At 52.0% G+C, this 114,260-nt stretch overlaps 5 protein-coding genes and 2 long non-coding RNA genes across 11 annotated transcripts; 5 read left to right on the top strand and 2 right to left on the bottom strand.

The window, feature by feature from the left end:
- Positions 1-3,630: 3,630 nt before the first annotated feature.
- Positions 3,631-26,369, top strand: CHRDL2 (chordin like 2; the record flags this gene model as incomplete). Its single annotated transcript, XM_048294389.1, has 11 exons — positions 3,631-3,925; positions 9,022-9,134; positions 9,931-10,024; positions 10,931-11,073; positions 13,182-13,275; positions 13,591-13,646; positions 15,457-15,625; positions 16,539-16,733; positions 19,896-20,078; positions 23,490-23,582; positions 25,387-26,369. Coding segments are annotated over 11 exons (1,515 nt in total), but the record flags the coding sequence as incomplete, so codon positions are not given.
- A 9,031-nt stretch (positions 26,370-35,400) lies between these two features.
- On the bottom strand, positions 35,401-38,070 carry LOC125321477. Its single transcript, XR_007201552.1, has 2 exons — positions 37,698-38,070; positions 35,401-36,701 (listed from the first exon to the last, which is right to left on the bottom strand). It is a non-coding gene; the product is annotated as an uncharacterized LOC125321477 (long non-coding RNA).
- A 1,031-nt stretch (positions 38,071-39,101) lies between these two features.
- On the bottom strand, positions 39,102-63,780 carry POLD3 (DNA polymerase delta 3, accessory subunit). 4 transcript variants are annotated; one of them, XM_048294388.1, is made up of 12 exons: positions 63,487-63,780; positions 61,806-61,861; positions 60,965-61,067; positions 58,052-58,091; positions 56,451-56,583; positions 53,470-53,725; positions 52,142-52,214; positions 50,201-50,363; positions 48,822-48,934; positions 44,488-44,585; positions 44,334-44,415; positions 39,102-40,730 (listed from the first exon to the last, which is right to left on the bottom strand). In XM_048294388.1, the coding sequence occupies exons 3-12, from the start codon at positions 61,064-61,066 to the stop codon at positions 40,525-40,527; spliced, it is 1,266 nt and encodes a 421-aa protein (XP_048150345.1). In that variant the 5' UTR covers position 61,067; positions 61,806-61,861; positions 63,487-63,780; the 3' UTR covers positions 39,102-40,524. The 4 variants fall into 4 exon arrangements, with proteins under 4 accessions (XP_048150345.1, XP_048150342.1, XP_048150343.1 ...); XM_048294385.1 differs by lacking the exon at positions 63,487-63,780 and adding an exon at positions 62,823-62,928; XM_048294386.1 differs by lacking the exon at positions 63,487-63,780 and adding an exon at positions 62,823-62,928 and having other exon boundaries at positions 44,488-44,582.
- Positions 62,784-64,800, top strand: LOC125321478. Its single transcript, XR_007201553.1, has 2 exons — positions 62,784-62,864; positions 63,170-64,800. It is a non-coding gene; the product is annotated as an uncharacterized LOC125321478 (long non-coding RNA).
- Positions 64,801-69,413: 4,613 nt separating this feature from the next.
- On the top strand, positions 69,414-71,681 carry LIPT2 (lipoyl(octanoyl) transferase 2). The gene is made up of 2 exons (XM_048295532.1): positions 69,414-69,918; positions 70,876-71,681. Exons 1-2 carry the CDS (start codon positions 69,414-69,416, stop codon positions 71,106-71,108), a joined length of 738 nt encoding a protein of 245 aa, XP_048151489.1. The 3' UTR covers positions 71,109-71,681.
- Positions 71,682-72,304: 623 nt separating this feature from the next.
- Positions 72,305-74,516, top strand: KCNE3 (potassium voltage-gated channel subfamily E regulatory subunit 3). The gene is made up of 2 exons (XM_048295533.1): positions 72,305-72,646; positions 73,687-74,516. The coding sequence occupies exon 2, from the start codon at positions 73,699-73,701 to the stop codon at positions 74,008-74,010; it is 312 nt and encodes a 103-aa protein (XP_048151490.1). The 5' UTR covers positions 72,305-72,646; positions 73,687-73,698; the 3' UTR covers positions 74,011-74,516.
- Positions 74,517-83,331: 8,815 nt separating this feature from the next.
- PGM2L1 (phosphoglucomutase 2 like 1) lies at positions 83,332-110,277 on the top strand. 2 transcript variants are annotated; one of them, XM_048295345.1, is made up of 14 exons: positions 83,332-83,660; positions 90,635-90,802; positions 95,099-95,205; positions 97,282-97,366; positions 98,032-98,115; positions 99,924-100,117; positions 100,772-100,961; positions 101,175-101,272; positions 102,090-102,267; positions 103,788-103,881; positions 104,264-104,393; positions 104,805-104,994; positions 105,279-105,412; positions 106,288-110,277. In XM_048295345.1, the coding sequence occupies exons 1-14, from the start codon at positions 83,550-83,552 to the stop codon at positions 106,388-106,390; spliced, it is 1,866 nt and encodes a 621-aa protein (XP_048151302.1). In that variant the 5' UTR covers positions 83,332-83,549; the 3' UTR covers positions 106,391-110,277. The 2 variants fall into 2 exon arrangements, with proteins under 2 accessions (XP_048151302.1, XP_048151303.1); XM_048295346.1 differs by lacking the exons at positions 83,332-83,660; positions 90,635-90,802; positions 95,099-95,205 and adding an exon at positions 95,219-96,594.
- The last annotated feature ends 3,983 nt before the right edge of the window (positions 110,278-114,260 follow it).

The following is a 114,260-nucleotide window of genomic DNA, read 5'->3' as shown; positions in this document are numbered from 1 at the left end:
TGATTAGTAGCTTCCTGATCAACGTCCTGGCCTGTCCCAGCACTGGGGTGGCAGCAGCACCAGGGCAGTGCCTGTCCCCTGTGCTGGCACTGCTGGGGCACCTCGAATCCTGGGGGCAGTTCTGGGCCCCTCACTCCAAGTAGGACAGCAGCTCCTCCATTCCCACGACAGGGCTTACTCGGGCAGCTGGAATTCTTTAGACCAGCTTCCAACAATTCAGAGTCCTGCAGGTTTCCAGCTCCATTGCCTAAAGCTGACAGCCCTCTGCTGTGCATTTCTCCTCGCCCACACTGGATCAAATGTCAGGAACGCAGGGCTACAAACTTCCAAGGAAAGGTGCAGTGTGCAGCCAGCTCCTCCAGCCTGCAGCCTGGCCAGCTTACGCTCCTGCTACAAGGCTTGCAAGGTGGGGGGCGTTATTGGAGCCCACACTGTTTACTCAGTAGTTTGTAGGAGATTCTGTTTGCATTCTCATTAAAAAAACAAAAAAAGGAAATTGTCTTGTCTTCTCGACTGCCCAGAAAACATAAAGTGAGTTTGACCTAAAGACTCAGGAACCAGAAGGCAAACAGAACAGACCCATGTTTTATTATTTGCAGGCCAATGCCATGGTTTTTGGAGCCTGATTCATGATCACAGATGGATTGGTGTTGGCAGTATTGAACTGTCAGACGGATTCCTTCACAGATGAAGATAAAGAGCCTCGGTTTTGCCAAAGGGTGAATGTATTCTTTATGAGACCCAACAGAGATGTAACACAGCACCTTGCTCCTGACAAGGCTGGCCTTTATTTCCTGGGTCTGCACTTAGGACATGCCTGAACTTTCCCATAAGTTTTTGCCCTGATGTGGGGCCAGGATCCACAGTCCTGAATTCAGCTGCTGCTGTTGCAGCAGAGGCACAAAATAACTTCATTGACTTGGACTTTGTGTCCCCATTTATCTAAGCACTTTCATAACTTGCCCACAGACTTTTGCTACAAATGGGCTTTTCAAGTCTGCCCTTTGCAAGAGAAGAGCTCCTAGAGGAGGTACCAGCTTTTCCTGGTGGGAGCTGGAAGGAGCCTGCTGTTTACCCAAACCGCTTTAAACATCTTTATCGAGGCATGAGGGGAAAATAGAGGGGCATTTCTAGAAAAGCTTGCAGGAGCTGGAAATGAGTGGAGCAGTGAAAAAAGGGAAGTGGCATTAGGTGAGAACTTTCAGCTCTGAGTCCAACAGCAGAAGGACATGGAGCTGCTGGAGTGATTCCAGAGGAGGCCACAGAGCTGCTCCCAGGGCTGGAGCCCCTCTGCTCTGGAGCCAGGCTGGGAGAGCTGGGGGTGCTCACCTGGAGAGGAGAAGGCTCCAGGGAGAGCTCAGAGCCCCTTGCAGGGCCTAAAGGGGCTCCAGGAGAGCTGCAGAGGGACTGGGGACAAGGGCTGGAGGGACAGGACACAGGGAATGGCTTCCGCTGCCACAGAGCAGGGTTAGGTTGGACATAGGGAAGAAATTCTCCCCTGTGAGAAGAATTCCCATTTGTGGTTGGCCCTGGAATGGGACAGCACTGCTCGTGCTTTCTGTAGAGGGTCAGTGCCAGATATGTGCAGAGCATCCCTGGATTCTGGGCTCCTATATCCCCTGGAGTTCCTGGGTCTTCCAGCAGAATCGTACTCACAATTTCCAGGGGAGGGCACAGAGCAGTAAAATTGTTGTTAGAGCTGGTAAACAACAGATTGTGACCATCCCTGCAGATGTCTCAGCTCTGTCTTCTGCTCTGCACACCAGGCTATGCTCTTGGAGGATCACAGGTATTCCTGTGGGGAAGAGTCAAGGTGGGGTGAAGATTTACCTGCCTTTCATCACTGGGATTCAGTGTTTCCCACTTTCTTCCCAGCCCATGTGGGCACAGAAATGCGTCTTGATTTCTTTTGCTCACAGCTTAAAGAGAAAATAACAAAGATGGTGATTTAAATTCTTATTACAAAGATTTCCCTCATATCCGGCTCCATGAATAGGCACCTGCAAACATGGTATGGTACAGGGGGATGTGTTGGCACCTGGGGTAGAGTTAGAGACAGACAAAATTAAGAGATGGATGGAAATAAGAGGTTTTTTCTGCAGCAATTGCCCTTGATTGCTTTCACCTCTGCAAGAAATGGGGCTTGTGGTTGGAGCAACCAGAACAAGGGGTTTGGGGACATCGTGGCAGACCGGTGGCTCGGTGCCACTCTCCGTGTGGGATGGCATCAGGCGCAAAGATCTCACCCTGGAAAGCCCAATCCTGAGCTTGAATTAAAAGAAAAAAGTGAATAACTTGGCTGATGGAGGAGATCTCCGGTCACCAAAGGGATCACAGGTTATGACAGTTTCTCACTGGCCAGTGGTGTGAGAAAGCTGAAGGAGACGGGGAGAAGAGAGAGACCTTGCATTGTAGACATGAAGGCATTTGCAAAGAAGAAGCCCAGGACTCCTGCAAGGTCCAGGACATCCATCCGAGCCTTCCCAATGGTGGAGCATGAAGGTGTTCTTTGCTGCATTAAAGCCTGTGTTTCATGTGCTAATGAAATGTCTTGCTCCGAGCACCCCTGTGAGCTGTGAAGGTGAACAGGAGGAATGGGTAAAAGAGCACACAAAATCTGGTCTAAGGGAGCTGCAGAAATTCACCTCCATAATGAACTGGTGGCCCTGGCTTTGTCTGGCCTTGGGAACTGGCCCTCCTGAGGGGACACAGCTGCTCAGGGAGGATCCAGTGCTGCCAAAATTCTCCATGAGGATCTTGGAGAGTAGAAAGCTGAGCCCCACAGACAGGCAGAGAAGGGTTGGCAGCCAGAGCCGGACCACTTTGTGCAGGATCTGGGGAGCAGCAGGAACAGGAGCAACGTTGTGTGGAGGCCAGGTGGCTTCTCCAGGGATGACTGCATGACCAGTGGTTTTCCAAGCAATGGCGTTTCATGCCCATCATGCGGAGACGGATGGCAGCTGGGTGGGAGCGCTGCTCTCCTCGCTGCTGGGGTGGTGGGAGGAGGGTTTGGGACTGTGGACTGGGGCCGGGGGGTTCCTGAAGGCAGAGGCTACATTTAAATGGCTTTATGAAGCTGAGGGAATGTCAAGCATCTGGTGGGCAGAGCCGGGCGTCCAGGTGGCGTTTGACAGGGAGAAGGGGTGCAGCCGGGCCTTGTTTGTGGCGGTGATGTACCCCGTCAGTGTCACCTCTTGGCTCGTAGCCCCCAGGGCGAGGTCCAGCCCGGCAGAGCCCCGGCCGGGCTGCAGGGCTGCAGGGGTTAACCCTGCGGCTCCCGCACCACCTCCCCGCCCGCCCTCCCTCCTCCCTCCCGCCGCCGAGGAATTTCCTAAAACACCCCCCCAAAAAAGTGGGACTATAACAATAATATATTAAAAAAAAAAAAAAAAATACCCACCCTGCGGATCCCCCCTCCCGCTTCCATCTCCGCCTTTAATACCAACAAACAACTCCTCGGCTCTCCCTAAAGGAGGCGCCTTTGATCGGAGCGAGACGAGCCCCGCCGGGCACCGGCACCGGCACCCCCGGGCACCGGCACCACCGGCATCGGCACCGCGACACCTCCGGGCACCCGCAGCCTCGGCCACAGGCGCTGCCGGGCACCGACGCCGCTGACACCGGCACCGACATCCCCGGGCACCGGCAGCCTCGGCACCGGCACCTCCGGGCATCGCGCCGTCCTCCGAGGCGCCCGACGCCGCAATCGACACCGCGGCACCGCCGGGCACCAGCAGCGGGAGCGAAGCCCCCAGCGCAGACTCCGAGACATCACCGGCACATCGGGCAGCGCACCCCCGGGCACCGGGACCGAAGCCCCAGGGCACCGAGCACCGGGCTGCGATGCTTCCCGGGGCGGGTCCCCTCGCCTTCCTCCTCCGGTGCCTCCTGCTCCTCTTCGCCTCCGAGAGCCGAGCCCGGGCTCGTAAGTCTTCCCCGCTCCTGTCCCGGCTGCGCTGCTTCCCTCCGTGCCTCAGTTTCCCCGTCACCGGGGTCCCCAGGAATTTGCGGGGGTGCTTTGCGGTCATGGCTGGGGGCACGGGGAGGCTTTTGACCACGGCAGGTGTTGGACCTCCGTGGCTGGGATGTCCCAGGCCGTGCAGCCAGCCAGGTTTCCTGTCCCGCACCACATGGCTGTGTCCCCCTCTGCCTGCTGCTGTCCCTACCTGCTTTGTGGGGTTGTACAGCACCGAGCACAGCACTGCCAGCTGGTGAGGGGGCTGGGAGGCTCCGCGGGCCGCCAGGGGTGTGAGGAAGGTCTGGGACCCCCTTCCATGGGCTAGAAATGCCACAGAGAAGGAGGCTGTCTTACAGACCTTCCTCTGCACAGATCCCACCCTGCACGAGTGCATCTCCCCTCCGAGGGTGGATGGGGATGGGGCAATGCCTCCCCCACTCCAAACAAAGCTGGGGGCTTTCCTCCATATCATCCCTTGTCCATCTCCATGTTCATCCTTCAGTCTCTTCCACTTTGCTCCCAGCGGGCTGACTGAGGCAGAGAAGGTTTGGGATAGGGAAGGGAGGTTTGGCACTTCCCACAAAAAGGCTTGAAGGACTTGGCCAGGGCTGTTCAGGAGCTTGGAGGGTGTTGGATGTGTTAACTGCAGCCAGGAGGTGGGCTTGGCTTGGGCAAGGCACCAGTGGGTGCTGAGCACCCCTGCAACATCGCAGAGCCACTGGAGCTCTAAGCAATTTGGAGCAGGACCTGTTGTGTCCCTACATTTATTCTTCCCTTTAATCTCCCGGATCCCAGCGGAGTCTGCCGGTGGCTGCGTCAGGGTGATTTACAACTTGCCTGCTGCCAGCAGTGCATTAGGCACTCAAATAATCATCCTCCTGGAGCGTGGACCCAAAATACGAGCACTGGATTGCTCATCCTGTCTGTGGGGTGTGCTGGGGGGAGAAGGCAGGTGGATGGATAGGGCTGTGCAAAGCCCCGGGGAGCAAAATCCAGGTGAATTCAGCTGCTTTCCCTTCCCTGGGCTCATCCAAAGCCGCCAAACCCAGCCCGCAGCATCTGTTTCTTGAACAAGGGATGTGGGTCTGACTCCCTGCTTCTACCCGGGCTGCTGTGGTAGAGTTAGGAAGAGGATGGAGACATCTCCAGAAGGTGAAAGAGGTTTTAGGGGAGGTGTTTGCTCTTTGGAGGTGGTAACAGAGCCCGTAAGTTGGGCATAAACTATGACGGATGGGGGCAGTAAGGGTTTGTATCATTTGGGATGATGTGCTGGGGCCTGTTTGCAGGACTTAGAACGCTGAATATGGGATTGAAGCAGGATTGGAGCAGTGAGGTCCAGAGTCACCCCCCAACTCTGAAACACTTCAGCTTTGCTACAGGGCATATCCCACAATGTGGAGGGCTTGGCCAGAACTTGCCCCGTGGTCGAGGGCAAGGTGGTTTGGGTGACAGAGTCATCATCAAATTGTAGACTTCTCTCCACCATCCACCTCTGCAGCCTCACACTTTTCTCAGGGCTGAGTGTTCAGGGAGAGTGAAGACAGGAATAAATTAGTTATGAGCAGGCTCATCAGCCAAGGGACCTACAGTGTCGTGGCTAAAAATAGGTGAGAAGCAGAAATGCTCAGGCTTGAAGGCAAGTCAGAAAAGAAGAATTTGCCCACAGAAACAGTCTATTTTAGGGGATTTGCACTCCCAGCTGAAAAAAAGTATCAGAGGCACAGGTTACTGGGACGAATGTGCTGCATCTGAGTAATTCAGGGACAATGGTTGAACACAATGATGTTTTGGCTGGAGGCATTTAAACACCAGCATCTCTGCAGAGCATGGGGCAGTGGTTTTCCCCAGGAGCTTGGAAGTTGCTGTTTCATTTCTTTTTAACATGGTTGCTGGAGAAAAGGGGGTTCCTGGGATCCCTCTGTCCTACAAGTTTGGATCCAGCAGGGATGAAGGGACTGGGTGCTCCAAGATGGGAAGGACCATGATGGAAATCAAGTGCTACCATGTCCATGGTAAGGGAGAGGTGAGGGCTGCACACCCTGCTATAAGTAATGAAGCATTCCCTTGGGAAGGAGTGGGGGGAAGCAGGACCCTATCTGCCTGGCTTCTCCACCCTGGGGAACTCAGAGATGCTTCATGAGACTGCATTTTCAGAGCTACAGAGTTTTCCAGGCTCCCAAAGTCCCAAGCAGATATTCCCAGCCAGGAACTGAGCGAGGTGAGCGTGTAGGAATTGATCTGAATGTGAGCAGAGTCTTCAGGATGCCACATGTCAAGGGTCCAGTGTGTTTTAACCAGTCCCTTGTCAGCTAAGTTGCATTTTAAGCCCTTCATAAATACAGGGCTGTCACAGGAGTGCCTGGACTCTGTGTACCAGACAGTGCTCCTTACACTTTATTTATGGCTGCTCTTAAAACTTACAAACTGGTTTGCATGAACTCCCTCCCGCATGCCCGGCACGGCGCTGGCTGGCAGGTGTGTGACCTCCAGAAAAACTGCTGGGGCTGGGAGCCCAGCTCAGACATGCCCTGCTCCAGAGACAACTCCAGGGGTGCCATCTGGGAATGCAGGACCACCCTTCCCCCTCAGCCTCGGGATGCAACAGGAGAAGAGGAGTGAGGGGAGATGAGCAAGACCCCACAACCTCTTGCTGAGCCATCGAATTGCTCAGAACACTCCCAGAGACAGAATCACAGAATCACTCATGGCTTGGGTTGGAAAGGACATTACAGATTTAGGATAGGTATTGTGGGAAGAAGCTTTCCAGCTACCAGGAAATTGAAATCTCACAAGGGGCTGTTGCAGAAGCTCTGAGCAGCATCTTCCCTCAGTGGTTTAGAGACACCAGTCCTCAGTGACAAATTGAATGGTGTGGAGAAACCCATCCTGGGCTGCATCTCCCACACCATGAGAAGGGAATGTCTCCTTAGGATGTATCTCAACAACTTCAGACACCAGCCACCAACGAGATGCCACCCCACAACTTTCTGACCTGCTTTAGCTCCAGTGACAAGTAAACCCATGTGACTTTTCTGAGTGTGCTGCTGCTGAAGGTGCAATAAATAAGGTGACTGATCAGCATGGGAGCAATTCACTGCTACAAATGGCTTTTCACTTCAAATGAATTAGGAAGATATCCAAAGTTTGACCTCTGAAAATAAAATTATTGGCCTGGCATGGGAAAAAATGGTCCAGAGCCTCCAGCTTTTAAGCCTCCTCTTCCTTCCTTCCTTCCTTCCTTCCTTCCTTCCTTCCTTCCTTCCTTCCTTCCTTCCTTCCTTCCTTCCTTCCTTCCTTCCTTCCTTCCTTCCATCCATCCATCCATCCATCCATCCCCATCTTGCTTTTGCCCAAACATGCTGGCACCTCTTGCCAAAAACACGGCGTAGCACTACTGAGATGCCAACAAGTGTCTCCTGCTGCCCAGCCCTGCCAGTCAGCTTTAATTTTACCAGCAGGCCCTTTGCAGACATGAATCAGGCTGCTTTCGAGGGCTGGACCCAAACCAGGGCTCCACTTGTGATTAAATGTTTGAAGGAAGCAGCCAACTGGCATGGGAGCCTGCGAGCTGAGCGGGGCCGCGTCACACCAAGGCAACTTGATTTCTTCACCCTCAGCATAATTCATGAGGATGCTGCAAGCAGGGAAAGATGAAGTCATTTTCTCACCCTTTTGCAAAACTATGTTGGTTTTTTTTTTTTCTGTTTTTTAGTTTTGTGGAGTTTTTTCCTCTCTTTTCTGGGTTTCTGCATTTCCAAGCCACATGCTCACCAGTTTTGTGTGGTTTGCTGTAAGCTCATGACCTGCCTGGCCAGGAATAGGGAGTTGCTGACTTGTCAAGAGCTATGGGGACAATGTAGAGTCCTGATCTGGGAAAGGGAAGGAAAATACCTCTGCCTGTTCCTCTGGTAGCATCCACTCCAAAGCTATTGCAAACCTCCACCTCTGCAGATGCAGTGGTGGCCTGGACCGGGCAGTCTGGAGAGCTGGTGGTCACCACTTGTGAAGGTATGTCTTAGAGAATCAAGTGCTTAAAGCCATCAAAGAGGCTCAAGTCTGCTGGCAGGGCTTGAGTTGGAAGAGACCCATAAAGATCTTCGTAAACCCATAGGGCTGCCTTTCCTGCTGGCCAGAGGGTCTGGCCATGGTAGAGCATCACCTGGGTTCTTCCTGAGGATGGTCATGAACTAGAGGAGGGACTGCAGCCCATCCCAGCATATCTGGGCGAATTTCGTCTGGTTGATTGGAGAAATCCACCAAGCAGGTGGCATCTCTGGCTTTGGTGAGGTGGGACAACACCAGCTGGGCCCTCCCAGCCACTGCTGCGTCCCAGGTGACAGAGCGAAGCACTGGCTCTTAGCACCTTTGGGGTGGTGAACACCACTGAGATCATTTTGGGGACCCTCTGCTATTCTTTAAGGAGCCCTCCCAGCAGCCTGGCAGGGTCAGCACCTGCTGGCTCACCCAAGTTCATGTAGCAGGAGGTGGGCATCATGCCTTGGAAAACAGCCCTCCCCCTCTCCTGCATCCCCAGGGTGCCGCAAGTTTTTAAAGACCCATAAATGCTTCAGGAGCCGTAAATGTCTCCACTGCCTTCGAGCAACGCAATCACCCAAACTACCTCAAATTCCCTCGATGACATAACCTTTTAAATCACCTTCGGTTTTCAGCTGGGCTGTGAGCACGTAAACCACGAAAATCACACGCAGACAGGTGTGTGCTTAGAAAGAACTTGGCTCCTGGGGTGACCCTCTGCCTGGTCAGAGCTTTGGCACATGTCACGGGAGAGTGGGAGCAGCCCCACGGCTGTTAGAGGGTCCAGGTTCCTGCAGGTCCAACCGGGTTTGGAGCTCAGTCCTGCGGGACCAGGTGATGCCTGTGGATGTGAACATTAAGGGTGACTAAATTGGGGTTTTTGGCCCAAGTCCTGAGGGGTTTGGTGGTGATCCTGGCCACCAGCTACTTGTGGGGAATAACGTGAAGGCTGCCCTTGCTCTCATCACAGAGAGTTGTCCCAAGAACCAACCCCTTTTCTCACGTAGCTTCTCCTGGTTGACTTTCAGGGCCGGACATGTTCTGCGACTTCAATGGCAAGAAGTACAGCCCGGGGGAGAGCTGGCACCCGTACCTGGAGCCCCAGGGGCTGATGTACTGCATCCGCTGCAGCTGCTCCGAGGCACGTCCCCACGGCGCTGCGGGCAGGCGTCGACACTGCTGCTGCTGCTGCTGCTGCTGCTGCCCTGGGGCTTCGCTCAGCAGCTTTGAAGCAAATCGGTCCCGGTGTCGCATTTGACCAGAGAAGCCCTTTCCAGTCCCATAGTGGCATTGGATTCATCTCTTGCCTTTGGCAAAGGCTGTCCCCCTGGGGGGTGTTGGGTTGACCTTGTGAGGGTGCTGCCGTTTACCTTGAGGAGACCTTTTGGTACTGAAAGGGAGCTGGTGAAAAAGATGGAAGTTATTTTTTACACAGATGGATAATGATGGGACAAGGGAATGGTTTTGAGCAAAAGAAGAGGGGAGATTTAGATTAAATGTTCACAAGAATTTGTTACCTGTGAAGGTGGCGAGGCCCTGGCACAGGGCGCCCAGAGAAGCTGTGGCTGCCCCACCCCTGGGTGTGTTCGAGGCCAGGTTGGAGCAACCTGGGATAGTGGAAGGTGCCCCTGCCTAAGACAGGAACAAGATCTTTAAGGTTCCTTCATACCTAGATCACCCAGTGATTCCATGATTCTGCCTCTGTAGCGCCGGTGGGTTGTGGGTGGAGGCGGCTCAGGGCTGCTGTCAGATGACGGGTGGCCTGTGCTGGTGAGAGACCATGAGCTGGCTGGGTTTGAACCAGGGCTGGAGACATCCCTGCCGAGTTACAACCAGCACAATTTGTTGCAATAATGTTGTGTTCCTCCCCTCGCAGGGGTGGACCATGAAATGAATGTTCCCTGTGGACTAAACAAACCGCCTCTGTCTCTCCCCAGAACACCAACATCAGGTGCTACCGGATCCAGTGCCCAGCTCTGCCGTGTGCCAGCCCTGTCACAGACCCCCAGCAGTGCTGCCCGCGGTGTCCTGGTGGGTGGACATTCCTCAGGGATGGGGTGACAAGGTGGCTGTGGTCCTACAGGGTGGTACCTCCACTGCTGCCACTTGTGGCAACGCAGCGATGCTGGGTCTGGCCCTGGTCACGGAGCTCCGGCTGCTTTTCTCCTCCAAAAATGTCATTTTGATGGAAAAGGGCTCTCTGCCAGACACCTTTCTCCCCCCCATCCCAAGAGCTTTGTAGGGACAAAATGTCAGTTCACACGTCAGGGGCAAAACAGAAGCTGGCACTTTATTCTGATCATTTGCCAGCAAAGTGTCTTGGACAAAAAAAAAAATTACGTTTTTTTAACAACTTCCTTCTCTGAACTGGAGACTCTCTCAAGTTTTATCCCCAAAAGTTTTCCTACCTTACCACTACTGATTGCCTCATTTTACCTCAATATGTCCATTCTCACCCCCACAGATTATCTCAAGATTTAGTCCCAAAACTTTCCCTACCTGAGTGCTGGCAAAGCTAGTCAGAAACCATCAGTGATTTGAGAAATCAGGAAGAAAAAATAGAAAAAACCTCATTAATTTTGATTTTACTTTAATTACCCATGAGAGAAGCCCTTTTTACCTGACTCCATCTGAATCTGACGATTATTACAACCAGGGGAGGGAAAAACCCAAGAATTTTCTTAAAAATCTCGTGAGGTCCGACTTTCAGGATTTCCCTCTGTGCTGAGCTCAGCGCAGCCAGGGCAGCCCCATTCTCCAGGAGCTTTTGGACACTTAATTGCTGACCAACCATGCAGTGCCCTGGCCACTTCACAGTGACCACAGTGTGTAAAGGGCTGCTGGGCCTTTAGGGATGGGCTGGTGGGGCATCAGTGCTGCATCGGGGCCAGGCAAGGGCTGGCTCTCATCCCGCTCCTTTCTCATCCTCTTTTCCAGAGCCACACTCTCCGTCTGGCCTCCGTGCGCCCGTCAGGTCCTGCCAGTACAACGGGACGACGTACCAGCAGGGCGAGATGTTCAGCACCAGCGAGCTCTTCCCCAGCCGCCAGCCCAACCAGTGTGTGCAGTGCAGCTGCTCCGTAAGCTACCACGGGAGCTGGGGGCTGGGGCTCTCTCCTGCACCCAGCACTGCCCCACCAGCTCAAAAACCCCAGCAAGACCTGGTGGTACCAGCCTGTGTGCGGCTGGTTTATCACTGGGATTGGTTTATCGGTGCAGAAGATTTACTGGAGGTCACATGGGCCAGGTCTGGGCGGGGGCAACTTGGGGTAGGCAGTGGGACAGCCCTGTCCTCATGGAGTACCCCAGTGCTCCGGGGCTGTGGCAGCAAAGGGTGGGACCAAGCTTGGCCAGGAAATAAAAGAGGGGCAGAAGAGCCCAAAGCACCTCCCTCTGTCATGCCAAGAGCACACACACAGGGCTTGCATCAGTTGATGCTGGACAGGGAAGTATCTGTGGCACTGGAATAGCTGGTCTGAGCCTCTGGGGCGTGCGCACACCTCAGAGCTGTGTAGCAAGAGGAAAAACTGACGTGTAGAAATTACTCGGCTTTTGAGGCTGGTTCCTCTCTTAGGGACCCCAGCTGGATGGTGGGAAACACTGGGAAGGAGCCCTTGAATCTGACTGCGTGTGCTCCTCTGCCGCTGTCCCCAGGAGCCCGTGGAGCTCCCATGTCTCTCTCGGCTGTCCCTCAGGCTCTGTTTATTTCTCAGTTAATGCCTTGGATACAAAGGGGGAAATAAAGGGATGGCTGAGGAGCCTTCAATGGGGGGATCTCCCCAGGCTGTGTCTGATGTGGTCAGCTGCTAGAACAGCTGCGTGAACAGCTGGTCTAACCCTCTCTGAAAACTGCCCCAAGACCGGAGCCTCTGGGATGAATCCTGCCTTTTATGGCACTGGCTCTTTCCTGCCTGGGGCAGGTCATTGCTGCGAGCTGCTGGTCAGGAGAAGGAAGGAAGGAAGAGGCAGGTCTGGACTCTCTGAGGTGGAGAGCAGGATTTGGTATGCAGTGACCTCCGCCACATCCTGTCACCCACCAAATTTCCCTCACCCTCTTCATGTTCCTTACACAGTGGTTTGGCTTCCTGATGGCAGAAGAAGCAGCAGTGGTTTGGTTTTCTAAGGATATCCTTGGCTGACCTCTTGGTTTTGGTTGATTGGGAGCTTGTGGATACCCCAGAGAAAATTGCTGCATGGAGAAGACGACCTTGCTGTCGAGGTCTGGCTGCTGAACATCCTTTTTTACCCTTTGGCAAAGTAGCAAAATCTGATTCCTGCAACAAACTGGTGCAAATCCACTGACTGAGGTGGGGCTGGGATGCACTAAGGTCAAGGCTGGCCTTGACCTGTGGTTTTCAGCTTGAATCACTACATCACTACAGCAATGATATTTTCCAAACTACCCACTCAGGTCTGTCCCTGCGTGCCTGTGTGCTTGGCTCTGGCGTTATTGAATAAACCAGGAGAGAGGGAGGGCAGAGCTCCGGTGTGGACCTGAGTCTGGGTTCAGAATCCTGCTTCCCATTTCCACCTGTCTCCTCCGGGTCCTTTTCCTGGCAGATGTCAGAGAAAATTGTCTTCTGCCCCTTTGAACCGGGGGTTGTTCTGCAGAATTTGAAGGTGTGTGGGGGCTGTTTCAGGTCTGGCAGCACTCATGATGCCGGAGAGGAAAGCACTGCCTGCCCCTTTTTGAGGAAGACCATTCCACTCAGGAGCTTGTGTACTGTTCATGGAACAGCCATGCCAGGAGAGGACATGACCCTGCTGTGCCCTGCAGGATGGACAGTGCAGCAGGGGCAGACCTTCAGCTTTCATTAGTTGCTGGATGATTGGTGGTATTTGAAGATGGACCATCAGAGGGCTTTTGATCGTGGAATCATAAAATCCTGGAATGGTTTGTGTTGGAAAGGACCTTCAAGCTCATCCAGTCCCACCTGGGCAGGGACACCTTCCACTATCCCAGGTTGCTCCACACCCTGTCCAGCCTGGCCTTGGACACTTCCAGGGATCCAGGGGCAGCCACAGCTGCTCTGGGCACCCTGTGTCAGGGCCTGCCCACCCTCCCAGGGAACAATTCCTTCCCAATGATTTATGGTAAATCTGCAGTTTGAAGCACTGGCAGCCCATCATGGGGGACATTCAGCTCTTTATAACGCTGACAATGTTTTTTTCCCTCCTGCCCTCCTAGGAAGGCCAGATTTACTGCGGCTTGGTGACCTGCCCCGAGCTGCTGTGTTCCTCTCCCTTAACCGTGCCGGATTCCTGCTGCCAGGTCTGCAAAGGTAACGAGGCTGGGACTGAGGGCTGGGAGACTCCAGCTGGTTGCCACCTGACAGCAGGAGCCATTTCAAGCCATTTTAGCAGGATTTTGGAAGCCTGAGCTGTAAATCAGGCCACTTGTTATCTCTTGGTTGCACTGGGAAACAAAAGCTGGGGGCTTGGGTTTTCCTTGGGTAATAGGAATTGCATGTGCAAAGCTCCTGTCTCTCCAGACTCCCAGGTAGGCCAGCACCTGAAGGAGAGCTGCTTTCAGCAACAGAGAGCAAACCTCCATTTAGCCCCACAGCATCTCCCAGGACAATGTTTTTCCCTTGCAGATGGCTCCTTTGAGAAGTCCACGGAAGAGGAATCCCTGCAGTTAAACAGAGGTGTTGTACGTGACATTTGTGTTTTAAAGCTCCGCTTCTTGCTTCTAGCACAGCTCCCTGAACAGCTCACAGGATGCCCTAGCACATTGTCCTCTACCCCAGCAGCTCTAGGAGGACACTCAGATCCTTGCACAGCAGGACCATGGACACCTGATTTGCAGGTGAATCGTGCCATGGAATTTAATCTAGCTGAGGGATATCAGCCTAGGTGACACCTCAGGCCACCAGGGAAAGACTCTTCTACTCTCCCTCTGCAGCATCTTAGGGACATGGTTTGGTGAGGGACCTGGCAGTGGCAGGGAAAGGGTTGGACTTGATGACCTTAGAGAACTTTTCCAACCTAAATGATTCCGATTCTATGGTTCTATAACATCTTTGGAAGTGCAAAAGACCAGCAGGAACTGGAAATCTGGGACACTTCTCCTCCTTGTTGGCCAATGTCTGCCAGCTCAAACAGCTGAAGGACGTTGTCAGAGCAGACCCAGAGGTGACCAACAGCCAGGCCTGACCTGTGTCCATAGAGTCAGATGCCCAAATCTCTCTTGGGAGGGTTTCTCCTCCAGGAGAAGGTGTCTCCGCTCCCTTTGGGCTTGAAGGTGTCCTGCCCCCCACGCAAGAGGGCAGTGCTGGAGCTGGCCACCACTGCCTTCCCCAGGCTGTTTGTATCAGCAGCCCCAGCAAGGAAAGAGTGCTTCCTTGGCTGCCAAGGGTTCCTTCACGGCGACATTTCAGAGCTGGGCAGCCCATGCCAGGTCTGTGGGATTAGGTCACTTAGCTCCTGGCTCAGCCCTTTTCCATACTGCTCCACCACCTATAAAATCTCCAAAATAGACACAAGGGGACCCTTTGTGCTGCGTGCCTTGTCCCAACACTCTGCTCTTGGAAGCCTGGGATGTTCCTGGGATGTTCCTGGGATTCCAGTCCTGCTGGCTGGCGGCGCCATTCCAACTCTCCTGGTCCCTGCCAGGTGAGAGAGCAGGATATGGCCCATCCTCACCTTTCTGATCCTGTTTGAGCCACACAGATGCCAGTCCTCGTCTTCCCGTCTAGGAAAGACCAGCCCATTTCCCTGTGTGCGTTAGGGACGTAGGACCTCACATGCGTCTCTGAGGGCATTGGGCTGAGCTTAGGGAGGGAAAGGTGCTGCCCCAGTGAGGGTGCCCCACGTGAGGAGGACACCAGTGTGGGACACTGACACCAGTTGCTCAGCACCCCTTGGGTGGTGGCAGCAGCAAGATGGGGAAGGGGCTGGAGCCCCAGGAGCGGCTGAGGGAGCTGGGAAAGGGGCTCAGCCTGGAGCAAAGGAGGCTCAGGGGGGACTTTGTGGCTCTGCACAAATCCCTGACAGGAGGGGGCAGCCGGGGGGGGGGATCAGGCTCTGCTCCCAGGGAACAGGAACAGGAGGAGAGGGAACGGCCTCAGGCTGGGCCAGGGGAGGCTCAGGTTGGATATTAGGGAAACTTCTTCCCCCAAAGGGCTGTCCAGCCCTGGCACAGCTGCCCAGGGCAGTGGCGAGTCCCCATCCCCAAAGGGACTTAAAGTTGTGTGGATGTGGCACTTGGGGACACAGGTTAGTGGCGGCCTTGGCAGTGCTGAGGGAATGGTTGGGCTCCATGATCTCAGAGGAATTCTCCAACCTAAGCATTTCTGTGATTTATATGGCTTGTGGGTCATTGCTTATCCCTGTGGTCTCTGCCCCTTCCACTCCTGATGGAAGGTGTGCAGGACACAGCATGGCTTTTTCCAGCATGCTTTGGAGTGAGAACAACTCAACTGCCTGAATCTGAACCCCCTCTTCTCTCTGGCTGCTCACAGAGACACTCACAAGACCAGTGCTTGGGAGAGGTGATGGGGAGGAAGCCACCTGGAGCCACCGTGTCCACTGTTCTCAGTTCTTCCCTGGAGTTAATTCCCAGGAGCTTCAAACCCAAGGGAACAGGTGGCACCACCGTGAAGATCGTCTTGAAAGAGAAGCACAAGAAAGGTAAGGGACAGAGAGGCCAGGCAGTCTGTATGTGGCTTAAAGTGGCTTCTCCAGGACTTGGAATTCTTCAGGGAATCTCATTCAGCAGCAGGTTTCCACCAGCAAGTCCTGCTCCCCACTCTTCCACAGCCAGCCTCACTCAGGTATCTCAGTCCTCGCGCCCACAGCCTCCTGACTGCATGCACTTTCCAAAATGGGTTGGAAGAAGAGTGGTCCTTGGAATGTTCTGGAGATCTGGGACTTGGGAAGGAAGGAGCTCAGCTGGAAGACTCCACATGGACCTTCCAGGACAGTGCCACAGAAAGGCAGGATATTCCTCCTTGTAACTGTGTGCAAGTGCTGGGTCTGACACAGCGCTGTCCCAGGTGTTGCTCCTGGAGGAGAGAGTAAGACAGTGAGATGAGGAGGCAAGCCCCTTGATCCAAAGGGGGGGAATAGCAGGTCCTTTCTCCTCTTGGTGGCTCTCCCATCACTGTGCCTCCAGAAGGGCTCTTTCTAGTCCTTGGAGATGAAGCCCTGGAGGAAATTTTGGGACCTCCAAAAATTTCCATGGAGGAGTCAGCAGGTGGCACTCTTCACTGTGCTTCATTCCTGTGACAGCCTCGGAGGGACCCTGGGCTTCCAGAGGTTGGGAGGCAGGTGAGGTCCTGCCCACACTTGCCCTTGTCCCCACCAGGGTGGTCAAACCCAGCAGACCCATCTCCTGGCGCCTGCTCCCTCTGTCCCATGGCACCTCCTGGGTGTGGTGGCTGTGATATCCCAGTGACCACTGCCAGGGGACCTCCTCGTTCCTCGACACAGCAGGACCACCCATGTCTGAGGTGCTGAAATGCAGTGACTCCACCGAGCCTTGGGTTTACAAAGAGAAGAAGGATTTATTTCCGCAAGCAGCTCTTTTCTCTCTCTCCTCCAGCTTGTGTTTACAATGGGAAGACCTACTCCCATGGGGAAGTGTGGCACCCCGTCTTCCGGCTCTACGGCCTCCTGCCCTGCATCCTCTGCACGTGCAGGGATGGCGTCCAGGACTGCCAGAAGATCACATGCCCCAAGGAGTATCCGTGTGAATACCCAGAGAAAGTAGACGGGAAATGCTGTAAAATATGTCCAGGTAGGTGGGATCCTGCCTGCTCTTGCTGCTGCCTTCCAGTTCCTTCCTTAACCTTGGTTTAAAGCCTCAGGCTGACAGATGTGTAGGGATTCACATCACTGGTGGCCAGAATTCACACCAGACAAGTTCAGCAGGGCAAGCACTGGTGGAAGGGTTGGCTTTTCTGGGAGGGCAGTAGGACTCCTCCAAGGTAAGGAAGCTGCACTGACCCCCAAAAGTTTCCATCTGTTGGGAGGATGAAGTCTGGAGAAAGACGCTCCAGGCGGGACACACTGAGAGTGCTCAGACAGATGGGAGGTGCTTTCAGGGGAGAGGACACAGTCTGTTCTCCAAACCTCTAGGTGGGACAAAAATCAGAGGTTTACATTGTGGCAGCTGAGCTGTAGGTGTGAAGGGAGAAGGGAGGACACTTCCCAGGAGAGGGGTTGCCTGTGGTACTCATGGTTTGTTGGAGCTGGAACTCCTCATCTCTGGAAGTGGAGGTTGAACACACAGATTTTGGGGTGTCCAGGTAGAACTGGGCTGGGACATGGAAAGGGGCTGGAGCCCCAGGAGCTGCTGAGGGAGCTGGGAAAGGGGCTCAGCCTGGAGCAAAGGAGGCTCAGAGGGGACCTTGTGGCTCTGCACAAGTCCCTGACAGGAGGGGGCAGCTGGGGGGTTTCGAGCTCTGCTCCCAGGGGACAGGGACAGGAGGAGAGGGAATGGCCTCAGGCTGGGCCAGGGGAGGCTTGGATTGGATGTTACAGAAAATTTCTTCCCCCAAAGGGAAATTTTCTCCCCCCAAAGACCCAGAAAGGGTCTGTCCAGCCCTGGCACAGCTGCCCAGGGCAGTGGTGAGTCCCCATCCCCAAAGGGATTTAAAAGCTGTGTCGATGTGGCACTTGGGGACATGGATCAGTGGTGCCTTGGCAGTGCTGGGGGTACAGTTGGGCTTGATGATGTCAAAGGTCTTTTCCAAACTGAATGGTTCTGTGATTCCATGGTGGAGAAGACCACTTTTCCTTTCCTGTTCAGTGTGTTTTGGGTCTCAGCTCCTTGGTCTTTGGAAAGCTGTTTGCCTTAAACCACAGACCTGGCAAAGATGTGGCAGGGATGACATCTCCTCCTGGTCCCACTGGAGAATGTTTTGTGGATTATACCTCTCTGAACTGACATTTATCAGGAGATGTTCAGCTGATGGACCGCCCACAGCTTCCCTGGGGAGTGTAAAGGTACCTGAGTGTCTTTGAGCCTGGCTGCAGGTGCAGCGGATTGTGCGTGATCCCCTCTGATCAGCATCTTCAAGGGGTTTCTGTGGAGGGGTCTCACCCAGGAGAGCAAGCAAAGGGCACTGCCGTGTTTTGGAATGGCTGCAAAGTCATTTGAGCTGAGATTTTCAAGGTTTTCCAGCCCCTGAGCAGAGAGGTTCTGGGATGGCCTCCCTGGGGGAGTGAAGGGCAGAAGCTCAGCTTGTTTTAATAAGGTTTTTGATGTGTTTATGAGCAGGATTTATGATGTGGTGCCTGGTGGGAATGGGATGTGATGACTGAGCAGAGCCCTTCCAGTCTTGCATTCCCACTCCAGTGGGTCTCTCTGGTTTAAAGCCGACAACTTTCCCTGCTTGGATCTCTTGTCTGTTGTTCAGACTTCATTTTATTTCCAATTAAACACCCTGATGCAGCCAAAATGATTTTGTTCTTGCTTTCCAGTTCTCACAGATAGCGATCACACACACACACATTGCTCAGCCAAGTTACATCCCTGCCCTTTCCTTCCCTGCATGGAGGCTTTGCCCAGCTTCTTTTTCCAGGTGCTTTCTGTGACTGTGCTTATCTTCCTCCTTTGTACCCCGTAACTTAGAAAGGAACACTAAGGGATTTTGCTGAAGGGACCCTGATCCCGGGAATGGCTGCGATGTGTTGTTTGGATGTGGGGAACACGGCTGTGGGCAGAGCAGGTGACCATGACCTCTGTGTCCCTGCTCCTCCTCCCTGATGCTGTGGGCAGTCGAGCGGCTCCAGCGGGGAGCTTCTGAGTTGTTAAATTCCTGTTGAATTCAGGGGGTTCCTTTCCTGCTGTGAAGGTGGGGCTTTAATCATGGGCTCCGTGATCTTAAAGGGCTTTTCCGGCTTTAACAACTCCACGCTTCTGTGAATGCCCTGGAGCAGGTGAAGTTTAAGGCTCTGGGACAGAGGTTTCCCTGCTCCCTGACCCCACAGTGGGAGGAATGAGGGTGCTGGGCTGTGCTCATCCCCCTCTGCCTCACGCTGAACTGCAGAACTGAGAGCCTGTCCTCTGGTTGCTGACAAGCTTTGCTTCCCTTTAAATTGGGACTTCTATCCCCTCTCAGAGAAGAAGAGCTCAGGACCACCCCAGAAAGCCTGGGGGAGAGCAGAATCAGGCCTAAAATAACTGTCTTACTAAAATAAACCCCAGGCATCTATTTATAGCCAAACTTTCTTTCGAGTAGTGTAAAAAGTTTCAGCATCCAAACTGACTGGGAGAACAAGGCTAAATTCAGCAGAGCTGGGCTCCTCTGCATTCCAAGGACCACAACCAAAGGCAATAAATCTCCTTCCAAAACCATGGGGGATTCTTAATTACTCCAGATACATTAAAAAAAAGAGGGAAAAATTAGCAGCTCTTCTTTACCAAGAATGCTGAAAAAGTCACATAGGACCCAGTGTGGATGTCCTTGTGGTGACACCCCGTGTGGCGAGGGTGCTGGCGCTGGTGCTGAGCCCACCTGTGGGGCTGAGCCGGGTGTGCTGCCCAGGCAGCCCAGGCTCCTTTGCTGTGGACTCATCCCTTGGCTCCCCTGATGTTCCTCCTCCAGTGGGAGCGAGGTGGGAAGTGGGGAATCCAGCCTGTGCTTTGTGGCGATGGTGGCATCAAGGTCGCTGCAGAGAGTATGAGGGATCCAGATGGACAAAATCCCCTTCCCCATTCCACTGGCACAGAGGCTGCCAGAGTCAGGGGGAATGAGAAACGTGAGAATGAGGAGGTCCACAGGTCCCTTATTAACCTCTCCTTTGCTGCTGGTTCTGATGCTGGGGACTGGATCATGGGACAGACACGACTGTGCCACGTGGCACCAAAGCCAAGATGCCTTTTTCATGACCTGGGTGCTGAGATGGTCCTTCCTGCCCCTTTTTAATGAGCTCTGTCCTTGTGTTTGCTCAGAAACCAGAGTCAAACCCACGGATGAAATCACCATCCCCCGGTGTAGCAGGAGCCCCAGCCGTGTCCTGGTGTACACATTTGTGCCGCCACACTCCGAGCCCTCCAAGGAGATCCTCAGGACCATGGCGATCGAGAAGGAGCTGGCAGAAGAGGTGGAAATCTACAACTGGAAGTTGATTAAAGGTGAGCACCATTATGAAAGCAGCCAGCAGAGCAGGAGGTGTGTGTGGAAACCTGATGCTTTCCAAGCTTTGTTCGATTTTTCTGGCTTTTCTAGAGGTGCTCCACCCCTCGCGTGATGAATCAAAACCTGCTGACAGCAGGCTGTCTCTTCTGCCTCCCCCATTTCATACTCTTTTCCTGCATTCCATGCAGACTGGGGGCTGGAAACCACTTTTGGCCCCACTATACCTCACCATGAGCTGCAACACCATCTGGAGGCACAGCACACGGGCAAGCAAGACAAGGGCCTTGGGGCTGCTCCTCCAAACCTCCCTGCTCTCATGCCAAATGCACATGGAAAACAAACAAAAAAAATTCTTCTGGTCACTCCATGGTTTTGCTTTTGCTCTTTTTTTATACCCCAGTCCACCTACAGCTTGAAAGCTGCTGCAAAGGTGCACACAAGGGGGATGAATTGTCCCCAGCGCACTTTTTGGATGGGTGGATTTGGATGCTCCTGTTGTTGTGTCCTCTGGACGTCGAAGCACAGCAAATACGCTGTCAAACGGCACCAATCTCTTGCTCTCTCCCCACGCCTTCAGCTTTGCTCTTATAGACCAGAGGAGTCCAGGGACACCTGGTCCTGTAGATATTTGTGCTGTTTCTCTGCAGCCCATGGAAGCATCCCAGTGCCCCAGTCCTGAGTTTCCATCTGACATACTCTACCCCAAAAAACTTGAGCACTTAAGGTTGGTTGTATGTTTGCTACGGATCCAATGACCCTCGGCCTGCATCTGCTGGGCATGTGTAGCCAGGTGTTCTGGTCTCCTGGTATGTCTGTGTTCCACATCACTCCCTAGGGAGACCTCAGCCAGCTGCTGAGACTGGGCACACATGGACAGCAGCCCGAGAAATTAACTCCGGAGACAGAGCCCTGGCTGCCACCATGTTTCCATCCTGCCCCTGCCATTCTCCATGCTCCCCGGTGCCCTCCTGCCCGTGCTCCCGCGCCTCAGCGGGGCCTCCCTCACAATGGCACCTTGTAGCTGAGGACAGCTCTGAGCCCACGCTGTCTGGGCCCCGCCGCTTCCTCCCCTTGCTCCTTGGCACGGGGCAGCACCCAAACCTTCTCGGCACCTTCCGAGGCCAAAAGCTTCACGTCTGCATGGAGCTCCCAAGCCCTGCCAGCCAGGGACAGGGGAGGCCCTTGTCCCTGAGGCCAACACAGCTCTTTTGCTTGGCAGACTGAAGTGTTATTATTGGGAGAGAGCATGAGCTCACTCACATATGGATTCCACCTCTCCATGGTCCATCACTCTACCAACAGAGCAGAGTGTGTGGAGTAGAGAGGCTGCAAGTCACGCCTGGACCTCGTCCATCTGCCTTTGTATGGGCTCATGATACCTACGTGGCCTCATCTATTTCTGGGCCAGGATGGTTTCCTCCATGAAGCAGGAGTTGGGAGGAGAAACCAGCACCAATTCCCAGACAAAAGTTTTACCCAGCTGGCTGGTGGCACACGACTGGCCTCCAGAAGAGTTGCAGAGCAGGCTTCCCCATCTTTTTAGGGGTCTGAACATCACCAGGAGTTTTGAAAAGTGGCTTTCTGATGTTTTTGACCTGTTGTCCTCTCGCTATAGGCCCTGTTAAGAAGTCCATCCCCATCTTTCTTACAAACCCCCTTCGAAGCACCAAGAACGGTGGTGCGTGCCCAACAGCCCCAGCAGCTCGCTCCATCTCCCCCCAAATGCTGCCAGGAACGCTGCTGCCTGTTGGATGGGATGTGCTTGCCAGGAATGGCACTGCCCTATGCCAGCTCCATCCATCCTGCCTCTCCGCTGCTGGACTGTTCTTATCTTGTGCTCTCCTGATTCCTGCTGGAGCATGGCCTGCGTTCCTGCTCTGCTCCCCAGCTCCTGGCATGCATCAGGAATGACCATCCCGGGGGGCAAAGGTCTCAGCCAGCTCTCTGAGAGCTCTTGGGGGAGCATTATCTAGGTCGGTTGATTAAAAGATGTTTATCTCTTGTAGCTCTTGTTTAAAATATCCTCTTGGTTACTAATGTGCTGGAAAGTGCTTCATCAGCCCCGGGGACTGTAAGCACACCCTCCTGCTCCTTTCTAAGTATAGACCAGAAGGATTTATTGAACACTTGTGCCTTTCTTGCGTCAATAACAGTTTTATTATCTCCATCCAGTATCTTCTTTTGTTACTGGTAGGACTTCTTTACCCAACCCACTGAAAGGACTAATTAATAGTCCAAATATCCATCCATTTCTCTCTATGTCTTTGACTTCCTGTACTAACTTTCCGCAGTGGATAATGTCTCATTTATATGGATTGTGAGGCGCTTCCCCTTCATTACATACTCTTTTTGTGTGTAATTGCTGCTGGGAATCAGGGAAAGTCTCTTAACCAAATAAGGGGGACCATGTTTCCTCTCACATTTGCTGGCAGCAAGAGGCTGAGTACTCCGGGAGCCTGAGGGAGAGGTGGGGAAGGATATTCCAGGCATCCCTGCCTGGTTTGTCATGCCTTGCAGGAGAAAAAGAATATCATAACCCCTAATCCCACAAGAAGGTCACTTTCATTGCTAAATGCAGATTCTGGTTTGCCTGGGTCAAACATCTGAGTCAGGCACCTCCACTAAGAGGACAATGCTGGCAGGGGCAGAAATACCAATCTCTGCTGAGGTCACTTGTGTTTTTTCCTGTCTGGAGGAATTTCAGCACTGGTGACAAAGAGATAGAAAACTTTGGTCCCTGGCTGCTTCCAGGACAGGAAATCATCTGAGCATGGAGGGGTCTCTGCAGTGGGGGAACATGGGTGGTTGAGAGTGAGCAGAGGGGACAAGGATCCCAGCATCCCCTTGCTCTCACCTTTATTTCTTTGATGGTTTTAGGGGAGACTTGAACTCCTCCAGGGCAAGATGCTTTCTGGAGCAACACAATCCTATTGCTTTCACTGCTGCATGGTGAAACATCCTGATTTAACAAGCAGTGACTCTTTTCATAGAACCATAGAATCTTAGAAAGGTTTGGGTTGGAAGGGAGCTTTGAGCCCATCCCATTCCACATCCCTGCTGTGAGATGGGACACCTCCCACTAGACCAGGTTGCTTCAACCTGGCCTTGGACACTTCCAGGGGTGGAGCAGCCACAGCTTCTCTGGGCAATCTGTGCCAGGGCCTCCCCACCCTCACAGGGAAGAATTTCCTCCTAATATCTAATCTGATACTTAAATGAGATGTTTCCTGGCCTTGGCCCACCCTGGATTCATTCCCAGTTCCCACCAGGCTTTGGCAGCAGGTCCTGCACCAAACCAGGACCCTGGGGCATCCAGGGCAGGCAGTGTCAGGAGGGAACAGAGAATCCAAACCTGTGTGAGCCTTGAATCGGACGCTGCAGAATCTGATGCCGTGTCCCTTCTGCAGGAATATTCCATCTGATCCAGACCAAGAAGATCAGCAAACAAGAATTCAAGCAAGAAGCACAAAACTTCAGGCTGATCACTAGGACGAATGAAGGTAGGGAGAGAAAAATCCCATTTCCTGACTCCTCCAGCACTCCCTGCCCCAACCAACCTCCTGATTTCCTGCTCTGCTCTGGCCATTCCAAACAGGCTGCAAAATCCCAGCATGGCATGGGGAGCTGAACCATGGGGAAAATGCTTGTGCAAGTGTAGCTGGGCTGGGGCTGACCTGTCTTCACATCCATACGCAACACTCCTGGTTAACAGCCACATTTTCACTTTATGGTATTGGAAAGGGCAGCCAGCTTTCTAAAAGTGGATGCACTCTTGTGAAATCCAGAGGTTTTGTCTCTCCAGAGCCCATAAAACTGTTTGATTTTTATATCTAATCCATCTGGTGGTACTGGGAGCATGGGGGGAGGAAAAAAAAAATGATGCGAGGGATTAGCAAAAAAATAAACTGTTGAAATATTTAAAAAAATCATTCTGGACGTTCCGGGATGTGCGTAAACATGACAAAGAGCAGGAATGCTGGTGCACATGCTGGGAGTGCCTGCATGGAGCGAAGCTGCCACGCTGTTTCCTGCTGGCTGCCTCCTCGCCTGGCTGCGTTGGGGTTTAATGGGATGGGTTCGGATCAGAGCCGTGCCCGCAGTGCCCAGCACCCATGGGTTATGGGGTCAGTCGGAACAGCGCTGCTGCCCAGCGCGCACAGCGCTCCCGGTGCCCCAGGGACGCTGGGGGTTGGTTTTCACCCCTAGCCCCTTTGAGACAGCAGCTTTTGACCAAACCCCGGGGGATTTTCCAGTCCCTGCTCCCAGGCTGGGCTTCACACCCTGGTGGAGTCTCTGGAATGTGCCTCCTTCTTCTTGCCTCAGTTTCCCCTGACAAATAACCCTGTTGTGAAGTAACCACTGCCGTGGCTGCAAGTTCTAGGAAAGCTCTGACCAGTGATTTCTTCACAGCAGGAGATTAATTCAGCTAGAAAATATTCCCTCCACCCCCGGAGTGGTGACATTGGGGCTGCATAATCCTTGCTGGGACTGCACTGGGGGAAGAGAACACCTGGAGGGAAAACACCTCCAGCCACCTCCTGCACATTGGGGGATTCTTTGTGGGAGCATGGAGAGGGATTGGGACACTTTGTCCTGATTTTGGGGAGGGTTTGCAGTTCCACATTTGATTTGCTGGGACTCTGCAGCTCCTTGAGGGATTCAGAGGGATTCCTTCTTTTTCTGCAGCAGGATTTTCCCCTACCATGGGTGCTGAATGCAGACCCAAGGCTGAGGCAGCAGCAGAAAGATGAATATAAATGGGGGGGTTTTGAGCAACCCAACCCAAACAAGTGGGGCTGACAGAAGAGAGGAGAGAGCCATACCTGTCCACTGCCCATGAAACTGAAATTGTGGCTTTGTGAGGTTGAGACAAAAGACAAGCAAAATGCTTCTTCCCCCGAGAGGCAGAAAGTCAGCCCAAAGCTGAGACATGCCAGGGAGGACATGGACCTAACACCATGTCAAAGCACCCCTTGGGGAGGTGGAGAGGGGGAGTCTGAGCCCCTTTTCTTTTCACACTGCGCAAGTGTTTTCCAGAAAAGTATTGTAAGGGCCGTTGATTGTCCCATTAATTGCAGTGCAAGGGCAAGAGGGCCCCTCCAAGCACCATTTTAACTGCAAGATGACGAGGTCTGGGGCTTGGATCACTTACAGGCTGCTCTGACCACGGCCGCTGTAGTGTGCAGAGCTCTCCCACAGCGAGCTCCTTGCGGATCCTGCAGTGCCGAGGGTGCTACACATGGGGCAATTGTGCTTTCCTGCTCCAAGGCTGCTCCTAATGTGAGTCTGTCGTTGCTCATTCAGGTCACTGGAACATCTTCCGAGCCCAGACGTCGGAGCTGAGGATGACAGAAAGCCCAGAGAAGGAAACAAAGAACTTGTAAAGCAAAGAACCTTTCTGTAGCTAATGATTTATCTACACACAGACACACATACACATATATATGAACTCCAGAGCTGCATTATTAAATAGACTGGCACTGCAATACAGGTTACACTAGTGGAAACTCCAGGAACTCCAGAGAACGATCCCAATCCATTGGTGTCGAAGCCGCAGCCGTGTAGGTGCCTCTCTCCAGCGGGAGAGTGCAGGAGGTTGGCTGTCACCTCCCGCTATCCCAAAGATGTCGGCTGAGCAGAGGGAGGAGGGAGAGATGGAGGAGGGGCGAGACCTGGTGCGGCACGAGGAGGTGGGATCCAGCCCGGACACCCCGGCGTTCCTGAGGAGCACCAGGAGCACGCAGCAAAGCAGAACACGACCGTGCTCCTTACCAGCTGCTGGTGGAAAGGTGACCTGCAAAGAAAGAAAAACCATCCCTCTTTCTTTCCTTGGAGCCCCTGGGAGCTGCAAAGGGGTTTTTTTGGCTGAATGCCCTCCAAAGAGTGTTTTTTGAAAAATCTCCTCTCTTCCAGCTGGGACGATACTTTTCCCTTCTTTGCAGGTCACTTGGAAATGTAGGTTCTGGGAGGACCCACCTGCTGGCAGGGTCTGAGACCCTGAACACTGCACTAAGGTCACTACTAAGCATTTATTGTGCTATATATTTATATCTATCCTATATAATATCTATGGGGCTGTATTCACAGGAGAGGCATCTCCCAAAGGGCAAACAGGATCATTTCTGCAGCATGGGGAGGAGGGCATGCAGCAGCATCACCTTCCCCCTGTCTGGAAATAACTTTGGGGGATTTTCAGGTTGTTTTGGTACATGTATTTATCCTAGGATTCTTGTTATTTTCTGTTTTGATAAATCTATTTATTTGGAGATCCAACTCTGTCTGACAAATCTGATTAAAACATCTTCTTGATTCAGCTTCCTGTGCTGGTTCTCTTTTCCCTGTACGGTCTGTGTTAAGGCTCGGGGGCCCTGGTGGGGTCTGGTTCCCTTGCACTCACTCAGGCAGCATCCTCAGGGTTGGGATGCAGGATGGAGGCACACAGAGAGATCCCACGGATGCTTTGCTCATCCATAGGGGATCACCCCTTCCCATTTGCTTGTGGTCTGCTCACAGCTCTGGGCTGAAAACAGAGCTTGGGGCTGGGGCCCTGAGCTGGCACTGCTCACCAGGGCCACATAACAGGGCTAAGGTTATCCAGGAAAAAATCCCAGTGAGGCCTTGAGCGTCAGGGTGCTCCCCATGGCGTGAGGTGAAGGGAGAGGGTGAAGCCACCTCCTTGCCCCACGCCCGCCTGCATGGCGGTAGCTGCGCACAGGCAGGGAGGATGCTGCCAGGCCTTGGGCAGAGCCTGACCCCTCTCTTGTCAGCCTAATTAGCTGGCCCTTGTGTGATCTAATTGGAGCTGAGCCGAGGGCCAATTTGTGCTCATTTACCAGAAGTGGCAGGTTTGGAATGAAGCTGCTCTGGTGGATTCATAGGGAAGGCTGGGAGAAAAGCAGCACGGATTCTGCACTGCCTGGTCCAGGTGAGGTTTCCTGCAGGTATCTACAGGGTGCTGGGCCCACACAGGCTGTCCTGGGACCATAGACACTAAGCCCAGACACAGACAGACCTCTCGAGTGCAACTCAGCTGCGTGCCTTACGCACAGAACTCCTCGGCCATGTCCAGGAGGGTGGTGGATGCTGCTGGATGCTCCGTGGCCAGGAGAAACCCTTTGGTGAGCAGCAATAGAGGAACCTGCATGGGGGCAGTCTCTTCTCCCAGGGAACAAGTGACAGGACAAGAGGAAATGCCCTCAAGTTGCGCCAGAGGAGCTTCAGGTTGTATGTTAGGGGAAATTCCTTCCCCAAAAGGGCTGTCCAGCCCTGGTACAGCTGCCCAGGGCAGTGGTGGAGTCCCCATCCCGGGAGGGATTTAAAGCTGTGTGGATGTGGCACTTGGGGACGTGGGTTAGTGGCGGCCTTGGCAGGGCTGGGGAAACAGTAGAACTGGATGGTATCAGAGGGTTTTCCCAACCAGAACAATTCAGTGACTCTGTGATTCTATGGACGTGGTCCCTGACATCCCTCCCTGAGCAATCCCTGCCCAGAGTGAGGTACATTGTACTTACAGAGAACACCACACGTCTGAAGTGACCACAGAGCTTCCTCGCCCCGGTGCTGCATTGCCCTGGACTCCTGGCTGAGCCCTCGACATTAACAGTGATGTGCAGGATGGAGTTTCTTTGGAGAGAGGTTCATGGAAGCACAAGGTGGAGATGGAAAAATCTCATCCTAAGGAGTTTCCCCCCAGGAGATGCTGGTGCTGCCTGGTCCCTTCCTGGGAAACACGGATGGCATTGTCCTGGTGCAGCTGCTCTGGGGGGGACAGGGTTTGCTCTGCCCCTGCTGCTGTTGTCCTTGCACTGAAGGTGGTCCCAGCAAACAGGGTTTGGTGCTGACTGCACCCACCAAGAAGGGAGATGGGGAAGTCTCCAAAAATGCCGTTTGTGTGATGTGGCTCTTCCATTCTCCCCTGACACCCCGAGCTCTGCTGGCCTGTCTCCAGAGCAGAGGGATGGGAGGGAGAAGACACCAGCCTCCCCTTGGCTTACCGGTGTCGGAGATTTCCATTTCCCCCAGGACTGTAAAGGCCCATCCTGTCGGAGTGCTGGGAACACGCACAAGGGCCACGCGGGCTGGTGGCCGAGCTCTGTCGCAGCACTGCTGGGGACACGTGGCTGTGACGGGGCCGAGGGACAGGCTGTGGGCTGGCCGGGGCTGTGGGCAGCGAGCAATCCCTGCAGCGGTGTCAGTGACTCCCAGTGATGCCCAGCCTTCCCAGGAGCCTGCCCTCGTGCACCTCCGAGAGGCCCCTCTCTCCACGGGGCACCTGTGGGATTAACCCTTTTAATTGGATCAGCAGCCCCGCGGCACAAGCCAACACTTCGCGGTCGGTGGCATGGCCCTGCTCGCCCTGCTCCTCCTCCCTGCGTCCGTCCCCTCCGCAGGCATCGCCCCGCGCAGACCCCGAGCTGTGAACACGGGGTTGATTCGGGGGCAAAGCTGACACGGTGCCGGGGGACCTTCCATCTCCTGCAGCACTGGCCGTGTTTGCACATCCATGAGCAAGGAGCAGCCTCAGCTTGGGGCTGCAGAGATGGTCACGGAAGCGTGGAATTGTTTGGGTTGGAAAAGACCTTTTCGCTCTCTTCCAACTCCCTGACAGGACGGGGCAGCCAGGTGGGAGTCGGGCTCTGCTCCCAGGGAACAAGGGACAGGACAAAGGAAATGGCCTCAAGCTGCGCCAGGGGAGGTTCAGGTTGGATATTAGGGAAAATGTCTTCTCCTAAAAGGGTGGCACAGCTGCCCAGGGCAGTGGTGGAGTCCCCATTCCTGGAGGGATTTAAAAGCCATGTGGATGTGGCACTTGGGGACATGAGTCAGTGGTGGCCTTGGCAGTGCTGGGTGCACATTTGGTCTCATGGATCTTAAAGGTCCTTTCCAGCCTCAGTGGTTCTGTGATTCTGTGGTAAGCTCAATGATGGATGGTTTGAGGAAAAGGTGGAGCTCTCCAAGACCTCTCTGCACAACCTGGCTGATGCCCCCTGCTCTGGACAGGCTCCTCCTGAACAGCCACAGGGCATCAGGAGGCGTTTCCACCAGCCTGGACCTTTCCTGACGTGGACAAGACCCATGAGCAGAAAGTCAGCATCTGCTGGTGGCCCCACCAAGCTGGAGGAGCGTGAAGGGCCTTGAAGCTGTCCCCTGAGAGGAAAATAACTCACAGCAAACACCCAAATCCAGCTTGTGTGACACCGAGGGCTTTGGGACATCAAATGTCCTGTCTGAGACAGCCTGGCACGGGCTCAGACAGCAGCCCAGCCAGGAAGACAGAGAGACACCAGCCCTGCACGGAGAAGGGCTCGCACCGAGGGCTGAGGTGGCACTGAGGGGATATGGCACCATGCCTTCCTCTGCACGAGGATTAAACACGGCTGATCCTGGGCCCTGCGGGGCAACTGCTCCTCCACTGCGCTCGCTGTGGGCTCCTTGGGGTGCTGGCAGGGGCATCCATGCTCTTGGACCACAGCAACACCTCACCCACAAGGAAGGACTTGGCTCCAAGCGGGACAGGACACACAGCAGTGTGCAAGGCAGCATCCCTGCCGGGGGCGCTTGCTGCCTCACCACAGTCCCTTCTCAATCCTGGGGAGAGGTCGTGATCTGATTGCTGCTGCTTCTGCAGGTCCTGCCACTTCTGCAGGACCCAGACCTCCTGCTGCTTCTTCTCTGGGACCTGCATCTCCTGCCAGCCCTCTGCAGCCCTCTGTCCTCCTGCTGTGGTCTGTTTGGAGTGCAGTAGGTGCACCACATCTCCCATGGCTGGTCCAGCCTGTGCTGAGACACCCTTGGTCTCTGCAGAGAGCATTTGGGCACAGGGTCCAGTTTGGGTCCCTAGTGCCAGGCAGGCAGGGACCGGATGGACCTGGTCCAGCTGGAAGATACACAAAAAACGTTTTCCCCTTCAGAAATGCTGGAACTGGGACCAAGAGAGGGAGGGACATCCCATCCTTGGAGAAACCCAGCCTTCTCCTGGACACAGCCCTGAACAACCTGATGTAACTTCGAAGTTATCCCTGCTTGGAGACAGAGGTTGGACCAGGGACCTCCTGGGGTCCCATCCAACCAGAATTACCCTGTGGCTATGTGCTCTTGGATGGATGGCAAGTCACCATCAAAAATCTTGGCTCTACCTCCGGGGTCTTAGGGCTTTTTTACGTCAGAGCCATGCTATTTCATGCTCTATCATCAGGTTAGTCAAAACACTTCTCCAAACTATATGTCTATATAATTGCCAGCTACACTCACTTCCTTGGCCCCTGCTGTTTTCCATTGCATCGCGTTTTCAGTCATGCAAAATATCCACTTCCACCCTAATCTGTACGAAGCCCCCTTCCCTGGGGGGAGCCAACACCTCTTGGTTGTGTTTCCTGGAGTCTTGCTCCCCACAGGAACAGCTGGGAGAGCTGGTGACGAGCACTGCTCAGCCTGGGGTGTCATGGCATCACCAGGGCTCTGCCACAGGGACATGCAGTCACACAAAAGAAGGTTTGGTTGGGTTTGGTGCTGCTCCAGATGTCCTGTGTGAAGCACACAGCTCTAGAGATGGTTTGAATTTTTAGGCATCTCCTGATGAATTGGGATGTATGTTCTCCTATCACCTTCCCCCAGTCAAAGGGAGGGATTTCTCCCCTAATGGATAGGATTTCCCTTAAAATCTCTCCATAGAGACCCACATACTGCGCTGGGCGAACGTCTCTCCCGCATCCACTCTCCTCTGCACATCCTTTTCTTTTTTTGGGATGAGAAATGGAGAAACCAGAGGATTGTCGGTGCTGCAGGGCTCACAGGCTGTTCTCGTGCCACCACAGACCTGTCTCCTCTCCAGACTAAACAGTCCTAATATTTCCTGTCTCTTCTCACACAGAAATGTGTCTGTAATCACTCTTTTCTCCTGTTCCTTCACCTTTTTGGATGCAGGAGCAGCTCAGGATGTACCTAATCTGGTGGGTTGTCCAAGCTCTGCTGGGGAAATAGGATCGCATTTCCCTGTCTCCAGCTTTGTCAAAGACTGACACCCCCAGAATCAGGAAACGAAGAAATCCCTGCAGAGAACAGCTTTGCCAGCAAGTCACGACTATCCGGACACTGGAAAAAGCCCCTGGCTTCCTGGAAGACGGGTGCTGAGAAAGGGGTGATGAGAAAAGCAGGGAAATCCTTGGAGATCGCGGCTGGAGCCAAAGGAGGGATGGAGGAAATGTGACTGGCGTGGCACAAGTGCAGCTCCAGAGGCCCTTTTTGTCCAGCAGGATGCCTGGCCTTTGCCCATCCCCAAAAGTGGGGGCTCCAGGGAGGAGGTAGGATAGACCCATGGCACAGAGGAGCTGGTGGATTGTCCCGTGGCTGCCCTGCCCTGTGGGATGAGGGAGAGTTGCTTTTGCTGCCACTGACTGCCCCTCTGGCTGGCTTTTCTTGCTCCCCTGTTTTTTGGCCACGGAAGTGTGCAGTTCCAGCAGAGATCCCTGTTTGCACAGGCTGGATAAATCCCAAGGAAACTGCTTACAAGTCCTTCTCACCAGTGTTGCCAAAAGACCATGATTCAGTGCTACTTTTTTGGGTAGAAATTAATTAGTTCAGGCCCATCACAATTATCTAACTCAACGAGCACGACAATAACCCACTGTCTGATGGTTCTTCATGGCCATTTAGCACCATCTGGGTCGTCTGATCAGGGGCTTTGCAAACAGTTGAAAATGAAGTAAGAGGGATTGCTTGGCCCAGACATCTCTTTTTGCCTCCCAGCTGCACAGACAATGCAAATAATCCTGGTGGACCCATTAGACACAGGGAGAGGGACTGCAGAGCAAACATCTCTCACCCAGCTCCTCTGAGGCTCATGTGCCCAAGTGGAAGGGGGTGGCCTTGGCAAGGAGCAGGGAAAAAGAGCTTGGCCACTTGTGTTGCACCCTGGACCCACTCCTCTTCCAGCTTTAGGGGCTGAGTTGGAGTGGGGGAGGACCGACAGCTTCTCCAGCCCCTGGCTGTGCCCTGCGGCACCAGACCCCGAACACACACCCACACCCGTGGGACAGAGCCCCACTCAGGGCTAAACCCAAGGATAACCTCAGCAATCCGTCCTCCAGCCTCCAGACAAGGGAAGCTGTGAGGTATTAAACCCACAGGTCCAAAGAGGGATGGACAGGCCAGTCTCCAAGAAAACTTTCTAGCTGGGAAATGTGGGCAAGTGTCCCCCCAGCAATGGCAGTGTCCATTCAGACAGGCCAAATTTAGGGGTTTAAAATTTGGTTTTTTACCCTGCCTGTCTCTACATCTGTTTTTAGCTTGGTGCCGAGTGCTGCAGGCTGCAGTTTTCACAGGAAAACCTGGGAAAGAGGAGTTTTGCTCACAGGGGGCTGCCCCAGGCAGAAGTTTGCAGGATTTGGCAGGGGGCTGCAGAGGGACCCACAGAGGCTCCTCCAAACCCCGTTAGGCTTCCGGCTCCTGTTCTGTGGCAGGAAGATCGGCACTGAAAAATGAATGGAAATTTTGATCCCCTTCCAAGCTGCTTTTAGCGCGTCCCGAGAAGCTGCGCAGACACCGGTGTGGGCTCCTGCTCCTCCCAAGTGCAGTGAGGGAATCTGGAATGGCCTGGACATGACACGGAGGAGAGCTGCACACTGTCCTTCCCTCCACGACCTTCCCTGAAAGTCAGGAAGACCCAGTTCCACGAGGGTGGAGGCTTTCCATACATGCCCACGGCCGCATCGGTCCATGCTGCGGCTGTCAGCCGTCACCACCTGGGCCAAGAGGCTTCCAGGGAAAACTGCAAATTACTTTGCTGCCTTCCCAGGATGGATTATTGGCCTTTGGAGATGAATGTGAATCACCAAAAGGAACAAAAAGGTGGATTAGAGATGATTATAACTTGGCCCTTCATCTAAGCCACCCCCAGCCTGTGATAGAAATTCCCAGGACAAACTCTCTAGACAGTGTGGACCTGCTAAGCAAGAGCTCACAGGACTGCTGTTGGATTTCTGGATCAGCCTCACCAAATGCTGGCCCAAGCTGACCATGATCCCCAAAAAGGCATTTGGTGCCTTTGGAAACCTCTTGCCCTGCAGGTCTGAGCAGCTCCGGTGCAGACTGGGACACATTGGTGTCTGAAGAGTTTTGTCCTTCAGGTTGGCAAGGCCATGGTTAGCCCTAATTCACCCAAAAGGATCCTGAGGAAGGTTTTGCCTTTGAACTGGCAATTTAACCCATTCTAGCTGGTCATTACCTCTGTGAGATCATTTTCCCATGACCCAAAAGTTGAGTTTTCCCTCTCTTCCTTGGCCAGGCAGCACATGTGCAGGTCGGGATGGGGATGTCTGGGTTGGCTTGGCTGCTGGCTGGCCCCAGGGGACTTGGTGTCTCCTAGGACAAAGAGATGATGGGCTGGGTGTGGAGAATGGTGAGAGCTGGGACTGGCAGCCATAGCTCAGCTCTGGCTCCCTGCTCTTTCCTTTGGACATTCCAGCAGCGGAGCAGCCTGATCCCTGCATGGGGCTCTGAGACAAACTTTGGGTGGTGCTCTCCCCAAGCCTGGGGGTCCCTGCTCATGGTGGGGATGGTCCCTCGTTCTGCTGGAGTTCTGCACCCCCAGGGAGCAGCCGTGCTCCCCACACCTGGTCTGGGGAGGAGGGATAACGTCATCCGCAGCTCCTTGGCACAGAAGAGGCTGTGAATTCCCACCCAGCGGGCCAGAGGAGAGGCCAGCTGGGGGAAGAGTCCTGGGGGAGCCCACAGCCAAATCTCCCAGCTGGGAATTGGTGGGGAGGGCTCAGGCTCCGCTCCTCGCAGGGCCTGCAGTTTTATTCCCTTTCCCCAAGGTATGGGGAGGGAGGAGGAATCTCTTGCAAGCAAAAATCCCTGGGATTTTCTTCTTCAAACATCGTGGTTAGGGATGAGCAGTGGGGGATGTCCGTGGAGGACTTGTGGGAAATGACATCCCGGTGACCCTATGGGATGGATTTTGTGCACGCTCCTCTCCCATGTCCTCCTCTTTTTCCCCCTCTCCTGTCTGTTTCAGTTTTTAGACATCCTGGAGCTTTTTGAGAGGCTCAGCTGAGCATTGTGATGGGTCACAAAGCTCTCCAGGGCTTTGACCTAGGCTCCAGTCCTCGCTTTGATGCCAGCAGGGCAGAGTCTGCTCCCCTTTCCAGCCTGTGGTCCCTGCTGGGAGAGATGGGATCTTGGGAAGCAGATGCTGCTCCCTGGGTGGTTTTTTTTCCCTGTAGTGAGTTTTGAAGTTGCCAACCACTGGCCATGGCATTGCTCAGACTTATGGAGGGGAGTGTGGGTGAGGAGATGCCCCTTCCGTGGGGTGCCCCCCCTTCATCCAGTTCCTGGCAAGAGATGGGGTGGGGCCTGGAGGAGGATGTCACATCCCCTGGCTCTACAGCCAGAGACTAACCTGGTCCCTGGAGCAGCCGCAGGGGAGGAGGAGAAGGGGGAGGAGAGGCAGGCGGAATATCTTGAACAAACAGGTCAAAAGCCTTCAAGACCCCAAATTTAGCACGACAGGAGCGTGTGGTGCCGTGGTCGTGATGTACATCCACACCCTGGGTGCAACCCCCACAGCCACGGAAACAACTCCCCAAAGGCTGCAAACAGCGCCTGGGCACCCACAGCACGGCGGGGAGGGGGAGGAGATGCAATTCCCTGGGGAAGGGGGTGCAGTGCCCCAGCTCCAGCGTCCCCGGTGGCTGGGAGCCCCCGTTTAGCCCCGTTCCCAGCGAGGGCGGGGCCGCTGTGTCGCCGCTGGAACTACGGTGACAGTCCAGCGGGACAATCCCTGTCACCTCGGGCCGTGGCACTGAGCCAGACCCTCTGCGGATCCCCGGGGACATCCCGTGCGCCTCAAGGGACCCGCGACGGGCAGGGATGGCCCTGAGGTGACTGGGCCCTCACAGCCGGTCCCTGTACTCCCCCAGGAGCCACGGGGCTCCCAGCTGCGGGGAGCAGTCCCCAGGCACTCCCTGTCCCTGGGGAACGACGCGATGCTCCCTCGTGGTCTCTGAGCTGAGCTCTGCCGCGCCCCCGGGCTCGAGCACCCCCTTCTGTTGCAGGCAGGGTGACACCCCAGTGGCCACCCCCAAAACACCCCGGCCATGGGGCTGACCAGTCCCTTGCACCCCCTCGCAGAGGGGCCGGTAGCCGGGAACCTGCGCCAGGACCAGAAGCCGGTTCCATACAGCCAGGGAATATAATAAAATTAAAGCTCATTAAGCACTTAGAAAAGGGTTTGCATTGAGGGGGAGTGGGCGGGGGGCCGGGGGGGCCGTGCATCTCAATACTGGGCTATTTAGAAGGGAGAATTTAATAACAGGGGGGTTGGTTTTTATGGCAATAGATTTATTCCACCTGGGCTAAGAAATACATTCCACATCTGCCGAGCCGTGTAACCAGACTCTAATTAAAATCGTGTGCCAAGCGAGGGCCTGGCTGTAAAACACAAAGCTGGCTTTTAGAGCGGCTGGGAAGCGCGGCCAGGCGGCCCTGGGGCGGTGGTGGCCGGCAGGACGGGCACGGGCGGGCGGCAGGGCTGTGCCATCGCTCACCGTCCCCACGCCGGGGCACGAGGGGTGGTGAAGGGGGGATTCCGTGTGTCTGCAGGGACCTTGGGACACGGTGACACCCACGGGCATGTTGTGACTGTGGGGACAGGGTGATGTCCCTGGGTGTGCTGTGACCCCGAGGAAGGATGAGGTGGTGGCTCTGCATAGTGATGGTGACACTCACTCGTGGCATGGACCACAGGATGGCTGAGGTCCACGCAGACGCAGTGCCACGGGGATTGGTGATATCCACGTGTATAGGGACAGAGTGACATCCCCGTGTGTCTGCAGTGACAACAGCGAGAGGGTGACATCCACCTTTCCAGAGTGGTCATGAAGAAAGGGTGACATTGATACACTTCATGGGGATGGGGTGATATCCACGCACCTGTAACAACCAGGGGATGGGGTGGCACCCCTGCTCTGTGACACGGGACAGGGAGATGTCCACAGTGACGCCCACACACCACGGAGTGACCGTGGGACAAGCGGTGCCCACGCACAGGCAGTGCCAGGGCCAGGGTGACACCGGTGACAGCCGTGTCCCCGCGGCAGCCGCAGCGGCGGGCAGGAACGGGGCTGAAAGGGCCCCTGTGGGCCCCGCCGCAGGACACCCGCGCTGGGGTTTTACAGCCCCGCGGGTCGGGCCGAAAACGTCCCGAACAAACAGCGGCTGTGTCTCGGTTTAACAGCCCGGCCCTCAGACAGCGGCAGCAGCGCCAGCTCTGATGGAGAAACTAATGAAACCTTCGAAATAGTTTGTACGGGAGTAGTGAAGTGAGAAAAAAACCCCAGAGCACTTGTTGCCAAGCAAAATACACTTACCTAGTAAAGCATGAGTAATAAGTGGCATTTTTTACAGCGTGAAGATATAACTTTTCATGAAAATACCAAATAAGGCTCCGTGCGAAAAGTGGCAGGCCTTTCTAGTTGCTTTTTTTCTTTCCTTGTCTTTCTTCCCTTTCTTTTCGCTCTCAAGGCACACGTGTGCTCTCCCCAGTGCCCCTTTTGCAGGAGCCTGTTTACGGGGCCGCCTTCCCGCCAGCCCCGGCGCGGCCCGGCTCGGGTTCCGTCTCCCTGAAATGAAATGAGCAGGGAATGGAAAAACAGGAGCTGCTGTTCTGTGAGACTTTCTATTTTTAAAAGGTTAAAAATATCTATTTTCAGACACCAGCCCAGGAAGCGCTGGGGTGAAGCGACGCGGCGGGACGGGAGGAGTAAACAACGCTGGGACGTGCCGGGTGGCTCGGGAGCTGTGGCTCTGGGGATGCTCCTGGGGGCAGGGACAGCAAGGGACACCACGAGCCGGGGATGTGGCCACAAGGAGATGAGGGATTGCAGGGCTCCGTGCCAGGGGATGCTCAGTCCCAAGAGAGGATGCTCAGATCAAGGCGGGATGATTAGCCCAAGGCAAGGAGGTCCACACCCAGGGGGATGCCTGGCCCCAAGGTCAGATGCTCAGCTCCTGAGGGAGATGCTCAGCACTCAGGCAGGATGGCTTATCATCCCCAGCATCACGGCCCTGGTGCCCTCATGAGTGTTTGGGATGGGATGCTTGGCTACTGCACATGGATCCCACCGCAGGAGTGGGATGGAGTACCCACTGTGAGGGGAAGGATGTGGAAAAGCCATCTCCAAAATCTCACGGATGCTTTTCCACCCTCAGTTTTGCAGCTTCGCTCCCTTCTCCTCCCTGCCCAGGCTGAGGTCCCGGTGATGCTCCCTGGGCTGGCAGCGGCTGTGCCTTCATGTTCATCCCTTGGCTCCACCTGGGAGCTGGGAAGGCGCTGGAGCCCCAGGAGCAGCTGAGGGAGCTGGGAAAGGGGCTCAGCCTGGAGCAAAGGAGGCTCAGGGGGGACCTTGTGGCTCTGCTCAACTCCCTGACAGGAGGGGGCAGCCGGGGGTGGGTCGGGCTCTGCTCCCAGCGAACAGGGACAGGACAAGGCCTCAGGCTGGGCCAGGGGAGGCTCAGGTTGGGCAGCAGCAGGAATTTCCCCATGGAAAGGGTGACTGGATATTGTCAGGGGCTGCCCAGCGTGGACTCGATGGCCTTGGAGGCCTTTCCCCCCGTACCGGACTCCGTGGCTCCGCGGTGCCCGGCGCTGAGGCAGGGCCCCGGCGGGCCCCGCTGTCCCTCTGAATGGCCGAGCCGCGTTCCGCTTCCTTATAAGGCCCTGCTGTTCTCCGCTCCGGTGTCTGCGGCAGAGCTGGCACCGCCTGTTGGGAGAGCAAAACAATTCCCAGCAGGCTGCCGGGACACCCTCCTGCCCAGCCCAGCTCTCCTCCGTCAGCACCGGCAGCGCTTGCCCGGGTCCCTCGGTTGCTGTCTCCCAACTGCCCGATGCCCGAGCGGGAAGAGCGGGAGGGCTTTTTCCGAGCAGGCCCTGCCCCGTGGGAAGGAGGGTCATAAATCAGCTCCGCTGTCTCCCGAACAAGGGATGGGGCTTTTGCATACCTCGGAGCAGCACTTCCAGCCCCTCCCCAGGGCCTGGTGGTTCAGAAGCACCTTGTCCAACCAGAGCCCCGTGCAGCAACAGTTTTAGCCCGGAGCGTCTGACAGTGCAACTCCTCAGTGCACCTGGAAAACAAGGATGAAGACTCCTCTGCCTGAAATGAGGCTGTCAGGGAGGAGAGAAACACCATAAACCGCACTTCATTAAATAACCAATATCTTCTCCCACTGCCTCTTCTGAGGCTCTTGCAAGGGTGTAAATGTGGTGGGAAGGGAGATACAGGGGGAGGAGGAAAGGAGATCCCCCCGGGATTTGGATCTCCAGCTAAAAATGACACATGAACAGGTACAAAGACTTCTGCATCTCCAGGAGCAGGCTTTGGACCCTGAGCCCCACCAGTGTGTCCCAAGGTGGGAGATGTGCTCCGCATTCCAAGAGCTACAGCCTGGCTCCCAGACATTTTGCCACCCTCCAGCCTCTGGGTGCCAAACAAGCGACCCCCACCCACAAGGGAGCCTTCTCCCTCTATCCAGCCCCAATTCCTTGCTCCCAGGCAGCGCCTAGGGACACTCCAGCCTCGGCCAAGGGGCATCCAGGGATCTGAAGCCCCCCTGGGGCTGGCAGCCCATGGAGTGCAGGAGTGGGGAGTATGAGATCATGATTTTTGGAAGTCTGAAGTTCTCCCGGGTCCTGCTCCTGCAGACATTAAGTCATTTTCCTGAGGAAGTGCCGTATGACGTCGATCTGGTTACAGGAGTCGGGGTGGAGCCGGGAGCTCCAGCGAGACCACGGCAGAGGTGAGGAGCACGAGTACCAGGACACCCTGTCCTGTCCCTCTGCCACAGGAATGACACTCCAGGGGTCCAAATTCAATACAAATCCTGGTATTTTGAGGTTTCAGATGCCCTAAAACACTCAGTTGAAAGCTTCCAGCACTGGTTTTGATGGAAGAAATCTTTACCCACTTCACCAGGGAAATGTCTTTGACTTCATGCAGTCAAATATCACAACAACCCTTGGAAACTGGGATTTCACACATTATTTAATGAATAAGGGCAAACGAAAAAAAAAATCTGTTTAATGGGATTTGTTACTTATCGTTACCTTTAAAAATACCCCCTCAACTCTACCAAGACCAACAGAACCACTACAGCAGGGTGGGTTTTTCTCTCAACAGTTAGATTTTCTTCATTTAACCAGAACAAGGTTGTTCATTCTCTTCCCAGGCCACAGCACAGGCACACACCCAGTGATGCTGCTGGTGTGCAGCAGCTCCTCTCAGTCATCCACTGGTGACACCAGCCCCTGTGTGGGAGCACTCCCCAGCCCAAGCCGCAGAAGCGCTTGGCATCAGCCCCTCTGGAAAATCTTTTACATCTCTCTATCAGCCTCAGCACCAGCCGAGCAGGAGGCCCAGACCAAGAGCTCCTTTCTGGTTAACAGGACTGCTGTGCTTTATTCCTCTCCCCTAACAGGTTCCCCAGGACCTTGTACTGTGACACACTTCCTTCAGCAGGCACATGACGATATGTCCAAGGAGAACCTCCTCTCTTGTCTGGTTTACACCTGTAAAAAAACCCTTCAGGCAACCCAAACCTACCAACCCCGCAATGCAGCACACGACTGTTCCCCTGGTACCTGCCTGGTGCTATCAGCAGTGCCCTCTCATCACCCTTCCCTCTGACTCATTGGCCTCCAAGGTCAAAGATCCAGTGCTTTCCCAAGAACAGCAAAGCCTTCCCCCAATTCCTCTGGAGCCAATTGGGTGGGAAGCCTCAAGGATGTTTTTGTGAAGACAGAACACCAACAGTGTCCCAGACTGTAATTAGGCATCTGAGCAAGTTACAGAGGATACGTTCAAGGAAGAAAAGAGTAAGAGAATTTTATATGCACTGCTTTGTCCAAAAAAAGATTATGAAAGGCAGAGCAAAAACTATTTACCGGTCTTAGGGGGAAAATGAAGTACATTTCATTCAGTTAAAGCTGCAGCAGATGTTCAGTATTTGTGTCTGTGCCTGAAGACCTGCTACGTTACGGCTTCTACCCAACGTGAACGTTTGGATCAACCTGGAGAGCTGAGGGTGTACAAAGAGCAGAAGGAAACGCCACAGCTCCTCTCCTAACTTAGCACCAAAGAGGTGATTAAAAAACTACAATTTCATGTGAACAGATTTAACAGCCTTTCAGGAGCTCCTCTAGGTGTTGCTTCTAGCTGGCAGTTCCCACACTGCTTAGTGAAGATGACTGAAATTATGGCAGTAACAAATAAGAACTTCTCTCTGATACAAAATCTAGTCCAGAGGGCTTCCTTACACAGTAAGCAGGACACCTTGTGTAACCAGGGGTGGCATGGTGGCCTCCACAAGCAGCAGCAGCTTGCAGAGAGCAACACAAAAAAAGGGAGCAACACTCCCAAGCTGCCAAGAGGACCAGGAGAAAGACCCAGTTCATTTCTTCTGGAAAAAGCCCATGATGGAGACCTGTTTGCTGGCTCTGTTGGCAGGAGCTGCCCCTTTCTTCAGGCTCTTCCTTTCTTCCTTTGGTTCTCTCTTTGTGGGCAGTGCAGGCTGTTTGTGTGGAGCTGGTGCCTTGGGCTTGGGGAATTCATCCTCGCTGTCCGTGCAGGATTCGCTCTCGTAAACCTTCTCAGTCACTGGTGGAAAGGAGAGGGAAGGGAACAGAGGATGATGATGGTTAAGCCATCTTTATACCAAAGATCTCCCCACCGCAGCCTTCCCAGTGCACTCCTGGAAAGGAACATTTTAGGTTCAAGGAGCATATGTCAGACACAGGAATTAAGTCCATTGCTCAAGGTTAAGCAGTAGGAAATGGCCTCAAGTTGTGCTGGGGGAGGTTCAGGTTGGCTATCACGGAGAATTCCTTCCCCAGAAGGGCTGTCCAGCCCTGGCACAGCTGCCCGCAGCAATGGTGGAGTCCCCATCCCTGGAGGGATTTAAAGCTGTGTGGATGTGGCACTTGGGGACAGGGGTCAGTGGTGGCCTTGGCAGTGCTGGGGGAACAGCTAGAGCCAATGACCTTAGAGAGCTGTTCCAACCTCAGTGATCCTGAGATTCTAATTCATATGGCAGAGGCTGACAAGCAGCCATCAGCAAGTGATGAATCTGAAGATCAGAATTGGTAGTTTAGCATTAGACAATGGAACATCTACTTTATGGCTACACCCCATCATTCTGACTTGGTCCGATTCCTACAGGGGCCAAAGCAATCAGACTGTCCAGAAATCCAGGCAAGACAACCTAGAGACAGCCCCGTGCTGCTCTCACCAGCACACTGGACAGCCAGGGAAGAGCCAAGCCGACGTCGCCCATCTCAAGGAGCACAAAACCTTTGGGGCAGCTTCTTTCCACAGAGGTGGCCAAAAAGGGCAAATATAAAGAAATCCTTTATAAAGAACCAACCCAAAGCTGTGTCTGCAATCAGGGACTGTGCCTGAAGGGGATTGCCAGCTCACTGCTGTCAGCGTCCGGCGATGGAAAGCCCAGGGATATAAAACAACGCTCACGGAAATTAAACTGGAGTCAGCTCTGCTGATGAAAGCCACCGTCAGATCCCAGTAAATGTTGTTATATCAGCTTTCCCAGCAGTGCTCTGGGATTCTTCTAGTAAGCCATTTTTCTTTAGCAACTGTATTCTTTTAAACAGATGTCTTAACTTCCCTTCTTCTGGGAAACTGGCTTTCACTTGTATTAATGCATCAAATTAAATAAGGTTTCCTACGTAACCAGAGACCGGGAAGAGGAATGCTATGAAATCCTCCTGGGCAGCACTAGCAGAACCTCAAACAGGGACTGCAAACCCAGCAATCTCCCTTCAGAGGCAACAGGCTTTTCAGGGAGCAGCTTCCACAGACCACTGGGTGAGCTTAAAAACCTTACCCTGTTGTCAGCCCTGTCAGGAATCGCTGGGAACTCCTGAAGCGTGCAGTTAACCCCCTCCAATTGCAGTAACACAGCTTAGATCAACTGCCTTTGGCTGCAATCTCAGCTGAACTTTACAATTCTGTATTTGCACCAGCTCTGGGTACACAGACACAGTTACTGATGCCCTGCTCACAGCCAGACTCCCTAAATCCCAGTGGCTCAAACGATGGGAGCTCTGAAATGCTGTAACACAGATTTTCCTCCAATGCACGTCGATATTCCCACCTCCAAGCCCATGCATGTCCTTTCAAGCTTTAGGAAGTGCAAGGTAGAATCACACAAGCTTAAACCTCAGTAATTCCCCCTTACTAGAGACTAAGAGCAGGCACTCAATCCATGGACGCCTGTTGATGCCTAGGAATGTGTCTTGTGCTTCACTCCACAAACACTTTAATTGCTCAATTTCCCCCAGGGCTAATCCCTAAATTACTTCCGCTTTTTGACACCAATTCCTTGCTATTGCAGCTATTGTGAAAACCATCACTTAAAATTGTGGAGAAAGATAAAGTACAGCCTCATTCTAATGTTAGGATTTAACATCTCTTAAAACCTAGCCTTGGTTTGAAACAAAAAAAAGACAGCACAGAGAGGGGAAAAAACCCCTATATTTCAAAGAATAACTAAAATTTACATTAGCCTGGGAGATTTGTAAATTATTTAGCCTTTGAATTATTAGGCCTGTGCATGGAAAAGGTGGGGAATGGAAGGGAGGAGAGGAACTGGACAATAACCAGACAGCAAGTTCTGCACAACAGGCTGGAGGGTTTTTAGCAGAGAAAGCAGCATCTCCTCCCTACCCAGCTCCTCAGTATCCCAGCTCCATCCCTCTCTCCATCCCACAGGATGTGTCTCCCAAAGGGACAGCAGGGGCTTGCAATCCCTTTTCATAAAACGGATATGAACTGTAAAACCACGAGTCTGGATTTTCCAAGGGACTATGAAACCCTGTGGGGGTGAAAAGCAGAGAAAGCAAGGCAATATTCCCAGCCCTGGTCTCGCTAGAGAGGCTGAACAGAGGGAGAAGAGCACTATTTGCTGGACGCTGAACCCGCAAGAGTCATTCCTGTGCTCTGGACGCAGAGTTTGTGCAACTCAACTCCCCATCTAATGCTACTTTGTTCCCTTTTCCTTCCAAGTGTTTTAATGGTTCTATCTGGGATGGGAGAGCACAACACCCCGTAACGGAATGGGCCAAAGGTGTCGATAACTTTGTGCAAGTCCAATTCTCGGACACGAATCCAGTACTCGGGATCTCAGTCCCCAGTGCAGCCAGCTGCTGAGTGCTACAGCTTTGTGTTTCTTTAAAGGAGACACACCAAGTTAATGGGAAGCAGAAGATGCAGCTCTGCAGACAGGTGCCAACAGACACAGGCTGAGTCCAGGCCAGGCAGCTCCGCAGCTGGGCCAGGAGTGCCCGAGTCTCTCCATGCTCAGCACCACAACAGACCTGCAGAACAGCACCACACCCTCCCCAGCACTGGCTGGGCTCCACTGACATCCCCTCAGCCCCTCCAGCTAGGGAATGAAAGCATCCCATACAATCGAGCTGACAACAGCTTTACAAAGAACACATTCCACGCTCTTCACTATTTAAAGGCTCTAAAAATACCCCCAAAATCCAACAAAACCCAAATGAACATACTCTGAACGTTTGCAGCTCAACTTCAATGTCAGGACATGGAGGAAACAAATACAGTGGTGTTACACAGCTTTCTCCAGGTCACAGGAGGAAGCAGAGTCCAGTCAGGCTGGAATTCAAAGCCTCTGGCTCTCAGGGCTTCCATAGGGACTCTCTTCCCTTCAGAAAGCAAAGTCACCCTTATCAGAAACAGAAACCCTATGAAGTATTTAAGCCCCAACTTATTCCCTGTTTATCTGGGATACCGAAAGTTTCTTTAACATATAATCAAGTTCTTCTGCACAGCTCAGGATTTATCCTCAAAGGAAAAAAAAACCAACGAAGTTATCTCAGCCAGAATTTATCCCAAACCCTAAACCTCCTTCTGTACCATCATTAAAAGCTTGCAGCTTTGCAGAGGCAAGTAAATGAAGGTGGTACTCATGCTGGCAGGAGGAAAGGGAAAAGAACTGAAGGAAAAGATGTGAATAATCAAAAAAGGGGAAGGCTTCAGGTACAGCTCTGACTCCCTACCCAGGCCTTCACCAGAGGGGCAGTTACCTCAATCTGGGAGCAGGAGTTCCAAGTGGGATGACAAAGTGATTTTTTGAACCTCTTTCTAAGCCTGGGAGAGGCTGGCCTGTTAAAATGGTCCATAAAGTGAGCTCCAGTGAGTGTAGGGCACAGCCAGTCTTACCCATGCAGCCTTCCTCTTCATCAATAAACATCTTGGATTTCAGCACACGCTTCCGCTTCCTCTTCCTCCCTCCAGCTGAGCCCTGGAGGACATTGCAGCATTGTGAGAAACCAGGAGTTAATTTCTGGCAGTTATCACTCTAATCTGCCCTCACCTCCGTGGATGCAGGCTCCAGTTCAGTTTTCAGAGCAGGTGCAGGTGGTGGAGATGGAGCTCTCTCTTCCTCGGGTGCGGGAGATGGCGGGACATCTGCTAAGAAGAGGAACACCTTGATAGCACGTGGGTCTAATGCTACACGCTGCAGTTCCCAAAGGAAGGAGAGTGGGATAGGATGGGAGAAGTGCGCTGGGGATTTTTGGTAAGCCAAAAAAATCAGTTCCACCAAGGGAAACTTTAAAAACAGGCACAGGAACTGGCATGTTTCAGCTATACATTTCACTTACTTGTTAAAAAGAACAACTGTCATTTGTTTAGAAATTAAAAGAGGCGGGGTGTGGTGAAACAGTTGCTGCCTCACTGGTGGTGCTACACATCCCAAACAATCCATGCTATTAGCTTAACCCAAGAATCAAGTGCAGTATACTGCCACACATCCTAAAAGATTGTTAAGGGACATATCAAGCTTTTATTTGAAAACAAACAAACAAACAAACAAACAAAAACCCCCAACAAACCAAACCACTGTGAAAAATGAAGCTGATTCTCTCATTGTTTCATCTCCTTGCTCTCCTCTGGGTTCAAGGACAGGGATACCGGGCTCCATTCAATGCCAAGACTGATCGAACCAGTCCAGGACACCTTCACACATTTTTATGGAGCAAAGCAAGCTCTGGAGCCTCCACCAGCAACGTCAAAGTGAGACAAGCAGGGCTTCAGACCAACAAGCAAGGCAGGGTCACCCTCTCGTGGGGCTGGCAGGGCGACAGAGCTCCATGAGATCCAAGGGAGAAACGCTGCCACGCAAGCCCTCAGATGCGGGGGAGAGCTGGCAAGTGGGGGAACAAACTCCTCCTGTGACCTATTGCTTCATCCCAACCAGGATGTGGCTGGAGCGGACGGTGAGTGCCTGCCTGGCTCCTGCTCGCAGCCCTGCTGGCTGCAGCACCGCCCTCGCTCATCCCGCCCGAGCACCGAGTCGGGATCTGGAGCTGTCCCGAGGGATTAGGTCAGTGTGAGCAGCTACGGCTCTGCCAGGCACGCGGCCAGCTGACCTTCGGAGGTTACGAAGGGCTCGAGTTGAAACGGTGCTCGGCTGCCAAGGCCCAATAATAAATTACATTCCTCAGCAAGGACTCGGCCTCCCAACTACTGCAGTAAGCGAGGCACGGGAATGCAAACAGAGCGGGGTAACGTGACTCGGGTTTCACCCTGCTCCAGAGGGCTGGGCTGGCAGCGCTGCGAGGACAGGGCCGAACGAAGGCTCTGCTCCGAGGTGGAAGCGCTGGGTGGCGAGGGGCTGAGGGGGGGCAGAACTCCCCGTATTTATCCCAGCCTCGCAGCAGTGGAGGCCTCCACACACTGGCCTGCCCGGCACCAAATCTGCATCATCACTGCCCAGCCTGGCCTCAGACTTCTGAAATATCTTTAGGAGAGGACAGGCTAGGAGGGTTGAAAACCAGCCTGGTGAAAAGCCTCTGCCATGCTCAAGCAGAGGCTGCTGAAGGCATTGTCAGCGTGCCAGCTCCACTAGATTCCTTGGGGGAAATTTGGGCATTTTTAACGTCCTTCAAACAATTTCCCCCGCTCTTGGCAGGCAGAAGGCACCTTCTCCCCACATCAGAGTGTTTAGGACTACTATCAAGCTCTTTATTACTTTATTGTCCTCTTCTAGCCAACACAGCCCTCTGACATGTGATAACTCTTGAGTCAACCACTAGCTGCTGCCCACAGTTTGCTCAACAGCAACAGCTGCATGAAATGGATACAAGCTGGGCAACTGGATGGACCAAAGATGTAAATCCTGGCTTTGTTTGGTTTGCTCTGACCCTGCCTGGAAAAACTGTGAGAAGCTTTAGTGCTTCTGCTGTGGCTCTCCAAAACCCACGGAGTTTGTAGGTCACAGTGCCACTGAAATCACCCTCCAAAGTGGCTGTAAAACACTTGTCAACACTGCAAAACGCTGCCTGTGTTGGTACAGCTGAAGCTGCCAAACCTCCTGTCCTCTGTGGGCGCATTTGTGGAGTTTATTCTGGCACTGGAAGCAAAACAACCCGCGGTGACTAAGGAACCCTCATACCAATATCACTTCTTAATGAAAAATCATTTAAATGGAGAGGATTGTGCCTTATGCCCTCTCTGTATTTTCAGCGTGGTACAATGTGCTGATGCTGGTGTAAGGAGAGCTTATTTGGGCTACTTTTAGTACATCAAGAGCAGACTAATATAGAACTAGGCAGAAGACCTGCCTGACACAGAAGTGTCCATACAGCGCTTCACATCAGCCATGCATGAGTTTTGCACCCACAAAACCTTGCTAAGTGTGCCTGTCACTCCAGGCCCCATTTTGCTCACTGATGCTGTTGATTCAAGTTGCCCCTGCTCTCTGGAGAAACCTGTTTGCACCTTTCCAAGGATAAATGCTCTTGAAGTCCAGCTGCTGTATATATTATTATTTTTTTTAATTATTTGTTTCATCCAACTCACAGTCTTCTACTTGAATACGGAATATAATATTACCAGTTTGGACTCATTAGAAATATTCCAAACAATTCAAATCTATTTTCTTTCATCTGGTTGGATTTAGGAGGGCAAGTAGCAGGACCAAAGGGATGAGTTCTCTGAATTCTCATTTTCCCTTTTGAAAGGGCAAACTGAGTGATTTCCAAATTTCATACGCTGTAATTAGCATAAATTTAAAATTCTAATGCACAACACAAAGAAATAAAGAACAAAGAGGGTTCTGATGACAGAGCAGCAATGGCAGTGACAAAAATCCTCTGCAGTCCCTGACCATCCTCTGGGGGAAGAACTTTTCCCTAATATCCAACCTAAACCTGTCCTGACACAGGTCCAGCTGTTCCCTCAGGTTCTATCCCTGGTCACTAGAGAAAATACAATGGAATAAATGAAACCAGAAGGCATCCCATTCAAAAGCACTAACTGGTCAACACATGCTAAGGTCACGCAGGTATCCCATAGGAGACCAGAGAGTTCTAATATTCCAAACTCCTGCCAGACCTCACTCACAGGATGTGGATAAGCTGAGAGATTCCAGCCCAGCAAGGATGGGCTGATTTCAAAATTCCCTCCTCAGAGCTAAACAACTCGGCTTGTCAGTAGGGGAGTGATGAGGAAATGGAAAGACAAACATTTGAAGAAATAAATACCAAAGAATGTGAGCATCTGTATATAGATATATATTATAGCCAAAGAAGGAGCTTCACACAGGAATGTGATGGAATTAAGGCTGATCACGAAGAACAGCTTCCTAAGAGATTTATCATCCTGAGGAAGTCTAAGAAGTGATACATACTTGATGACAAAGATCACTTGAAATTATGTGGGCAGAAGGGAAACTATGAAAACAGGCCTAATACTGCAAAGATACCAACAGCGGCCACCTCTCCCCCAGCACTGCAGATTTTCCTGATGTCTTGGTTGTTGCCCACGTGCCAGCCACACTAAATGAGAAATCAGCTCTCCTGAGGGACTCCACCTCCTCACCAGTACACCCCATTTGCTGTTTCACCTTCTTTTACTGGAGCTCTACACCAAACTGGTGGTTTCAATTACTTGTCCGTAATGATCCCCACGTTCTTTTCCTGAGCAGCGTGTTGGATGACTGTTCCATTTAGAAAATACTCCCAAGCTCAATTCCAACTTATTTTCCAGTTATCTATATTGAACGGCATTTGTCACCTCAATTATCCAAATTCTTTGGAATCCAGCCCTGCTGTTCCTCATTATAAGCCCAAATCTTGCAGTGTTCTGCGCACCCCACTCCTGTCACAGCCACCGAGGAGACGCAGAGTCGCAGCGGATATGGCTCAACCGCTTCGCCTCCAGCTTCCCTATTCTCTCTCTTCTTTTTGGAAGTCTCGCTTCCAACACTGTCTTCCAAACCCTTTCTATAAACAGACAGAATAAAGATACTAAAAATGACCCCGTGAGGAGAGGGAGGTCACTGGTGAGTGTTTCCTCCCCACACAAACTGGTTCTGACCAGCCCTACGGTTCTGGAAGGCGCGCTATCTTTCACAAGAGATTTGGGAACATCCTTCCCACACGTCAGTGGCACTGGCAGCACACTTGGTGAGGAGACAGCCAGGTCTGAGCTAAGCTAAAACAAAGACTGAATCGCTGAGACATCTCAACTCTATGCCCAAGTGCTTGCAGCACAAACATAAACAGAGAGCTCAAGCTACAGCCATTTCCACGGTCTTTAGTCCTTTAAACTATTCCCTCAATCATTGACCAACAGATTTGGAGAGTAATGTTTTGGAAATCAGACCCCTGACCAAAATGCCTGATTGTTTACAGATCTTTTTACCTTCTTCATCACTGCTGTCAGACTGAAGTTGTTTGATTCGCTTCCTCTTTTTCTTCACATTTTCGGGATCTCCTTCTTCCTCGTCATCCGACCTATCTGTTCTCTTCGTTTTACTGCCACAAAAAGTAAAAGGGAAAAAAAGGAATGAACACCCATTATCTCTCATGTGTGCATGAAAGCATCATGTGTGTTTGGATGAGCACATTCCTGATGCAAGGAAATCAAATGCCTCTTGAAAACATGAGCATCTCGTGCTCCGAACTGTACACTCACTGCACAACCAGGCACAGGCACACGAGCATTTCCAGGCCTCTCATCCTTACCCACATCCAGCTCTCCAAAACAAGGAGGATTTCTTTAGCCCCTCTGCAGTTCAGCCCAGTACCTCACCTCGCCTGGCCACAGCAGCCTGGCAAGAGTGTATTTCTGATCTTGTCTCTTTAGCTCAGGCTCCCAGTGTCCCCAAAAGCATCACTCAGAAGCTCTTTTGACAGACTGCTTGCCACTGACTGACTATGAGGTAGTGTCTCAGAATCCTGGAGCCATTTTTAAAGACTACTGGAAAAATAAAATAGCTTCTTTCTTTTTAATGTTGGCGAGACGTGTCAGACGAACAAGCCTGGAGGCTAAAGGCCCACGTATCCTCAAAGAGCTGGGACAGCCCAAGTGGCCTTCCCAACTCCATGCTGCCAACACCTCCAGGCCCTTGGCTTCTTGGACAAGACTATCAATAAGACGAGCAGTTAGTCTAACTGTGATGGTGGGCTGGGTGGTGTGCTTACCTATTCAGTTAGAAATGGATTGAGACCACCAATTAATTACTCATAGGCCACCAGAGAGCCATCAGACTGTAGTGATTCTTTGTCTCTGTCAGTTTGGGTTGGATTAAACACAAAGGGCTGAATTTAAAATTAACTTGCAGCCTCAGCCCAAAGTAAACCAGTGGCATTGAAAGCAGCTGTACATGAGCTACGGAGATCAACAAGCACAACTTTGTGCTGCAAGCTGTGTACATACAGGCCTGGGAATATCCCACCTTCCCTGCAGGACAGGTGCTCCTGCCAGCCCCCCCCACGCTGCCTGCAGGGTCTCTCCTACGGCTGCTCACAGTGGGAGGTTGTCTCATGGAAAGCCATCCCTTCCCACTGAAGACAACCTGGGCCGTGTCCCTTCCCATATGCAATGGCACCAATGGCCCTGAGGCACCTACAGCAGTAAATGGAAAAGAAACACCAGGAAAAACTCCTGAGATAATTTTAGTCAGGTTTAACACAATTGAGTAGATGGAAACAGGAGGTGAGCCAGCATTGAATGACCAGCCAGCTCCATGCAGGCCGTCCACAAGCAGGTTCACAGGGACCCTGAAAGGCACGACCCACCTCTTCTTGTCCTTTTGTTGAATTCTAGCAGACTCTGTTTTCTTCCCAGGTTTCTCTGCTACAGTATTAGGAGATGACTCTGGTTCTGCTACAGCAACTGAAGGCTTCACCACTTCCTTCTCCTCCTTTGGCTGCTCAGGCACCGAGCTGACTTTGAGTTTATCTGCAAATACACCATTCAAAAAGAACAAACACCAGGCATTCGGTTTGAATGACAACTTACAAAGCAGCTGGCCAGCTCTGTGCACCAAGAATACAGACAACACTACCCATCGTGGATTTAGGGATCTGGACTGCATTAGGGATCTAGATTGGCCAAGCTGTATCAGACATGGGAAAAAGAAGGGTATGCTTAAATTTCTAGGTGATTTTCCATGGTTCTGCTGTTCCTGATGTCAAGCCACGTGTACTGCAGCAGTTAAACTTTGTGGAAGAGGACTGGGAGGGCCACGACGTTGTGCCAATGCCTTTCTGGGAGTGCTGGAAAACCAGGCTGGCTGCTTCCTTGGGAAAGCGCAAACACCACTGGAATGACAGCTCTCCTATTTATAATCAACAGCAGAAAGCCCAAGGACCCCACTGCTGTTAACTCAGGACTTTCTGGCAATGGTGGAACCTTTGAAGCCAGGAGAGACGTGCATGTAGGGAATAAATCTTACTCCTGGAATCCCACCCTCTCTTCCATACACATAATCATTTCCAGTTCTGCTCAGTTTGCTCCTTCTCCGCAGCCACCTCACAAGTTTCCTTGATGTGCTCCCTGACAGGACTCGGCAGAGAAGAGAACCCCTTTGGGAATGATGGAAATGCATCCACAAAGCCTTCCCCATCACCACTGGGTCACCTTTACCATGCCAGTTTGGGTTTTCAGCACATGAACTTTGGTCTAGGGCTCTTCTCAGACCTTCAGAATTTACTGCAGTTAATTGTAGTGACTGTCCTTAGGCTGAGAGTGTCCTCAGCTCCCTCAGTCTCACCAAAACAGGGACGCAAAGAGTCCCAGCAGGGCTGTGCCTTGTGTGTTCTGTGCTGGAACTGTCCCCTGCAAACTCTGAGAGATGTCTGTTAGAAAGTGAACTTTGCTGTTTACTCTCTCCCAAAATTCCTCTTTGAAGCCTCTTGTACTCACTGTTATGAGGAAATCTTTGAAGAAGGTCCCACAGTCCTTTTCCAATATCTACTTAAAAGCTTCAGCATATTTTCTTTAGACTTGGATAATTCAGAAGGGACTTGAAGAGGCCACCTAGTCCAAACCTCTGCTCAAACAGAAAGGCCACCCCTCACTTTTATTCTCCATTTATTAGTCCTTCAGTTTTCAGGAAAGAAATTAACCCTAAAGGTAATGATGGGCTCCCCAGTGCTGTGTGATGAAAAGCAAGCACCATTAACTCGCCCTGCAAAACAGGTTTTGGCAAACATCACCAATAGCTGATCTTCCAGCCAGGAGAACTCACTTTAAATCAGATTTCTTCTGCACTAAAAATCCTTCCTGAGTTAGTCTGTTCAAATATGTCATTTTAATTGATCTCCCTCCAGCAAGCTTTTTGTCTGAAAAATTCCACTGAAAACTCTTAATTTTTGCCTTAAGAGCTGTGTGCAAAAACATTAACCCCTTCGAGTGCAAAAGAGCAGAAAAACAGTATGGAAAACTATTAGGAAAGAAGGGATATAAAACAAATCCAGTGAGTTTGGTAGTGTGGGGACGGGGAGGAAGAGTTCTGCTCCTTTCTGTATGCCTCCCATCATGGCTCCACTACGAAACACTTGATTCCACTGAATATTTTTTAATTCCTACCCAGCTTAAATAAAATATAATTAAAAAAAAAAAAAAGAGACTTCAAATAACCCTCAGGTTTGAGGGCTTTCTGGTTTGGTTTTTTTTTCAACTACAACAGGCTGTTTCCTGACCATGATGGCCTCTGAAAACAGAAAAGCACTTACTCATAGCAGCTTTTCCAAAGAAGTTGTTCATGATGTTGTTCTTTGTTGGTGGTTTGCTGCTTGCTGCAGACACCTGGAAGCAAAGAGAGGAATAACCTCAGGAATTGTTCCCAGTCCCCAAGATGCACAGCACTGCTTCTGGACAAGCAAAATAATAGATATCATTTGTTCCCACTGCCTTAGATTTTAGCAGCTGTTTTCGGAGAATCTGAAGATACTCACTAGACACTACGTGCATCAAAGGGGCCAGAGTAAGTTACTAAGGACTCTTTGGCCAGGCCTTCAGATCTGGCTTGGGGCACACTCCCATCTGATGCCTGACTGTTACTGAAATAAGTGCTTGGGACTTGGGTCAGCTCCCAGGAGAGAACTGTTCCTTTTGCAAACCATCAGTGCCTCAATTCACAGCGGCTGACAGAGGAAAGAACAGGGATTGGCCAAACCAGGAAGGCTTTATCCAGCTCCTCTGGCACGTAGGCTGTTAGCAGAGAAATATCACTGCTCTATTGCACCAATGCAGCCACCAAAGTGAGAAATCACACACCCCCCCACACACCCACGCCCACACCACCTAAGGAAGTGCAGCCTCCTAATCCAACTTATTTTCATGCAAATAAAAGGCAAACAGACACTAAAGTTCCCAAAACGTGCACACTTCACCAGTTCTAAACTCCCTATAAGAATCAGAAAAAGGAACTGAAATGTACTCAGCTGTTATAAAAAGGCCAAACCATCCACAGGGACTGTTACCATTTTAACACCCGTTTTTCTGGGCACATTGCTTTAAAAACAATTATACTAATTAAAATGAAAACATAATCCTATCCTGGAAAAACAGCAGTCCAGAAGATAAACAATTTAGTCTTGCACAGGTCAAGCTCTGAAACTTCCCTAACAAACCGAGTTTAAACACCTTGATACTTTTAAGACCTGGGCTTCTCAAGTTTCACTTATTGCTCAAAACAAATCCTTTTAAGCACAATGGAGAGAGCAAGATCCTCAGCTGGTGTGTATACTGGCATAGCTGGGGACAACACAACAATTGTCTCCATGAGGCAGCTATGCTGGCTTACGCTCGCCGGAGATCCGGCTCACTGGGGAATGTCAAAGTTATGGCAAATACACGTTTGTGGAGAGATCAGGAGCGTGGCATGAGGCGTTTCTGCCCCAGTGACTGCACACAGTCGAACACTTTCAAGGCATCACTGAGCATTCCCAGCGGGACGCGGGTTTAGCACGAGGAGCAGCGCAGGGCTGGCTGAGGTCACTGAGGTGCTGTGAGAGCGGATCACTAACGCCATGAACCATGGGGCTCTGAGGTAACTTACACCTGGGGCCTCCTTGGCCTCTGTTTTGGCCTCCTTATGTGCGTCCTGGGGTCTGGCCGCTGCTTTAGCCACAAACATCCCCATGATCCCTTTGTGCTGCTGCGGGGGCGGCTTGGCAGCCGGGGGCCCGTGGCCGTTGACCGCGCTGGCAGCATCGGGGTCCCTTTGCCTCTGGGGACTCTGTGCGGACGCCGGTGCTCGGGGAGCGTCAGGCGGCGTCCTGGGCACGGCGGCAGCACAGCGGATGGCACTGAACCTGCGTGACGGAGTGAAAAATCCCATTAGCCTTTCAACTCGGCCGTGTTCACCTCGCCTTCCCCCCTCCTGCAGCGCCGCTGCTGCTCCGGGCCTGCGTTCTCCTGTTATGGAAAAAGGAGCAATTTAATCTGTGCATGGGACAAGAAAGAAAGGCTGGCACAGAGCAAGAGACCTCTGATGAAAAGATCAGCTGAACCTGTCAGCAAGAGCCACGGCATTTGCATGTTAAACGAGCCGTGCAGCTTTCCTGGGGGGAAAAGGGCCTTCTCCACACCCAGGCTGGACAGGGAGCAGGCTGCATTTTAGTCCTAATGGGTTATGCTCTCCAAAGCCTGTGGCAGAAGTTGTATGGATGTGTGAGGGTCTAAAACATTTACAACTTTCCGATGCTGACAAAGCCCACAGCTGCTGCAACAAGTAGACACACTTGGCCAGGTAAAGAAATCCCAGCTGAAACTGAACAACTGAAATGGCTCAGAAGATATCCGTAACACTCTGATTTAACTATACAAAGTCACTTCCATGTAATCGCTGAGACTGAAGGAAGCTCAGCTTATAATGGTCTGAAACGTGATTGTTTGGGGATATGGAGATATAAGAACTAAATGACGTGCTTGCAGTTACAGCACAATTCACTGACAGTCAGGAATAGCAGTTCCCAAAAATAGCTGAACTCTGCTCCCCACTGTGCAAATCACAGGCGACGCTTTCCAGATTTCCCACAGAAATGCCACAAAAGAGCCCAGACTCACGCCTCCCAGCCCACTGAATTACACAGCATATTTTTATTTGCCTAAGAAATAAAGCAGCCTCCTTCTGCCAGTTCATTTCTGTGCCTCAGCATTAGCTGCTCACGTGCACAGTCCACTTCTACTCCCATCAGGATCTGTATTAGCAAAACAACACCATCTCCACAGCATTCCCAGGCTGCAGCAGCAACCTCTTGACATTCAAACCTTTAAAGGAAGGAAAACAGACATTGAAGAAAAATAATCCCACTCTCCTTTATATTTTCAATCTGGTTTTAACATGGTTAGTGCAGCTCTCAGGGCAGCTTGTGCTCCTACTCCAAACACCACCAACCCTCCAAGTCACAAATAATATTGTCAATAGTTACACTGACCATGCAGCAGAGCTCAGCTAAACTTCCCACATTCCAAGTCAGCTTGCCTTGATGCTGCTGTGTGACTATAGCTTTATGGGCTTGACCCAAAATTCACTAAATAATCACTGAAAAAACAGGCAATACTTGGCCTATGCTCTGCAAACAAGGAGCTGCTTCTGTTTGGAAAGCTGGCAATGGCAACAGGCATTACACCCTGATAACTGCTATTAATTAGTACATCCTACCATCCCCCCTGTCCTCACAGCAAAGCAGGTCCCATAGAAACACCCAAGAGAACAAAGATCCTTGTCCCAGAGCTGTGAAATATCTGGACTGACAGGGAGGTTCTGTTTGCTACAAGCATCACATAATTAAACTTCTGGCTTTTGCAGGTCCTACAGGAATCTTTTCCCAAGTGTCAAAGGCAAATCCATGCAGCTGACAAGAGAGAGGGAATGTGATCAATTTGTATTTACTTCAGCCAGGTCACAAACGAAGAAGCTGCCATTTTTCTTAGTTTGCTTGGGAAATCCTGCTTCAAAGCTGAATTTACACAAAGGCTTCAGAGAGCTGTTTCAGAACCAGGATTATCTAGATGACCTTCTGGATGTTTAAATCCCAAAGGATACAAGTATCCCTAAGGCACAAGTACCACCCTGCTGGGGTGCCTAAGAGCAGACAGAGAGGAAGAAGGCAACTGCAGCCACATGCAGGGCACGTGGCTCCACTGAGGCAGGGTTTTCCAGCACCTTCCAGGCCAGTGACACTCGTGCCCCAAACACACAGCTTCTATTTTCTCTGCCACTCTCTTGTCAACACTTTGGATATAACTACGTTTTTCCTTTCAAATTCTACACTCCTCCTATGACACAAGCTTCAGGCATCCCCCTTTAAACCAGATTGGTCATGGCACTGTGCATCCCCATGACTTCAAGCCGAAGCTGTCACAGTGGGAACAGCACACAAATGAAAAGCTCCAGCTGCCAGGCGCTGCTCAGGAGGGAGGCAGTGACTCCTGAAGACTGCAGCCCCTCCCAGTTCTGCTCCAGTTCCACCACAAAGGACACTTGTGCTGCCTGGGCTGTTTTGTGTGCTTCTCCTAAGTCTCAGAGATCACAGAGTATTCTGAGCAGGAATGAACCCACAAGGATCAAAGCCCAGCTCCTGGAGAAGGAGCTCCTGCGAGACATCTTCAGAGAGGTGGATGAGCCCAGAAGATGAAAACACAGTTTCACAAAACAGAAAGCAAACTCCTGTTAATGCTTTGCTGAACACATCACTCATGGTTTTATCAGCCTGTTTCGATTTTCTCTTCCTGTGTGGCTGCGAACTGGATTAAAATGGTCATGATTAAGTGTGGCCTGCAAAAGAGAGAAATGTTTCCAGCCACCAGACAAGCAAGGTACTGGAACAGTCTCCCTGCTGGAGTAAGGACGAAGGGAACCAACTGTGAGCTCAGTTTACGAAACCATCACACAACTTGCTCTTTGGGCACTGCTCTGGCAGCACTTTGAGGATATCTTTTCCTAGCTTTCTAAAAATCCAGGCCTGTCCAGTAAGCACTGAAGTGCAACACCAGTCTGGAAGTGCTTCAGAGGAAAAGGGAGACAGGACTCACTTGCTGCAGTGCTGCAGGTTTGTTTTGACGATGTCGTAGTCAGTGTTGTAGAGGGGGGAGCTGTCCTTGAGCAGGGCCTTCTGAATGCTGTACACGTGCACACTGGCAATTGTGGACAGCTTAGACTTCATTGCTGGGAAAAAAGAAGGAAAAACAGCCCTCTGTTAGCACACCCTTCAGGATGCAGAGACTGACAGACTACTCGACAGCAAAACTTGAATGTGAGAAGGTCCAATCGCACCTTCCCCCAACGCTCACTAATGAAGAATTCAAGGTAGCAGACTCCACAAGCCTGTCACGTTTTCCACTACACACTCCTGGTTCTTGCACAACTGAATTACGAGTGATCTCTCTGTGTTTACCTTCAAAACATCCAGTGTTTGGGATCCAGAATATCTGTGTGAGTACCTAGAGCTAAGGCAGAAAGCAGCTGGTCACTGCTCTGCCCCACTGGAACTGCTCTCTGTCACTGGCGCCGTATCCAGCACCACAGTGTCACCCCCACCAGTCTGCTGGAATCAAAACTGTATCTATTTTATGCTACTTAGACTGCAACCCCCTTGAGACAAGGGCTGGTTTTCAGGAATTCTTTGTTCATTGCTTATATTGTTCTTTCCACAGAGTCCTGGTCTAAGGCTGAGCTTCTAGGCACCGTAAAAATACACACAGCAATCATTTCTTGGGGCCAGTCCTAGACTATGCAGCCCTACTCCCATCACAAATCTCAGCCTCTTCCAAATATAAGTCATACCTTTGGCCTGCCTTCCAATACAAAAACCATAAGCAAGCCTTTCCTCCACAGCAAAACAGAGTGTTACGCAGCACACATAACTCAACAAACACGACACAGAGTAGTTGCACTGCCTGACAATCTCCTGCCCCGAGGAAAACAGCCTGAGCTAGAAATCCACTTCAGATTTCCAAGAGGAAAACAACGCAAGTCTTTCAAACAAAGTGAGGTCATTAGCACAGATCCTTAAGGTCACAAATGCCACAGTGTGTTCTTAAATGCCAAAGATGTTATTTGAAAGTGATGAAGAGCCTGAACTTGTGTTTCAATTGCTGTGGGTAAGATTTCATCAGCAGGACTAGAGCTGGAAAGATGGTGAGACAATGGACAGTGCAGGAGCAATGTTACAATGGGGGTTTTTTTCACCTTTTACTCACAAAAGTGACGTAAATGTCCCATGAGAATGTTTTAGCACCCCCAGGACTCAGGGCAAAGGCCGCAATTGCATTGAACCAATAAGCAGAATTACCAGTTTCAGCATTCCTGGGGGCCTGAAGGCTCACAATTGTTCTGAGACATTACCGGGGTATTGTTGTCTCCCTGCTGTCAGTGGCAGGGAGGTGGAAAGGAATCACTGACAAAACGTTCAGAATTAAAAAAAAAAAACCAGACTCAAATCACAAGCCTGAAGGTTGAAGCTGTTGGCTCAGATACTCCCAATTCTGAGAAACAGCTGGTACAAAAAGTACACACCTGACCCCAAGAGCCTGGCTGGGCATTTACGTGCAGATGGCAAGTTCTGAGCGTTGCTCATTTTGCAGTTCTTTCAAAGAAAAAGGTTAAAGCCATACGATTTTCCTGGTCTGCTTACCTTCGAGTTTGTCCTCCCTCACTACTGCAACCTTGTGGCACTGGAAAAAATAAACACACGGCAATCTTAGAATCCGAGGTTGTATGCAAGACTGCTATTTTCAGTTATTGAGTAAGAAAGTCTACTGATTATTATAGCACAGAACACTGCCAATGCCTTTAAACACTCATCAGCCACTAGCTTTTAAAGCTCTGCCATCCCGCTTTCCAGTTGCACAGATACCCCTAAAGAAAGCCCCTGTCCTCCACTCCTGACTGTGGGAGGCGAGATGCAGATGAAACAAAGCCTTAACAACTGTGCAGCAGAAGCAAAGGGGACGGGCAGCTGCTGGAGACCTGCCCCAGGAGCCCACAGCACCCCTGCACACTTGGAATGCCAGGGCACTTGAGCACAGCAATCTGTAGCCCAGACATGGCACCAGGGAAGCAAAACACCGTGAAAATTAAGCATTAATTTAAAAGCCAGGAATGGGTGTTTCTGGAAAAGCGCTCTCTGGCCAGTCTTCTCTACCTGCTCCAGGACATTTAACAGGCTGTGGTTAATACTGGGAGGATCCAAACACAGACTAAAAACCCCACCACTAATTCTGTGTTCAACAGATACCACAGGCCTGTCTGAAATCAGAGAAAATCCCGTTAAATTTGGGCTATAAACATGACACTGCCTGTGCAGCTTTAATTAAATACATCCCATTATACAGAACTAATGCAGTAAATAATTACCTTCCATTTCAGACAGATCTGGAGACTGAAAGACAGTATTTCATGTACATGAACCAGGTTATTACTCAGGAGAACAAAAAAAAGGTTTGTTGGGTTCTTTTCCAATCTACAACTAAAAGCCAGGACACTCTGAGATTTACTATTCCTACAAGAAGACTGGATCATATTGTAAGAGATATTTGTGTATTTGAAAACACTTAGTGGGATGTCAAAGGCATTTAGTGTTTGGCTCTTAAATTTGACTGGGGGCAAAGGGGAACAGACACTGAATTCATTTTCTCATCTTCTTTTAAAAACCTCTGGGGTATCTGCCTGAAGTTTTAGCTGACATCCCTGAAAATCTGACAAGCAAAATGCATTAAGCAGCAATTCCTCTGCTTAATAATCAGAAGCACTTTAAATATAAAGTACTGTTCATAAATTCATATTTCTTTTGTTTACCAGGATTAGAAAGTTGCTTTGATTAGGCAACAAAAGAGTTAAGTGGCAAGAAAACATAGGCAAGTGAGAGGGTAAATAAAGACTGGCAGTCTCGGCCCCTCACTGTAGAAAGCAGCAAGGAAAGCGGAGCAGTGCTTAAGGAGGAGTACCGCAGAGGGATTTCCATCCCCTCTCCCTTCAGGAGTGTGCAGCTGGATCCACAGCATTCCGGCTACACCTACTGCCAGCAGGCAGCAGTGCAGGGCTCCCAGCAAGCCAGGGCTGACCTGCAGCTCTCCCAGCCCTTCCCACCCAAACCTCCCGGGCCACCCAGCCCAGGGACCTGAAGCCTCCCGTGGGTCACCCCTAGCCCTGGCGTGGCTCCACACCCCTGCACCCGCAGCGATCCCTTCTGAGCAGGCACTCACGCTCCAGCATCCAACTCAAAATAACAGGGCACAAAAGTCACCTTCCTAGAGTTTCCCTTGGTAGATCTAGTGGAAGGTTCCCTGCCCGTGCCAGGGGATTGGAAGGAGATGAGCTTTGAAGTCCTTCCCAACCCAAGCCAAGCAGTGATACTGTAATCTTATTTTAGAAATACACAAGCTGCTAAGACAAGAGTTAAAAAATAATTATGGGTTCCTACGTCAGAAGTCACCTGGTTGTTTCAAATACATCAAATATAATAGTACAGGTTGACAATCCCCTGGCCAGTCCTAATGAGCCAAGAGACTCGTTATTTCCAAAGAAATCAGGGAAAAACCTGTTAAACTTGGGCTGTAAATGTGACACTACTTGTGCCACTTTAAATACATATATTCCATCATACAGAACTAATGCAATAAATAATTACCTTCCATTTCAGACAGATCTGGAGACTGAAAGACAGTATTCCATGCATGTGAACCCATTTATTATTCAGGAGGACAAAAAAAAAAGGTTTGTTGGGTTCTTTTCCAATCTACAACTAAAAGCCAGGACACCCTGAGATTTACTATTCCTACAAGAAGACTGGATCATATTGTAAGAGATATTTGTGTATTTGAAAACACTTAGTGGGATGTCAAAGGCATTTAGTGTTTGGCTCTTAAATTTGACTGGGGGCAAAGGGGAACAGACACTGAATTTTCTCATCTTCTTTTAAAAACTTCTGGGGTATCTGCCTGAAGTTTTAGCTGACACTCCTGAAAATCTGACAAGCAAAATGCATTAAGCAGCAATTCCTCTGCTTAATAATCAGAAGCACTTTAAATATAAAGTACTGTTCATAAATTCATATTTCTTTTGTTTACCAGGATTAGAAAGCCTGTTTAATTAACAAGACCACTTCAACTCTACATTTGCTGTTCTATTTGTTATTACTCCATGCTACAGGAGTTCCAGGCTCCCTCCAAACACCTGTCAGACACTTCCACGCCACAGCAGATCCTGGGACGTGGATAGGTTGATCTCAGAAGGGCCCCTCCATGAGGTTTTGTAATCTTTGCTGCCCAACAGCAGTGAGAGGATTGAGATGAGGGGTAACAGGGTCTAAGTTAATTAGTTAAGAAACTGGGTGCGTTATTCAGTCCTGTGTTCCCAAACTGATCTTTCCTGCCCATTGTGTGCACGCTGGGACAGGCACTGAACCTTATCTTGTACCTGTCCAGAAGCCCTGGCACACTGTTGCTCCTGCTGGAAAAAGCCAGGCCAGCTTTTGACCCCAAGATCACAACGCAAGGCGGAAGAGGCGCCACAACAAAGGGTTCACTCTGAGAAGTGAAACACTCACAACATGTCCATTCTGGAGGAGGTTTCCTGCTACTAAGTAGGTGACGTGAAGCTGAGCTCCTGAGTTCTCCTTCCGTTTCCTCTCCACATAATCATAGAGCATTCTGCACAAAAGGAACCAGCGTTAACCACCGAAGGAAAGAGCTGCGGCCACCCTCCCATGGAGCCCACGTCAAACAAAGAGCAAAGCCAGCCTGACATGGAAACTTGCCACACAAGCACAGTTATTTTCCCCAGGATTCATTTAATCTCCCTGAGAGCCTTCCTCCCCTGCCACTGTGGAGAACCCAGTCCAACCATTACAGAAACCAAAGGGCAAATACATTTGATAGTGGGTCCCACAGCCTCTGGGCAGCTTGTTCCAAGGTCTCCCCTCCAGAAAGGCATTTCTGAAACCCCTGAGAGGAACTGGAGGCTTTTTGGTACATCATCAGGTGTATATGTACCATCCCAGCCACATCCACACATGGGGCCATCAGGAACAGGAGGGAAGAGCGTGACTAGGACTGGGCTGAGCCTCAGGCTTCCAGCTCCCACTCACACCACTGATCTATGACGAGGTTACAGTCATTTTTATTCTTCAAAATATAAGACTAGGCTACAGATTAGTGCCAAATTTGGGGAATTGCAGCTGACTTCTCATCCTTCACACATTGCCCAGCAAGCCTGGCAGACAGTCAGGCACACGAAGTAACACAACTGACTGTGCCTGAGAAGACAGGCAGGGTTTTTAAGTACTTCCTGAGGAATCATTTCAATATGCTCACCACGATGACGGAAACAGGAATTAACAAGGAATTAACAGGAATTGACTGCGCTCTGGGGGATGCAGTGACACCTACTGTTTGGCCTGGTTGACGTGGACTCCCAGCGTGTAGCTCAGCCATTTGTACGTCACCTGGAACAAGGGAAAACCCAACAAACCACTTCAATAACAAAACCTTGGCCTCTCAATTCGATCAATCTCCCATCTCTGCCTCATTGGTCAATTGAATTCTTTAGATAGCCTCCTCCCTTCCAAGAATCCCGTGGCAAAAGTGAGAGCACACGGACACCTGTGAGTCAGTGAGTACACTGAATTCCTGAGACCTGTCCCAAAAGGTGTGCTGGGCAACTTCTGCCCCCCGCTCCTGTCCCGGGGACACGGGGATCTCCAGCTGCACCAGTGTGCCAAACATTAGGATCTTAGGGCTGGAATCACAGCCCTGCCCTGCCTTGCTGTATCATCTTGACCAGGTACATCTCTGACACCTGTTTCTCCTCCTGCTCTGCCCTTTTAAACCAAGCCCCAGGTTGTGTAAAACACAACAATTAAATTGTTGTTTTTCTAGATTTTTCTTGGAACAAGCTACAAAGCCACAGGCAGCTCATGTTCACACAACCACTTTGTCAGACAAGATGCACCACCTTTGCTGCACCATTTGCTAGGCAAAACCTATTTTATTTTATTTTAATTTAATTTAATTTTCTTTCCAAATAATTTTTTTTAAAATAAAATTTGAAAGGAACAGACCCACGCAGAAAACACCATCAGCTTTCTGAACTGCCTTCAAAACAGTTAAGGAAGGGGGGAAGAGAGGAGGAGGAACAGGGGGAGAGGAGGAAGAGAGGGGAGAAGAAAGAGGAAATGGGAGATGAAGGAGGAAGGAGGGGAGAAGGAAAGGGAAGGAGAGAGAAAGAAAGGAGAAGAATAGAGAAGAGAAGGAAAGAGGAGGAAAGGAAAGGGGGCAGCGGAAGGAAGAGGGTGGGAAAGGAGGAAGGGGTGGAAGGAGGAGGAAGAGGGGGCAGAGAAGGAAGGGGGGAAGGAGGAGGGAGGAGAAGGAAGGGGCAGAGAAGGGAACGGGCGCCGCGGGACTCACGACGCGGTTCTGGTCGGTGACGAACTCGTCGATGTTCTCCAGGTACAGCTCGTCCGCCATGGCCGGGCCGGGCCCGAGCTTCCCGCGCGCCCCAGCGCCGCGCGCGCGCCGCCGCCATGGCAACGGCCCCGCCGCCGACGGCGGCCGCGCGGGGACACGGGGCGGCGGGAACGCGCGCGGACGGGGAACGGGCGCGGGCAGCGGGAGCGGCCGGCATGGCACCCGGTGCCCCGGGCGGGGGGACAGCGTGGGCATCGGCCACAGCTTGGACTCGATGGCCTCAGAGCTCTTCTCCAACCTAATTAATTCTGTGCTTTTGTCAAACACGTCTCTTCCGCACGCTCCAGGGACCTCCCGGAGCCGCTCCTCCCCGCTGGATTGTATTCCCAGCAGAAATCTGGTGTGTTGAAGCCCCCACGGGAACAGGGACTGGCCATGGTGGGGCTTCTCATCTGCCTCTTCGTCCTGGTTGGGTGTGTACCTGGGTCCCACCTGGACACCTGTCCTGTCGGCCTTCCCCTGATCCTTACCCATCACCTCTCCACCCTTCCTTCCATCACCGGTTGGACTCGATAAAAATAGAATAGAATAGAATAGAATAGAATAGAATAGAATAGAATAGAATAGAATAGAATGCTGCTTCTTAGATTTGGGGAAAACCAACCTGTAACAGCTGATAACTGGCAGCAAGAAGCAGCAATTCCGAAACAGACCTGCTCCAGTCATGAGAGGGTCAGCGGCTCCGCAGAGCTTGGGAGCGGCCCAACAGCAGCGGCAGCTCGAGTGTCTGCAAACGCACCGGCCCCGTGTCCGGCACGGGCAGCACGTTTCCGAAGGAAGGGTCCCTCCTCATGCAGTTCCCTGTCCGAGGCGGCAGGTGACAGCGGGACACCGCGCTCGCCCGGCAGCCGCGGCGCGGCCCGCTGGAAGGGCCAGGGAGCTGCGTCGCTGCTCGGCCTGCGCGGGCAGAGCGCCCGGGCGGACCCTGCGCGCCTCCAGCGGCGGCGGGACAGCGGCGGGACACGGACACGGCTGTGCCTGACAGCGCCGCGGAAAGCATCCATGGAGCGGGCGAGGAATGCCGCCACCGCAGCGGGGGGAGAGCCCTCCAAGAGCGTCCAGTCCAATCTGCCTCCAGCGCTGCCAAGGCCACCGCTAACCCATGTCCCCAAGTACCACATCCACACGGCTTTAAATCCCTCCAGGGAGGGGGCCTCACCCGGAGAGCTCTTTCCATGAAGGAACTTTCCCTAATATCCTACCTAAACCTCCCCTGGCACAACTTGAGGCCGTTTCCTCTTGTCCTCTCACTTGTTCCTTAGGAGGAGAGATGGTGCCACTCCCCTTCATCCCCCTGCTCAGTCAGCATCAGCATCTCTGAAAACAGGCGCCAGAAGGAGCTGAGCAAGCTGAAAAAGATCCAATTATCAGCAAATATCTGGGGTTTGGTTGAGCAGGGTTGCATGACCCCAGGAGCAACTGTGCTCTTGCTCCAGCAGGCACAGAGCCCCAAGGAAGAACCTCTGGCTGGGGAGTGCAGCAATGATGCCACCCCAGGGTGGCCACGTCCGTCAGGAGTGTCCCTTGCCCTGGGCGAAGTCACTCACTCCGTGAGAACTCCAAGCGGATGCAGATCCTCACTTGAACACAACACTTTTTTACCTGGCAAAGGTCAGGGAAGGAAATTGAACACGTGTGATAAGTGTTAAAATAAACTCACGGTGGCCCCGTGCAGGAGTGTTTCTCTAGGGCTCACAATGGCATTACTCAGCTGGCACTGGCTTTGTTTTGCTGGTAACAAAATGATCCACATCCTCTTCCTCCTGTGTCCCAGGCACCTTCTCTCACACTCCTGTTGTCTCTCTTTCTTCATTTCACTGTAGTTATTCTTGTGCTGTGACATTCCTGGCTTGACATTTTGGTCTGGTTTATGGAAGGAGTGTGCAAGTCTTAAATGCATTACTCATCTTTTTGTTGTTTTAGGTCTCTTTTCATCTTTTGTTTTTTCTTCCTTAAGTTTTCTGCTTTGAGATTTCTGGATGATTTCCTGGCCTGGGCTAATGTGCCTGATAACTGTAAAATTACACTTTTCACCCTCAGGGCACAGTGTGTGTTGGTACTGCAGGTTGGCTTAAGGGTACAAATGGGTGTGAGAGGTAAGAATTCTCTAGCTGAGGATTTCTTTCCTCTGTATTAAGATGCTTTGGGATCTGGATCTGGTCTCACTCACACGTACTTTATACTCTGAGGGAGCTATGTGGGCTGAAGTTGAAACAAGAGAGGTTCAGACTGGACATAAGGAGAAGCTATTAGAATCACAGATGGGTTTGGGTTGGAAGGGGCCTAAAGACCATCTTGTTCCACTCCCCTGCCATGGGCAGGAACACCTTCCACTAGACCAGGTTGCTCCTGATCTCCTTGGTAAAATATTTTAAGGTCCTTTAAAGTGGACTTGCTTTGTTCTCTTTCTTCCTCTGTTGTGCCAGCTCTGAAGTTTCAGCGCCAGCTCCTCTGAGGTGTGAAAAGCAGAGTCAACAAAGCACAGTTACTTCAAAAGAGCCAGGTTTCTGAAGGACACACCGACAAGCAGGGCTGGCTCCTCGCTGTCGGAGCTGCGGAACCACCCTCTGAGCAACCTCTGCCCTCGCCTCATCAGAGGCTGTGTGCAAGTGCTCTGCAGATTTGTAATCCCGGCACAGGTTGAAGCTGGGCTCTACATGTCATTTGTACCAAGGCATTTGGGTCACTTGGAGCCCCTTTAGGCCCTGCAAGGGGCTCTGAGCTCTCCCTGGAGCCTTCTCCTCTCCAGGTGAGCACCCCCAGCTCTCCCAGCCTGGCTCCAGAGCAGAGGGGCTCCAGCCCTGGAGCAGCTCCGGGGCCTCCTCTGGACTCTCCAGCAGCTCCAGGTTCTTCTGCTGCTGGCCCCAGGGCTGGGGCAGCTCACTTGGACATTTCTCTGGTGCTCCTGAAGAACTGCCATCCCTCCCCTAACTGAGCTCTCCCAGGGGATCTTTCTTAAAAGCAGTGCTGTGACGAGTGTTTAACTCAGCAGGGGTGATTTTGGCTGGTCTGTGAAGTCGTGCTGGCTGTCCAGAGGGCAGGGTGACCCCTGGCAGGGGGTCTGGCCAGCAGCTGGGGACAAACTGGAGATGAAGGCATCTTCAGCAGTGTTGCTGAGGGACAAACAACCCATCTGAGCTTGCGAGTGGAAGCGTCAGCTCCTGGTGGCACGGGAAGCTCGGAGGAGCATGGAGCCTGCCACGCTGGCTCCAAGATGGGCCAAAAAATGATTGCCCAGAGAAGTGCAATCAGCACAGAATCACTTGCTCTGACCCATCTGCCTGGGCCAGCAAGGAGCTTCCTTAAGTACTTCCTTAATGCACCCGTGGGGCACAGCCCGTGGCACGGCCTGACACGTGCGTTTCCTTGTTTTTCTTCCCCTTTGGCACAGCCTTGGGAACGTGCTTCTTGGAGTCAATGGACAGACTGGGGTGGGGGCAGAGCAGTTCTGCCTATGGGACACATCCACCGAGATCCTGCCCAAATGAGCTGGGCATCTCAGCCCCAGCCATTCCCTCCCCACGCTCCTGGGGAAAGGTGCACTCTGGAATAAAATGTTTGTCCTTCCTGGTAACTGCAGGGCTGGTGGCTGATGCTTGCAGGCCTTGAGTGATGCTGGTGTTCTCTGCAGGGAGGCTGTTGATGCTTCCAAGCTATCACGTGGGAACCTGGTGTCATCAGATCGAGTTAAAATAAAACCAGAGCTTAAGGCTTCCCAGCACCACCTCCTTTTGCACCGAGCCAGGAGGCCTCTCCATCACTCGAGGCCTTGAAGACCCAGCTGGATATCAGCAGGGATGACCAGCCAGGATCATACTCTGCAAGGGGCACAGAGGAGATGATCTCTGCACTCCTCCCAGGCCTGTGGGAGAAGAGAGGCAGGCAGCCATGATTCCAGTGGTGCTCCTTCGGGACAGGCTGCTTCTCCTGAGCCTGTGTGGCTCCTGGCCACACCCTGAGCTCCCGCTTGTTCCAAATAATTCATGCCATCAGTACATGCAAATGGCCCTCGGGTACAATTCCCTTCGAAAGAAAAGGGATTTTGCTGAAAGGCTTGTGGCAGTGTGGGGAGGGGGGTGCTGTACTTGGGGGTGCCAGAGGCAGCCCGAGCTGGGCACTCCACTCTCAGCTCTGCCCCTGACGCCAGCACAGCTCTGTCACCTCTCTGTGACATCCCAGCCTTGCCAAACTCAACAGGAATTTTGTCCCAGCCTTCACTGGAGCCAAGATGTTGTCCTTCGCCTCTGCCTGTAGCTCTCTGTGAGCTGTGACAGTCCGTCTTGCCAGGCACCTGTTTCACAGCCACCACCTCTGTCCTCCCCTCCTATTCCTGCTATTAAGCCCTGACTTGCATTAGCCCTAAAGTCCCCTGAGGGAGGCTCTCCTGCCAGAAAAAATCGGGCCCTGCAATCCAACGAACCGGTGAGGACTGCAGAGGCTCTGCTAATGTTTAAGGCACCCAGAGGAGAAGGTACAACAGGACAGCAAACGACTGTATCACAGAGACAAAAAAACCCCACTCCACTTTAGAAACTCCCCAGCCCTGACAGAAGGATAACATGTGAGCCATCCGTGGCCCCCTTCCATACAAATTTCCGCCCTGGTTCAAAAGCAGGATGTGGACAGTAAATAGGGCAGTGACGCCACCACGCTGCTCTGCCGTGCTGTTTACGAGGGTCCCAGCCCGGTGACACACAGCTCGCCTCGTCCTACGCAGGCGGCGCCGCTGCCTGCCAGAGAGGAAGAGCCCTTGGCTTTGATCTCCGGGCAAGAAGTGGGGGCCTAATCATAAAAAAGAGGAAATAACTCGCTGCACACACGCTGTTTGTGCAAAATATGAGTCTGTCCTGCCAAGGCAGAGACCTGGAGCAGCTCTCCTGGAGCTGGTCGAGGCAATGATCCCACCCCAGGTGGGATCCTCAGGCTGGGTGCTGCTTGATTCCTGGTGAGCTTTATGGTGCTTTTTCCCCTCCCTTTTTTCCTCCTTTTCATTGAGAAAATGGCGTAACAAAGGGAAGCACCTTCCCTTCCTTGCCAGTAACGCAGAAGTTGACCTTGTCAGCTGACAGCCGAATTACCTGCGGCAGCAAAGGGCAAATTACCAGCGAGGTGTGTTTCTGATAGAAGTGGGAGTTCAGGCACACAGTGATTGCTCTATAAAACCAGGACATACTTTCACACGCTTAACCCGGTCGATACGCTGGAAGGGCTGCAGGCTGGGAACAGTTTGCTCAGCTTTTAATGGTTGACTCATTAGCAGTTCGGCCAGATTTGTCTATTTTCTACATTTGGAATAAAAAGCTGAGGCGGGAACATTTTCTCTTTCCCAGTGCCAGGGTGATGAACTGCAGCTCTCACCAGTGCCTCAGCAATACAAGAACTTTATTTACAGTCCACGACCTTGAGGTGCCAGCCCAGAATTACAAAGTTAAGAGGCTGGAAGGGAACTTAAAGCTCATCCAGTTCCATCCCCTGCCATGGGCAGGGACACCTTCCAGTAGACCAGGTTGCTCAAGGCCTTATCCAACCTGGCCTGGAACTCATTTCCAGGGTTGGAGCATCCAGAACTGTCCTAATTTTACCCCAGAATCCTAATTTTAGCCTGCTTTGAGCACGCCTGTGATTGCCCAGCTGCACTGGGATGTCATGTGCCCGTTCCCTGCCCTCACCCCCTGCCTGTCCCCCCCTCACCCTGTCCCCAAACCCTAGTGCGCCACATCCCACACCCTATGGGGACAGGTGCCCTGTCTCTCCTCCCTGTGCCCCTCCTGCAGCCCTGGCCCTATCAGCTCCCCGCAGGCCCTCGACCTCCTCCCTGTGCCTTATCCCCTGTCCCCTATCTCTAACCCCTGTCCCCGGGCACAAGCTCCCTGTCCCCAATCTCCTATCCCGTCTCCAAGCCCCCACCACAGGCCCCATCCCTGGTACCCTCCCTTGGGCCATGTCCCGTGTCCCCAGGTCCTGCTCCCCACTCTCCAACCCCTAATCAGCATCCTCTCTCCTGCTGTTCCCGCTCCCCTGTCCTCCATGTCCCCCATGTCCGCCCCCTGTCGCCCATCCTCTGCCCCTGCACCCCCGTCCTCCATCCTGTCCCCGTGCCCTACCCACGTCCCCCATCCATTTCTGTCCCCTCTGCCCTGTTCTGCCATCCCATCCCTGCCCGTCTCCATCCCCACTCCTTCTCCCTGCCGCCACGCTTCCGTCCCCCTCCCCGCGCCGCTGTTCTCGTCCCTGCGGCCTGTCCCATCCCTCTGCCAGTCCCTATCCCCGCCTTCTGTTTCCATCCCCGCCTCTCGTTTCTATCCCCGCCTCCTCTCCCCATCCCCGCCCCCTGTCCCCGTCCCCACTGCTTTTCCGTGTCCCCATCCCCGCTGCCTGTCCCCGTCTCCCAGCCTGTGCCCCGTCCCCCATCCCCTCCCCCATCCCCATCCCCGTCCCGTCCCCGCCGCGCCGGTGGTGCCCGGGGCGCTGCGGTGTGCTCCCCCCGCCCGGCGGCTCCCGGCGGCCCCGGCGGCCCCGGCGGCGGTGGCCATGTCGCGGGGGGCGGTGCGGGTGCTGCGGCTGGGCGCGGTGCCGTACGCGGAGGCGCTGCGGGTGCAGGAGCGCTGCGTGGCGGCGGCGCGGGCGGCGCGGGGCCCGGCGGCGCTGGCGGGGCCGGGCGCGGCGCGGGGCGGCCCCGGGGGGCTGCCGGGGCTCCCCGCGGAGAGCGTGGTGCTGAGCGAGCCGGCGCAGCCCGTGTACACCTGGGGGCTGCGGGGCGCGCCGGGCGCGGCGGCGGCCGCGGCGCTGCGGGCGCGGGGCGCGGCGCTGGTGGCGGCGCGGCGCGGCGGCCACATCACGTTCCACGGCCCCGGGCAGCTCCTCGCCTTCCCCGTGCTCGACCTGCGCCGGCGCCGCCTCCCGCTCCGCGCCTACGTGGCCGGGCTGGAGGCGCTGGTGCTGCGGCTCTGCCGCCGCCTCGGGCTGGGCGCGGCTCGCGCCCTCCCGCCGCCCTTCACCGGGGTGTGGATGGGCGACAGCAAACTCTGTGCCATCGGTGAGCGGGGACGGCTCCGGGAGCGGGTGTGTGTCTGCAGCCGGGCTGGGAGAGCTGGGGGTGTTCGCCCGGAGAAAAGAAGGCTCCAGGGAGACCTGAGAGCCCCTTCCGGGACCTAAAGGGGCTCGAGGAGGGCTGGAGAGGGACCGGGGACAAGGGGGAATGGCTTCCCACTGCCGGAGAGCAGGGGTAGATGAGATACTGAGAAGAAATTGTTCCCTGTGAGGGTGCTGAGGCCCTGGCACAGGGTGCCCAGAGCAGCTGTGGGTGCCCCATCCCTGGAAGTGCTCGAGGCCAGGTTGGACGGCGCTTGGAGCAACCTGGGACAGTGGGAGGTGTCTCTGCCCGTGGAACACCTCCCAGTCCCATCCTGTGATTCCATGTGCACCATGGCAGGGCACGCTGGCAGGGAACTGTGGGGACGTGCCGTGGAGCTGTGGGTACCGGGGAGGGTGGGTGTGCACAGGGGAGCATGCAGGGGTGGCGTTTGTATCCAGGAGGAGGGGGCAGCATAATTTTGCAGCCCACCCAGGGCCCAGCACTGTGCACCACTGCACCTGTTAGTCTCTTGCACCCAGGGCTGGGTGCCTGCTTGCAGCCCCGTCCCCAGCCTTGCCCCCTTCCCTTGTTCCCCCTCCACATCCTGTACCTCTTCCTGGGACCCTGCAGCCTGGACTTGGGGTCCTGCAGCTATCCTCATGTCCAAGCCCATTGGACACTGCAGCAGCGGGAGGTGCTGGGGGATGCAGGGCTGGGGAGGAGGGATCTGGACATGTTGTGCCCCATCTGCCCCAGATTGGGGGAGCCTGTCTGTGGGTTTTCCCTGGCAGAATTGAGGAGCACAAGATGGTGCGGGGAGGATGTTTATAGTGATCTGGGCAGTGTGGTCACTAAGTCTCTCCCACCAGGGCACCCCTGGTGATGGTGCTGACGGGTGGGTGCTCTTGGCCCCTGCAGGTGTGCACTGTGGGAACTACATCACCTCGCATGGGCTGGCACTGAACTGCTGCACCGACCTCACCTGGTTCGACCACATCGTCCCCTGCGGCCTGGAGGGGAAGGGGGTCACCTCGCTGAGCCACGAGCTGGGGCAGCATGTCGCCGTCAGCCATGTCCTCGAGCCGTTCCTCGACTCCTTCCAGGAGGTGTTTGACTGCACTTTGGTCTCTTCAGAAAGCCCCGGGGATTAGGATTGTTGCAGTGCCTTGGCCGGGTGTTCTGGCAAAGCCGCGGCGCAGCCAATGGAGTCGGGGAGCCCAGGGGGGCTCTGCTGAGACAAGAGCTCTTGTGCCTTTGCCTGTAGACTGTGAGTGGACAGTGGCACAGAGGTTCAGACTGCTGCTTGAACATCCAAAGCTCCACTGGGGCTGTTCTCTCCAGCCCCGTGAGTCTCCATCCCTCGGCTGAGACCTGCACGGATAGAAGCGGGAGTTCAGGCACACAGTGATTGCTCTATAAAACCAGGACATACTTTCACACGCTTAACCCGGTCGATACGCTGGAAGGGCTGCAGGCTGGGAACAGTTTGCTCAGCTTTTAATGGTTGGCACGGGTACCACATCCCCACGTCACTTGCTGGGGAAGTACCCAAACAGGTGCTTTTTTGGGGTTTTTTCTGCTTTTTGCCCCACAAAAATTAAAGATTTGTGTGAATGCTCATGAACACTTTGGACAAGAGGAAGAGGGACTGGTGGGTTGAGCCCTCTTCCCTTGCTGACTGGTAAAAAGAGGCAGATTTTATATATAAAGATAGTTGCTGGGAACTTTGGCTGCTGATCCTTTTCTCATTTATTTACCCCAGACTTTATCAATGACAACCTTTTTCTCACCCTGAGCCCAGGGAAATCCTCACATGGCAAAGATCCTCTCCCTGGTGTCAGGGAGGGTGGAAGATGGCTGTAAACGTTGGTTAAAACACTGGAGTGCTGTGGATGCAGTGGAAAAGTGGGAGGATGAGGGAAGGGGGTCAGGGTTCACAAGGAGAGAAGCCACGGCTGTCACGGATCCTCTGGGACCACGCAGCATCCTGGCTGGGTGATGCAGACCTGCTCTCACTGGGTCTGTGGTGCTGGAGGAGGTGTTGCTGTCAGAACTTCAGAGGTCGCTGTCCCAGCTGCAGCATCATAAGCTGATTTAATGGACAGGTTTATTGGGGGTAAAAAGTCCCCACGTCCTGCTCAGAGCAAGAGCTGACCCCCACCCACAGCCTTTCACTGCTGTTCTGGGCCTTCTCCCTGCCCCACAAGCTTTGGGTTTCTCTGCTACTGCGCAGCACTGAGCCACCCATGGGTGCCCAATGGGGCTGGAAGCGGGGGGAAATCCCATTTCATGGAGCAGGCTGAGCTCCAGGAGGGAATGGTGAGCAGGGAGGAACATGCCCAGGCAGGCTCAGTGCCAGCGTGAGGGCTCGGGGACAGCGGGGACGGACGAGGAGGGACAGGAAAGCGTGACCGGCAGCGTGTGCCGGGGGAAGCGCAGAGCCCCGCTCTCCCGGCCCCATAAAGCCCCCGGAATCCGGCTGGGGCGAGGGGCCGTGGCAGGGCCCGTGGGGCTGGGGACAGGCTGGTGGTGGCCCGCGGCGGGGCTGGGTGGCTGCGGCAGGTGGCTCTGCCCCGGGAAGGGGAGGAGGCTGGCGGCACTCCCAGCCCGGCCGGCATCCCTCCCCGCCGGCAGCGATGCTCAGTCCCGGCTCAGCCTGGCAGCAGCGCAGGCAGGAAGGGCACACGAGGTGAGTGCGAGCCCCCTTCCGACGCCCTGAGCCCCACTCCTCTCCCCGTCCCTAAACCCCTCCTAAGGTGGGCCCCCGCCAAGTCGTACCCCATCTGTGGGTTCCCTGCTGGGATAAGCGCAGGTCTTGCCCCAAACCTCCCAAATTCAGCCTACTTCTCCTAAGTCAGGAAGGCAGCCAGATCCGACCTCATTGCCGTGGGCTCGTGGCTGCTCAGCCCCTTCCTCCTCGTCCTCCTCGTCCTCCTCCTCCTCCTCGCAGCTGGGGTCACATCCTGGGAGGTGCACCCCGAGTTTAGGGTGACCCATTTGGGAGGGGGATGAGCTGCCTCTGCGCAGGTACAGCTGCTGTGGCAGCAGGCAAGGGGTGCTCGGGAGCCGGTGGGGGACAGGGTGGACACCTGGGGGGACTACGGCGGTTTGTGGGGTTGGCGTGCCCCAAAGGATGGCACACGTGGGGGACTGTGTCCCCGTGTCCCTTCCTGGCCGTGCCTGCTCCGGGGCCCCAGCAAGGTGCGAAGGGGCACAGGGGAGCCCGGCGGGGCTGGCAGAAGGGCACCATGTCCAGTGGGGGATGGCAGGTCAGAGGGGCTCTGGCACCCAGTGGGAAGGGAAATGCCCAGGGGTTTTAGGGCAGCAACCTCTCAAGATGGGTTGGTTCACAGTGATTTGTGGGGGGCTGTGCCAGCTCTGCACCTTGCAGGGGTGCAGGATATGTGCCCACCATCCCCACACAACCCTGGCAAAAGCAAACTTTGAACCCAGCCATCCTGGTCCCTCGGGACAGCTGTGTCCCTGCATTGTCCCCAGCCCTGGGGAGGAGAGAGGGGCAGGCAGCTGCCCTGGAGCCCTGGGAGCTTTATCCCCTCAGTGGAAGGACCGAAATTTAGGGAGAGGGCTGTTGGGAATGCAAAGGGCTTGGCCACCCTGCTTTGTGGCAGAGGAGGTGCATCGAGGACCATTTTGGGGTAATTGTTGGGTCCCGGGAACACCTCCACTGTGAGGGCAGCCTCTTGTGAGTCTCCCTGTCCTTCCCTGCAGCCTGAGGAGGACATGGATGAGAACAACCGGACGGAGACTTGGCACCAAAGCCTGCAGGCAGTGCTGAATGCCTTAAACCAGACGCTGCACGGGGCCATCCCCTGTGCTGGCGAGCCCCCGGCCAGCACGGCAGGGGCCGCACGCGGCGGCCACGCCGGCCACGCCGGCCGCAACGACAACGCCTACATGTACATCCTGTTCGTCATGACGCTCTTCGCCGCCACCGTGGGCAGCCTCATCCTGGGGTACACCCGCTCCCGCAAGGTGGACAAGCGCAGCGACCCCTACCACGTCTACATCAAGAACAGGGTCTCCATGATCTGAGCCTGGCCCACGCCTTGTCCCCGGGGAGCCACTTGGGGTCACCTTGCAGTGCACACCCCGCTCACCTGTGGGATGTGACTGTGCTGCTGGCCCCAAAGCTGCTGGGAACTCCCTAAAGCTGCTGAGAACCCCCCAAAGCTGCTGGGAACCCTCACCATGGAGGAGCTCAGCCCTGGTGTGAGCAACGCCGGGATGTCCTGGCTGGCAGGAGCTGGCAGAATGTGACCTGCAAGCAGGTCCTGGTCCTGCAGACCCACCTCGGCTCCACCGTGGACATGGGGATGGCAGGGGCAGCTCCTTTCCCACTGTGGCCTGCATGGGCTGGCAGGAGTCTTCAAGGAGAATATTTCCCCATTTCCCTACTCAGATCAGCCAGCGTTGACCTCCCTGGGCTCCCAGCAGGTGTGACAGGGGTTAGCGGGTTTTTCTGGTGCTGAAACCCTGTAATGTTTGAGCTGGGCTGGGCCCTGCTTTTCTGGCAGGGAATTAAAGGAAGTGGCGGGTTCCAGGGGACTTGTGTTTGCTTCTTCTACGAGCACAGTTGGCGTTTGGGGCAATCCATGGGGCACCGCTCTGTGCCAGAGCCCAGGGCATGCTGAAAGGGCTGAACCTGCTCCCTGTGCGCTGCCCAGGTGGATTCAAGGGCAGCCCCTCAGTGGCATCACGGCCCCTACGACAGGACAAATCCCCCAGGCTGGAGCGAGCCCCGCACTCCCGGTTGGATGCTTTGTCCCTGCTGCTGTCCAGGCAGTGCTGCGCGAGCCGTGGGCATGCTGTGAGTGTGGCCGGAGCCCGGCCGGAGGTGTGTGGCTCCAAGCATCTCCCAAAGTCTCTCCAGGCTCCGGATGGTGATGCCGGAGTCTTTCCTGCTTCCTTCCTGCTGTCAGCTGTAGCTTTGGCCTTTTGTACTGCAGGTCCCAAATGTGTTTTCCATGGGGTGAGGGCGCAGCGATGGACGGGAAGGGGATGTTCTTGGGTCCTGCTGGGCTCCTTGGCTTTGTCTCTGCTATTAAGCTGGCCGGGTTTGGACCTGGCCTGTGGAGTGGCCGGTGTCCAGGACAGTAAACGTCCCTGTCCTTCAAAACGGGCTGAGGGGCAGCGCCAGTGACCCAGTGTCTCGGACGTCTCAGCCTGTTCATAATGGCATAATGAATGTCTTTAATTGCAGCTAGATTAGGTGGCCCATAGGGGCCTTTCCGCCTGCATTCCAAGGTTAAACACAGTTGCAATCCTGAGCCCAAGCAGTGACGCCAAACCCTAATCCAAAATATAATAGTGGATGTGAGCGTGTTTGGGGTAGGGCTGGAAACCTTGGCACCGGTGGCACCGGGATGGCACCAGCTCAGCGACCAGTTCCTGATTTGCCATGCCCTTGGCTTGGGCACAAAACTTGGAGCAGGGAGCCTGTTTTGGGGCTGATCCCACTGGGATTCCTGAGCCAGGCAGGGCTTTCTGGGGTGCAGGTGTCCTCCGGCACCTGGCCCGAGCGGGAAGTAGCTCGAGAGGCTTCGCTCTGTTTATCTTGCAGCTGCAGTGCTGGGAAAGGAAAATAAACCCTTTATCTGCAAATAAATCAGGGGAATCGGGCCAGGTGGGGGCAGAGACACACACCGGGCTGATCCTTTTTCCTCCACCTCCCCGGGGCTTGTCCTCCTCTAACAGCAGCCCCTCCAGTGGGATGGGCCATGGAGCAGCCAGGGCTGGGATGTGGGACCCTGCGATAGGATGGGGGCTGGATGGTGAGTGTGGTACCCCAAATCCCCCCCAGTGATGTGGAATTCTTGCTTTTCCCACTTTTGGGAGAGAGGGATGAATCTGGTGACCCCAGAATCTCTTCTGATGCTGTGACCCAAGGGGGGAAAACCCCGTTAAAGGATAACATGTCATAAAAACTTGGGGAAAAAAATGCTGCTCTTCCCTAATGTGTAAGAATCTGGGGGGGAAAATCCCTCCTGCAAGGCACAGCTCCTGCAGCAATGGTTGCCCACCCGATCTGCGATCCATTGGCAGCTCCACTGTCCGTCCCTGCCGGTCAATTCGGACCAGAGCCTGTGGCAGGGCAGGGCAGGGCTGGGGGGACGCCCCGGGTGCCCTCACCCTGGAGTCGCCGGCCGGATGCCACCAGGCTGGGTGACAAGATGCCAGTGCCACCTTGTGGCAGCTGCCTCAGGGTCCCGGTGTCACATGCCCGGGACACCCCGGCGGCAACCCTGGGGCAAGAGCAGGGACTTGTATCCGCGGCACCTCTGGTTCCTGTCTGGCTGTCCTTGTCCCCAAGGCTCCCACGGCTCCAGCCTGGCTGGTGTCCTCATGGGATCCATGGTCTGGGGCAGCTTGACGAACGTCCTCAGCAGTGGATTGAGCTGGGCTGCTCCGAGGGTACGGAAACAGGGATATGTGAGGGAAGGACGGATTTGGGACCCTCCTGAAATGGGTTTGCTTAAGGAGGCAGGGGAAGGATTTTGCAACTATTTAGGTGCTCTTCCCAGAGCCGATGGGGCTCTGGCCTCACTCCCTGGACTGCAGCCCCAGGAGCAGACGATTCCTGGGTCACACTCACAAAGCTTTTGTTAACAGCAAGGAGATGCTCTCAGCAGACAGAGAGAAGAGTTTGGAGTGTGCCGGTCTTGGCTGAATCCCTAAATCCAACTGAACCAATTGTAGCTGACTATATTTGGGTTTTAAGCAATGCAACTAGGAAAAAAAACCAAGGCTCCTGGGAGGCCAATTTATTTAAGATTTTTTCCCTGGCACACAGCAATGGATCACGGGTGAGACGGTGTCTGGTACTTGGAAAAGGATGTTGGAATGTGTGGGAAGTTTGGGCTGACCTTGGCTTAGCGGATCAATGGTCAGATTGTTGGAGCAGCAGGAATTACAGGAGCCTGTTCCTGGGACTGCTTTGATGCCAGGCATTTCGATAAGGAATGTGTAAGGTGAAATGATAGCGGCTCAGGGTGAGAGAGCAACAGTATCAGTGAGTGCTGAGCTGCCAGCACGGGCTGCCTCGGGTCATCCTGGTTTGGAATGGGCGGCGCAGCCTGGCTGAGCCATGGGAAGCTGTGTTCGAGGGGAGCTGCTTCTCCAGGAGAGCTGTCAGTGCTCCACGGGAAGGCTGGGTTCTGGGGGGAGCGGGTGTTGGCCAGGGAAGAGCTGCTCTCCCCTCAGGAGTGCTGAGCCAGGCTCACATCACCAATGCTCCTTTGCAGCCTGAGGGACAGAGGGGTCACCATGGGGAAAGTTAATGTTGGGAATCCTGGGGCCAGTTCCGGGCCCCGCACGACAAAAAGGACACTGAGGGGCTGGAGCATGTCCAGGGAAGGGAAAGGACCTGGGGAAGGGTCTGGAGCCCCAGGAGCGGCTGAGGGAGCTGGGAAAGGGGCTCAGCCTGGAGAAAAGGAGGCTCAGGGCAGACCTTCTCACCCTCCAGAAAACATTAAGGAAAAAAATGGGGGCCAAGGGAAAGGACTTGCAGTCCACGTCAGGCCAGAGAAGTGCTGCACCAGCATCCCTGCACTGCAGCAGGTGGATGCCAGACAAACACCTTCCACATTGCAGCGGGGACAAGAGAGACAAAAGTGCCTCCAGCCAAAGAACCTGACCCGTTTGGAAGCTCTGCAGGAATTCCCGCTTAGGGTCAGTTGCTTGAAGTCCTCTGTGGCCCTTTTCCTCTGTTTTCTATCATCCAAGTCCCCTCTCTCACCCCAGGCTTCTACCAACTGCTTTAGATAAAGATGTGGGAAACCAAATTAATTATGTTCAGGTATGAAAAATATTTATTCTGCCCCTCTCGATTTCCTGTCTGTCAGCCCTCCAGCCCTTGTGGGAAGATGGATGCATCCCTGCAGTGGCAGAGGAAGCATCAGGTCCTGGCAGCTCTGCTCCAGAGGATACTCAGCACAAACCCCATCTCTGACACATCCCTCTTCCCTGAGGCAGGAATATTTGCTGCTGCAGCTTTCCCCACTTTGCTGAGCAGTGCTGGACACAGCCCCTGCTATTGCCTTACCCACAGAAGTCATTTTTCAAGGGTTTTGTTGGGTTTTTTTAATGGAAGAAATGCAGCATTCAGAAGACCTTTCCAGTACAATTTTTTTCCCATTTTCCATACAACTCGCCCCATACTTTGGGATTAATTGGGGTGAAAAGCCTGATCTGCACTCATTCCTTGTCCTCTCCCCAGAGGACATGGGCCCATCCTATCCCATCCCATCCCATCCCATCCCATCCCATCCCATCCCATCCCATCCCATCCCATCCCATCCCCTTTCTGCCGATGGATGTGTCTGCAGGGCACATGCAGGGGCTGCTTATGCTGAGAGGGGAGGATTAAAAATAACCAGGTCTGAGTCTGGGTTCTCCTTGGTAAAGGGCAGACACTGAGGGGGGAAAATGAGGGAGCTGGTGACCAAAGGCAGCTTCCCTGGTGTCCCGAGGGCAAGCAGGAGAAATGGAATTCCCGCCAGCAGCCCTGGAAGAAGCTCATGCCCCAGAGGAAGGGAGGATGTGGGAAGCTGCATCAACGCCTACTCCAGAGGGGTTAGGGTGGGAAGGGTGATAAACCCAACTCCCCTGTGCTGGCTGGCTTGGGGCAGTTGCCTCAAGTGTGTGCTCATGGGCAGAATTGGACTTCTGGTGCATTTTTGTCTCCAAGCTGCCCCTTAGGACAACTCCCGCCACCTGCATTTCTCAGCTACAGTGGGGCCAGTGACCCAGAGAGCTGAGACTGGGAATGGTGAGGGGAGCTGCTCCTGCCCTCCCTTTGGGACCAGCGCAGAGATTTTTCCAGTGGCTCTGAGCTGCTCATTACAAACTGCTTTAAAAGCATGTTTGGAGAGTTATGCTCCTGAGGAAGCTCAGGAGTGTGTTGCTAGTGCCAGAGGGTGTGGGATCAGGCCTTCCCAAAGCTGACATCATGAAGCATCAAGCCAAGGACAGTTGCAGAACTTCAAAAGCCACTTCCTAATGCCAGTGGTCCCTGTTGCATCCTTACCACCTGCCAGCCTGTGCTCTGTGTCTGTGCTCTGCCTGCAGAGTGCCTGAGCTCCTTCAGGACAAAGCCCTTCTCCTGCAGTGACCCCAGATCTGCTTAAACCCTGGCATTCCAGCCCAAAAAGGCACTCACCCCTGCCCTGCGGTGACAGCTCGCAGGGATGTCCTCGCTGCCTGCCTGGAGCTCTCCACTGCCTTCCCGTCGATCCCCGGCTCTGGGAGAGAAGGGACAGCTGGGAGTTGCCGTGTCATTATCAGGTAACCCAAGAGAGCCGGGAGAACGAACAGGGTGTTCAGGAAACATAAATAATAAACCAAAAGCTGTGCCCCAGAGCCAGGGCGTGCACAGCACTGAGAGGCTCAGCCACCAGCGGCAGGGGCACACTGGGTTCACCCCACACAGCCCCAGCTCTCTGCAGGAACAGGGAGCAGAAAAGCAGCCTGGAATATCATGGGAGCTGCGGGCTGTTTGTACACGACGTGGAATAAACTGTGCAAAATGCCATGGAAACGCTGCTCCCAGTGGGTTCCACCCCAGGCTCCCGGCAGCTGTGAGAGCACGGGACTGATCCCGTTTGTTGTGCGTGAGGATTTGGGCTGTGGAACCAGATCCCTGAGGATGCTAAGGGGATGGAACAGATATTTCTAATTCTGATGTGTGCCTTAGCCCTTCTTGTGGGCTGATCCCACAGCGTGGGCAGCAGGGAAGGGCGGATTCTGCCCCGCTCAGGTGAGACCCCACCTGCAGAGCTGCCCCAGCCCTGGGGCCAGCAGCACAAGCACGTGGAGCTGCTGGAGAGAGTCCAGAGGAGGCACTGGGATGATCAGAAGGATGGAGCCCCTCTGCTGTGAGGAAAGGCTGAGGGAATTGGGATTGTTCAGCCAGGAGGAGAAGCTCTGGGGTGACCTCATTGTGGCCTTCCAGTACCTGAAGGGAAAGACAGAGAGACTTTTTACAGGGGCCTGGAGTGCCAGGACAAATCTGTCCCAAACTGACAGAGAATTGGTTTAGATTAGAGGTTAGGAGGAAGTTCTTTGCCCAGAGAAGCTGTTGGAGCCCCTTTCCCCCGCCATGCCGCAGCCCCGGGCGAGGGGCGCTGAGGGCGGCACGGGGTTTCCCAGCCCCTGCTCAGCCCCGCTCCCATTGGCTGCTCTGTGCTCCCTGCGCGGGAAGGGCCCTCGGGCCCGGGGCGGCCTCAGCTCCTCGGCACAGCCCGGCCGGGCGGCTGCAGGGAGAGACAGCTCTCACACAGCTCTCACACAGCTCTCACACAGCTCAAACACAGCTCAAACACAGCTCAAACACAGCTCTCACACAGCTCTCACACAGCTCTCACACAGCTCAAACAGCTCTCACACAGCTCTCAAACACCTAGCAAGAATCGGTCCCTATCTATTTCTTTTCCACAGCCTCCTTGTTTGATATGCGTGTTGAAGCTGCCCGTGGATCCCGGGCAGTGCCCAAGGCCAGGCTGCATGGGGCCCTGAGCATCCTGGGCTAGTGAGAGGTGTGCCGGGCTAGTGGGAGGTGTGCCTGCCCGTGGCAGGGGTGGCACTGGAGTTGGTGATCCAGCCAACGTGCCCTCTGCGTTTCCTCCTGGCAGGCAGAGCAGGGCCCGTCCCTGGCCTGTGAGGAGCGATGCCTGCACAGCGCCACAGTCCCGCGCGGGTGCTCACGCTCCCTTTGGCTCGGGGGAAGCCATTCCTCCGGCTGAGCCCTGCCACGGCCCCGCTGGCCCTGGCGGCTCCCAGCACACGAGCTGGCGGCTGCCAGCAGCCTGGCAGCCCTTCTCCTCGCAGCCTGGCTGGTATCCATCGCTGGCAGCGTGGCCTGTCCCTGGCTTTTGCTCCCTGGGCTGTTTGCTGTCGCTCACTTCGCTCTGCGCGTGCCGTGCCTCAATCAGGCGAAACGATGCGTGAGGATGACAACATAGAAACCTTGGCTTTCCTTCACTCATGGATTAATTGCCTGTGTTCTGGCCTTTTTTTCCACGACCATGAGGACTGGAAATTTTGTTGCTAGCAGCGGGTGAAAAGAGATGTTTGTGCTGGGAGGCAGAGAGCGTGGGGAGGCCCTACAATCCCCCCGAGTGCCTGGGAGAGCCATGCTGTGCTGGGCCTCCACACACTCCGATCATGCCAGCAGATGGGACTCGGTTTAGCTTTCCTGGAGCAAGATAATCAGCTTTAAACATTCGTCTGGAGGCTGATTAACCCTCAAATACACTGGACTTAGTTGTCATCTCCCACGAGGTCAGTGTTTTCTCCAGGCCGACGCAGCGAATCTTCATCAGTGCATTTTAAGCTGTATCGCCATAATCTTTTTCCGTGATTGCCCTGCTCTGGAGCTGCTCAGGCTGCCTGGCATCTGCCACGGGGTGCCTCGAAGCTAGAGATCCAAACCCTTTTCACAGGGAAACATTTGGGAACTAATCATCACCTCCCAGTGTGGGGTTCACTGCTGACATCGTGGGAAGTATCAAACCCCTCTGTGCTGCAGTTATTCCTGGTAAGGAAATAACTTTTATCCTCTATGAGACTATTTTGTTCTCCAGGGGAATAATCGTGGAGGAGCGCTGACATTGGAGAGAGGGATAGTTCTCCCATCTTTCACCTGGGTTTGGGGGAAACACAAAGTTTTTGGGCTGGACCTCCCGTTATCCTGGGCTCTGGCCTTCTCTCCTTGAAGACAAAACACAAAGGAGGAGATAAGAGCAGCAAAAGCATGCAAAGCACTGAGCTCTGGAGAAATGTGCCAGGGGCGGGGTTCTCATCAGACTTCTGGGCTCAGGATGGCATCAGCGCTGCTGCAGATGCTGCCAGATGTACAACAAGGAAGGATTACATCCCATTTCCTCACTTTATCAGTGTCCAGGCTCATCTCCTTCTCTGTACCAGGAATGGGGACAGAAGAGGACTTAGGAGCATCCTTGCTTCTGGTGACCTGCTTTCTCCTTATCTTCATCTTCTGTTGACTTCAGTCACTAATTTACTGTAACAGACCAGTCAAAAGGTTTATCTCCCCACATCCAGCCCCACATCTGGACCAGAGAGTTTTTTTGTGTGTGAGCCAAACTTTCTTAGGATGGATCACTCCCTTCTCTACGTAATTTCCAACACTTTGCTGTCCTGTTGGGTGCCCCTGAACTCCTCCTGGGTAGCCTCTGCCCATCCTCCCAAAGCCTCCTATCCCCTCCTGCAGAGCTGCCCCAGCCCTGGGGTGCCAGGAAGGGACACGGAGCTGCTGGAGCCACAGAGCTGCTCCAGGGCTGGAGCCCCTCTGCTCTGGAGCCAGGCTGGGAGAGCTGGGGGTGCTCACCTGGAGAGGAGAAGGCTCCAGGGAGAGCTCAGAGCCCCTTGCAGGGCCTAAAGGGGCTCCAGGAGAGCTGGAGAGGGACTGGGGACAAGGCATGGAGGGACAGGACACAGGGAATGGCTTCCCACTGCCAGAGGGAATAAATGGGATATTGGGGAGGAATTGTTCCCTGTGAGGAACAGGGAACAAGTTGCCCAGAGGAGCTGTGGCTGCCCCTGGATCCCTGGAAGTGTCCCAGGCCAGGTTGGATGGGGCTTGGAGCCACCTGGGATAGTGGAAGGTGTCCCTGCCCATGGCAGAGGATGGGACTGGATGAGTTTTAAGGTCATTTTCAACCAAAACCATCTGTGATTCTATTATTCTATCCCTCTGCAGTGCCTGCCGTCACTATGGCAACCTCTGCGAGGATGTGCTGTGGGATTGGGATGCTGTATGGGATTGGGATGCTCTGTGGGGTGAGGCTGCTCTGTGGGGTGAGGCTGTTCTGTTGGATGAGGATGCTCAGCAGGACGTGGTCACTCCGAGCCTGCTCCTCAGGGCCGGGCAATCCAATTAGAGCTGATGCAGTCAGGGGAGGGTTATGATTCTCCTCCTAATGGCCATGGAATTGCCATCTGGAAGTGCTTCTAAGCAAGGAGCTCATCCCCCAGAGCAGCACCTAACCCCTTACTCTCTCGGAGGGAACAGATGCTGCTGTGAGCAGCCCGAGGGGCACAGCCGGGGAGGGTTTTAGCGTTCCCTCGGCTCCGTCACGCCGTGCCCGCTGGTGGGGCAGTAGGGGACACAGGGGACATTGTTTTTCCCCTCGGGGACGGGGCGGGACGCGAACCCGCGGGCCCTGAGCCCTGTCCCGCTCCCTAAGGCTACAGCGCGCCGCGACGGCTGCTGGGAGTTGTAGTTTCTCCCCACCTGCCACCCCCTACCTTCTGCGCCTCGGGGACTACATTTCCCGTCATGCCTCCGGGAGGGGCGCGGGCGGGGCGGTGGCTCGGGGCGGGCTCGAGGAGGAGGAGGAGGCGGCGGGGGCGGCCGCTCCCCGTTAATCGCTGTTGGGCGCGCCGGGCGGGGATAAAAGCCGGCCCTGGGGGGGTTCTCGGGCACCCTTCGCCCTCTTCCGCCTCCTCTCTCCCCCACCATCCTCCCCCGAGCGATGCGCGGTGCTGCGGCGGGCGTGGCGAAGTGAAGAAGCGGCACCTTCTCCGTCTTCATCCCCTTCCTCCTCCCCGCGACCATGGGCGACTGCGGAGCCCCCGGGGACGTGAACTCCAACGTGCTGGTGGCCCGCAGCACCGGCGACGCGCAGCTGGACAAGGCGGTGTGGCAGTGGCTGAGCTGGGACAAGGTGGGCGAGCGTCGGCAGTTCCCCCGGCACAGCCCCTGCCCTCCCGGCGCGGTGCGACAGCGCCTGCGACACCTCGGGGCCATCGCCCCATCGCCCTCGCCGCCGCTCGGAACGCAGCCCCTGGGCCGGCAGGTGTTCCCGAGGGTGCTCCCGAGGGTGCTCCCGAGGAGCCGCCAGCTGTGCGGGCAAGGTGCGGCCGCCCGGCGCTCACCTGCGCGGGGCTGGGCATGGATGATGCCATCCCGGCGCATGGAGCACCGCGCCTGCCCCGCCGGCTCCCTCCTCGGCTGGGGCAGGCAGGTGGCGGGAGGGATGGAGCAGTGGCTCATTAAAATGCAGCATGAGTCTGTTTTCCTGAGATGCCTGAATTTAACCCCTCCCCAGAAAAGAAAAGCCGGGTTCCAGCATTCCCCTTTTCTTTTCGGCTCCAACATGGTGTCAGGAGCACTGCGGGCTTGATTAATTCGGGTTAAGCCACCCAAAGCTGTGGTAACAGTGTGGTACTGGAGAGTGTTTTGCTTATCCTGTCGCTGAAAGGGTTACTTTGGGGTTTTTTTTGGCAGCTGGTTTGTCCAGCCATCATGGCCTGTGCTTTAAAAAAATATCTTGATGCTGGGGGAGGGTAAACTACCAGTACACCGGTGGTTTAGGCTTCTGAATGCTTTTTCCTTTATTTTTTTTTAGGTTTTTATCTCCTGAACTTATTTGGCCATTATTTTTATTAATTAGGACTGCCAGTGTGTTGGTACTGTTTCCTCTTTGGTTTCATCCTGTCAGGATCAAAGCAGGAGGGCTGCAGGCAAATGCCACCTGATGGCTCTTAGAGGAGCTTTCTCCTACTTGGAAATATGGTCTCTCCTTGCAGCTTTGCAGAAATTAACAGGTGCCATCTGCACATTCTGCACTCAGAGCTGCTGCTGTGAAAATATCCGGGAATAGTGGCACGGGGGAGGGAAGGAGTGGAAAAAGGAAATAGCATTCCTGATAACACGTTTGAGAACCCAGGCTGAACTCCAGTAAATACTTTTTTTTTGATAACAAGAGCCTTTCAATACACTAACAAGACGTTGTTTTTTAACAGGTTGTTTTGTCTTTCTGAAAAATGTGTAAGGTCAGAGAACTTCCACCGGGGGAAGAATATTCAGATTAAAACTGGCAACAGTGCAATATCCCCATTTCTAGAGCTGCTTCTCAGGCTGTAATTAATCAATAAAATACCAAGTGCAGGGTCACTGTGAGTGTACCTGTTTGCCCTTGCTTCCCTAGGTGACAAACATGACCTTTCCTATAAAGCTGCCTGAACTTGGAGAATTCGGAACTGCCTGGGGAGGTTTCCAAGAGAGCTCCTGGGACATTTGACAACTCAAAATCACCTGGAGGAGGAGGCGGAGTGGGGGCTGCTTGCTGGGGCCGGGGGTCGTTCAGGAGAGGTGTTAACAAACCAGGTGAAGGCAAGGGGAAACCAGGAAATACGGCATGCATGGGCAGGGATTGTTGGGCCAATGCCCTCGTATTTCACCACAAACCGAGGAAATGGGGCCTTTGCTGCTTATCAAACTGGACCCCCCTTCCCACCCCCAGCTTCCTGAGCTGCAGGGATTTTTGTTGCCTCTGATCAAGGAAAAATCTATGCACTCCATTCCCAGCTGTGGGAGGCTTTTGTCCTCTAGCTTAATTGAAATTTGCCTGCTGTAATTAATTACCAGAGTTGTGCTTTCTGTCCTTTGTGGTTTGGGTGTTCGTGCTCACCTCGCCTAAAACCCTGTGTGGGTGGAGGAAACCTGGCTGTGGGGTGAGCATCCTGCTTTCTTCCCCTTCTCACCAGCATCCTCATTAATGCTCCTGGCATTCCCTCCCTTCCCGTTCTGTCCCCTTAGCTGCTGCTTTGGTGTTTGAGTCAGGCTCGGAGGCACAAGGCAGCGCCCTTTGTTCGATCCTCGCTGGTAAAGTGTGTGACCAATTAGTCATTGTTCTCCACTGTCGCCCTTTAATTCCCTTTCATCCCCTTCCCAATTTTCCTATTGTACTTCCACATCTGCCTCGGGTCTCCTGAAGGAGTCTGGCTGGTGTGGCAAGTGGCTCAGAGCAGCCTTTGTACACGCACTGCTCCTGGCTGGGGGTACCTGGGGGAAGCTTTGGCTCTTAAAGGCACTGGTTCCACTTCACGTGGTGGCGGGAGGGAGAGCTGGAATTAATTATCCAGGAGCTGTTTGTGCAGGCCCCATTCACTGCGTTCTCACTTGATTTTACTAATTCATGGACTCGGTATCCTTGTCTCGGCTGTAGTGTGGAGAGTTCTTCCATGCTGATAAGGTGGTTTTGTGGTGCTTTTGGAGTGTCCCTCGGTGTTCTTCTAAATTTTGGGGCTTTTGAGATGCTTTTCAAGAGGAAGTGGACTTGATAGTTTGAGACCAGTAGTTTGCTCCAGTCATTTGACTTGCAATGTTTTTGCTTATTGATACTTTTAAGTGAATTTTTAAGAATAATGTTGTGTAAATCAAGGCCACAGAAAAATTCATTGAAACTCAAGGCACTTGAGACTTTTCCTCCTTCTTCCAGCCACACATGCAAAGAGTATGGGGAAAACAAAAAAAGATGGCTGTGAGAGTAGTAAATTGCCAGTGATTTTGACAGGGTGTTAGCTTTGAAACTTAACTCTGGTGGTAAGTACACGCGATTAACATGGTTGGGTGTGAAAGAACCATAAGAAATACTCAGTTAATGCCCTTGTCTTTAATTCTCCACTTGATCCAGAGGTTGAATCCTGATGAGCCACAAACAAGTGTGGTTGTGCCTCAGCAGGCAACTGTGCAGTACATGGAACACTGAAAATTTGGCGGAGAATATATATATGTTTTGTTTAATAAAACTTCAAGCCTTTCTGAAAGGTGTTGCAGAGTCTCCTGCAGGTTGTGACCCCAGAGTTCTGATTCTGGCAGTGGCTTCTTATAAATGGTTGTTATATAGAAATATATACGTAGAGTAATAATTTTAGAGGAAAAAATATTACAGAACTGTTTTTCCTGGTGTTTATGTGAGCACAGAACAATGTTCAGTCTGTCACCCACGCAGCAGCCTGTCTGTCTGTGTCCCAAATCCTTCTGATTTCCATTTCTTTGACAGGGAATGCGAAGTACTGATGGGGGGAAGGTTCTGACCGGATCCTCTCTCCTCCCAGCTTGCCAATAGTGCCAAGCCCTGCTCTCCAAGAGTGAGAGCCCTGTCTGGGTGTACAGGGGACAATAGTCTGCTTGAGATGGGGTGGGAAGGCACTGCCTGGGCTCTGGTTGCTCTCCACTTCCCATGTTTCCATGGCAAGCCTCAAAGCTACTGAGAAATTAGGGGTGCCTCACAAATTTACATCTTGAAGTGGCAGGTTAAGGTGCCTGGGGGCACTCACATGCTGTTGGTTGGTGCTCCAGGATTGGCCATTAGGTGAGGGCAGAGCTGCTACTCGGGGACAATCCGGGCCAGGGGACTGGACATGCAGGGAGGATGGGCTGTGCTGGAGGAGCTGGAATTCCCTGTGGCAATGCCAGCTCACCCATCCCTAGCCCAAACACCAGCCAGAGTCCTGTCCTTCCATCCCTTTTCTGCCCCAGCAGGGTGTCTTCAGGTAGCAGGAGCCTCGCCCAGGGCCACTGTCACCTTATCTGCCACCTCCTCGTGCAGCTGGCCGTGGGCAGGACCCTTCTGCAGCGGGAGCCGGGGACACGGCGGCTGTTGCCTCTTGATTGTGGCCTTGGCCTTCCCCTGGCCTTTACAGACTGTGCTGTGTGTGCTAAGCACTTGGGGATGTGTGGTGTGGCACCACAGGGAACACAGAGATACATCAGGGAGGTGTCACCTGTGTTGGGTCAGTATCATAGATTTGTTATATACACATATATACTGGGTATCATAGACTCTTTGTATACATGTGTCTATTAGAGAGGTGTCATGTGTTTATTTATACATGTATTATCAAGTTGAAGTATTCCTAGTGTTTTAGGAGGGTGATCAAATAAATGTATGGAGTTTTCTATAGAAATTCTGGTGCTGATGGCAAGGTTGGAAGGTGTGAATTTTTTTTTTCCCTGAAAAGTGAAAATATGAAAAGTGATGGAATTTTTTGGTTGAAAGTTTCTGGTGTTGTTAAGCAAGTTGGAGGAAAGGTAGTAATGAATATTTGCATCCAGCAGACATTCATCAAATAACACTAGAGTTAGGAGTCAGTGGATATTTGGTAACCAAATGCGGGGCCTTTTCCACCAGTAAATAACCCTTGGAAAACCAATAGCAGTGTGGGGCTTTGAGGGGTCTCTCTTCCCTGTTTGGGAAGAGTTGGTGCTGCTTCTGCTGGATGTCGTGCAAGCTGCTGGGATATTCCCTGCTCAGCTTTAAGCTCCTGCCAACCCAAAGCATTCTGCGATCCCGGGGAGGTTGGTTGGCCAGCAGTGCAGAGATTTGGCACGTTTGGGCGTCAAAATAAATGCTGTTTTCACATCATCATCATCCACGTGCTGCTTGACTTCAGATGAAACACTACAACCTCTGAGCTCTTCACTCATGAGAATTTGAACTGCTTTGTTAGATCTGTCGAGATGCAGGGATGTCTTAAAGCATTGCCTTTTTAAGGACTGACTATTTTTGTATCAAACAGCCTGGTTTATATCTGCTGAAGATAGGAAGCTTTAGGCAGTTTTGTGTCTGGTTTGGGTTTTTTTTAAGGATGTTAAAAGTCTTTCAAATACTGTAGTCTTAAAATCTCTAAGGAACTTTTGTATTTTGTACTTGGAAAGATGAACCATCACAAAAGCCCCTGTGAGACCTTCAGATGTATGACTTGATTTCATAACTGCAAAGCAAGCCAGCAAAACCCCCTGTTTTTCTCAGGATTTGCAATGGGGTTAAGTGTCAGCAGTGGAAGCTGCTCTGGAATTCCGAGGTCAGGGTGGCAGATGGTGCTCAGACCCAAGCTGTGTTGCAAGAAGCTACGCTGGGCCATAGGGTGGGAAGCTCCAGCTGGGGGGGAAAGGACAAGCTGGAAGGATGGTGCCAGACTGGGATAAGGGCTGTCTGGGGGTCAGGCTTATACATTCAGTAGCATTAGAACGCAGACTGAGATAGAGATCATCAGCACTTCTGAATTTATGCCCCTCTTTCTGTTGGCCTGGGGGTTTCAGGTTGTTTGTAGAAAGCTTGGAGATTTTCACTTGTAACTTCTTTCTCCTCCTTTATTTCTGCAACTTCAGCTTAACTGAGTGTGACCTGAGCAAATTAAAATGTTATTTGGGTGCTATTTTGGCCAACTCATTTTTATTCCTTAGGAAACAAATTAAGTAGCTTCAGTCAAAAGTGCTTTTTAATGTATTTGTAAAATAAATGTTTGTGCTATTGCTTGGGTCTTGCCTCAGTTTTGCAAAGCCCCATAAACTATGGAATGTGCAATTTCTATTCTATTTTTGTAGGGAAGCCAATGCAGTGTGTCCTGAAAAGCTATCGAGGATGCTGTGTAATTTAATAACCTTATTTTAAAGCAAACCCGTGCACTATGGTAGTGTGAAATGAGGTTTTCAATACTCTTGCCTTAGACTCTTTTCATGTCAGTCATTTGTTTCCTGGTTGGCTGCCTATGAACAGCTGAGAAAGAACTTCCACTTTTGCAGTTTAATATTTGTTGTGCCCCGTTGTTTTGGTTTCTTTTTAGGCCTGTGTTTAGCTGTGTAGTGAGCAGTGTCTTGCTGTGGTTGCCAGGCTATCCAGGAGCCTGGACAATAATGGCTTGCCTTTTATTTTAGAGCATACAGAAATAAAAAGTTATTTTAAATTCACATGTCTAGTGTTCAGGGTGTGTTATCAAGCTGCAGGAGTAATTTCAGATTTTTCAATGAGTTTTATTGATTACTTTTTCTCCCAGTGAAGGTGCACAGCTCATATCTTTGTGCTTTTCCCAGCATTTTTCTAATCCTCCTGAAGAACCTCCCCCTCTCTGTGTGGAGCATGTTTCCCAGTGCTGCTGGAGCTGGCTGACCTCTATTTTAAATGTCAGGGGTACTTCACCCCTGCCCTGCAGATTCCATTTGCCTTTTTTAACCCTTCCTTGCGACCCTGCTTGGAGCAGCACCACTTCACGGAAGCACTTGTGCCACCAGACCTGTGTTTTACACATCTGGAGTCACAGTTTTTTTTCCAGCTGTGTAACCACTGCCTCTTCCTCCTTCTCTGCTGTGTTTGTAGGATCTGGGAGGTGCCTTGTCCAAACTGGGTGTCAGCAGACAGGCTGAGTTTCTTGGTGCCCAAGTTAATTCAGTATTTGTTGGATAACTATGAGCAACAAATAGTGGAGGCGTGCAGTGTGCAGCTTGTGCGCTTACAGGTTCTCAGCTGTGATGGTGGTGCAGATCTAGGGAAACTCTGACTGAAGAGAGGGATCACTCTGGGTAAGAGTCCAGCCGGCTGCAAAGCACCCTGGCCACTGCTCGGGGGGCTTGGGGCAACCTGCTCCTCCTGTGCAGGGTGTCCCTGTCCATGGCAGGGCTGGGATGATCTCCAAGGTCCCTTCCAACCCAAACCATCCTGCAAGTCCCACGATTTTGCTGTGCCTGTTTCCTGTGGGTGGGGAGGAAGGAAGCGCTGCTTTGAAGTTCGGATTTTGTCTGTCTTGCAGCGGCACAGATCGGGAATTCAGTTGTGTTACTTGCCTTGGAAAAACCTGTTCCAAAGTCTGTGCTCCTCACACAGAGGAGCTGGAAGGTGTCTTAATGACCAGACAAACACATCAGTGTATCAGTAGCAGCAAGAGCTCTTGAATCTTTTGTTAGTAAGGATGATGTGGGAAGAATGTGATAGAAATGAGTTACAGTGAAGGCTGGTGCACAGGCATTTTAAAGGATAGCAGGACTTTGCTCTAGGAGTAACTTAAAACTGATGAGCATGTACAGTTCAGCTCCACATTTCAAGCACTGAATGAAGAGCTTCATGGTCTTTTGCAGAACCAGAAAACCAAGGAGCAGATTGAGAGCTTGCTGCAGAACGGGCAGCACGAGGAGCTGCGGGACCGCCTGTGCTGCCGGCTGACCTTCGGCACGGCCGGGCTGCGCTCGGCCATGGGAGCAGGCTTCTGCTACATCAACGACCTCACGGTCATCCAGTCCACTCAGGTGAGCTGGGCACGGCTGTGGGAGAGGCTCTGCCCCGCGGGGAGCGTGTGGGATCAGCGTCCTGCTGAAATCCCGGGGCTGGGACGCAGCAGCCGCTCAGCAGCGGTGGGGAAGCAGGAAAGGTTCGGTGCTCGGAGGAAATGAAGTGGCTTGGAGAGGTGGGAGTGGGCTGGAATTTGGCCAGTGGTTCGTCTGTATCACAGCCCTGTAGCTGGAGATCTTGAGCTTCTGTGAGAACTTGTAGTATTTGTCAAAAACAAAACAACAAAAACCCCAAACCAAAATAGGAAAGCCCCAACCAACCAAGGCTTTTCTTTCTTTTTTAGCACAAGTTGTGGACGTATATGGACTGAGTATTTTAATATTAATTTTAATTTTAATTAATTAATTTTAATATTAATATTATACTGAAGCAGTTTATCTGTTCCTACCTTTAGCCTTGACTATTGAAAATAGATTGAGCTGATACATTTGGAACCCTTGAACTTGGAAAATCAAGAAAATGTTTGTTATGACAAAACTACTGAATCTTACCTGCTTTGACAGGTACTTTTTGTAGAAATGGAGCTTCAGCCATATGATCAAAGGTGTTTTATTGCATGGTTTACAAAGGGTTGGTAAAATCTCTCATTTAATACTGTGCACTTTTTAGGTGGTTTCTCTTGGCAGGCTGGTGCTCTGACCTCCTTCAGGAGATGTGATTGAAGTAATGCTTTCTGTTGGCCTAGGATGGAGTGATGTGCTTACAACTTGGAACAGCTGGGACTCTCCTAAGCTGTTTGACATTGTTGTCTGAATTGTACAACTGGAGCCTACACTCTTGTGGGAAGCCAGATTCCAGTACTGTTTATAGAGGTTTTGTGTCCAAGTGTTGGTTTGAAACCCAGCCTTCTCTCTGACAGTTTTTCTTTTCAGGATCTTCTTGGATCTAACAAAAAGCTTTCCTTAGGTGTCTGATCTGTAAACTGGACACATCTCAGAATGATGCTTCCTGCGATTCTGCCCTTCCTGAATTGGGTGTGCCAACCTCCTCTGCCAGGAATGCTGTAATGGCATGAACAGGTCTAGGTGGACTCCATGGATGCAGTGAGAGCGGAGTGAGGAGACTGAGAAAAGAGGGGTTTAAAAGTCAGTGTTTAGTTGCCAGTGGTGGCATGGTGAAAAGCAGCTGAGCTGCTTTGAACAAGCCCCCTTTTCCTGGAAGCAGAGGAGGTTTCTGGGCGTCATTTCCCTGCTGTTGGGTTTGGAGGTGCCGGCGCTCTGAGCGGTGCCTGCTCCCTTTGTGCCTCAGGCTGGCGGAGTGGGAGCGAGCGTGGGTCTGCTGGCTCAGCCACATTCCTGGCAGAAAGGGAAAGCTTCCCTTCTGCTTGGCAGGGAATGTGTTGGCAAGCTCAGTTTCATGGGCATTGCTGGTTTTTGAGAGTAACAAACTGGGGGTGTGTGCGTCTGCTCCCTCTGCGCAGCTGCTATTTTTAGTTGTTTATTAAAGCTGTGTATCACGCTGAGAAAAGCAGCCTCTGGGAAGTGGATTAGAACTTGTTTCTGAAGTAAACTGCAGCAGATTTCATTGTTGTTTGAGCACTGTTGTTTCAGAAGCTGAGGGTAGGAACAGTTCTGCTGAACCTGGTCTGAGCATGGGCAGCCCTGGCTCTCTGGATTTGTCCTTACCTGGAACAGGAATAAACAGCCAGTCAGATAGCAGACTTGAGTGTAATTAACACTTCCTTCAATTAAAATAAGCCATAGTGAAGTTGCATGTGTGTTCTGTCCTTCACTTGATCAGATCTTTTTCATTTGATTTGATTATACTGGTATGCGAAGTCAGATCCAGGAAGGTGCAGAATATTCAGCAGTTGCTTTGGACTCTGCTGAAAATTGCAGGTACATAAACTCCTTGTAAAGCTCTGATTCCTTGGCTTTTGTCCTATTTGTGTATGTCCAGGTGCTTTTATCAGTGGGACAGAAACCTGTCACTCATCTCCACAGTGACAAAACCAGTCACTTTTGCATCAAGGAGTTTCCTGCTGCTTAAAAAGCAAAGCTAAAGGTAATAGTTGAAAAATTTAAATGCTGGACTTCATAAAGCTGTTCCTACCTCTCTGGATTTCATCAACCAAAAATCTTTCCGTCTTAGCTTTGATGCCATCACTTTTCCCTCCCTTCCCTTTTGAACTTGAGCATAAGGGACTGGACATGCTGCAGATGTACACTTGTTCTCTTCCATGGATTCTGCATCAGGAAATCACCTGAACCACGCAGTGGGAGAGGTAATCGTGATAGCTCAGTCACCTGAAGAGCATTTTGGCTTAGATCTGATGGGGTTATGCAGTTATGCTGACACCTGCTGATGAGCCATTAATTATCACCACAAGGTGCACCTGGGCCTTATTTAGAAGTGGTGGGAATGTAATAGCTGTAGCAATTAGGGACACTATCAAAACCTGAGTCTTGTTAAAGGGAAATAGAAATTCTTCAAACTGAGGAACTTCAAGAGAGGACTTAACCCTAGAGGTGCTGGAGTTCCTAACTGTGCTGGGATGAGCTAATGAGTCATTAATTATCACCACAAGATGCACCTGGGCCTTGTTTAGAAGCGGTGGGAATGTAATAGCTGTAGCAATTAGGGACACTATCAAAACCTGAGTCTTGTTAAAGGGAAGTAGGAATTCTTTAAACTGAGGAACTTCTTCAAGGGAGGACTTAACCCCAGAGGTGCTGGAGTTCCTAACTACCCTTGGAGGGTTCAGACAGTGGAAAGGCTCTGCATTCACTTCCTCACTGACATTTATAGATGTACTTTTGTTTCCTGCAGCTTTCACAAAGATGTTTGGATAGCAAGCAAGTCTGGTAGGAGTGAGTTAACTTCAGCTGTGGGGTCTGTGGCTGAGCTTAAGGGATTAATTTTAAACAACCTGCTCCACAGCAGACAGTAAAGACATTGCTGTTTGTCTTCATACAAAATCTTAGCCTGAATAAGGAATCTATTATAAGGAATCTGCAGTTCATGTCTTCAGATGTTATTCAGGTTATTCAAGTCAACTTGGATGCGTTTTTCCCATTCCTCTTTCCTCTTTGCAGCTGTGAGTGAAAGCTCTTGGCAGGTTGTCAGGGCAGGGTAAACATTTTGTGTGTTTTGGGCTCAGTGTGAAGGTGACTTCAGCAGGTGATTCTGCTGTGGCACAGCCTCCAGACCTGCCACTATTCAAAGAGTTATCTTTATTTTAAGGATTTCTTTCCTCCTTCTCTGTAAATCCCTCCACATTTGCAGCTGAGAGGGCTCTCCAAAGAGATGCCAGTATCCACTAGGTCATGCTTTGGAATACATCCTTGGAGTGCCTGCTTGAACTTGATTTCAAAGGTCTTTCCCAACCTTGACAATGCTGTGATTCTAAAGGGCCAAAGCTATTTAAAATAATTGATCTTGGCTGAATTCCAGGGTAGGAGTCAGGCTGGCTTTCCAGATACCCAGTCAGATCCAGATGAAAACATCCTGAAGAACTGCACTAAATACTGGTGGGGGAAAAAATCTGTTTAATGCTGGTACAAAACACCCCCACTGCCATCAAGAGGCAACTTGTACCCCTGTGAGAGGCAGCGTTGATGGGATCAGTGTGGCTCTGTTAAGTTCACTGTGCTGCGTTGTCTGGCTGTGGGGAACTGCAGCCTCTGGAAACTTCCATTGACAATAGTGCTTCCATCTTTTTATCTAAAACTGCTGATCCACCGTGGGCTGTTTCCGTGATGGATCTCCAGAGAGATTCTGGCTGGGAAATGAATGGATGTGAAGGCTGCAGGGCAGGTGAAACTGGAGTAAAAGCTGATCTTCCCACCCAAGCCTTTCGCTGATTTTTAAGGCAAATTTATGACTAACCCTTTGGAAACAATGGTGAAAATGTCTGACTTGCACTGTGGGCAGAGAGATAAAGACTAGGCTGGCACATCTTGTGTTGCTTGAGTGGATGGAGTTGAAAACATGGATTTTTCTCAATTCAGTCTTTAAGAAGATGATTTGAATAAATGAAAGCACAGTGTGGATTGAAAATGAGTGTTTGCTGCTGAGGGTTTATTGTTGTTCCACTCACTTTTATTTCCCACAGCTGTTTCTCTGGTTACTTGCTTTCTTTCGGTGAACACTGGGGGAAGACCACTGCAGCTTTTGTGAATATCACTATTGATGTGTTGGAGCTGTATTTTGCCTACTGATATTTTCCATCCTTTGTGGGAGACCACCTTTAACGTTTGTGTGTGCTGCACTGCAGCTAATTATTTTTTCCCTTTTTTTTTTTTTTTTTCCAGGGGATCTACAAGTATCTTGAGAGGAACTTCTCAGACTTTAAGCAGAGAGGCTTTGTTGTTGGATATGACACACGAGGTCAGGTCACCAGCAACTGCAGCAGTAAGAAGTATGAGTATTGATTACATCTGCAAGACTAGAAATGAAATTGTGCCTGTAAATGCATTCTGTTCTATCAGCACTTTTTCTGTTTGTGATGAACTGGGCCCCCTCTTTCCTCTCCCTTAGTCTATTTAAATAGTAATGAAGAGAGGCTGGGACTAAATCCTTTGTGGTACCAGTTGGTCAGCAAATGAGGAGTGTAAGGCTGTTTATTCCACCAGAGAATTTACAGATTAAATGCTCAAGAACACTAAGCTTGATATGCCTGGGGACAAATTTAAATATGAAGGTAAATTCAGAGTATTAACATCCAGCTGGAAACCCCTAAATATTAATGCACTTTTAACTCTGTCACTCTCTGGTATTTCACACCTGATTTAAGCTTGCCTAGGGGAGAAGAATTCCACCTGCAGCCTGCTGTAACCCAGTGTGTTTTCACTGGGAATTTTACTTGGATTTTACCTGGAGTGCTTAAAATGCAGACTTCCAGCAATGGCAAACAGTGCTCTTTGCAAGGAAAAGGGAGAAAACTGCTTCCTGAATTCTCTAAGAAATCTTAATCCCTTGTCATTTGGGGAGCAAAACGCATGTGGTAATGGCATGCCTTGCAAAAAAGCCAACCCAGCAGCTAATTGGCATTTAGGTAATGAGAAGTTAATTACTGTAGTTATTGTTGTAACTAACACAGTTCCTTTAAAAAGAATTTTTGTAGTACTTGATGTTTTAGGGATGAAGATGTCCTTGGTATACCAGAGCACAGAATGCAGTGACTTTCTGCCAGGAGTTTCTCCTTTCCCCTGCGTGCCTCTCCCCTGGGCCTCGGGGTACATGTGGCCCATCATCACCCAGGCTTTGGCATGAGGGGTTTAAACTCACCTGTGACACTGGATTTGCCAGTTGTGTGCAAACCCAGATTGTGTGGGCTAGGCAAGGGCTAAAAATGGGCAAGTGTAAGAGCAATGTTCCTTTTGAGCCACCCAAGGCTTGGAATTTAGGCCTGGTGTTGTTTCACATGTCCCAGAAGCACCTCAGTTCTCAACCATGTGCTCCTCCTGTCTCCTGGGATAATGCACCCTTCCAGCAGTGCTAAAATCGAACTGAACTCCCCCAAGAGAGTGTTTGCAGTGGGAGCAGTGTGCTTTTCCAGCACTGTGTGGGCAGCAGGGCCCAGGGGGATGGCAGACCATCCAGCTGTGTCCTGTGATTAAGCTGGTGTAAACCAAGCAGAATTTTAGTAGCTTCAACTCCAAGCTGAGCTCTCAAACTCTTCCAGGTGGTTTCAGGTGGCATTTGACAGGTGCTGTAGTGAAATTCTGAGTCAGTGGAACTTGGACTGCTGGTGATGGGAGAGAAGGAAGTCAGTATTAATGCTTGTCTGTGAGAACAAGGGAGCAAGGTGAGCTTATGCCATTTAATCTCTCATCTGTTTTGACTCTGAGACTTCCCACTGCCTCCTGAGCTGTGGGTACCTGAGTGCCAATGAAGTTTCATACCAGTTATCTGGAAGAGAATGAGCTCCCCTGTTGCTTGAAAGGGCAAGTTTATTAGAAAAGCAAGATTTAGAACTATGGGCACTGTTCCTGTTTCTAAACATTCTGGAATAAGGGGTGCTGCTTTGCAGAAATACATTTTAGGAATAGATCTGCTTCCTGGACATTGTCTGAAGCTGTTGGGCAGGGCTGGCAAATGAGCTTTGTGTGGGGTAGCAAATCCCTTTCCAAACCTGCTGTTACAGACATCTGGTGCTTTGAACTTTCTTTGAAGTTGGTTCTGTCCTTGAGCAAAGGGTGGGTGTTCTGCCAGTGGGTTCTGTATCTTTGCGTGGGATATCTGCTTTGTTTGGGTGAGGGACTGCAGTGCCTTGCACTGTCCAGGGAGCAGCTGAAAGTGCTGTCTCAGATTCTACAGCCTGAAAACTGTTACCCTGACTGTGCAGTTTGTAGGATAGCCCTCTTAGCATAAGCCCAAAAAGCAGCACAGTGCTTTAAGAAACAAGTGCCTGAAGGTGACAGGAATTCCATCTGGCTGCTGGGCTGTCCTGGGGAGCTGGAGTGACTGAATATTTTCTTTTTCCTCTTGGTAGGCTTGCAAAGCTCACTGCAGCAGTCCTGCTGGCAAAAGATGTGCTTGTGTACTTCTTCTCCACTTATGTCCCTACCCCCTTTGTGGTGAGTCACCTTCTTGTCCGTATTGTTGCACCACACAGTTAAGGGAGTATTTGAATTTGCTGAAAAAGAACCAGCAATTGTCTTAAAGTGTTACTTCACAGAAAAATAGAGGCTGCTTGGTGGACTTGGCTCTTCAAGGAGGCTGTAACAAGGATGTCGCTGAATTCCTCAGTGCCTCTGCTTTTAATATCTCAAAAATACTCTTCTAGGCACAGCAGCTTTTCCTTGCACGGTTTTAAATCCTTGCTTGTGTTCCATAAGCTCTTCCAGCATGCTGTGTATTCTGTGGATCTTGGTTTGAGGGGAGGACTGAAATGCCTGGAGCACCTGTAATTTGTTTTTCAACAAGCCTTTTTGTGATTTCCTTTGTTCTGTCTCAGCCTGTTCCTAAGTGCTCCTGTAATGAGTGTAGGCTTTCTTTAGTTGGCAAGTCAATGATTGCTTTTTTGTATTTGATAAGAGGAATGTTTTTATGGAGATGAATTAGAACCAGCTTTCTACTACTGGCTGCAGGAGGCAGTGCAGAGTGTTCATGTGTGGGGTTTTCAGACAAACTGGTGCCGGGATAAAAGCCACCTCTGTAGGGTCCCATGGCATACCTGTGCCCCTAACACGAGTTTAGTGGCAGAACCCTCGGGTAATGCTGTCTTGGGGTTCCCTTGCAGCCCTACGCCGTGCAGCAGCTCGGAGCTGTGGCTGGGGTGATGATCACGGCCTCCCACAACCGCAAGGAGGACAATGGCTACAAGGTAAGGCCTTGGTCACAGCGTGTCACAGCCTTTCCGGCTGCTTTCCAGCATTCCCTGCGTGTGCTTGGCCTGTTGTGGGAGCCACGGAGTGGTTTGGCTTGGAGAAGACTGTAAGACTCATCTAGCCCACCCGCTGCCATGGGCAGGGACACCTTCCACTATGCCAGGCTGCTCCAAGCCCCGTCCGACCTGGCCTTGGACACTGCCAGGGATCCAAGGGCAGCCACAGCTGCTCTGGGCACCCTGTGCCAGGGCCTGCCCACCCTCCTGATGAAAAAGCTTTTTCTGTGTGTGTCCATTAGAAGGATGAGTTATTTAAAGTGATTCGCTTCTATGACTTGACACACTCCTCTGTGATGAGAACATAAGACCACACAGTTTGTGTATCTCGAGCATAAATCTGTAGTGACATTCCATAGAGTCTAATCAGCAGCTGAAGAAATGCTCCAGCAATTTGTGTATTTTTAGGCTTAAAAATCAGTTTAAAACAAAGCCAGAACTGAGGTGAATTAGTGCACACAGTTGGGACTGTGCTGAAGATGGGAAAGATTTCAGAGTGGATTAATAAAACTCAGTAGCAGTGTGGTGTTCCCTGGTTTTCTGGGCATTGAAGAGGGGTGGGTGGCTTCACTTTGAAAGCCTGGGACAATAAAACTATCCACAATAGCAAATGCGATGTTTTAACTGAGTATTTCCTTCCTCAACTTTGTAAGAACCTGAACTAAACTCTCAACTTGAACTGAGCAGAGCATTCTAGAAGCCCTGTGTCAGGGCAGTGAGTGATGGCAATGTGAGGAAAGGCAGTCCTGCTGTGCCTAGAGAGAGAACTCTTGGGGGTGATTGAACTGCTCTTGTCTTCCCTGGAACAAGCTGTGAAGTTCTTCACCAGCCTTTGCTTCTGCTTAGCTGCAGCAATGAGCAAGGAAAGAAGCCATGTGAATTTCCCAGGTGCTTCATTTGTCAAGAAGCAATTTTGTTTGTGTCTTCTGATGCACAGCAGTGTACTTCTGTCAGGGTACTGGTTTGTTTCCTGGTTTACTTTTCTCAGGATACACGTTTGTTTCCTAGTCTTTCCCAAGAGCTGTTTCATCTTTCACCATTTCCCGTGTGAATTTCAGCAGCCTCTGAAGGTTTTGGACAATTTTATCTGAAGGTGACAAACCCAGAGGACACTGACAGGAAAACAGAGGCAGATTATCTGGGCAGAGTCTTCACTGTGAGCTCAGCCATGCTATTGGCAACAGACTGTGGGAAAATTGGCCTCTAAATAATTCTTTAACAAAGACTTTTTTTTGTAGCTGAGGGTTAGATATGGTGTTTCCACTCTGGATAGTGTTAGCAGCTGAGAGATTACAGTTGTTGAGCTGTGGAAAAACACGGACCTTGGCACACTGCTTATCTGTTTTGCTTTGGGTTCAAAACCAAGTCGTGCTCCTTTTTCAAAAGGAATGCCAGCCTTGGAGAAGGTGATGTTTTTCTGCTGTTACAGTTTGCACAGCACTCCCAGATAAAAGTGCCCGGTTTTGGTTTCTCACATCCTGATATTTCAGCTCTAGTAGTTAAATACCAGCTTTTATGGAAACAGGTTGTGTTGCTGTGTAAGCTCCACTTAGCACAACTGCAGTCATGAACTCAGAGGCTCACGTTGAATGACTCCAGATGTCTTGAGAATCAAGCCAGTCAGATGCTGACTTCTCTGTATGACCTAAGCAGAAAGTAGGTGGAATCCTATAGCTAAAAGAATTTCTCAGGTTAATAATCTTTCTAAATAAACTGTGTCTTGTTTTCCTTCAACTTACTTCCTTCAGGTTTATTGGGAAAATGGAGCACAGATAACCTCTCCTCATGATAAGGAAATTATAAAATGTATAGAAGAGTGTGTTGAACCATGGAATGGCTCTTGGAATGAAAATCTGGTAGACACCAGTCCCCTCAGACAGGATCCTCTGAAAAAAATCTGTGACAGCTACATGGAGGATCTGACAAAGATCTGCTATCACAGGTATTGTATAAAGTTTTTAAGTAAGCTGTGGGTTGCAGGTGGAAAAACTGACAGCAGGCAGACTTCACTGTGTTCTCTGATGTGTCATTACATTCAAGGGTCCACCACCCTTAGGGTTAAACCATTTGGGTGACAATAAACAGCTGCCTTGGGGAATTAAGCTACAGTGAAGCACCCCAGTAGAAACCATTTGATGCAGGTGAATATTCCCCAAGAGTTCTGAATAAAATGCAGGAATTCAGAGTAAAAGTGAGGTGCATGTGCATAGAATAGAGGTGAGAAGATTCGGTCTGAAGGTTAGGTGTGGCAGAAGATGAGAATAAAAGGAGGAGGATGAATGATGTGAAGCAGAGCCAGAATAACATTTCGACAGTGGTGGGAGAGCTCGAGTTTGATGTAGAAATCAATAGTTTATTCTTGGGAGACTTTGATCTATTTCAGCAGAAGGTAAATATTTCATTTTCCAGGAGCAGAAGCTTTAACCCAGCAATTTCTAGTGAAAGTCCAAACAAGCACTTTCACTGGTTCCTTTGACATTAATGCAGAAATCAGCAGAAAAGTACATGGAAGAATTACAGCTTATTTTGCTTTCCCTCAGGAAAATAGTCTTGTTAAATAGCTGAAATCTTACTGAAGTTCTGCTTTCCTCCTCAGGGAGCTAAATGTGCAGAGCAGTTTGAAGTTTGTTCACACCTCTTTCCATGGAGTTGGACATGACTATGTGCAGTTGGCTTTCAAAGCCTTCGGATTTCAGCCCCCCATTCCGGTACCGGAGCAAAAAGATCCAGACCCAGACTTCTCTACTGTCAAATGCCCAAATCCTGAAGAAGGAGAATCTGTGCTGGTATTTTTGTTTCTTCATCAGATTTCTATGGGGAAAAACCAGCTGAGGAAGAGAACAGGGAGAAGCTGCTTTCAGCTGTATTAATGCAGTGGGCAGTCCGTGGGGGATTTTCTTTTGCTGTGTGTTAGATGTAAGTAGGAAGGCTGTGGGTTTATGTTCTCTCATGTTTTGGTTTTTTGCCCCCCCCCCCCCCCCCCCTTCTTCTCCCACCAGGAGTTGTCACTGAGACTTGCAGAGAAAGAAAATGCAAAAGTAGTAGTGGCCACTGATCCAGATGCAGACAGACTGGCAGTGGCAGAACAGCAGGACAAGTAAGTGATGGGACCCTTTTTTGTGTCTTTCTGCAGAAAAGAGGGAGTCACAGAGTGTCCCTAAATGGTTGCTGGGCACAGGTCTTCAATCCACTCTTCTCCTTAGCTATTGGGATATTTTTCCCTCCTAGTTTTATCCTTTAGTATAGCTCCAAATGCATTTTAAATCAGTTCACTCAGCAAAGAGTAGATTAAATACTTACTGGTGTGATAGTAAATAAAGCTCAGCTGAAAACTGAGTGGTTACTAAAGACAGTAAAATCTTGTTGTTCACTGTGTTTTCATTTACATTTTCATCACAAGGGCAAACCTTCCTTGGTAGTTGTCATGGGCTTCTTTTGGTGGGGTGGCTTTTTTTGTTTGGTTTTAAAAATATTTTTAATTTTAATCCCTTGTTTTCCCCTGCTTGTTCATATTGAACAGAAATTATTTTTCTCCCACTAACAGGCCCCAGTTCTGATGGTTGTGTAAGTACAAGTTGTGCAGGCCCTGCCTGACTGCAGTGTACAGATTGCGTAGACTGCTCTGTATGGATCAGTTCTAGACTGCTCTCCTGCTGCTGGGTAATCAAAGGCCTGAGCTGTGTTAGAGCTGCCAGAGAGGAGACCCTGGGGGTGTCTTTTCTGGCTGGCACAGTGCTCTGGGCTTGTCAATCCTTGAGGTGTGAGAGTTGTGGAGTCCTGTGGGTACGGTGGCTTTGTCTAGAGCAGCTTGTCAGTGCTGTGCTCACATCCCGGTGTTCAGTGATGCTGAAGGCCTCTCCCTGGGCGCTGCTCCTGGGCGAGCCGGAGAGCCTCAGCTTGCCTCTCCCCCACAGTGGCTGCTGGAAGGTGTTCACGGGCAATGAGCTGGCGGCCTTGTTCGGCTGGTGGATGTTTTCCCGCTGGAAGAACTGCTCCCAGGATGCTGATGTGAGCAATGTTTACATGTTGGCAACAACGGTCTCCTCCAAGATTCTGAGGGCAATTGCACTTCAAGAGGGGTTTCACTTTGAGGTGAGCGTGGGTTATGTGTTGTCGTCTCCATCCGAAGCCCCGCTGGTGGCCTCACGGAATGAAAAGCAGACAGGGGACTTCCAGGCTTTTGGCTGGGAGTTTTGAGGGATTCCAATTCACAGAGCGTGTTCTGTCACCCAGACAAGCCCGATTTCAATCTCCTCAGTGTTCTCAGGCTGGGAGATCAGCTTGGGCAAAGCTCAGTAACAGGCACATGAATTAATACCTGACTTCCAGGTAACAGGAATACCTTAGGTGTGGTTATCTCCCTAGAGAGAAATTCTCCTGTGTGAGAGCAGGGAGGTTTGTGCAGCATGCTGTATTCACTGCAAGTGTTGATGGGTTTGTGATGAGCATTTGGAGGTTACGCAATGGCCCTTCAGGTGCCCGGTGCCAGCAGGTTTTAAATTTGGATTTACTTGAGGCTGGGACAGGCAGAGGAACTCCTGTGTTCAGATCTTTAATGCAGCTTCGTTAAAAACTTGCTAAAAAAGAAACTGGGCTTGCCCTCTGCAGACTGACAGTTATTATCATTCCTGCCTCCAGATTAAATCAGATTTCTGTCGGATGTTAGCCAGAAGAGAGGCAAGTGCCCAAAATCATAGCACAAACATCCAAAGGGCCAGGCCTTGTTTATCCATGTCCTAATTAAATCCATGTGCGACAAGAATAAGTGTTTTGCCAAACAATGAGGAATTTAAAATTGAAAGCAACTCTGAAAACTGTTTTGAGTGACTGGCCAGATAAGCCTAATCAGGGTGAATGTCAGTTCCTTGCAGTGGATTTGGTTCTCTCTCTAAATACTGGTTTGTTTTATTTTTAATAGGAAAGGGACATATTTGACTGAAAGAAAGAGAAGCTGGGAATTTACAGAACCTCTTGGCCTCCCCTAAAAGCTCCCCTTCTTTTTTATTTGTAACTTCCTTCTCTCTAAGAAACTGTTTCATCTTTTGACTGCTTTTGCGTGATTTATGTAAAAAACCCCTCAGAGCAGTGCTCTCCCCTCCCAGCACCTAAAAGTGTTGCTTTTATATTTCTGTAGTTTTTCCTCCTGAATAACTTAGTCTCATCTGATGAGCACCACAGATGATCTGATGTGATCTCGGAGCACCACAGTCCCTGACACACTTTTTCCTTGGTTTGGATACTCATGTCCTAGTTGAGTATCCCCTAGGAAAATGCTATCCAGTGGCTGTTTCCCTTGGATTCATCATCCAAACTGAAGATGTGACTTGGCTGGTGGTGCTTTACTGTCCCTATTCTGCTTGTCAATTAATTAGATTTAAATTTAAGGAAATCACTTCAAAAAAATCAGAAAACTATCCTTAAGCTTTAGCGTTTTGACTCTGCAGGAGTCTTCCCATTGACCCTAAAATTCAGAATACATCATTATATTTTCTCTTTGGTTGAGTGTTTTTGTTTTTCTTAGTTTGAAGTGAACAGTGGCTATACTTTTTTCTTTGAATTGAAACTAAATTGAAGATGTGTATTTTAAGTTTTCTTTTTCTCCCCTGTTATAGGAAACACTCCCTGGTTTTAAATGGATTGGAAGCAGAGTAAAAAATCTCCTAGATAATGGAAAAGAAGTTCTCTTTGCATTTGAGGAGTCTATTGGTATGAGTGCTAATATCCCTTTAAATTGCTGAGAACTGAGACGGGGGAATGTGAATAGGAAGGACTGATCTTAGTTTTGGAATAAAACACACAAAAAGTACTTTTCGTCCTAGTAGTTGGTAGCATCATTGGTATTTTGCTCTCATCAAGTTGACTTGCCAACTCCCAGAACAATAAATTGTATCTGACTTGCTGATTCTGGTATTGTCTTTCCAGCCCTGTAACCCCCAAGTTAATGAGATTTCTCCTGCATATGCAGCAATAAAGCAGCTTCCATGTACTGGCCAATTTCCCTTTACAGGATCAGAGGTTAAAACTTCAGTTGAGTAAATCAGAGTGATAATGTCAGGTTATTTTTCCACCATCACTTTTTTCTGCCTAGGCTTCATGTGTGGCACGTCAGTGCTGGATAAGGATGGAGTGAGTGCAGCTGTGGTCATTGCTGAAATGGCAACTTACCTGCAGGGCCAGAGCCTGAGCCTGGCACAGAAACTCGTTGACATTTATGAAACGTGAGTGGTGTTGTTCATTAGAATGTTCTACTCCACTATTTTAGATCTGGGAATAATCTAAGCAATATTTATTTAAATATAAATTTATATAAATAAGTGTTTGTGTCCCTCAGATGTTTTCTCATTGTAAGTTGTTGTGGGGTTTTTTGATGCATGATGAGTTACAGCCCATCACTAGTGCAGATACCACTGTGCCTAAAGGGGCTCCAGGAGGGCTGGAGAGGGATTTGGGACAGGACACAGGGAATGGCTTCCCACTGCCAGAAGGGATCTGTAACAGAGCAGAGGTGGAAGGAATGGCTATGGACATGATCCCAGCAATAAAACAAGGATTGTGGTTGTCAGAATAAAGACACCAAATGTGCCAAAACCTCCCGAATCTTACAACTGAAAGCATTAATCTGCTTGTAGGTATGGGTACCACATATCCAAGACCTCCTATTTCCTGTGCTATGACCCTCCCACAATCAAAAGGATATTTGAGCGGCTCCGGAACTTCGATGGCCCTCAGTCTTACCCCAGCTGCTGTGGGATTTACAACATCTTACATGTCCGAGACATCACCACTGGCTATGACAGCAGCCAGCTGAACAAGAAGTCGGTGAGTTACACAGTGTTTTTGCAGAGGAGAGCCTGCAGAAACTGCAAGGGAAATACACTGGCCAAGAGGCAGATGTACCTGTGAGCTGAGGGGGCAGAAAGCTCCGTCAAGAGCGCTCAGCATCCTTTCCTGGGGAGAACACTGCCTGCGTGGGGAATGCGGTGGTTCCTCTGATACAACACCCGATGGACTTTACTGACTCACTGAGCCTGGTGCTCCTGCAGCCCCTCAGCTTCCAGGAGCTGCGCCTGCAGTGGCAGTAAGGGGCTGCTGTTGTTTTGTAGGTGCTGCCAGTGAGCAAGAGCAGCCAGATGATCACGTTCACCTTCCAGAACGGCTGCGTGGCCACGCTGCGCACGAGCGGCACTGAGCCCAAGATCAAGTACTACGCCGAGATGTGCGCGCTGCTCGGGCGCAGGTCAGTGCCCCGAGCCCCCCTGGCTGCCCACAGCAGGGAGAGACACAGAATGGGCTTCTCAGCACCTGCTACACGAGGCTTCTTTAACTAACCCCATTCTCCACTTACTTAGAATTAAGAAGTGATCAGGTGACAAAATCACAGAATTACTTAGTCTAGAAAAGCTCTCTGAGATCAGAGTCCAGCTTGTGGCCAACCAGCCAGGGCACTGAGTGCCACATCCAGGCTTTCCTTTTGCTGCTGCTGGTGAGTGTGTTTGCAGCCAGGTGGGTTCCCACTGCCTTGGGAATCTGCTGTGGTACTCCGAGCTGCTGGGTAGGAACTAGAGGTTGTTCACCTGCGTTGAGCTTCTTCCAGTTTAAATGGGTGGGGGGAAATCCAGGGTGTGTTTGCACCACAGAAACCTCTTTTATTATGGAATCATGGAATGGTTTGGGTTGGAGGGGACCTTCAAGACTGTCTTGTTCCACCCCCATGCCATGGGCAGGGACACCTTCTGCTATCCCAGGTTGCTTCAACCTGGCCTTGGATACTCCCAGGGATGGGGCAGCCACAGCTTCTTTGGGCAACCTGTGCCAGGGCCTCCCCACCTGATTATTGCGGTGTTAATTGAAATTAATTCAGTTGAAGAAGAAAAGGGCCACTAGAGGGCTCTGGGCACCATCTTTAAAAGTCCCTTCCAACCCAAACCATTCTGTGATTCCATGATAATCCCTGCTGAAAAGGAGCTTGTTGAAGCAGGCAGCTTGGAGTCTCTACACCTGACTGGGTAGGAAACACAACAGAGCAAGTCCATCCCCATCAGGTCTTGCTGTTTCTTTATTGATGTTTGGGTGTGTCCCAAACCTCTGACCTGGCCCTGTTCTTTCCTGCAGTGACAGAAGTGTGCTGGAAGAAGAGCTCCAGAAGCTGATTGAGGCTTTGATTGAGAATTTCCTGGAGCCTGACAAGAACGCGCTGACCTGGCGCTCTGCGTAGAGCCCGGTGCTCAGGGAGGCACCGCGTGGAACAAAGGACCCAGGAGCAGAACCAGTCTCATGTTTGTGTGTGTGTGTGTTTTTGAAACAGCTGCATTCTTGTTCTGTCAAGAAGAAGCATTCTTTTGTCAGGATTTTCACCAAATTGGGATAAGGAGAGGCAGTCAGAGGAAAGGGTGGAATTTGTTATGGTTGTCAGTCCTTTTGACCAAAAGTTTAATTAACCCATGCCAATGCAAGTGAACTGCCCTAGTACCTTTGAGGCAGATGAGCTTAGCTGCCACATCGTGTCTTACACTCAGTTCAGGTACCTAAAACACCTCTTTTTTTTGTGTGTGAAAAGGTTTTAAAGGAGTGATCACTCCAAACTGACAACAAAGGCTGCTTCTTCCCTGCAGCTCTGAGACCTTCCCTACAGGTCTGCACTTCCAGAAGCATCGAAGCAGAGCTCAGCATTTCTTGTTTAGGCAAATTGTTGACATTTTTCAGCTACTTAAGAATTCTTCTGTTGGTAAAGGTGTTCTTGGTGCATTGTAGCTTTTCTGTGTGTGTCTTAAGATAATTGGCAGTGAAATAATAGTGATAACAGCTGCAGCTTGGGGTTGGAATTGCCTGGTGCCTTTCCAAGGCTTCCAAAGGAGCAGGAACTTGGTCATTCCTTGGTAAAATTGCCCCTTCTGACTACCATAGGCTCTGTAGCTACTTCTTGTCCTACAGCTCTGAAGGCTCTTAAGCTTTCTTGGTTTTCTGTATGCAGTTACTTTGAGTGACATTGCCAGTCAGTGACTTCTTGGGTTTTGCTGGCCTGAATTTATATTGTCTGTGTATTAAAAAAAAACTAAGGAAGAAAGTGGAGATGAGAGGCTGACACAGTTATTAAATTGTGATTTTTTTTTTTTTTATTTTTTTTTTTTTGGTCCTGTCAGGTAATTTCTGTTAGAATAGCACTTTGCAAACACTATTCTTCTTTATCTTTAAGGACAAATTTTTAACAGCTTCTCTCATTTGTTTTCTCCCTTTGCTCAAGTAGCAACTGCTAATCACATTTTCCAAAAAAAACCACCCAAACAAAGCAATACCCAAGTTCTCCTTGTGGTTATCCAATGGTTTTGGGAAATAAAGGCTGTGTTATGGCACAGGAGAGCTTGTTCTGGCCAGCTCCCTCCTGTCACTGACAGCAAGTAAAAAGAAGTAGCAGCAATTCAGTGCTGGGTTTGATCTGTGTTGGAGATGACGGGAGAAGACCCCAAGGTGCCCTGGAGTTCAAGCTGTTGTTTTACCACTGCTGTTGCCTCTCCAAATTCCCTCTGGTTATGCCCTCGCAGCTGGATGCTGTAGGATGGCACAGGGTAGGCTTGTGTGTGTTGCCTCTCCATGGCTTTGGAGAGCCCTGAGGTCTGGGTGTTTCCTGCTGCCAGCAGCTTTGCACTATATCCATGGAGAAGTATTTCAGTGTCTGAATGTACATGTAGAGAAGGTCTATGTTGCACAAATTCTGACCTGTCACTGCTATTTATTTATTTTTTTATTTTAAGAGAAGCTATCTCCAAATTGTTCTGCCATTGAGTGAAATGTATCTAATGCCAAAAGCTGTTCCTTTTTTTTTTTTCTTTTTTACTTTGACTGTACATTTGACTGACATGGTGGGGAAAACAGGTAAAATCAGTTACACTCAAAGGATGCTTTTGTTGCTGTCCATGCTGGGTAGGGCTGGGAAGGCATTTCTGACTGCTGCTTTGCCTTGCTTTCCCAAAAAGGGTGCAAATCTGGATCCCCACTGCACTGAACTTGAAGGAGCTCTTGCCATTCCTTCCACTGGCAGCAATTGAACCCGGAGGCATTGAGGATTTTGTTCTCCACGTAGTGGAGAGGAGAACAAGTGACTTGGCCATAGTTGTGAACAAACGCTGTAAAAAGCATAATGTGTGTGATGAGACCAGGTGTGTTACTGTAGCAGTCATGTCTTGTGAGTGATGGTTGTGCTCCTGCAGAGAGCAGGAATCTGCAGCTTCCTAGAGATCTGCTTTGTGTCAGTAGGCAAGTGCTAGAAATGGAGAAGATGTTTTCAAATAAGCATTGTTAGGAGCTGGTAACTGTTCATAGTCCAAATATCTTTAATTGAAGAAGAAAACCCAGCTGTGGGGTGTTGTGTATCTGGGATTTCCCCCATGGGTAGGTTTGACAGCGAGCTGTAGCTGTAGTGATGCTTTTGAGATGACAGCAGCAGGCACAATGTGTTGAATGTAACTTTCAGGGTATGATAACTATTTGCTTTTTTGAAACTGCTGCTACTGTTGTTTTCCTACTGTATTGGAGCTGGTTGATATATTTATACTGTTCCATTTGTGGAACTCCTTTATCTCCTCCCTCTGATCTCGCATCCCTTACTTCTGTTACTGTGAAGGACTGGAATTGTCGTTTCCTTGCCCTGTAACTTTGTTATGCATCGTGTTACAGTTTACTTGGTTTGTGCACAACCTTCCTTGAGTTGTCAGCTGTCCTTTCACACTTCTCAGATAAGAACAAAAGCTTTTCTGACTTGAGTAGAAAGCAGGTCACAGATCAAAGGATGCTGTGGGTGTTGTTTCTGAGGTGCTTCCAGGTGGAACACACCTTTTCAAAGGTTGGACAGTGGCTAAAACTGCAGTCATACAGCTAGTGAGTTGGGTTTAGTGTTTGATAAAATCCAGAGGGCTTGGGTGTGTCCTTTTGCTATGACCCATTTAATCTCTGATGAAGTCGTGTTTCCGTGGGCCTGGGACAGGAGCTTTCCAAGTTCAGGGCTTAGCCAGGCAAGGCTGAGTGTCTGTGAGGCAGAGCTTGTAGCTGGATTTCTTATTCTGGTTGTGATAGAGCAGCCAGGGTGTGAATTAAATAGTTCCAAGTGCTGTCCACGTCTCTCCTCCTGCCCCTGTGAGGGTGTGTGAGGGAACAGTGAACTCTGGTGTGGCAGAGAGGGAGGGATGTGTGCAACAGGGAGAGCTGGGCTGCAGCTGTGGCCCTGAGCTTTGTGTTGGGCTGCTGAGCCAGCTCCGCTTCCCTTGTGACTGCAAGGAGCTGGGGTTCCCTTGGGCTGCGGCAGCCCTGGGGCCGGACCTGAGGAGCTCTGCTCATTTCCCTCATTTCAAACACACAGGCCTTCCTTCTGAGGGGAGCACACACTCGTGCTGCCCAGGGGTAGATGAAGAGGGCAGACCCTGTGTGGTGGCTCAGCTGTCCAGGTGAGTTGCCCGGTGCTGCCTGGGGCTCCCTTCCCTGCCTTGCCTGCTCCCAGGCTCTGGGGGTTGGTTACCTGCGTGTTGGCATCCCTGGAGTTACTCCCTGCTTCAGCCCTGCTCGGGTAGTGCTGCGTGTGCCCTCTCTGCCGGGCTCCTGATCTTACCAGGGGTTCCAGCTCCCATTTCCTCACAGGAGTGTTTGTGTGACACTACGGTAGAAGCCAGGAGAGGAGCGATGAGTTCTGGCCCCTGGGCAGGGTGGGATGTGTATCCTGCCCTAGGAAGCACCTGGATGGTCTCTAATTTTAAAACTGATACTCTTTATCACTTTGTTTTGTCTTCCCTCCCCCTTTTTGTCCTCTTCTCTCCCCAGCTAAGAGAGAGGGGGCTCCTTGCATGGTGACATCTGGTTGGTTGCAGTCCAGCTTGATTCCCTTTGCTTTGTACAAGGTGATTGAAGTATCTCAAGTTGCATCGTTCTCCTTGCCTGGAATCTTGGGGAGTTCTGGATCTGTACTCCTGTTTACCCGATGTCTGTTCTGTAAAACTAGGGCATATTACAAGTACAGAGTGAGAATTTGCACTTTTCTGAAGAGTTTCTGTGTACTGCTATGTGGATTTAGCTGAATGAAGTGTTATAAGTAATAAAATATTCCCTTCATAGTCTCAATCCAGGTTTCTTCTGTCTTCTTTAGCCAAACACTTCTGCCCCAAAAGCTGAGCTGGGCTTGGAGGGATCTCCATGTCACACTTGGATGATAAGGCCTGGGAACAAGAGGCTGTTCAGAGCCTCCTCCTTTTGCTGGTACTGAGATCTCCCCTGATTGTGGAGGGTGGCCCTGGGGCTGATGTGGGGGCTGGGACCTGGAGGTTGTGGGGGTGAAGCTGCTTCAGGAAAAGCAGCAGCTTGGGAGGGGGAGAGGGCCTTTGAGGGAAAGGGGAGAGGAACAGCCACTGCTGCAGCTGAGCTGGGGTGGGCACTGCAGAGGGGGAGGGGGGCTGGTGTGAAGGGATTTTGGCTCCTTATAGAATGTCCTTCCAGGGCAGGTGGCAGCGGAGAGGGACTGTCCTCAGGAGCCGCCTGCTCCTGGGCATCTTCTGGCCTTCTCATGCAGCCCTGAAACCGAGACCAGAGCTGATTTCATGGAATCCTAGCAGATCTAGGAGGGTTCCTGTGTCCCGTCAGTGGTGGCTGCAGGCTTCATCCCGTGGCATCCCGTGTACCAGCTGTTTTATCTGCCAAGGCTGCTCTCGCTGAGCCCCTCTCCTCCTCCCAGCTCACCAGAATTACCTCTGAATTCCAGGGCATTGCAACAGATAGTGCTTTCCAGGGAGAGACTCAACCCTACCCCTTCCCAGTGAGAAAAGACGCTAAGGATGGGGAGAGGGACAAGTTTGTTTGGGCTGGGTGTGAGGGGAGCAGGGCAGGGACTGGAGTGGGGGACACAGCACCTGGCTGGGCCCCCACCGGGCTGTAGTTGCAGGATCCAGCACTGGATGTCACCACCAGTCCGTGCAGAGGGATGGAGCCCCGGGGGTGCCAGTGTGTCCCCCTCAGTGTGGGGGACAGTCAAGGGCCAGGCAGGACCCCTGGGAGTTCAGGTTTGGGCTGCACTGCAGCAGGGAGAGGGGGGACCGCAGGACTGACATCTGCTGTCCTTGTCCCTGCTGAACACAGGCATTTCTTCCAGGAACAGCACGACTGGGCTGGTGCAGCCTCCTCGGGGTGCCTAAGAGCAGTGTGGGGGAACAGAGCATCTCCAGGGCCCCTCTGTACTGCTGCCAGGGCACCAGGACCCAGGGACATGCAGCTGGGAGCAGCCAGGGTCGCTGAAAGCTGATGGGTCCTGGCAAGCAGCAGTGCCTGGCTTCGCATTCAGGTCTTGTCAATTTAAATGTTAATTTAGTAACTAAATTAATTACCAATGTGCCAAGCCCAGCCCGCGTGGGCTGTCCCTTGGGCTCGGCTCTCTGCAGGCTCCCGAGGCATCTCTGGAGACGGCCCCTCCTGGATTGATCCTGCTTGGCTGCTTCTTGCTGTGGCAGGACGTGGATGGTGTTGGTGTGAGGGCAGCCACAAGGCATGAGGGCTGGGTGCTTCCTGCTGTCCCGTTCTGTGGGAAAGCTGAGGAGGTGTGTCTGGGTGTACGGAGCATGCTGGAGCACTCAAAATCCCATCTGGGCTAGGAGTGGGACACACAGCCCCCAGCACCTGGTCCTGGGAGTTAAGGGGAGGTCCTCAATTGAACTATTTCCCAAAAGGGAAACTGAGGCACGGGGGAAGGGAGAAATGGACCTGGGGCCCCATCCTGCCTGAGCAGTGCAGCATCTCTGTGGCTGAGGAGCCTGAACAATTAGAAGTGATGAAGATCATCTAAAAATAGGGATTTGTAAATGTCAGGTTGGCGAGTGGCTGGGGAACGTGCTGGAGGATGGAGCAGCTCTGCGGGCTTGTCTGTGCCTGTGTCCTTATGCAGGACGAGGGATGTGCACTGATCTGCCCCGGGCTGATGCTGGCTCCCCAAACCCCCTAAACTGCCTGACGCGGATCATCCTGGACAGCCAGCACCAGAGGCATTTTCTGGGCTGTTTTATCCTGACAGGAGCTGCAGAAGGTCCCAGCTCTGCTTTGGATGGGAGATGGGGTGGGGGACACCAGCCCCTCAACCTAAGTTATTTTCCACTCGCTTTTGATAGGAGGAAACTCCAGCAATGACCTGAGGCCCCATGGGATGATCCCAGCCTCAGGATTTGGGTTATGTGCTGCCAAAACCACGTCTCTGTGTGGAAAATGGGAGCCTGGTGGCACAGGGACAGCCTGCGGGTGTTATCCCCTCCATCACCTCCAGCCCTGCCAGCTTCTCCGTCATCCACAGAATCCCACCTGTCCCCAACATGCCAAGAACTTGCTTAAAACAGCTGGCAACAGAGGTTTATTTGGAAAAATAATCCAGATTGGGGCAGATTAGTGGAACCACGTCGTTCCCCATCTGCCTGGGCGGTGCTGTGCCAGCTCCCTGAGGGGCTGCCTGGAGCCAGCCTTGGCAATAACACACAGCTCTGCTCATTCCTGTGGCTTTGACCTGCTCCCTGAGCCCCCTGGCCAAGCTGTGTGTCCCCAGCTCCTGTCCCTCAGGAAAAGTCTCCCAATCCCTGGTGCTGTCACCTCCAGCACCGCCTTGCTGCTGGGGACAGGTCAGTGTCTGCAAGGAACCCCTGTCTCCCAGAAATATCCTAACCTGGCTAATTAGGAACAGCCATAGGTAAAGAGGAGAAATCCTTATTACTAATCCCAGTTTCTTTGGCAGGGCACAGGAACCACCTCTGAACCAGAGGAAGGACATACAGAGCACTGTCCTGGGTGTGGAGGTCCTGAACCTGCCCAGTGTTTCAAGTGCACCCTGCTGAGGACCGAAATCCATTTCTGTGGATTTTTCCCCTGTGAGAACCCTTCCCTGATCCCTGCCATGAGCTTGGGACACTGGGAGGTCCACATTGCTTCATGGAGAAGGGACTGCATGCAAACGTGCTGGCAGCTGGGGTTCTCCAAACACAGGGCCGTTTTTGGGAACCCAAAATGCGCATTTTGAGTCTCAGCTTGGTGACAGTGCCCTAATCCAGAGGCTCCCTAATCCTGCTCCTTCGTCATGTGTGGGGTATGCGCTGTACAGAATAATATTGATGCTAACAAGCCACAGGAATTATGCTCCCACAGCTGCTTATCCACCCCCATCCTACCCCTTGCATGTTGCCTGGGGTGGGCTTGGCCTCCCTGGAGGGATCTCACTGCACCCAGGGTGGAGGGCCAGGAGGATCCGAACCTTTGGCACCAAAAGAAGTGCCCTCATCCCTGGTGACCAAAAGCCACCACCTCCCTCCCTCCAGCCTCAGGAGAAGCTGGAGCAACCCGCTACCCACACCAGCCCCTTCAGAGAAAGGGCTTTGGCGACAGGGAGTGTTTGGCCACTTCTCCCTCCCTGAAGGCGATTTCCTTCCTCTCATCTATTGCCGGGCTCTGGTGGCTGCTGCCAGAATGGCGCTCCGTTCCTGCTCCACCAACCCCGTGTGCCCGCAGAGCCCTCCAGCCTTCTCCCTGCTCCATGGTCACTCTCACCAAGGCTCCCCAGCTCCGTCCCTGTGCTGCACTCCCGGAGTCACAGCTGGGACATGCTCTGCCACCTGTGCAAATCCACCCCTTGTTTTGCTCAGGGGCTGTGGTTTGGCTGCACCGGGGTGGGAAAGGGAGGGAGGAGGTGGGGAAGTGGATGAAGGTGATGGCAGGCTGAGATTTCTCCCTTTGTAACTCAGTGCATGGGCTGACAAGGTGGCACCAGAGCCCACAAGCTCCTATGATGGGGGGAAAACCTCAGGAAAAGGTCTTCAAACTGCAACAAGTTTTGCAATGAGCTGAGCTATGGCGATCTCAGGATTCCCCAGGAACCAGGATCGAGTGGGGAGCCAGCTCCCTGCTCAGTAGGACCAGCTCAGAGCATCCAGCAGAATAATTTTGACTCCGGTGTTGTATCCCCACCCGAACACGGCCCAGCTGCAGGCTCTGCTCCCGCTCTCCATTCCCAACTGACCCATCTCGATACCGGGATTTCAAGGGGAGGAAGTTCAAAGGCTGCATCCCTCCTGGAGCCTCCAGGCCTG

The sequence above is a fragment of the Corvus hawaiiensis genome, chromosome 2 (assembly GCF_020740725.1).
Source record: "Corvus hawaiiensis isolate bCorHaw1 chromosome 2, bCorHaw1.pri.cur, whole genome shotgun sequence".
Classification (NCBI taxonomy): Eukaryota; Metazoa; Chordata; class Aves; order Passeriformes; family Corvidae; genus Corvus; species Corvus hawaiiensis.
Note: the sequence above shows the minus strand (reverse complement) of the source record. Positions and strands in the feature narration are given on the sequence as shown.

What these genes read in the sequence shown, in the direction of transcription:
- POLD3 (XM_048294385.1), bottom strand. Translation starts at nt 62,882, where the DNA reads ATGGCGGACGAGCTGTACCTGGAGAACATCGACGAGTTCGTCACCGAC. An exon ending in CTTTGGAAAAGCTGCTATGA is followed by an intron (nt 50,364 to 52,141) that starts GTAAGTGCTTTT and finishes GTGTATTTGCAG; the next exon opens with ATAAACTCAAAGTCAGCTCG. An exon ending in TGGAGCCTGCATCCACGGAG is followed by an intron (nt 44,416 to 44,487) that starts GTGAGGGCAGAT and finishes AATGTCCTCCAG; the next exon opens with GGCTCAGCTGGAGGGAGGAA.
- LIPT2 (XM_048295532.1), top strand. Translation starts at nt 69,414, where the DNA reads ATGTCGCGGGGGGCGGTGCGGGTGCTGCGGCTGGGCGCGGTGCCGTAC. An exon ending in CAGCAAACTCTGTGCCATCG is followed by an intron (nt 69,919 to 70,875) that starts GTGAGCGGGGAC and finishes TGGCCCCTGCAG; the next exon opens with GTGTGCACTGTGGGAACTAC.
- PGM2L1 (XM_048295345.1), top strand. Translation starts at nt 83,550, where the DNA reads ATGGGCGACTGCGGAGCCCCCGGGGACGTGAACTCCAACGTGCTGGTG. An exon ending in AGGAGGACAATGGCTACAAG is followed by an intron (nt 98,116 to 99,923) that starts GTAAGGCCTTGG and finishes TACTTCCTTCAG; the next exon opens with GTTTATTGGGAAAATGGAGC. An exon ending in GCCAGCTGAACAAGAAGTCG is followed by an intron (nt 104,995 to 105,278) that starts GTGAGTTACACA and finishes GTTGTTTTGTAG; the next exon opens with GTGCTGCCAGTGAGCAAGAG.
- KCNE3 (XM_048295533.1), top strand. Translation starts at nt 73,699, where the DNA reads ATGGATGAGAACAACCGGACGGAGACTTGGCACCAAAGCCTGCAGGCA.